The sequence below is a fragment of the Panthera leo genome, chromosome C1 (assembly GCF_018350215.1).
Source record: "Panthera leo isolate Ple1 chromosome C1, P.leo_Ple1_pat1.1, whole genome shotgun sequence".
Taxonomy (NCBI): domain Eukaryota; kingdom Metazoa; phylum Chordata; class Mammalia; order Carnivora; family Felidae; genus Panthera; species Panthera leo.
In genome coordinates this window covers 201,181,022-201,296,422 of record NC_056686.1, presented here as the reverse complement: position 1 = coordinate 201,296,422, position 115,401 = coordinate 201,181,022, and the positions used below count along the sequence as shown (strand labels likewise).

Genomic DNA, 115,401 nt, shown 5'->3' with positions numbered 1-115,401 from the left:
GGAAACACGCCAACTAACGACTCGAGGAGAGCTTTGTGAACGGTTTACAAGGCGAAGCGTGGTGTAGGAAACACAAGGGATAGTGCAACTCCCTAGGGCTAGTGACAGGGAGGCCCTGGCACCACCTCTAGGCCCGACAGGCGAGGGGATGGAGCAGGAATGGAACCTGGAGGGACAGAGATGTGTGGACAGGGGCACCTGACCTTGGGTTGAGGGATACTGGGAACTTTGGTTGAGGACTGAGCCAGTCTGTGGTGACCCTTCAGGAGGGGGAAGGAGAACAAATACCCTGACTTTGCTCGCTCCTTGCCTCCCCTCTCTCCATTGGCCAAACCCAACCGAAGCTGGAGGACTGAAGTCCCACCTACGTGTCCGCACAGGCCAGCTCTGCGCACAGCCGAGCAGGGTAGAGATGAATGTGGGGGCACGTGGAAGACGGCCGGCCAAATGAGGCCCAAGAAGATATGTGGGTTTGGGGGGTCTGTGACGGAAGTGCACTGATTCTTCAGAGGTGGAGGCCCACCACCGCCTTGGACCCGTGCGGAGAACCGCTCCTAACTAGCCTCCCTGCTCTCACGCTCCGCCCTCCCCTCCCCTCCCCTCCCCTCCCCCGCCCCCAGCCCATTCTCGCTCGGAGCCAGGGCATGGTCTTAAAATACGAACCAAATCATGCCTCTCCCCAGCTCGGAACCATTCAGTGACTTCTCTTTGAAGTAAAATTCAAAATCTTTAAGGAGGACCAAGAGGTCCTGTAGATCTGGGCCCCGCCCACTTCCCAGTCTCCTCTTAGGCCACGCCCCAGGGCTCACCCTCACCTCAAAGTTCCCCGAGGACCCCCCCCCCCCACCCACTCCCCCGCACTATCGGCTTCCGGGTAGCCTCCACCGCCTCCTCACAGCTTGTTCCTTCGGTGGAGAATGACCACAGCATGCCTGCCACCGCCCCACACACGTGCGCACACACACATCCACACACCCCACACACATCGCATAGCATGTACATACACACAGATACACATACCACACACCGTACGCCACGCGCGCGCGCGCGCACACACACACACACACACACACACACACACACACGGCCCATCTGACTCAGGCTACTCTTCAATTCTTCAAAGCCACCCTGTCGGGCAGCTGCCTTGGCCTCTCCAGTTGCCACGAGGTCCCATGTACTGCTCTCTTAGGGCACCACGCCCATTTCTCTTCAGCGTAGGTGTTACTGTTTGTCGTGATATATTCACCAGTGAGAGCGCTTGCTCCTGTCTGTCTTCCCCACTGGAGGTTCCAAGAGGGCAGGAGCTGTATTTACGGTTTCCCTCCCGTCTAGCCGCCCCGTAGTGCAGGGCTGAGGGCACGGTTCACCCCTCAGCCCCCCAGCAGCACTTGCCGAGTTAGTACAACAGGACCGGGCGTCAGGCCTGACTCCGCAGCTCCTCGCCACCGCCACCGTGAGCCCGCGTGTGCGTTCTACTGCTCTGAGCTCAGTTCCTTTTCAAATTGACTTATGGAGAATTTAGAGCCACTAAACGAAAGAGAAAATAGTAGAAGGCGCTCTCCTATCCCCGTTTTCTAACTTCAACACTGGTCAACTTGTGGGTTTGGTTTCTTTATCCATAGGTAAGGAAGATTAGGGTGATCTTCAACCTTTTTTTGACCATGACTCACAATAAGGACATTTTTCATGAAGACTCATACACACTAGACGAGTCAACAAAACTAAAGCAAAGTTACACGTAATAATAGTGCTTGTATCCTCATTGTTTTCTGGTCTATTTTTTCACTGTCGGTATGACCCACTTAATTGAATTCACTAATGGGTCATGATCAGCAATAAAAGGACACCGCACTGGATGATCTTCCACCTACCTAGAAAAAATTCTTGCCAAACAATGATAGTCCGATCCTGCCCCCTAGTGGTCATATTTGGAACTGAGCTTGTCTTCCTAGAGGTCAATTTTTTCAGTAAATACATTCATTTCAGTAAAAAGTGCCGAGTTCAGGACCTATGCAAGGCATCTGGGGAGAAGCCGGGGGGGGGGGGGTGTCTGCGATGAATTACAGCATAGACCTTGACCCCGAGTCTTCCTCCAGTTGATGACCAGCATAACTGCTATAGATCTGTGCTGGCCAGTATGGTAGCCACCAGCCCCATGTGGCTATTGAATACTTGAACTATGTCTAGTGCAACTGAGAAATTGAATTTTAATTTTGTCTGATTTCAATTCATTTAAACTTAAATATAAAAATCAACACTTATTTCAGTTACTCAAATATGTATGGAACAATACTTTTTCAACTGTACGTTTTTTTATAACATCTAGATGAAGAGTCAATATTTCTGATGAAAATTTAACGTCCAAATTGAGATGTGCTATAAATGTAAACGAGATTTCAAAGTCCTAGCATGGAAAAAATCCTGCCAACTTAATTTTTTATACTTGGTTAAATGTTGGAATAATGTTTTTGGATATGTTGGGTTAAATAAATAAATAATTAAAATTCATTTCACGTGTTTACTTTTACTTTTTACCTTATTTTTAAATTTTATTTATTCATTTTGAGAGAGAGAGTGAACAGGGGAGAGGCAGAGAGAGGGGGAAAGAGACAGAATCCTAAGCAGGCTCCATACCACCAGTGCAGAGCCTGATGTGGGGCTCGAACTTACAATCACGACCTGAGCTGAAACCAAGAGTCAGATGCCCAACTGACTGAGTCACCTAGGCGCCCCTATTTTTACTTTTTAAATGGGCCTAATGGAAAATTTTTAACTACTTATGTGGCTTAAATCATATTTCTAATGAATAACACTCTCAAGGCTGGAGTTCTTCTGACATCTCTCCTTCCAGCCCCTCTTGTGTATCTTGCATCTTTGATGGAGGTGAAGGAAGATGCTAGAATCCTCAATCAGACTGGGTAGGGATGGGGACAGGGATTAGGAATTAAGTGTTGGCCAGGGGCACCTGGGTGGCTCAGTCGGGTAAGTGTCCAACTTTGGCTTGGGTCATGATCTTGTGGTTCATGAGTTTGAGCCCCAAATCGGGCTCCACGCTGGCAGTGAGGAGACTGCTTGGGATTCTCTCTCTCTCTCTCTCTCTCTCTCTCTGCCCCTTTTCCACCTGTGCTCGCTCTCTCTCTCTCTCTCTCTCTCTCTCAAAATTAATTAATTAATTTTTAAAAAGGAGTTAAACATTGGCCAAATTAAGGTTGGGATGCCTATGGCCTCATCTAGAAGAGTGCGGTCCACCAGGCAGCAGTGACTTGCCTGGAGCTCCTTAGCAATGCAGATTCTCAGGTCCCACCCTGAGAAGCAGAATCTGCATTTAGACAAGATCCCCACATCACTTGTTTGCACATCAAAGTTTGGGAGAGCCAAGTGGAGATACAGGGGGCAGTTCTCTGCATTTCTTTCCTCAGGGACATAGGAAGCAAGGCCAAGGCTGAGAGTGAGGCTTTGGAGAAGGTGTTGGAGCGCTGAAGAGATTGAGGGAAATGTGGAGGAATCATCTAGGGTGGGGATGTCAAGATGAATGACGAGAAAAAAACCCAAGTCTTCATGAACTCTGTGAGATCAGCCAGCACCTTCCTTCTCCCCTTCAGCCGTGTGCGTGCAGGGCAGTATCTGCCCGCTGAGTTCCCCCAGGCAGAGAGGGGCAGAGCAGTGCGGTGATTCTCACGAGGGACCAGGGATGGAAGCTGGTTAAGGAGGGGAGAGAAGCGGGGAGGGACAGGAGGAGGATGGGAGACGCATGAGTTGTCAGTCCTGGTGTGGTCACAATGGCAGTTGGGGTTGTTGAGCTGGAGAGACAGATGATGGTCAGGGCGTGGGCACTTGAAATTGAGATGATAGAGGGGGTGCAGTTACGGGTAACGAGAGGTTGCAGGGCAGCTATTATCTTGGGCTGGGAATAAGAGAAGAGGAAATGGCTGTTGGCTTTTTGGAGCGCGCAGTTGTTTAGGCAAATGAGGAAGGCCTTTCCGCCCACGAGAGACCTGCAGAAGCTGGGAATCCCCAACGGGTCAGGGTGACAGAGGAGATCAAGGTCCGCAGCCGTGGAGGGCAGCGTGTGAGGGCAGGATTGAGCTACACAAAGGCGAATTCACCTATCACGTCCTGTTAAGTCTTCCTGAATGCAATCACGCCATCACGCCGCTGGCCGACTGAGTCACTGGGCTTCTCTTTCAACTGACCACAGCAATTCACAGAGTTTCCTAGGCTCCAAGTATTTGAAAACTGCCATTTTTAATCCTTATACCCTATTGTTACCTCCCTTAAAAATTTTTTTTTAATGTTTATTTATATTTGAGAGAGACAGAGACAGAGCATGAGTGGGGGAGGGGCAGAGAGAGAGGGAGACACAGAATTCAAAGCAGGTGCCAGGCTCCAAGCTGTCAGCATAGAGCCCGACACAGGGTTCAAACTCATGAACCCTGAGATCATGACCTGAGCCGAAGTTGGATGCTTAACCGACTGAGCCGCCCAGGCACCCCCTAATCTCCCTTTTTTATAGATAAGGATATCAAGGCTCAGAGAAGTTAAGTAATATGCCCAATGTCACACAGCCACTAAAGTGATCTGAACAGAGCCCAAGTCTGTCTAGCACCAAAGCTGGCTGATATTCGGATTCACCAGGGGGCCTTCGTTTCAGCCTCCACTAAGATGCTGATTCACATTTCTGAGTCTAGGAAGAGGTATCCCCAAGGGAACTGACCTATTTTCACAAGCCCCTTAGGTGATTCTGATAGTCAGGGAAGATTGGAAAGCATTGCCCGGTGCCCTGGCTGCAGCACAGTGGATGCCAGGCGGGTTCTGTGGCCCAGCCTTTGTCACAAGGTGACGCATCCAGGGAAGGAGCTCTTACCCAACCTGTCTCCAGTTCTATTGAGCTGCTAAGATCGCTAGCAACAGTGCCACGTGCGTGCCATTTTCAGTGCTTTTCACGTAGATGATTTCATCCGAGGCCTCAAAAGTGCAGGAGGTAGGAAAAAACAATATGATTAGACTCATTCATAAGTAAAGAGATGGGCCCCAGGCCTGACAGCCATTCAGGGGCAAAGCTAGGACAAACTTCTTGTTTCTGGGACATCCACATCCACCCTTCTTTCTACTCCCAATTTCTTTATGACAGTGCTGACTAGGGGCACCTACCTGAGTGGCTCAATCAGCTCAGGTCATGATCTCACCGGTTTGTGGATTCAAGCCCTGCATGGGGCTCTATCCTGATGGCGCAGAGCCTGCTTGGGATTCTGTCTCTTCCTGTCTCTGCCCCTCCCCCACTCGTGAACACTCTCTCAATCTCTCTCTCAAAATATATAAATAAACTTAAAAAAAAAGAAGAAGAAAGTGCTGACTTAATGTTTATGGATAATAAGACTAATTTTTAGGGGAAAGAGTTCTAATTTTTTAATGTTAGAATCCCTTTAATTCAACAGATGATGGGGCAGGGCTGTCTGAAGCTAGGGATGAATGAGACTTTGTCCTAGCCCTCCAGTGGGGAGAAAGAGGCATATTTACCCCAGGCTGGGTTAAATGCCTTGAGTCAGTAAACACAGAGTCCTCTGGAAAAAAAAGGGGGGGACCGGCAGCTTTTTGGAGAAAGTGATAAATGAAAAGACCTTTCTTGGGTGGAGTAATGCATAAACTCTAAGTAATCAGGCACACTGCAGGAGGAATTTGTAGGACAGATGATTGGAGCCCTGGGGCTAGGTGCAAAGCTGAACTTTCCCTGCCCACTCCCTTCTGGTTCCACCTGGGCTCCCGGGACACCACCCAGGGGTCCACTCCTCCCGGACCTCCCTTTGCCTCTCCTCTCATCAATCACTAAGCTTTGGCTACCCCGTCCCTAAAACAAACAGCAGCCTGATTCCTTTCATTCCCTCTACGCTGCCTCCAGCTGCCTCTGACTTGACTGAACTTGACTTGACTTTCCTCCCAGGGCAGGGTTGACAGAAAGATACAAGACGCCCAGTTAAATTTGAACTTCAGATAAGCAAGGAATAGTTTTTAGTGTAAGTATTTCCAAATATTATATGGGGCAATGACACATACTTAGGGGAAAAATTATTTGTTGTATGTCTGAAGTTCAAATAAAACTGGTCATCCTGCATCTTTATTTGCTGAAGCCAGCGACTTTACTCTAGGGGCGCCAGCGGGCCTCCCGCGACCTTCCCAACCTCCTTCTAGGTGGCTGCTGATAGTCACATGCCTCCCATTGCCCTGGAGGTAAAATCTCAATTCTGACTCCCTGTCTCCGAGCTCAGCCCAACTTCTTGCCACTCCTACCCCACTCTATCCGCCCAATCCTAGATTGCTGGGACCAGGGGGCCCTAAACCCCATGCTTAAGATAAGATGCTGTTCCCAAGTAAGCATTTCTTCATCCCAGCACTTGCCAAACTGTCAAAATTATAATTAGGTGGTCTTTAACCATCTCCCCTAGACTGTGAGTTTCTTGAGGACAGGGGCTACGTCCTTCAGTTTTGTCACCTCCAGAACCAGAAATTGCTGTCTGCTTGACAGACAATAGGGGCTTAATTAATGATCTGCTAAGAGTCTTATGAATAACACGTTTATCCCTTTTATCCAGGGATAAAAAGGGGTCAAGAGAAGGGTACTGAATGCCTCTGGTGTGCCCTGGGCTAGATGCTTCGTTTCAGATTCTTTTAGGATTATAATCTTGATTCCATGATCAGCAAATTGGCCCAGGGAAAAGCAAGCAGCAAGGCTTGCATGGGGCTTGGTGGTGTGTGTCCCCACATTCCACTTGCCCATGGGGCAGATGTGACTGCTGGCTGGGAAACAAATCTCCTTGGAGACTGTTCTAGCAGTTCCCAGAAAGTAGAGAGGTACTTTCTGGGGAACGGGCCCAAGGGTAGAGAACATGAAGGGGTGTCTGGAGATCTTTCCAGATTCTGCAAGGCTTTGCATCTCACCTATGGCTCTATTCTGATATCAGGGGACTTGCTCCGGTGAGCTCACGCTTTGGGAGGGGACTTCTTAAAATGAGGTCTGTGGCCCCCTAAGAACTGAATTTACATTGGGAGTTGGGGTGGCTGGGGGAGTTAGCCTGCCATAATGTCTACCAGTCCCCCTAAGTAACTCCTTTTTAAATGGTAGATATACGAATATACATAGTATGTGTGTGTGGGCGGGGGGGGGGGTGTAATTTTAAAAACATCTGTATTTTAATTGGTTTGAAATATATAATCTATGTGGCAATTTTGCTTACTATGCTTACTAGTAAGTACACTGTTTTCACTTATGTTTGGTATGCATATAAGCTTCCAGATAAGTCCATGGGCCCCTCCTTCCTAAGTCTGCTCTATGACAGAGCTGGACAGACCACCAGAGATAATCATGTAAAGAAAACTGCTTAGTGATGCGTTTGGAATCAGGAGGGCTTCAGGTGGTCTTGGTGGTCTACCTGCATTCATTTCTAGCTGTGTTTTGTCAAGTTTACCTGCCTCACCCCCGCCATTCAGAAAGTTAGCGCCCATGGGCTGTGAAAGACATTCAGCAGTACGTTGATCTGTAGCTTATTAGCACTAGATAAGCACTAGATAAACACCTGAAATAAGGCTGTTCCTCTACCGGCAGCTTTGGCGTAATGGAAAAAACATGGACTTTGCAACAATACAAACCCCGGCAATGTTTCAAAACTTGCCAGAACTCACTTCCTGGTTTGGGAAATGGTACGAGGAGGGCATCCTTGCATTAGTGACCGGGAGGGTTGACACGACAGGCACACTAATACTAGTAACCTACATCCCAAGTCAGGCCTTCTGACTCTCAAACACCTGCTTTCCTGGTTGAAGTAACTTCAATCTGGGAATGTCTCAGTTCCCAGGATCAGAGATTCCCGGTTCCCTCTACATTTGGACGTTTGAAGTTTTAAACTTGCAAAGGGCGTTCGGCTTAAAAGAAGAGAATTGTCAAGGGTGTTCAGGGATTTATGTCTAATAATGAAAAATGGGAAACAGTTTAAATGTCCTCCAGCAGGAAACTGATTTAATAAATCACCACAGCTATGTGATAGAATACTTTGCGGCATTAAAATTACGCTTTTGAAGAATTATCTAGTGTCAAGAAAAAATGTTCTTGATAAAATGTTAAGTAAAATAAAAGCAATATTTAAAACATCATATAATATGACCCCACTCCAGAAAGACAAGTGAAACACATGGACGTATAAGGCAAAGAAGCACAAACGCAAGCGCTTTCCGAAGGGAGTCGGGAGGCGTGGAAAGACGTGATTTTCCTCCTCTATTTTTGTGTTTTGTCAGTTTCCATCAGTGATCACGTATTGCCTTTAAATGTGAGAACACTAGAATCACGTCGGGGCCTCGGCAGCCGCGCGCGCGCGCACGCGCGCGCAGCTGGCGGACGCGGGCGAGACCACCCCGGGCGGACCCCAGCGCCCCCTGGCGGCGCCCCGAGGCCCCGCCCCACGGGGTTGGGACGACGGGGCGGGGCGCGGAGCCCCAGCCCAGCCCAGGCCTGGTCAGCGCGCTGGGTGCCGGACTCGCCGCGCAGGGAGGGAGGCCGGGAGCGCACCGTCGGAGCGGTCAGGCAAGCCAGGGGGCCGGGGCCGGCGGGAGTTGGGGACCCCGTGTCGGCGGGGACGGAGCCAGAGCTGGGACGACGCCCCAAACTTTTTCCGAGTGCTCGGCCCGGGGAGGCGGTGCCGGAATGGGAATCTGTTGCCTTCGCCCTTGGAGTTTCGCTTTCCCGCTGCTCCCCGGGAGGCCGGGTGGCGCCTGTTTGGCGTTGGGAGCCGAGCAGTGGGTGGTGGGCACCAGCGAGCGGGCCAGGGTCTGTGGGTGTCGCGTCCCCCTCTTTCTGGCGCGTGCGTCGCAGGGCGTGTCCCCCGTACGAGCCCCCAGAGTGGCCAGTTGCGCGTGGGATGAGGCTGTCAGGTCCCTCGGCTGGTGGGAGGGGGAGGGGAGCGGCCGGGGAGCCTGGTGCCAGCCTCGGTGTAGACAGGTGAATGAGTCTGTGAGTGAGTGGGGGGAGGGGTCAGCAGCCCTCTATGCTTGGCGTGGGGAAGTGCCACCCCTGTCACCGTGACTTTGCCTCAGCCTGCCTGCTTCCAGCCACTGTGCCCAGGCTGGATTCAGAAAGCTACAAGGAAGTACTGTCCTCCTCGTGGCCTCTTTGGGTCAGCATAAAAACCCAACGGGAACATGGGAAAGGGGAAAACAAGTGGAGCTGGGGAAGGAGCCAGGAGCCAGTGGGAGTGCCAGCAGGGGAAGGCTGCTGGGAGGCTTGGCCCTGATCTGTGGGTCCTGCATCAGCTTGTCCTCCAGGGTGTCCATCCCCTCTCACCCCACTGTGGCCTGGGTGTGGTATCCAGGGGGTGGCATTCTACCTGAGGAACCTGGACATGGGATTAAGTGGGGGTCAGGGAACCAGGGTCAGGGCCAGATGTCATGGCAGGTCCTTCAGGTGTCCAGTTCTCTGGGGCTCTGAAATATTCATCTCACCAGTGAGCTTTGGTTTCAAAGCTGGCGCCTTTGGCCTGGCCAGTGGTGGCAGGGGGAGCCAGGTGCTGCCTTGGGGCTGCTTTGTCGGGGGCCGAGGGGCAGCCTTACTTTCTCCTCCCCTGCCTGCTGTCCCTGCCTCTCTAGCCACGGGACCCAAACAGAGGACCCAGTTTGTAACTTAGAAAGAAGTGGCGGGACCACACAAATGTCAAGGGCATTGACTTCTTCTGTCTTCTGGTGCCATGACCTCAGGGCCTCGCTTGTAAAAATGGGCACGTCAGAGACGTAATGATGGGTTACACCATAAGTGTGGGGAGAGCTTCATGTCATGAGCTGGGGTAATAGCCACCTCAGCTCAGACTCCTCCCATGGGAACAGGGGCCTCAGCTGGAAGCTGTCTACCTCAGAGCACTTCCATCCACCCCCCAAACTTCTCACCCAGGGTCCTTCAGAAAGCGCAGAGGCCCCAGAGAAGGGACATACACTTGTGTCTTCGGAGGGCTGCAGGGGCAGGGTCAGAGAGGGGAAGCCGAGACAGCTCTGGGAAGAAGGTCTCCGCTAACAACACGGTTAATGCTGATGTGGGCTTTCTTGAGCATTCTGTTGGGACTGCTGTACAGGGGAGGGCCTTGACCTCCAACCCTAAGAGTTGAGATTCTGAGCCAAAACTTGGGTCTTGTTTTGAAGTAGAGATGATATTCAGAAGTCTACAGGCCACAGTGCCGGTACTGAGGGTACTCCATACACCGGTCAGGGAGGAAGATAAGAATGAGTCCTTCTTCTTGTGTTTAATGATTTGTATTTTTTCCCATGACAGCAAGGGGATGGTAGGCGATGCCAGTCTCCTGGTTCTATGCTAGTTGAAGATGTCCCCCCAGCCCTTGGCAGTAGATCAGTAAATTCCACCGTGGAGAATATAATAGCAGCTGTCTGGGAGGTGGGGGGTAGAGAGGAGAAGGACCCTTGCCGTGGACGCTGGCTGGCAGTGAACTGACTCAGAGTGAGGGGGCATGCCTGTACTTCATGTGACTGCTCTGAGGGCTGGGTAGAAGGACAGGGATTTTAAGATATGAGGAGTTGGGACATGAATCATTCTCAGGGTTGGGTCTATCTGTAAAACAAAGGTGGCCTGGTCAGGATCCCACAGGATATTAATTAGGTGTGCTCTGATAAAAATGTTTCAGGCTTGAGCAAGTTTGGAGGAAAACTGGGTGAAACAAAGTTGAACAGCTTTTGCTCACGGCAGGGCTGCTCAGAAGCTAAAAATGCCCTTGTGCCTTGGGAATTTCCAAAAGGGGTATGGATTGTTTTTCAAACTTATCTGTTTCAGAGCTCATTTGTTAACATCTCCCGGGGTAGTGTTCTTTAGAGCAGTCTGGGAAATGCCTGGCTGGATGAATTTAGCTTTCAATGCCATGGTTCTGGGTAATGAGTCCCTCCCCTTTGCCCCCATGGGGGCTGATTTGGGGGAAAAGGAAGCCGAGAGAGGGCATTTGCCTGGTGGCAGGGTTAAAACTTTTGAGCCCGGGTCTCTCGCCTTCCTGCCTGGTAATCTTTCTTGTCTACGGTGTCACGTTCTTTCTTTGCAGACTCTGGGGTAAGTGAGCACCCAGGAAATGCTGGCTGCAGGGTCCAGAGGGCAGTATGGGGCAGTTTGGGAGGAGAGGGCATTAGGGCCAGTCCCAAACCCGGAATGTGTCAGGTGCCTCTGCCTCTGCGGACATTTTACATCAGTAGTGACCCCAGCGTAGATTCCTTAGGAAATGTGTCACTCTGCCCTGAAACCCGTGGGTCATTCTGCCCTGAAACCCGCTGCTCATTCAGAAGCAGAGACTCTTGGAGTCAGAATGGACTTGATCTTTTGGTTCCATGTACATGTTTTATGGAGGAGAAAAGTGAGTCCAGAGATGTGGAGTGGCCCACCATGACTCACAGTGGGGTTAAGACCAGGACGAGAACTCTGCTCCCTGCCTTCTAACCCAGGGCTCTGGCGTTGGACTGACTTTGTGCAAGGGAAAAGGTCTTTGCTACCTCAGCCCGCCCCAGGTGCTGGCCTGGGCACACAGGTGGCTGGTGGGCGTGCCTCAGGGGCTTCTGTTCCAAGCAGGTGTCAAAGCAAAGGGCATGAACTGTAAAATCAGACCTCAAATCTGGGTTCAAACACATCTCTGCTGTTTGCCTGCTGTGGGACCCTAGATCTGTTTTTGTCTGAATTTCAGTTTTATCTGTAGAGTGAGGGTAAGAACATGCACCCCAGAGGGCCGTTGTGAGGCTCAGACCTGCCTGAGTAGCCAATGACAGGTACGTTACTTACTGCTGTGAGCGGTTCTCTTCCTTCCCTGCCTATCACAGGGAAGGGTTCGTTCCTTTCTGCATGGTGGGTTGTTAATTCTGCCTGCCTCTGCTCCCTCCTAGTCTTGAAGTCCAACTGAGAGGCAGAGAGGAAACCAAAGGAGGAGGTGGATAGGGGCTGTGTCTCTGAATTCTCCTCCCTCATCTGCATGGCCCGGCCTTTGGGACCATAGATGTGGCTGGGGTCGCTGAGCTCACCCACACTGCCGGCACAATTCTATCACCCACTGACGGGGGCTGAAGCTGTGGGGCCTGGCTTACTTCTGCTCTCCAGGGCATCTTCCTCACCCCTCTTAGCCTCAGATCTGAGAGAGGCCACCCTGGCTCGGGGCTGGGGCTGGGACGGAAGTCATGGGTTGGCAGTCTTATCTACTTCTGAGCAGGAAGGCATGATGGGGGCGGGGGGCGAGGATAGGGGGGAAAGGGTATCTTGTTCTGGCCCCGCCTCACTGGGCAGGGCTGGGGATGGAAGTTCCAAACCCATGACCAAGAGGCCCTTTTGTGGGCTGGGACAGGAACTTTCTTGGCATTGGGGTTTCCTTGTCTGTTAGATAACCGGATGATTTCTAAAGGCCACTCCGTCTCTTACGTCAGGTTTTAGATCCCCTCAGAGTCATCCTGTTATTCCCAGAAGCCAGGCAGACTGAAGGATAAGTTGATTCTGGGCCTCTTGGTCCGTGTGCAGCAGGCCTGGTGACTGCCCAGACACTCCTGGGTGTATCTTTTTTAGTCCTCTGCCCTGGTGGCTCTGTGCTGGGGGTGGGGGTGTTGTTCTTGGGGGTTGGGGAGAGCTGCAGGAGTTGGGGTAGGTAGAGGAAAAGGGAGGGAAGGAGACCGTCCTACGAGGCCAGGGGCTGTGTTCCTGTGCCTGCCGGGTGGGGTTTCCTGAGATGCACACTCTGAGCTATTCTTTCCATTCTGACTCTGGGCATCGGTTCCTGGCAGCGAGGAGGGCAGGCTGCCTGGACCAGTCAGCTGCTCCTTTCCGCCCCTCCCTCCAACACACACCCGCTTGCTTGCTTGCTTGCTTGCTGTGACTTCAGTAGCTCAGGCCTCCTCTCTGCAGATTCCAGAGCCTTAACCCTTCAGGTGCGCCCAGGGGAGCCTGAGCCTGGGCCTCAGCTGGCCAGAGCTGTGGTGGCCACACCGAGGTGGCTCCGGGGGAAGGGGCTGTTTCCCCAAGGCTGTACCTGAAAACCTTGACAGCCAACAAGTCCTGTGTTTGAGCCCGCCCACTGCTGCTGCTGGGACGGCTGGGTCTGGAGGAGAAAGGAGAGCTTCTGGCTCCTTCTGGTGGGGGATTGGGGTCTTGACGATGGGGGAGCAGACTTAGATCTGTAACATGGCAAGGATGGGGCAGTTAGAACGTCTTGATAACAGGCATGGTGGGGAAGAATGTTCTAATGATTCAGGCTGCCTGCAAGTGGCACAGCCTTGCTCCCTGTTGTTGGAGTGTGTTCAGGAGAAACTGAATGCCTACTGTGTTTTAGGAAAATTCATGCTTCCAGTGGGGACCCTTCAAGGTCCCTTTAGCCCATGGAGACTGTGAGCTCCTCTACTAGCTACTGGCAGAACCCAGATGACCTGACTCCTGGTTTCTAGTCTTTGGGCATCAGTCATCCTCCCCATCTCTGGATCATCTCCCTCCTCTTTCCCCTCCTTCTCTTTCAACTCCACATTCTCCAGCGCCTACCATTACTCACAGCTCTGAAAGTAAACACTGACCACTTCCCCCTTTCCCTACTGCCTAGGCAGAGGCGGGCCCCAAACCTCATCCTTCTCCGAGGTCTCCATGACACAGAGTGACCAGGGCCCTCATGTAGGCTGGGCAGCTGTCAGGGGGCAGGCCAGGCTGTGGGCCAAGGCTCCTGCCCGCCTGGCACTGCTCAGAGGTGGGTGTGGCTGTGTTCTGCCACTCCTCTGACTCGCCTGAATGCTCTCCCCTTCTCCTGTGCCCAGGACTGCACATCAGAGAGCGGGGATGTAGGCCCCGCCTCAGGTCCGGCAACATGACCCTGACCATGGAGAGGTCACTCGACTTCCCCGTCTGGCTGGTAAAGCGAGTGGGCTGGCTCACCTTAGATGAGAGAGTTTGCTTTTAGCTCTGTCATTTAAGAATCTCTAGCTCTGAATACCCTCTTAACCTCCTGGCGGTGTTTGGGAACCGGGAGATGGGGAATTACGGAGGGGCCTGAGTGGTTCCATGTCCTTTGCTATGTGAGCCTTCTGTTGTCATTAGAGGGTCTTAAACGGGTAGCCGTGAGTGGTGACGAGAGGCTTAGATAGATGGGGCATCAAAATGAGAGATGAGAGCATGGGGCTCTGCAGTCCGTCTTGGCGCTCAGGTGTTGACTTCATCACACCCTAGCTAAGTAACTTTGGGCAAGTGACTTAATTCTTCTAAGCCTCTATTTCTTCATTTGTAAATAGGGATAACATTATCTACCCTGTTGGACTACTGTAAGGACTAATAAAATAATAACTATAAAGAGCCAGCATTTACTGTTTTTATCAGGGGTCAGGTACCCTTCTAAGTGCTTTATGCATATTTTTACAACTCTGAGAACGGTATTGTTAAGAGTGTTAAACCCATTCTCCAGGTGGAGACAGTGAGTCATAGTGAGGTGACATGGTCAGTGCCAGTCTCTGGTGAGCATGGGCTGGTGGCTGAGCCCTTGGAGAACTGGACTGTGAGCTGCTGCGTCTCCAGCAGGCGGGTCTACTGGTGAATTCCTCAGAAGAGTCAAAGGGAGGGGTGAGAACGTGCAGAGGGAGTCCTCGTGAGTCAGCGGCCTCCTGAGCTGGACCAGGCCCCTGGAGACCTGGTGGCCAATCCGAGGCTGACCTTCCTCTCCATGATTTACCCTGGGGCCACAGCCCCTGTGGTCTGGAAAGGAGCCTGTTTGCCCAGCTTGGCTTAGAGGGAGGAGGGAGGGGTCACTGCTGGCCAGGCAAAGGGGAAGCCCCATGTCGCTGGGTGCCTCAGATAGTTCACAATCTGTTAGAGCAGGAAATGAGCTCACAGATCATCTGACCCATAACACCTCATTTTATAGAGGAGCACCCCCAGCAGGAGACAGGGCCAGGTCATGGTGTCATCACCTGTGGTGGCCCAGCTGGGGCTTCAAACCACAGGGCCTTTTCTGCCAGTGCCTCTTGGGCCATGCTCAGCCTATTCATCTGTGTGCCATCACCCAGATGGGTGGGCATCACAGGAACCCCGGGCTGAGATGGCTGTAATAATAACACATAGCCCTACTCCATAGTAAGTTTTTTTTTTTTTTTAATATTTTGTGTTTTTTTATGTAATCCCTACACCCAACATGGGGCTTGAACTTACAACCCTGAGATCAAGAGTTGTATGCTCCACTGACTGAGCCCGCCAGGCACCCCTTTCTTTTTTTTAATAAGTTTTAGATATAGCCCTACTCCAAAGTGACCTGTTTGCACCTCTTCCTATAGACAGGATGCCATTCTCTTGGTGGAGTTAAAAGGGGATTCTTGGAGAGGGACGGGCAGAGGGGTGTAGGGAGAAGGAGCCTTTTGCCTCAGGGGAGGAGAGCCAGTTCATGTTTCTTCCTTTTTCAAAATCTATTAAGATTCACATATTTATACTTATTACCCTATCCTTACGGAAGACCGGGACATTTCCAAAGCAGTTAATATCTGTTTCTTATGCTCACAACACTCCGTGTTTGGTCTTCTCTCGTTCTCTTTCACTCCTTATTTCCTCAGGTCGCCCTACTCCACTGTGCAGGACCTTCACCATGACCCTGCTTTTGAAGCCTTGGTTTGCTGTCACACCCTCACTGTCAGAAAGGTCTTTCTTATTTCTGACCTGACACATTCTTGTTGTGCTGGCCCATCTACTCTGAGAAGACGGAGAACAGCTTTCCTCAAAGTAACCCATTTAGAGCCCTGGCCTGATATCCGATCCCTCCTCCCTGCCCCTCCCCACCACTTTCCTCTCTGAATTATCCCAGTTCTCCTAAGAGAGAAGAGATAAGACAATTCTTTATCTGATCCCTGGACTGTGCGGGGTGCCCTAAAAAGAGAAGCCGGTTCTCTCTTCCTTCCAGCAGAGGTTCTGAGCACGTCTGCCTGCCTGGATCCGGGGGTGCTTCCTCCCTGGGGGGTCCTAAAGGTCTGCCCCTTGGGAGATGCTGTAGGAGGAGGTCATGGCCCTGTCAAGGCTTTTCAGGGACCCCCTTCTTAGCTTCTCCCAAGCCCCCATCTTTGCCATCTCAGAGGGGAACACCAGGCCTGGAGGACATTTATTTGGCCTAAGAGGCAGAAAGAACACAGCCTAATATAGAGGATGCAGACCCAGGACCCTGAAGGCCTCAGTTCCGGTTGTACCATTAACCTGCTCGTTCTGTGGCCCTGGGGAGTCAAGAGTCGCTTCACTGTTCTGCGCCTTGTTCCTCTTCTCTAAATTGAGCATTTGGGGCCATAAGACCTGGAGGTCCCTCTCAGCTGTGTTTTTGGGGTTCCCTCCTCGTTCCTCAGCCCTCCCCTGGCCATGGGACTCCTCCTGCCACAGAGAAGACACCTGCTGGGTCTTGAGGCATGACTCATCAGTGCATTCTCCTCCCCACTTAGCCACAGCTCCTGCTGGGGAACAGGCAGGAATCACGGGGATACCAGAGGCTCCAGAGCCCAAAACATGGGTCTCTCCCTCCCAGGGGGTTTCGGGGCCCTGTACGCACTATCTACTACCTGGCAAGGCTGTGAAGAGAACAGTAGCAGCCATATGCTGCGACACCCGTCGGATGCACCTTAGCTGTTATTTGAAGGAACCAGAAAGTCCTGTCTCTGGCCTCACCTTTTTTGTGCAGCTCCCCAGCCCTGAGTGGCCAGCCCCAGGCAGCTACTCGCCCAGGCCTCTCAGGCGTCCCCTGACTCAGCCACTGGCCACGGAGCCACTGGCCACGGGCCCCCTGCCCTCCCACTTGGGCCTGGTGGCTCGGCCCTGGGGCTAGCTTGTCCTCCCCCTCCACTTAGAGCCCTGGCTCCTCCCCAGCTCTGCCTTTCAGGCCTGAGGCTCCTGCCAGCTGCTGTGGGGGCTGGGCTGACCCCTTCAATGGGTCCCGGCTGGCCCCGTGACTCACCCCCAGGCTTGGCTGGGGCCATCAAGCTTCTTCTGTGGTCACTGAAAACTTTTCTTAAATGAGCACAGGGGAGTTCCCGGGCTTCCGTCCCTTGTCTCTCACACCACTGATGCCCAGTGACTGCTCTGGGCTCCTGCACAAATCCCCCCTTCTGCTTTCCTGGGGGCACGAAGCGGCACAGGAGGGAGGGCCGTAGACAGAAAGCTGGCATGAAGGCAGAGGGACAGGGGCTGAGCTGGTGGGGATGGGGAGGATGGCCTGTGGGCAGAGGATGACACTGTGATCACGATCAAGAGAGAAAATGTGAGGGTCCCCTCTCTATAGAGGCAGCCTGGACTAGGGCCCCGTGAGCTGGGTCCGGGCACTCCTGACTGATTTTCTCATCTCCATTTCAGGTGCCCTCAGCCCTTGAGCGGCCATGTCCAGCCCCAGTGCCCCCCCTCCGTATGAGGACCGCAACCCTCTGTACCCTGGCCCTCCGCCCCAGGGGGGCTACGGGCAGCCGTCTGTCCTGCCTGGTGGCTACCCGGCCTACCCGGCCTACCCACAGCCTGGCTACGGTCACCCTGCTGGCTATCCACAGCCTATGCCCCCCATCCACCCGATGCCCATGAACTACGGTGAGTCCCCGAGGGGCAGCTGGCGGGGGGGGGGGGGACGAGGCAGCACTTGTACCACATGAGGCCACCTCTTTTCCTTCCATCTCAGCTTCCTGTCCCATCCCTTTTTTCATCTTCTCCTTAGATCTCTCCTGTTTCACCATCTTTGTTACCTGCCCCCACCCACCCCGTCCCCTTAGTACCTGGCCCTGAGCCACCCACTAGCCCCTTTATTCAGCAAGGAGACTGAGTCCATAGACACACACCAGAACTTCCATATCAGATGAGAAAGTGGCGGGGTAAGGCAACTGGTTCCTGGAGGCCATTTCCGTGTCCTAGCTAGACAGTTGCCACCCCCTGGACTCCTCTCTTCTAGTAACTGCCTTTGGTACCTGAGGCACTTTTTTTTTTTCTCCCTTAAATATTCTCGATGCTGACAAGTCCTCATCCTTTAAGGTAACATCTGAGTCTTACAGACATCCAGAAGTCATTTGGATGTCTGATAAATGTCATGGCAGGTAAATGCTCTGTTTGGTCAGAAATGAGAGATTAGAATGCAGGGATTTTTCCTGAATGGCTCACATGCGGATTTTGAAAGCAGTGTCCAAGGAAGCATTGAAGGAATGTTTTGAGTCCTGTAGCCTCTGGAATTCTGGGGCACGGCCAGCTCTCAGCTGGCCATCTGTGTTCTGTTGGGAATACTAGCACATCAGTCACGGTCACAGTCATGCTTTGTCCTGTGCATGCAGGCCGCTGGCATCCCCGAGTGCTGATGTTTGCCGGATGCAGATTATGCTCCTCACTCTGTTCTCCACCCTCCACACATGCGCTGTGTTTCTATCTTCCTCTTCCTCCTTCCATCCGTGACGCCCCTGCTCCGGCCCTGCCAGCTCCTCTGGCTGATGCCCCAAGCCCTGCCCCTGCCTGGCTTCCTCACTAGATCATGACCCCTAGTTGAAGATCATGAGTGTTCATTCCCCAGAGCACCCAGGTGTGGGCCGGGCACCCCCATACAGGAGCCATCAGTGAATGCGCACCGATGGAGTGGCTTACACCAAAGTCCCCTTGTGACAGGGACGCTCGGCTCCGCATGGTGCCCAGGCCATCCCTGGGTTACTCTGAGGGCATCCAGAGGACCTGATTTGGGTGAGGAGTTCCTGAGTTATACCCTTGTCTTTTGGCTGGAGATCCCTGAGACTCTGAGATAATGTCATGCAGGCTTTGGGATTGAGGCCACATGTCCCAGGCCCCCAGTTGGTCATATTTGATCTGTTCCCAGGCCCAGGCCAGGGCTATGATGCGGAGGAGAGAGCAGTGAGTGAAAGCTTCGGGCCTGGAGAATGGGATGACAGGAAAGTCCGACACACCTTCATCCGAAAGGTGAGATATGGGCGGGGAGGCCACTGTACGTAGGCTGTGGGAATGGGGTGGGGCCGGGGGTGGAGATGGCCAGACACTATTAGTTCCGGGGCACTTGTTCCCATGCAGATACGCTGTTGCCTTCCGAATTCTCTTTAGTCCTGCCCTGCCCTCAGAGGGGCCCCCAGCTCCGCTGACCTACGTTCCCCGCCTTTCACTCTTCTCTTCCTTGACCTTGTGGTGGGGGACAGATTGAATCTGGGAAAATCTAGGCGGGCTTCGCCAAAGTGTTCTGTCCTCCCCAAACGTCTTTCTCCTGTTAGACTGTGAGCAACTTGAAGTCAGAATGATCAAACTCTTTTATACTCCATCCCTCCCCCATCTCACATCTGCACGGTGCCCTGCTCCGAGTAGGTGGATACCCGAGGAGGTAGATACCTGACAGACGTCACACTGAACTCCCAGAAGTGTGGAGGCCACACCCGGTAGTGCAGCGAGGCAGGGGGAGTAAGTGGGGAACTGAGGCTAGGTGTTGGACAGGGGGTGGGGGAGATGTCAGGGAGCAGCTGGAGGTGGGGGTCAGCTCTGAGGGTGCGTCTAGTATCTGAGCCAGACTCCTCAAGGGTGGGGGGCCTTCGGGCCAGGCTGCAGCCGAGGAGGGCCCTAGTGGAAATGAAGTAAGAAGGAGATCCTTCACCATTAAGAAGGGGCCCCCTCGCCCCCCGTGAAAGACGTGGGCAGGGTAGTAGGGTCTTTGGGGCTCTTGGGGGGGACTGGCTGCTTCCCGGGGGGACACGGGGGATGGTGACACATGCTGCCCCCACCCTGGCCTGTGTTCCAGGTTTACAGCATCATCTCCATCCAGCTGCTCATCACGGTGGCCATCATCGCTATCTTCACCTTTGTGTGAGTCTGAGGACTCGGGGGCCCTGCGGGTGGGGCCGGGCCCTGTGCTCAGATGCACTGGAAGGGGAGTTTGCATGCGGTGGCCAGGGTGGGCGGCGGGAACGCAGGCTGCTGGGAGGGCCTGGGCAGGGAGGCAGCCGGGCTGAGGTGTGACGGAGTGTGAGGTGTGTGACTCCCCTCCCTTGTCCTCCCCTGCTCCACAGGAAACCAGTTGGCGATTTCGTGAGGAGAAACCTGTTTGTCTACTATGTGTCCTAGTGAGTCTCTGCGCCTGTCTGCTGTGTGTGTGTGTGTGTGTGTGTGTGTGTGTGTGTGTGTGTGTGTTGGGGGTGGGGCAGCGAGATGAGCGGGAGACAACTGACCAGCTTTTCTCAGGGCAGCGATCAAAATGCTTTTTGAGGGGCCCTCCAGGCTGCCGGCTGTGCTGGCAAGGGTGGGTGTGTGTGAGCCACCAAGTGAGGAGTAACAGCACCGCAGAGCTCCTGGGAGCAGGGGGTGGGGGGCTGGTGGCTGCATGCACACTGCCAAATGGTCCCCGGATTCTCCTAGTCTGTCTGCCACGGTCTCCTTCAGCCTCCTTCCTGGCCAAGCCCCCTGTCTCAGAGGTTCTTGGTGTCCTTGGCGGGGGTACTTGTCCTGGGCGGCTTCCCCTCAGACTTCCCAACGGCTCCCAGCCTGCCGGCCTGGTGAGTGCCACCAGGCGGGGCCCAGATGGGGCTGAGGGGCAGGCTGGGCCTGTCGTCCATTTCCTCATCTCTCTCTCCCCAGTGCTGTCTTCCTGGGCACCTATCTGACCCTCGCCTGCTGCCAGGGACCCAGGTGAGTCCTGGACAGACGATGAGAAGGGATGGTGGGGGGCCCGAGGGAGGGGCAAGTGTTTGGGGAAGCAAGGGGATCCCTAGAGCAGCTGCGTGGTCATGGGCGCAGTTGAAGTTGAGGTGCGTACAAAGTCCCCTGGGTGGGTGGGATCTATTCAGCCACGCGGCTGTAATTTTTACAGTACATCTGCAAGGTATGTAACGTTTTAACCATTTAACACATATGGAAAACCAAAGGCTCAGAGGTTGAGTAACTTTCTCACGGTCACGCAGTCATTGTAAGAACTGCAACTGGACCCAGGTGTTTGTGGCTCCATTGCCCAGGTCTGTCCCACTGCCCCATGTTGTCCCTGCATAGAACCCCCGAGCAGGTACCAAAGGCCATGCCCGCCTCCCCACCCCCAAGTCAAGGCCTAATTCTCTACGCACCTGAGCCAAGAACTTCCTTCTGCTAAAGGAGCCTCTGATACCGGGCTAGACCCAAGTCGCTTAATCACACACGGTCTCTTTCCCTTCAGACGCCGTTTCCCATGGAATATCATCCTGCTGACCCTCTTTGTAAGTCTAGAAGGGTTGAGGGAGGGTGTGGAGATGGTGTGAGAGAGAGAGAGAGTTGGTCCCAGGGAAGGGGCTGGGGACACCACTGTGGAAGATGTCCCTGGCTCTCTCCCCGACCCTAACCTGACCCATGGCATTGGTCTCATCACTGCCTCTTTCCTACTCAGTCACATTTGCCCCCCCAGCTCTGGCAATCTACTGTGGCCATGCCTCCATGCCACCCTTCTCATGTGTTTCACTCTTGTCTCTGTCCTTCCCTCAGACTCTTGCCATGGGCTTCATGACGGGCACCATTTCCAGGTATATTCCAGGACAAACCACCGCACTCTTGTGAAGTGTCTGTTATGTGGGAGCGGGGCATCCCTGGGCTGGCAGTCATCTGCGTGGGTGGATGCTGGGCAAGATCCTTCTAGAAGGGATGGTTTTGAAGGCATTCATACATGACTTATCTATCCCTTTGGCCTCTCTGAACTCCTTCTCCTCAGTGTGTATGAAACCAAAGCCGTCATCATTGCAATGATCATCACTGCCGTGGTGTCCATTTCGGTCACCATCTTCTGCTTCCAGACCAAGGTGAGGGTATGGAGGGCCCTTCCCTGGCCACCCCACCTCCTTTCTTCTATAAACCTGGCCCTCCAGGCTTGGCAGTTGAGCAGGCCTGTGAGGGCCCAGACTCCTCTACACCAGGGATTTCCCTTGGAGAGTCTAGTCCCCTTCCCCTCCTGTCTGCAGCTATAAAACTGCTTCTTGTGTCTGTCCTTAGAACGTCATGGTTACGCCCAGGCCTTCCAAGAAGCAGCACTGGGACTCCCTGGGGGGGGAGGCAGGGCAGTCTAGCTGGGCTGCTAGTTGTGACACTTGTCTGACAGGTGCTTCCTCCTCCCTTCCTGGCAGGTGGACTTCACCTCGTGCACAGGCCTCTTCTGTGTCCTGGGAATTGTGATGATGGTGACTGGGATTGTCACCGCCATTGTGCTGTCCTTCAAATATGTGAGTGTCCTGGGAGAGCTGCGGTCCGCAAACCTAACATTCACAGGAGACTTTCCGTGTGAAGTGTTGCAGCACGCCCACGCCCCACGCCCCAGGCATCCGGGCAGGCTCTGACTTCTGGAAGCTCTCAGCTGGCTAGAAAAGGCACCAATGCTGGAGTACCATCCTTTGGTTAGGGTCGTCTCTGTTAGGAGATGGAAGGCCCTGGGCACCGTAGAACCTGAAGCCCTGGATGACATTACGGAATTCCTATGGGAAACAGTGGGTGAGATGTGTCTGGCAGCTGAAGTCAGGTTTGAGGAGGGAGATGGCAGATGGGCTTCGATGGAGGGGACCCCCGAGGAGGGGAGTGTGGTGCTGGGAAGGGAGGCGTACAATCAGGAGGGCCACCTGCCTACTTGACCATGGCTGGCCCTACCCTTCTGTGGACAGGCACCTGGAGGGCTGTTGAGCAGGCTGCCTTGGGGGTCCATGATTCTGACAGTCGTCAGGGTGGTAGTGGGGCTTCCCTCCCACACCAGGCTGCAGGAACCACTCTACTGAATGCTGACTATGTCTAGGGCTCTTCAAGCTGTACCTGCCTGGCTCCTGCCCCTCCCAGAGCTATAGCTCAACCACCTGCTTTTTTCCAGAAGTACAGTGGACACTTCTGTAACCTAACTAACTTTGGAGATTGGTTTTATATGATCCCTGGAGGATGGCCTCTGTTTTCTCTGCCAAATGTTACTGTTCTTTTTTTTAAGTAATCTCTACCCAACGTGAGGCTCGAACTCACAACCCTGAAGTCAACACTCACAAGCTCTACCAGATGAGCCAGCCAGGCACCCCAAATATGTTACTATTCCTAATTTCTTTCAGGATGTGGAAGGCAGAAGTAGTCCTTTCACATAGCTACCTTCCTGGGTCTCCCCACTCAGATGCCAGAATTCTGGGGGAAATGGCCCTGAGGGACTGCCTGGGTCTGTGCTTTGCTAAGATCTCTAACACTGTCCCTGTCCCCTCTCCCCAGATTTACTGGCTCCACATGGTCTATGCTGCTCTGGGGGCCATTTGCTTCACCTTGGTGAGTAAGGCCCTGCTGTCTCTAGGAAGGGGAGTGGGGGCTGGAGAAGAGGAACTATACAGGTGGAGCAGGAGTTTAGGCTGCTTGGGAGCCAGGGAGTGGGGCCACAGCTGCCCTTTCCTCTTTCCACGGTCAAGAGGTGACCGATTTCCTGGGCATTCCTGCCATCGCTCGTTCATTCGCCTGCTGTGAATACCCAGCAGGCTGTATTATAGATGATGGCGTGTCTTTCTGCCTTCCTAGACTGAACCATTTGAGGGGAGAGACCATGGGTTGTTCTGGTCATTAAAGAGTCCCTAAGTACACTGCATGGCACGGAGGCTCCTAGGACAGATGTGCTTATGAAACGAGAACCAGACAGGAGCTCTGGCCCCTGAGCCCTCACTCGAGCCTTCCCTGTTCCTGCAGTTCCTGGCTTACGACACGCAGCTGGTCCTGGGAAACCGAAAGCACACCATCAGCCCGGAGGACTACATCACTGGCGCCCTGCAGATCTACACTGACATCATCTACATTTTCACCTTTGTGCTGCAGCTGGTGGGGGACCGCAATTAAGGAGCACCTTCCACCCCACTGTGCGCCCACTGTGGGCTCTCCCTTCCCTAGAGGGCTGGGCCCTGTGACTGGAGTCCGGACCTCAGACCCCCTTCCTTCCCCTCCAGTAATATGTCCAGTTTCCTTTCTGTCCTGGGACGGGTGGCCTCTGTGGTGGTGGATGTGCAGGGACCTGGCGGGGCTGGAGGAACCGGGGACTAACTCTTGCCTCTGGTAGACTCGGCAGGGACCAGGCAGAAGACGTGCCTCCTCCCTCCACCCACTCCGTGGCACCAAATTCTTCTCGACTGCTGGGGTTGCAGGGAGGACAGAAAAAGCCTATTCTACAGCCAAAAGGGAATATGAAAAGTAGAAGTAACTTTGGGGTGATGAGGTGTCCCCTCCCACCTCTGCCATAGGCTTCTGGGCTTGGTAGCTGAAGCTGTTTCCTCCCTCAACCCCCAACAAAGCCAGAAAGCTTTGTCCCCAGCCTCCTGGACTCACTGGCCATTATCCTGTACTCCTCTGACAACCCTTAGTGCCTTCCGGCTCACAAAGGTAGAAGAGATCTGTGCCCATGGGTCTCCCCTGCTTCAGTCCCTCTTCTTTCGATGGCATGTACATACTGTTCATTTGGAATAGGGGAGGACGAGGAGAGTAAGCAAAGCCAAGGATGGGCCAAGACAGAACAGCATCTACCCTGGGCTTCCTCACGGCTTGTGGTGGTGGAGAGGGCAGGCCTGTCCACAGCCATCTGGTCCCCATTCTCCAAAGCTCCCTGGGGCCTCCTTGGGGGCTTCTGAGATCTCTGGTCAGAGAGACCTCTTGCTTCCTGTGCTCAAGCTGCTCAGAAAAGAAAGTGAGGAGCAAAGCTCAGGAGATGGGGTGGTTTGTAGGATTATAAGTGGGGCCAGGAAGTACCAGGGTGAAGAAAGGCCAGGGTGGGGGGCAGGAAAATGCTCTGGGGTCCTCTCCCTGATCTGAGGGGTATGAAAGCCTACTGTGGTGTCCATGGAAATTTCTGTGTTCTTTCCTTGTGCTAACCTGGGAAGGATCCTGAGCAAAAGAAGACTTCCCCTCTCAGTTTGTTCTTAACTTGTGCTGGGGGATTTTAGACTTGAGCCTCATCTCTCCAGCCAGCTGCCACTTTCTTCGTGACACCAAGTGCCTCAAGCTGGAATGGGGAAGGAGGACAAGAGTCCTTCTGTCAGTGGGGGTAGAAACCAAATCAGCCCAAGGGTATACTTAGGACTTCTCTTAAGTACTTGGTCCTAAATATATCACACAAAAGGACATAAGTAGAAACGTAATAAAGTTTTGTGTTTCGGAGTTAAAACCCTACTTGGCTCTGGTTTCTTTAAGGTGTCCACTCTGGCTGGTCTGGCTCTGCCCAAACCGTCCACTTCCTACCTCTGCATTTTGGTTTGGTTTCCTCTACCTTGTCTAAGATCACAAAACATATTTTGCCCCAGTGCTTCCTGGTGATGGACGCAGTAGATCGATAAAGGTTCAACCTTAGCAATACCGGGTCTGGCGCGGACGAATGGTCTCTCTCTGAATGAGAGTGGTAACGTGACCTTTTCTGCATCATGGACCCTTCACAAAAGCACACGAGAGCTAGGAACTCTCTTACTCACAAAGCTGTATGTGTACACGTGATTTTCACACTGATGGGGGGAGATGCACCACAGGTTCAAGTTTAGAACTCATGTCTTAGAAACCACTAGTCCAAACCCTCTCACAAACAAGGAAACTGAGGCCCAGAGAGGCTGAGTCACTTGGACTAGACCAAGAGGAGTCGTGTTTTTTCCCCCACACCCTGAATGCCCTTTTTGATTCTCTTTATTTTTTGTTAGAGGCTCAGTAGGACTCCACCCTCCGGGCCAACAGCTCTGAGGGCCTGGTCCCCAGGGCCTGAGCCTAGGCTTGTTGTACTTAAGTCTCTGTGGTTTCCCCAACCAGCCAGCCGGGAACACTGAGTGCTTCTGTGAGAGGGAGCATATGTGAGTAACCAAGCCCTCCCTCTGCCCCTCCCATCCCAAGGGAATCACAAGCCCAGTCCTGGTTCCTTTCGGCTCCAAACACTTAGTAACTTTATTTGCCTTTGGCTGGCTTCTCCGGAGGGGTGGGGTAGGGGCTGGCAGCAGCCTGGGCATCAGGCGCCCTCTGGTGGACCTCACAGGCAAGGACCAGAATCACGGCCAAACCCAAAGGACTTTGCGCTCTGGAGGCCACAGTCAATACGGTCTAGGGGAGGGTTGCAGTGTTCCTCAGGCTTGCACCCCCGACCCGGCTTCAGGAGACGGGGCATGTTGGGAGGAGGCCCTGAACCTCTGGCTCTCATACTCGCCCGTGTTGGATGCCCGCATGTTCTGCCGAGCCTTCATCTGCTTCAAACGGTCCTTGTCCACTTCCCGCTTGGTGAGGATGAAGAGGAGGACACCACAGGGGAAGCCGATGGCCCTAGGGGTGGGGAGATGTGCATGGGGTTTGGGGAGGGGCCAGGCCTGAGCCAGTGGAGCTGGGGGAATCTCATTCCAGCTTCATCGATGACACGCACACTGCAATACCTCTTGTGTCTATGCAGCCTCTGCACCGGCTGCTGGAGGGTCCCAAGCAAATCAGAGCCTGCTGCTGCACTGCTTAAGACTCTGTAACAGCGCTCCGTCACTTTCTGGCCAAATCCAAACTCCTAGGCACAGCACCAAAAGCCCAGTGTGGTTGGGTCTCTGTCCACCTTTCCATTCCTCTCCCCTCTAGCTTGACACTCCTCAACACGAGTCCCGCAATCCTGCCATACTGACTCTGCAAGGTTCTCCAGACAGCCCATCCTCTTTCCTTCTCCAAGTGTTGGCAAAGTTTCCCTCTACCTTAACTGCCCCACATCCCCTCCCAGGCTCCCCCTCCTAATCTCAGTAACCGCTACTTGGGAGGCACTTTGGTGTGGGGGAAAGGGCATGGAGTCACAAGACCTGGTGAGAATCCCACCTCTGAGCCTCAGTTCCCTCCTGTGAAACGAGACGTAATTTTTGTAATGCTTTTTGTTTTTTGTATTTAGGGGATGTACTATTTATCTCAGAAAAGCTAAAACGTTACACTGTAAAGTACCGGCACACCTGAGGTGTGGAAAAATATGTTAATTTCCCTCTCCTTTCTTTTTAATATTGACCAACAACACATATTAAGGCCAGAGTCAGATCCAAATAATGATGTATTGAACACCTTGTAGATGCTACTTATACACCTAATGTAATCTCACACGATCTCAATGAAAGATCTCAACTGGGTTTCACCCCAAGCTCCCAAAAGAGAGAATGAGGCCAGGGGCCCAAATTCACATCAGATTAGCTCAGCTTACTACACAGAAAGCCCACTGTCTCTCCAATTCCACATACTTTCCCAACTCCCCTGCCCCATTCCTCTGAGATTCCGGTCCTCACACCAAGCAATTCTGTCCCCACAACCTTGGATTCAACTCACCACCTGAAACTTAAGAGAAGTTTCTGGGTCCCGCCCTCCCCTGTGCCACTCCCCATTGGTGGGCAAAGAGTTAACTGAAACTCACCAGGCTAGTCCCACAGCTTTCATGGGGTTCTTGCCCCTCTTTCTGGGAATGTATTCCAGCTCAGGGGATAGGGGCTCAGGCTCCTCCTTGCACTCTGGGGAGCTGTGGCTTTGCAGCGCCCGGGTCCTGTTCTGGGACGCCTTGTTAGCTGTGGCTCCTGAGAGGATCCCTGTGGATGGAAGGAAGAAAGGTCAGTAAGAGAGTATGAGAAGAAAGCCCGCGGGAGGAAGGGGAGTGACTGCAGTTTGGAGTAACAAGTGCCAGGGAGAATCCAAAGGGAAATGGGAAAATTGCCATCGAGGTGGCACCTTTGGAAGCCACTTCCACGTCACTGCGGGCTCATCACCCTGGTGCCAGGAGAACGAGCTTCGTTGTTCTTCATCTGCTCAGACGACAGGATGTGAAGGACTGCAGTGGGACTCACATAAGACGTATGAAGGAAATCCGAGAAAAAGGTTTTCAAACTGCAGAATGTTAGCACTGGGAGCTTAAAGGTAGTCTACTCCATCCCCTCATTTTATAGAAGAGGAAACCGAAGCCCCGAAAGATGAACTGCTTCGCCCAAGGTCAAACTGCTAATTGGGGCTAGAACCCAAGCCTCCTGAATTCCAGGGCTCTTTCCTCTGCACTGCGGTGAGTGTGAAACACCTGGAGCGCGGGAGTCTAAAAGGCTTCCTCGGAGCTCCCTCTCGCAGCATGACCCTAGAGGTGTCGTGTAACTTGAAGGCAGGGGGATGGACTGGGTGACCTCTAGAGAGCATCTTTTAGCCCCCAGACTCTTTATGATCCTGCAGAGGGGTGCGGGCAGGAACCGACAGCCATGACCTCCTGCTATCGTTGGTCGGGATGTATAAAAAGGGGGACCCCCTGCAGTCCTGCCCTCCCCGGGGTCCCTCTCCTTACCCCGGAGGACGCGGGCATTTCTCGCCCCCCGGCCCTTCAGCGCCGTAGCAGCTACCACCGCCGCCATGTTCAGATCCCACCCCCCTTCACCGCGCTCCCCGCCGGGAATTGTAGTTTGCGTAAGGGGCCTCCCCCGCTCCTTCCGTCCTGCCTACAGACCAGAAACTACAACTCCCAGAAGCCCACGAGGGGACCCAGGAGAACTACTCTTCCCAGGAGACCCCGGAGGCGCGCACGCTCGCTTGTTTCCCTCCTGTTGGAGGCGGAGCCAGGCCGGGCGGAGTTTGGATTCTCCCTGCCACGCCCCGTCCCCGTCTCCCAACTCTGCCCTGTGATTGGTGAGTCAGCCAGTCAGCCCCCTTCGCTATTGGCCGAACGGCCGCCGCTCTTCCTGCCGGAGAGTCGCTTACGCCTACTTCCTCCCGGGAGGAGGGGCTCGAGTTCCGCGTCGTCGCGCAGAGCTGACTCTGGGAGGCGTTTGGGCCCAAAGAAGTGGATCGGCCGCTTGCGCCGCATGGAGTCCGAATCCGAGAGCGGGGCCGCTGCTGACACCCCTCCACTGGAGACCCTAAGCTTCCATGGTGATGAGGAGATTATCGAGGTGGTAGAACTGGATCCTGGTCCGCCGGACCCAGGTGAGAACTGCCGCTCCTCAGGCCGTGGGACAGGAGGCGCTCACCCCTGGCCTCTGACCCCTGCTTCCCCCCTCTCCCTTCCCCTCCCCACCGGTCATTCCTACCGACCTCCTTCGCCCTTCCCCCCGGCCCTACCCCCACACTTAGTTCTCAGGCCTGGCAGGGGTGGGGGTTCCCCTGACGCCTCCTCTGGCCCTTCCCCTCACACACCCCCTTCCCATCATCCCCTCGGTCCTCCCTTCTTACACTGTCTCTGGCCAACCCCAGGTCCTCAGACCTCTCCTGTCTTCCGTCCCAGATGCCCCCTCCTCCCTGCCGCTTCTCGCCCCCGCTTCACCCTGGCTGCCTGACCTCAGCCGACCCTCTTGCTGCACGCCAGCGTCAGGCCTCCCCACACCTCTCCCCTGCCCTCTTTCGTACTGCCTGCCGAGCCCCATCTTTTAACCCTCTCCCCGAAGCAGATGATCTGGCCCAAGAGATGGAAGATGTGGACTTTGAAGAAGAGGAAGAAGAGGAAGAGGGCAATGAGGAGGGCTGGGTTCTGGAACCCCAGGAAGGGGTGGTCGGCAGCATGGAGGGCCCAGATGATAGCGAAGTCACCTTTGCATTGCACTCAGGTAGGTCTCTGAGGAGATCCGTCAGAAACTCAGTGCAGGTGGGCATTTGAACATCAGACACCTGCTGTGTACGGAGCATTAGAAGGGACGTGGAGATGGGGAAACAGACGGGCCTGGAGCTCACCCTGTGATGGAGTGGGAGAGAGCGTGGCTCCTGAGCCAGCCGAGACACCTGGGTTCCCATCCTCCTGTGGCTGCTTACTGACTTACGATCTTTATTAATCTCTCCGGGTCTTAGTTTCTTTTCAGAAAATTACCCTGTTGTAAATTAGGGATGATAGTACCTTTTTGAGCGCATTTTATATAATCTTTTCCAATATTAGCTCTTAATAAGGTAAGTCACACGGTGCTGTCCCACTCTGTGCTCAGCCTGGTGGCAGCCCGTGCAGAGAACTGGAAGCCTTGCACGTGTACACTCCTCTTGTCTATGCACGAGTCTGGGGTAGTGAAGGGGTCAGCCCTGGGGAGGGACTTGGGGCTTGGCAAGCTTTTGGAGGGATTTCTCCAACAACCTGATGTTTGAAACTTCGAAGCACTTGGATGCGCCCTTCATTTCCAGGAGGAAATACATGCTGCTTTGGGTGGAACGGGGTGGGCTTCCTGAAGGTTCTGAAGGACAGAACCTTAGCGGGGAGCCCTGTCCATTTACGGAATATCTCTTGGGACAGCATCTGTGTTTTGCGTGAGCCTGGACCCCAAGACCAACACCTTGGCGGTGACAGGGGGTGAAGATGACAAAGCTTTCGTGTGGAGGCTCAGTGATGGGGAGCTTCTCTTTGAGTGTGCAGGTGAGGGGCGCGCGTGAGGTCGTGTTCCTGTAGCGGTCTTAGGGGGCTAGCCTGCAGTGGTTGTGCACCCAGTAGCTATTTAGTGAGTCCCACTTTGTGCCAGCTCTGTGCTGGGCCTGAGGCTCTCAAAGCAGAGTAACTTTGTCTGTCTTGGGCACTGGGGAGGGAGCCACTGTTGGTCAGAGGAGGGTGGGAAAGGTCTGGGAGGAGGTAGCACTGGTGTGGGAATATTTATTTCTTTATCTGTTTTATTTAAGAACTTTTTTATTTATTTATTTTAAGAGAGAGACAGAGACAGTGTGCACAGCAGAGGGACAGAGAGATTGGGAGAGAGAGAATCCTGAGCAGGCTCTGTGCTGCCTGCGCAGAGTCAGACACGGGGCTCGAACCCACGAAACTGTGAGATCATGACCTGAGCTGAAACCAAGAATCAGACGCTCAACCGACTGAGCCACCCAGGCGCCCTGGTGTGAGAATAGTTAGGCAGAGAGGAGGAGTGGGTATTTTGGGCAGAGGTGTGGAGTGGACAGTGTGGGCAGGACATAGGCCGGGCTAGGCATGGTTGAGTAGGAAGCCAGCATTCGCCCCTGAGATCTGGGGGTATCGACTCCTGGAGTGGCAGTGAGTTTGATCACCCGTTATGGTGGGGTGGTGAGACTCACTCTTCTTTTCTACCGAGCTGGTCCTTTCTGGGGGCGAGACAACTGGGAACCCTGATGTTTTCCTCTCTTTCTGTCTACTTTCCCTTGCAGGCCATAAAGACTCGGTTACTTGTGCTGGTTTCAGCCACGACTCTACCCTAGTGGCCACAGGGGACATGAGTGGCCTCTTGAAAGTGTGGCAGGTGGACACCAAGGAGGAGGTCTGGTCCTTTGAAGCAGGAGATCTGGAGGTGAGATCATCAGAGTGGTGTTCAGCTACGTGGGGCCTCGGGTAGAGAGTGAGAACTTGGGGATCTGGTCTGGCCTTTACCAGACCAAGCCAGCTATAAGCCAGTGCGCTCCCAGGGTGCCTTGAGCAAGGGCGTCTGTGTCTGTTCCCTGTGCCGTCCGTGCTGACCTTGGAAGCAGGGGCAGCTTGGGTGGAGCTTATAGGACAGGCTCCTGGGTGGGATGGGGCGACAGGGTGATTTCCTCTCTGTCCAGTGGATGGAATGGCACCCTCGGGCACCTGTCCTACTGGCGGGCACGGCTGATGGCAACGCCTGGATGTGGAAGGTCCCAAACGGTGACTGCAAGACCTTCCAAGGTCCCAACTGCCCAGCTACCTGTGGCCGAGTCCTCCCTGATGGTGAGTCTTGAGTGCGGAGAGGTGGGATCCAGGTTTACTCACCTTCCTGGGCTCCCTCCCAAGCCGTGGCCTGCAGACTCCAAGGCCTGCTGTCTGGAACAGGGACCCAGGCCCCAGAGCAGGACCGCTCCCTTTTCCTACCCCGAACTCGGTTTTCTCCACTAGTCCCTGGGGCACCGTCTTTTCCCTTACTTTCTCATCTCCCCGCCCCCGCCTTTGCTGGGTGTGCCTGAGGGTGCTTTCTCTCTCCGTTTGTGCCTGTGGCCCTCCAGGGAAGAGAGCTGTGGTCGGCTATGAGGATGGCACCATCAGGATCTGGGACCTGAAGCAGGGAAGCCCAATCCATGTATTAAAAGGTATCCAAGGGGCGCCTGGGTGGCTCAGTCGGTTAAGCGTCCAGCTTTGTCTCAGGTCACGATCTCACGGTCTGTGAGCTCGAGCTGCACGTCGGGCTCTATGCAGACAGCTCAGAGCCTGGAGCCTGCTTCGGATTCTGTGTCTCCTTCTCTCTCTGCCCCTCCTTCCACTTGCGCTGTCTCTGTCGCTCTCAAAAATGAATAAATATTAAAATAAATAAGTAAATAAAAGCATCCGAGGCAGGGGAAGGGTTAACTGGGCCTCTGTGGAGAAGGCCTGGGGCAGGACTCAGGGGCCGGGAGGAAGCCTGACTTAGCCATCTGCTCCATCCTAGGGACTGAGGGTCACCAGGGCCCTCTGACCTGTGTCGCCACCAACCAGGACGGCAGCCTGATCCTAACTGGCTCTGTGGACTGTCAGGCCAAGCTGGTCAGTGCCACCACCGGCAAGGTGAGCGCGACCTGGAGCCTGGCTGTTAGGCTCTGCTTTCTGTGTCTTCCTCTTCCTCTCTGATTATTCTCTCGGCCCCTTTCCCGTTGCCTTTCCGCCTTCCAGTCAGCCTTCCTCCGATCCTCTGATTCTCTCCCGTGGCTTACAGGTAGTGGGTGTTTTCAGACCTGAAACCGTGGCCTCCCAGCCCAGCGTGGGAGAAGGGGAGGAGAGCGAGTCCAATTCCGTGGAGTCCTTGGGCTTCTGCAGCGTGTGAGTGAGAGAAAGGCCTCGGCCTGGAGCCAAAGGCAGCTGGGGAGAAGGGGGCTTGGCGAGAGGTGCCTGGGCCGGGGAACCGGGGAGGAGTGAAGAGTGCGCGAGTCCAGGTCCCTCTGCGAGCCTTCGTGGTTCTCTTCTCTGCCCAGGATGCCTCTTGCAGCTGTTGGCTACCTGGACGGGACCTTGGCCATCTATGACTTGTCTACACAGACTCTCAGGCACCAGTGTCAGCACCAGGTACAGGCCGCCCGCAGCTATGGCTGTGGCTCTCTCCTCCCCTCCTCCCTCCGTGAGGCGGGTGGGGGCACACGCCTGTCAGCTGTCCCGCCCCTGACTTCCGCTGTGTCTCTGTCGTACCCTGGCGTAGTCGGGCATCGTGCAACTGCTGTGGGAGGCAGGCACCGCCGTGGTTTACACTTGCAGCCTGGACGGCATCGTGCGCCTCTGGGACGCTCGGACCGGCCGCTTGCTTACTGACTACCGGGGCCACACGGCCGAAATCCTGGACTTTGCCCTCAGCAAGTAAGTGAATTGGGCAAGGGCTAGAGTCTCCTTGTGTACTTGGAAGGTGGGACTAGCACATGGGGGGCCATAGGGTCCTTGGGGTGCGGGAGGGGATTCCTGAGGGAAGCTGGGAGCCAAGGCCTGGTGGTGGCTTGTGAGGCAGAAGTTCTGGGCAGCCTGAGGGAGTTGTCACTTCGGGTTGACAGTGACGTACCCGGGGCCTCACGTCTCGGTTCAGGGGCTGAGGGGCGGGGATCGTCTCCCTCGCTGCTGCGGCTCTTTTCTGATCCCCTTACTGATGGCTGATCCAAGTGTGTTCAGTCAGTGTGGGCCCAGCAACCCGGCGCCAGGCACTACTGATCTGGAATTGAGGATGCGCTGGAGGAGACCAGCCGAGGGCCTCTGGGTAGCGGGCTTGGGGCCGGGCCCCAGGTCATTCCGTGCCATCGACCTGTGCTTTCTGTCTACAGAGATGCCTCTCTGGTGGTGACTACGTCAGGAGACCACAAAGCAAAAGTATTTTGTGTCCAGAGACCTGACCGCTAATGGCTGCAGCCTCTGCTCTGTGTCTGGTGTTGAGGGGTGAAGGGAGAACCCCACCAGCAGAGGTGGTAGGGTACGAGGGAAGAGGAGGGGGGGCCTCGGACTACTTTCCAACCCCTTCAAACTGACTTGCCCCCCTGTCCCCTCTCTTAAGAGACCCACCCCTTGGCCCCCCCTACCCTCGCCCAGACCTGCGGACCCTTCAGAGGGGGGTCAGGCCTCTTTCTCTTTCACTTTCATTTGCTGGTGTGAGCCACGGGGGTGTGTGTTTGGACGTGGGGAGTAGGTCTCTGAGGTCCCCGTTCTTTCCCTTCCCAAGTCTCGGGGGGTGGAAAGGAGGAAGAGATATTAGTTACAGATTTTAAAAATGTAAATAAAATATACTTCCCAGAGATGGCGTGTGTGTGTGGATTTTGTGGCGCCTGGAAATGAGGAACCAGTCGGGGGCCTGTCAGGGTGAGATTCGCTGCACAATCTGCTAGATTTCGAGGTATCTCAGCCCAGCCTCTCAGGCGGTGGCACGTCCTCCCCTCCGGGTGACTCGGTTGCAGTCTCCCTCGATGCACGTATGTCTTCAGTTTTTCTGCTGCTGTCCCACCTGCCTCCTTTTCTGAGATGTGGAATGAGATAACCATAAACCGGGTGGAAGGAGCTTTATTCCATCAGGGTGGGGTCAGATCCAGAGGCATGGGGACAGAGAGGAGATGAGAAGATAGGTGCGGTGGCCGAGATGGACGGCTGCTTCTCGTAGGAGCGAGCAGAGGCCCTTCCCCTAGTTCAAGTCAAGGTCCACGCTGCTTTGGCTGCTGGTGTGGTAGGCAGTGCCGGGGCCGGGGCTGCCCTGGGAGGCTCTTCCCCGCAGCACCCGAAGCCACCTCTGGGCGGCCGCCCTCCAGGGGGCCGTGTAGCGCTGGTCACCCAGCCCCATGGCCACGGGCACGGCCGCCGCACTGGCGCTGCCCAGCGAGATGAGGGACAACAGAGTTCCGGGCCCCAGTGGCGGGCGCTGCTCATAGGCCAGGACCGAGAGGAGCAGGGTGGCCACGTAGGGCCCCCAGCACAGCCCGAAGAGCAGCGTGGCCCCGGCCTGCGCCCTCGCCTGCCTCCAGGTAAGGGCCCGGGCCAGGGCTGAGGGCGCGCCGCGGCACACTGCCCGCTCCAGGCGGCGGATGTCCTGCAGCTGGCGGTGGGCGGTGGCCAACACGCGGGCGCAGAGAAGGGCGGCAGCCCCCACGGCAGGCAGCAGGAGCCCGTAGACTTCGAGGTAGAGGTAGGGGGCTGGGAAGACAGCCTGGGAGCTGCAGTTGGTGCCGGGGGCCCAGTGGTTCCAGCCCAGAGCAGGCAGGCTGGCAAAGAGCAGGGGGCCAGCCCAGGTGAGGAGCAGGGCCAGCCGCGTGCTCCCGCGGGGCCGCAGGGGCCGCAGCACCGCCATGTAGCGTTCGCCGTGCACCAGCAGGAGGTTGGCGAGCAGGGAGAGGAAGGAGAAGTTGGGCGCCAAGTAGAGGAAGAGGCACGACCAGTAGCCCCGGCGGCTCTGGCTCCAGAGGCCAGGCAGCGCGGGCAGCGCCAGCCCGGTGAGCAGCCCGGCCAGCAGCAGGCTCAGGAAGAAGCAGCCAGAGGGTGGGCTGCGCAGGTGCCGGTCCCTGGCGATGCCCAAGGCCAGGAGCAGGTTAGCAGCGACGATGAGGCTTGCCAGGGCCAGGGAGAGCCCCAGGGCCCCCACGGGGATGGGGCTGGGCACCTCCCTGGTGCTGTTGGGTGTCATCTTGGGCCTGGGGACGGGGGAGGCCTGGAGCAGCCGCCAGCATGCCTGGATGGAAGACGGCAGCCAAAATTAGGGGGCGCTGCACATGCAACCAGAGGTTGCACACCCACAGACTGCGGGCCTTATCTTGTTTGCTGATACACATTTTTTTTTTTTTTCCATCAGTGGCTGATTAAAAAGTTACATAAAAATTCTTACTTCTGGCTTCTCTTCAAAAGTCCTGTCCAGCAACAAGTATGTCCTGCAGGGTAGCACCAGCTGGAGCTGACCAGCTCCCCATCCTGCCGTGTTGGCCATGGCTACTTTCTGTCTGACCCTCTCGGGGCAGCTGTGTCTATGCCTCCGGTTAGACTGAAAAGCCAACCCACCCAGCCCCAGAGCCCCGAAGCATCTCTGGATCCACAAGGCAAGACCTCTAAATCAGCCAACAGGGAGGTCTGGCTGGCGTGTAGTGGTCTTCTGGCCGGCCAACAGTTGAGAGCCCCTTTCAGGCTGGGCTGGGGCCAGTGCTAGGGGTGGGTGCTAAGATAAAGGAGAGGGGTCCCCGTCCCTAGATGCTCACAGCCTGGTTGGCACCAGAGTATTAGGAGAGGGTGGGTTGCTGAGGGTTGCGGGGCGGGGGCAGGAGTGAGGCAGAGGCGGAGGCAAAGGCAGGGCTCGCTGAACGCTGGAGTTAGTGACAGGCCAGGGCCACGGGTGGCAGCAGCAAGCGGGGTGCTCTGTCCGTTGCATCGCCTGCCCTGCCCCTCGGCCATCTTTGTAGCTGGTTACAGCTCAATGAGCGGCCTCCGGGTAGGACTTCCAGCCCATAAACTTGACTCATCTGCACCACACTAGCAACAGGGCCCTTCCTGGAACTGGAGGAGGAGAGGAGGGAGAGTGAAGATGCCAGCAGCAAGGAGGACACCCCGCCACGCCTTGGGGAGCTGAAGCTGAGCCCAGAGGAGGGGCAGGGGGAGCCGCGGGGCAGGGCCTGGCCGTTCTGTGACTCTGATCTGTCCCTCTCCTTCCCTTTCTTGGCTCTGTGTTCTCGGCCCCCCTCCGACACCCCGGCTGCTGGGGCCACATCGTGGGGAGGAAGAAGGGTCCTGGCCCCGGGGGAGCTCCTGCTGCTGTCAACCGGGGAGCAGCTGCTGTTGCTAGGATTAAGTCAACACGGAAAGGATTCCCAGCTGCCCCCACCCCCAGGTCATAGGAACCGAGGGCACCACCACCACCTTGAGCTCAGGAGATGCTGCCTTACTCCTCTTCCCAGTCCCCCTAGGCCTGCCAAGCCCCACCAGGCTGCTGCCCCTTTCCCCTCCCTTCAGCCTGTTTCCTCTTCCTCAACCTCCCCCACCCCTACCCCCTTTCTCTACCCAGGACATCCTTCCCTCTCTAGCAGGCCCTTTGGTTTCTGTTCCCTTTGTCCCCACGCCACCAACTCTATGAAACTCCACAAGACCTCAGGGTCCGGTCCTTCCAAGCTGGACTCTGGAGCTCCAGCTCCCAAGGACTCCCCTGGCGTGAGTCCCCACCCCTCCTCCACCAGTGCAGCGAGAAAGGCAGGGACAGCCCCAGGGCCACCTTCCCAGCAGAGTGCTGGCCCCGTGACTTGCACCCCCTGGAGGCTCTGGTGGCTTTGGCCAAGTGCAATGGCCTCTGAGGATCGGGGGCTGAGGTGTCCAGAAGAGGCTGGGTGCTGGGTAGGGGCAGGGGGAGGGGAGGGGAGCAGCTACTCACATGGCTGTTGGGGACAGGTGTTGCTGGCCCGGTCTGGGCTTTCCTCAGAGTGTCAGGGAGCTGCTGCAGGCAGGCCCGCAGGGCTTCTGTCGCTGTCTGGTGTCCCGGCCGGTGAGGGCATGGTGCCTCCACAACCTGGGTACAGCAGGGCCCCGGGCTCTCTGCTGCCCGGGCTCTGCCCCTGCCTGGGTTCTGGAGGGATGGAGCCGGGGCTGGTGGGGCTCAGCCCGGCCCCGCCCCTGGGGGTGGGACCCGGCACACCCAGAGCTGCTGACTGCGAGGCCTTCCCCTCTGAGTCCAGTGCCCTCTCCCTGTCCTGTGCCAGCATGCCCCCTCTCCAGCCGCCAGCCATCTTCTACCTCAGGTCACCCAACTTGGAGCCATCATCCGCTAGCCTGGCTAATCTGAGAAATGCATCCCAGTTAATGAATAAAAATGGCTTTGTCCATCCCCCACTTCCTGTCCCAGCTAATACATTTACATTTTTATTTTATTTTTTAAACGTTTATTTGTGGAGAAAGAACGTGAGTGGGGGAGGGGCAGAGAGGGAGGGAGACACAGAATCCGAAGCAGGCTCCAGGCTCTGAGCTGTCAGCACAGAACCCAACTCACGAACTGTGAGATCATGACCTGAACTGGAGCTGGACACTTAACCGACCGAGCCACCCAGGAGCCCCAATACGTTTACATTTTTAACCCTCTGGAGTGGCCGTCTGGCTGACAGCACTTCCAGCTCCATGTCTGATGGTGGCAGTGGCAGGGGTGTTTGGAACTTTGCTCTCATCCGATCCCTTTCAGCTTATAAAAGCCAGCCTTGCCTTCTAGAACCTGGTGTCAGTCTACACTTTTCTTAACTACTTTGAGTCAAGTTCTGGGCTATGAGGTAAAAATGGCTCTGGGGGTGTGACCTACCCTGGGGCCTCAATTTTCCCATCTGTAAAATGGGAACAAAGTAAAACCACCTCTCTGGGCTGCTGTGAGGAATATCACAGAGCAACGTGTGTGGCTGCATATATTACAGTGCCTGACACTTAATGTGGGGTGGGGGTGGGGGTCTCAATAAATGATTCATTTCCTTCCACTTCCACGATGATTAAGAGGCATGAGCTAGTGTTGGCATCAGAAAGCCTGGGTTTGAATCCCAGAATCCTGGCTGGGATCCTTTTTTTTTTTTTTTTTTTTTTTTTCTTAATTTGTGTGAACTTGGGCAAAGTACTAAAGCTCTTTTGTCTTAGTTTCCTCATCTGTAGAATATATTGTGCTCACCTATTGTGAGACTAACCGAGATAATGTGTGATGAGGACGAAGCGCTAGGCACACGAGCACACAATGAAAAGCAGCTGCTATTAACATCTTAGGATTTCTGCCCTTCTCTGCATGTCCCTTCCTCCAGCCACCTGTATCCTCTAAGAAAGAACTCTGTAGAGAAAGGCAGAAAGACAGCTCGCAAAAAGCAAGAGGGGAAGGGTGCTTTTGCTCCAGAGAGACACTGGGGAAACCAGGTACAGGAGAGGAAGGGCAAGTTCAAGGCTAGGAAGACAAGAGGCATGATGCTCCAATTTTCACTTGTATCAGGTGAGGTCTTGGGGTGCTGGAGAGAGGCCAGTTACACCCCCTTGAGGCCTGAAGTGGGAGGGAGCAGAATGAAACTGCGAGAAAGCTGGAGATGAGCCATGAGGACAAAGACTTCCCTGCTCAAGAGCACAGGTAGACTGAGCCAGGGGACTTCTGTGCCCTCGGTGGGGGTGGTGGTGGGGTAGACCTGGGCTGAAGGCTGGGGGCCGAGGGGTCTAGCTCTGCCAATCCTGCACAGTGGTTGGGGCAACCTGGGGAGCAGAACTTCTGTTGGGACAAAGAGTGGGAGGAGGAAGGCATCCAGCCTCAAACCCATCCTCAAGGGAGCTGGCTGCCGGAGACTGGCTTACAGCAGCTGGCCCTCAGACCCACGCTATCTGGTCAAGCAGAAGTCAGAGGCTCTGGGAGAGTTCAGCCTGGGGCCTGGGCAGCAGTGGGTGTGGGGCCCCTCAAATACAGGATTGCCAGGAATAAACAGACGTCTTTCTGTTCCCAGCCATGGCCTCCTCCCTACGAGATCCAGGATGTCTGTGTTTCTTCTCTGCTGCTTTGTCTAAACATTGTGTGTGGGATGACGTATGAAGGGGACATCTTAGGCCATGGGAGCTGGGAAGCCTGGGTTCTGTCCCCACTCAGCCCTCTCTCTTCCTTACTGGACCATCCAGTCCTTCTCTGCTTCCCCGGCAATCTCTGGCCCGGACTCATCTCCAGCCTCCCCTAGGCCCACAGGAGGGCTCTGGTACAGGTGGTTTCCAGATGCTTCATTCCAGCTGCAGGCTGGAGAGCCCTCTTCGTGGTCCTCATTCTTTTCCTCAGGTAGAGCCTAGGTCAAGGGGCCAAATCCCACCAGGGAATCCTCCTGGGCCTCCTCCGTTCACTCTAACCCTTGGGATATTTGAAGCTCTTGGCTGACCCTCGGTGCCTGGGACTGGGTGGATGCGGTATGCGAGGGCTGGGGGTACTCACTAACTGGATGAATGGAAGAGACAGGGCACTGGGGTTTCCTGGACCCTGGCTGGCCTCCAGAAGCCACTGTCAAAACTCCACTCCCTGTAGATAAAGAGCAGACGAGCCCTTGGGAGCCACCGGGCATAATCCTGGCCAGGATCTTGGCCTCAGAAAACCCTAAGTCAGGTCTACGGGCAGAAGAAACCCTGGTCCTTCCTGTTAGGGTTAAACCAGATTCTCCATGGCTCCCTAAAAGCCACAGACACTGGTGATTTTAGGTGATCTCCAGAAGGGGGTAGCATTGCTTGAACTCAAAACAGCCCCCAGAGCAGACCCAGGCTTGGGTCTTTAGCCTCACTGTTGAGACGGTCTTAACTTCCAATGAGACCAAAGGGAACTGAAATGGCAACTAAGTGCCAGTTCCCTGTAAGAGGGCTGCTGCTGCAGTCAATAGGTGTTCCGCCCACCAGAAACAGGTGACAAGGGCCCAGTCCCACCAGGGCCAGCACTCCGCAGGGCCCACATTTGTTGGGATGGGCACTTAGCTACGTCCTGAGCTAAGAGTCCTGATTCAGTGAAGTCCAGATGACTGAATGACACGTAGCTTTCAGATTTCTTGACTGTGACCACAGTTAAGAGGACGTTTTTCATGTATACAACTAAAACACAACCCAAAGTCAGTACTTACCCTTAAGAAATGTCGTGCACTCCGATCCATGCCATCCCATTAAAAACGCTGGTGATGAAGTTACACACATAAGAGGCACACACAGAAACACACAAGGCACACATATGCACACGTGTGCATGTGCATGAGAATGGCCAGGACTGTGTCTATGACCTCGTCCTGGTGGTGACACCGTGCTACAGTCCTACGAGATGTTGCCGCTAGGGGGAGCTGGGTGAAGTGTATACAGGATTTCTGTATTGCTTCTTGTAACTGCGTATGAACCTACAATGATCTCAAACCCGTCTAGGAAATAAAAAAGTCAGGAGTTCACAATTCATTAATGGGTCTCAAACCAGTTTGGAACGTACCGCACTAGGTGGAGACAAGTTAGAAGGGAAAGCAAAAAGCTAGAAACCATTTGGCTGGCCCTCAGATCATTTCAGGTACTCAGAAAATTCTCCTGATAATTCTTTACCAAGCAAGCTTTCTGAACTGATTTTATTTTGGGGATCAGCATACTTTGCTAGGCTCTCTACTGTTAGGTGAGTATCTCCCAAAGTGAATTTTGTGGAGGGCCCGTCTTTTGGGTTGTTGTGTGAGAAGAGAAACGGTGGCCAGTTGGTCTGCATTAGGTCCACACCTTGATACCCATCAATGTCCTGCAGAAGAACACAGGCCATGGAACACATTCTGGGAATGCTGTGCATTACTCATGATAAGAGTAAGCCAGAAACACTTTAATGTAACTGTCCCTGGCCCAGTAGCTTCTTGGCCACAGCCAGACAGACTTAGTAACAAAGCTTACAGGAAACAGGTTCAAGTTTATTCAGAAACGCCAACCAAGAGCTCACTAGCCAGCCATTCTCTCTCTCCTCTAAGGCGGGCCGAGGCACTCCTGAAAGTAAGGTTTTCCAGATTGGGTTTGTAGGCTCAAGGGTAGTGCCACGTGTACCCTCCTCTCTCTTTTGGACTCAGTCTAGAAACCCAGCAAATTCTCACGTAAGATAGAAAGATTTTCTTTATTAATGACCCCAACCGTATTTCTTTAGATACAGGAGTTTTGAACTCAAATACTTAGGAGAAAACAAGTTAAGATTGCATTATCCTGCAACTCATTACCAGTAACATATTGCAAAGCGAAACAGCTTGGAAAACAGGGGGGGAAGGCAAGGAGAGTGAGGGAGGGAAGATAAAGAAAAGGAATTAAGTTGATCAAGTGGAATTCTTTTTTTTTTTCTTTTTTTAATTCTTGAGAACTATGAAGTCCTTGCAAGCACAGCTCGTTTCTGCAGATTATTTTCCAAACGTGTACAAAATGGAACCGAAACGGAGAATCCCTTAAGAACCTGAAGAGGTGCAACGGTAAAAGCTACGATTATCCAGTAGCAAGTGTTCCAGCCTTCAGTTGCCAGCCGCCTCCTCTTCCCGTTCCCAAGAGTTAGCGGGATGAAAACGTCTTCCCCCTTCAAAAGCAGAGAAAAGCGTGAGGGTTTCTGGGTCCCCTTTCCTGCCACCCCACACTCCTGGACTAGGGATGACATCCCAGAGAGAGGACGTAGGACCTCTAGGCCCGGAACAAGACCCAGCTCAGAGAGTTTCGTCAGCTCCTCGTGCTGAATACTCTGGGGTCCCGGGTAGCACCTGCGCCAAGACCACAAGGGCATTAAATGTACCAAGTGAGATGGGAGGATCCCTTGCCCACAATTTCTGGACGGCCTAGACCAACCTGAATCTCAGACTGGGCTCAACCCTCTTCTTGGTCGAGAGCTCAGGCTCCTCCTGCACAGCTTGTACCTTTTTGGGCTCGCGGACAGCAGTCCCTTACATTTTTCACCACGGGAGCAAGATGCTCAAACTTTGCAAGTACAGGCACTTTATGTTGCCATGTGGGGCCATACGCCAGGGTTACAGAACACTCGCCTGACGTTAGGCTCCTGAGTCCTGGTGCTCTGTTCTGTCCCACTTGGTATTTCTCTGAAGGGCCAGCTTTGGGAACAGGCTGGTTCCCAAAGACAGAAGTTATTTGGTAAAGCAGCCTGGAAGCTGGGGTTGAGAACGATGGAAAACTGGGGCAAAGATATGGGGGCTAAAATCTCCTGCCTTGAACATCTTACCCCAAAACGAAACCATGCTTTATCAGCCCCCGTCTCCCCCCGCCGTGCAAAGCTCATGAGTGTTCGATTCTGGCAGAGAGCACCGTGGGGCATGGACACGTACAGTTGGCTTCTGAGCCAGGCCTGCCATCCTGTTCCATGCAAACCCTCCTTCTCTGCTGTGTGTGAGGGTCCTGGCTTCTTCTACTCATCCTTAGTAACACAATCCGGTTTTCAGCCTGGATGCGGTCGTTAGCCTCCCCCTCCCCTTTCTGAGGCCCGTCTCTGCTAGACAGAGATCACAGGACAGAAAAAGGCAAAGCTGCTCTTCGTGTCTCCCAGGAAGGAGACTCACAGATAACTTGGAGCTGCTCCTGCCCCAGCCCAAGACAGGTGCACTTGCTCTGTGGCAACCGCAAGGCCACCTGCCAGTGGGGCCAGAGGGGAGGGGAGGGGAGAAGCCCTGTGGGGAGACACTGGGCGGTGGCTGCTTTGGTGGGCTCTTCTGACCAGATAAGACGTTACTGGGCCGAAGATGGCGCAGGCAGCCCCATGACTAACTAGTTACAGAGCCCAGCCTCCCCTCCGCTGTGCCTAGCTGCCGGCTGAGTCTCTCCACTGGCCCTGAAAACGGCACAGAATCAGCTGCCTCACACTTGAGGTCACCAAAGTGGTGCCTGGTGAGAAGAGTAGTCCCATGGAAGGGGGGGGGGGGGGGGGGGGGGAGGTGGAGCGGGCAGGGGAACTTGTAAACCCCAGGAGGGAGGCAGGGTTCTGGAGGGGCAGCAAGAGTATGTGTGTTCCAGGACACATACCCTCCTCACTGGATTTGTTTTGCCCATTTTAGGCCCTGCCGTGAAGCTGCAGGGTAGAAGGCATAATGCTGCCATTTTGTAACCAGAGCATTTGGACGCCTCTCTGGAAGCAGAGGATCCAGCTATAGGTTGAACACCCCTCCTTAGGCTCTGGGCAGGAGGTACAGAGCTACTACAGAAGAGAGGCCTTTGGTACCAATTTCATGAGACGGGCAGCCCCTAAGCCTTTGCCTAAAGAAGTCAGGAGTGACTTCAACTGCCTGTATTGGAGACTGGAAATCTTCTGCTCAGGTACCAAGAGTCAGGCACCTCTCTCATCCTGTCAAGTGGCAGCAGAAACTAGTCTGGCAGGAGAGGCCTCACATGTCAGGGGAGGGGACCTGGGGTCCTATGCACACCACACCTGCCAAAGGTCACCCCCAAGAGAACCAGGTGGCGGCAAATGCACTGGCTGTGAGGGGTACGCGGAAGCTTCGTTCGCCTCCAGACTTGCGTTGAACGGGCACAAAGGTTGGCAGATGAGCACCTGTTACCTTATCTTGAGAACAGGATCACCTAAGCTTCAGCAGAAGGGGAACTAAGACCTGACATTTTGCCCAGAGACCTCAATCTCTAGCTAGGCTCTAGGGCACACTGACTCTCCTGCACGCAGGGCCAACACTGGAGCGCCAGTCCACATTTCCATCTCAGAGACAACTTCGTCTTCATGCAAAATTCCTGCTGAGAAGCAGACCAGGGGATCAAAACACTGAGTGGGCGGCTCCAGACCTATTCACTCAACTCAACGTCCTTAAGCAAATCTCTCCATTTCTCCAGGCAGACCTTGACAGGACAAGACTGCCCAAGGAGAACACAGCTATCTCAGTAAAAAGGTCCCTCTGTGCGTCCCCTAGCTGCCATTCTCCTGGCTCACAAAGATGTGGAAACAAGGGAACGCAGCCCAGCCCCGTCAGAAGTGAAAACCTGTCCACTGCATCTTTAGTCAGTCAGGTGGCTACAGGCCCCCATCCTGCCTGCTTCACATGTAGCTGCTGCCCAGACACCTGGAGCACCAGGTCTCCAACACCATTTCCCTCTCGGTGAGATTAGGAGAGGATGGCGGTCCTGCTGCGAGGCTGCCCTACTCACGTGATTGTTTTCATTTCTTTTTTCTCGGCATCTGGGCGTGCACGGTTCAGCACCTTGAGGAAGTCAGATGTTTTTGCCCGCATACGTGTGTGAATATAGGCCTGGAAACAAACACAATGGATACTGAAGCAGTCGTGTTCTACAAAGACAGCTTTGCTTTCAGCAGAAGTTATCAGGAAGGTTTGGGAACATATGCCTTACGAGCGACATAAGGTCATGCAGGGAAGCAGGAGGGCAACCCTTCCTGGAGACAGAGATTCATCTCTTTACTACGGGGAAGAGATGGAAGAAAGGCCATGATATCTTAAAGTCTCTAGAACCATCAGGGTTCATAGCAACAGGCTGGACTCCAGGAATGACTTTTTTTTTTTTTTAAGTAAACTCTACACCCAGCATGGTGCTCGAACTCACGACCTCAAGATCAAGAGTCACGTATTCTGCCGACTGAGCCAGCCAGGTGTGCCCCACACAGAAATGATTTTTTTATGTTATTAACTCTGGTGGAGAGGACGACCCGGTGCATAGGAGCCAAGGTGCCGTGGTCCCTTCTCACCTTAGAGCACTTGATGTGGTAGTGCAGATAGTCCCGGAACGTGTGGATCAGGTTGATGGTGTTGTCTCGAGCATTGGCATTGGTGTGGCGAGGGAACAGCACTGTGGGTGGGGGCACAAACAAGGCGTCCGGGTGTAACAGCAAGGCCAAAGAGATGGAAGGTCAGAGCCTACAGCTGGCTCCAGCCTCTCCCTGCCTAGTGCAATGCACTTGTATCCTCCTCCTTCAGACGAGGAAAGGATAAATACCACAACCAGGACTGGTACCAGTGAGTGCAAATGCCGGAAGTCAAGAAAAATGGAGGAGGTCAATGATAGAAAACTAGGGCTCCCCAGAAAAGGGCTTGGTCCCGGGCATCACTCCAGGTCTGGATCCTATCCTGTGGCTGTGCATTCTGGAATCTGTCCCCATCTGTCTCCACCTGCTGGCTCCTGCCTCTGCAGCACGGCAGCCTCTTTAGGTGATACTACAGGCAATCTGGGGGGTACTTTAGAGAAAACATTTCACCTTAAGCGATCATGACTAGCAAACAAAGCCTTCCTGTTCTACGTCCCCGGGTGCTGCAGCACAGTGAGCCCAAAGGAACTCGTTTCCAGAGAAGATTCTGTGGTCCTGTGGTGAAAACTAGACACGAAGCCCTAAGGGCCTCAACCCTCTCGATGGGCACGGCAGAAGTTGTTTCGGCTAGGAGATGAGGAAAGCCCCTCCCTCGGCACTATAAGCTGAAGCCTCGCCCTCTGCACCCCTCCCTTTGGCTTCCCAGAATCCTCTCCACCTCTTCCACCTACTCTACTCCGTGGTCTTGGGAGCAATAAAATCCTCCAAGTATGAGGTTTTGGTAGAATGCAAAGGAATGCCTCATAAGAAAGGGTAGGCCCTCTGTGTCAATTTACCTTGAAAAGAAACAAATAGCAAAACAAGAGGTAGTAACACTACAGGCCACAGAATCTAAGATGCCAACAATTTTAAGTCTACCCTCAGTTTATACACCATAAAGAGAAAGGCTGCCAACTAAACTGTGTGGCATGCATGAACTCCAAGCTGCATCCCAACCTCAAAGACAGTAACATGAAAAAAAGCGGAGCTCAGTTTTAATGAAATATGGTACATGAGTGGGCTCATCACCAATAAACGGGTACACCTTCAGTACAGAGGGGACTTAAACTTCATAAAAGGCAACATTTTAGTGGCATCAGGCGCAGTGAATGAGCTGTTATTCCGCACTATCAGCTACAATAATGAGCCGGCTCACTGGTCTAGAGCGACTGTAAGAAGGGAAGACTTAAATTTCTTCAGTGGAGTAAGTGAATCACGGCTGGAGTTCTGGCTTAGAAATGCCAAACAACTGAGAACTCCCAGTCGGCTACTCAGCAATGCTTGCGTGGTCCCAACTCACAACACTTGACACCAACAGGAAGAAAAGAAAATGATTACGGTACACCTTCCTGCAGCCACAGCAATGGCCAAGAACGACGTGGTACGCCTGCTTTCGCCCCTTTTACATTTTAACAAAGGTCCGTCTGGGTTTTGGCATCCTGCAGTGTGAATGCATCAAAGGCTCCCAACCTCAGCAATCCCACCCTGCTTACCGAAGGTAATATAGCCAATGTTGTCACCCACGGCAGCGTCGGTATCTTTCAGCTCCAGAGGTGGTTCCCTGTGGCTAAAGAGGACCTGTGGGGCTGTGTGGCTGGCTCTGCGTCCTTCTTTGAACTCCTGCAGGGAAGAAGCACAAAGCAACCAGAAGAGAATCTGATGTAAGATGAGTGGCGACTCATGCGATGAGGTTGGCCCCGTGGGGTGTGACTGGCAGATAGCTAAAAATAAACACCTAATATGAAATATTACAAGTGCTGGCTGCTATCGATGCGATTTGGACTCAAAAAGGAGAGATCGCAGAGTATTTAACAAGTCGGATCTTCAAAATGTGATGAGAGCATTCTTAATCCCTTTTCCTTTCTCTTGTTTTGGAACCACATATGCGATAAAAGTGTATCTGAGACTAAACAGACAACAAACTGCAAAGCATGAGAGAACCAGATTACATTTTAGGATTAAGGACTAATGCATATTAGTTTCTTTAGATTTAATGTGAAGAGCTTATATTTTTCAGGAAATCTTTAAAATTTCAGGGTGCATGGAACCTAGGCTCTAGCTTGGTTAAGACCCAACATGAAATCTTAACTCCTTTCATCTCTGTGTGAAAGCCTCTTATGGGCTGACCCATTTCTCACCCCTCCTTACCCCATCTCCACTTCTTCCAGTTTCATGACTATCATGCTTTCTCAGGGCTCTGGGCCTTTGCACAAGTCCTATTTCATGGAGGCATCTTAGACTGTTACTATTTAGAATCCAGAAATCAGCACTTCAGATTAAATGTAAGCCCTTCTTGGGGGCAGAAGACAATGGAGTTAAAGAAGCTGAGTTGTTTTAGGGTATACTGACAGGAGGAGGCTGTGCGACATGAGAAATGAAAGCCTGATTGTTAATTCTGGTCTTGAATGGCTATGGACTCGCCCACCACCACTGTGCATAAGGACTTATTCCCCTTAACAAAATGTACCCATCCTCATCAAACGACAGGAAAATGACTGAGGATGTAAAAACCAGGCCATTCCCCCTATGTTCTAATCTCCATAATCTCCAAACCTCAAGCTTCTCTGACACACACATTCCCGTGTACACAGGAAAACGACACAAGGCATTCCTGTCTCAACCCAGATGTGCAAGAACAGAACCAGATTTTCCAGCCATGCCAGTAAAACAGGGTGATCCAAATCCAGAGTGATAACAGAAGAATGGAACCAAGGGCTATGTAAATCCACAGTTCTAGGAGTACTGAAAGCATGTTTATACAGCTGTTTGGTCTGCAACACTCTCCTACCGCTGCTCAGATATGGTCTCTTCTCACACGCCATCTCTAACACACGTGGGGAGCTGGCTGCTATCTTGTTGGGAGGTCCCATGTCTTCTCTCTAAGCCTCGACTCTCACACTTTACTAGTCACTAATGCGTCTGGCTTCCCTAAGGGGCTGTAAGCTCCACAAGCCAGGGATCTTTATTACTCTGTACCCATTTCTCTTCCTTCAAAGAGGCTGGACAGCACATGGCTTGCTGAGTGAAAAAGCAAGCACTTCTACTCTAGCTGACTTAGTGCTGTCACACTGGAAAGGAAGAGACGGGGACTAATACAGCAAGCCCGCAGCAAATTAATGGCAAAAGAAGGGTAACACCTGAGGAGTTTTAATGCCCAGTCTGGGATCTCGCCTGTTCCACCACCCTGCCTCCTGAGCTGGCACTGCTTGGCTTCTAAAGGTTGGTGGAAAATAAACTAACATAGCCAGATTAGCTTACTCTCTTGTAAATTTTGTTCCTCAAAGGAAAAATATTTGGAGAGGTAGGGAAGGAGTCAAGATCATTCAAATGGTAATTCCTAAAGCAAAGCTTCTGAGGTTACCCTTCTCTAGAAAACACTTTTCATTCTGCAAAGGGTTTGGGAGGTTTTCTAACTTCTACTATTTTTACTCTTTAGCTCCAGGGGAAAAAATAGAACAGGTAATAGCTGCTGGCATTTTCTTGTGTTCAGTAAGCTTCTTGAAGGCTCCAATTCACTGGTACCTGTGGCATTCATAACCCAATGGGGCGTGTGTAAACCTGAGGTGACTTATTAGCATTTCATCAGTTCTGTATAGGTAAAGCAATACATTCAAGATTTGGGTGAGGATACTCCCATGTGGGGAACTACCCTTTGGCCAACTTTGTGTCTTTGTTGCTCCTCTGTGCTCTCTCTTAAATAATACCTAAGAAACAATCAACCGACCCACCCAGTTCTCCTTTTTCTTTTCTAAATGCTTATTTATTTTGAGAGAGAGAGAGAAAGAGACAGACAGAGAGGGAAGGAGAAAATTCCAAGCAGGCTCCAGGCTGTCAGTGCAGAGCCTGACCACCATGAGATCATGACCTGAGCCGCAATCAAGAGTCAGATGCTTAACTGACTGAATCACTTTCCTTTTTCATTAGGGTCTTTGTTAAGTGCACGTCAGCAATGATGCCTCTTTTTTTCCCCCTCCAACTAGAATGTCTTTTGAATATCACAGTATCATTTCTCTCTTCCATCAAAGCATGATTTATCATAGCAAGTTCAGAGTAAATCCAAATATATACAGAAATTGAGTCCTGTAAATGATAAAAAGCAGCATCTTAAATCGGTAGTATAAACATGGGCCTTTAAACAACTGCTGAGACCAGTGGGTGGCCATTTAGAAAAAGAAGATGGACCCATCTTTCATACCATATGCCAGGAGAAACTCCAAACAGATAATCAAAAGATCATGTGTAAAATATGAAACTGTAAAAATACTAGGAAAATAATACAGGTAAACTTTACAATCTTAGAGTAGGAAAAGTGTTTCTAACAAGGACTCAAAATCTAAAAGCCACAGAAGAGATTTAACTCTGTGAAAATAAACTTCTGTGTGAGGGAAGAAAAACCCATACACTCTAATGACAAACTGGAAAAAATATTTGTAACTCTTACCATAGATAAAAAGGCTAATCTCTCTAGCATATAAAGAAATGGGGATTAATAACCCAATACAAAAATGGGTAAGGGCATAGAGACACCTCAAAGGAAAGAAAAACAGACTTCAACAGAAGAAAAGATATTGGACCTCGTTTGCAAGAGAATATAGATACCATTTTTAAACCGATCAGATTGGCAGAAATCCAAAAGTCTGACAACATACTCTGGGAAAATATGCATCGTAGGTGGGAGGGAAAAGGGTACAACCTCCGTGGAGGTTGGCAAGATCTACCAAAATTACTGACTTTGACTCAGTGCTCCCAGTACAGGAAAATATCCTACAGCTATCACCACACAGGTATCCAGGTAGAAAGGGTCCTCAACATAGTATCTTCACTACTGCTTAAGAGGCAGATTGCTTGTGTCTTGTCCCTGAACATAGAGAAACCAGTGGTTTCCACTTAACTTTTCTCAGTTACTGGGCTGACGTTAAGATCTAGAAATATGTGGGCGCCTGGGTGGCGCAGTCGGTTAAGCGTCCGACTTCAGCCAGGTCACGATCTCGCGGTCCGTGAGTTCGAGCCCCGCGTCAGGCTCTGGGCTGATGGCTCGGAGCCTGGAGCCTGTTTCCGATTCTGTGTCTCCCTCTCTCTCTGCCCCTCCCCTGTTCATGCTCTGTCTCTCTCTGTCCCAAAAATAAAAAAAAAAAAAAAAAAAAAAAAAAAGATCTAGAAATATGAAAGATATTCTAGTTCACCATACTCTTATCTCCAAAATTCTGTATCGTTCTTAATGCTTCCCATGGAATAAGCAGTGAAATGATATCAGACTTTAGTGCTCAGCTTGCACATCTACAGAGATAATGCACCAAAGGCAAATACTAGAATATCCATGTGAGTATGCAATGGAAATTCTGTCTTTTTCCCAAGGGCATTAAGCATCCCTCAGAGTCTGCTGAATGACAAAAGCAGGAAACGTGTTCTGCCCAGGCTGGAGGTCCACTCCAGGATCCGGAAACCCACAAAGATACGCAGCAAGCAGGTCAGTGACCAGGGGGAACTTTTAATAGTGTCCCTGGTCACAGCATTCTGTGCTAGGCAGGTGCTATTCTCCATTCTCCTAGAAATTTAAAATAACCAGGCCCAGGAAAATTCTCAGATGATTTACTTGGGGTAAAATCCAGCAAAATAAGCCCAGGATTCTAAAGGTGAATTCAAATAAATTGCCCAGCCTTTGACTTTGGAGAGGGAGGCAGAGCAGATGGCTTCCCGAGCACAGCCTTTTCACATTCTTGGACACCAGATGGGTCTGCATGGTGCCAGTCCAGTCACTAACTAGAGATACTGTCAGTGTAAAAATGCAGACTTTCTTTTCCCTTTTAGACCAGTGCCCCTACCACATGTACTTTGAGGGAGGAGTTTAAATTCATGTGCAAAAAATACACAAAATTTTCCTAAGGAACAAATCTCCTGTAAGCTCTCCAAGATAAGATCTGTTTAAAGCATAAAAATAAGATGTCGCCAGGAATAAAATGGAACAAGACTGGTAAAAAACCAGCTAAATCTAAATATATACTTCATAGCTTTTAAAATTAGTATGTCAGTCTGGATTCAGCCCAATTTCTAAGCTACTGCATTTAATTCCCCTGTCAATTCTGCGTAAAAACGCATGAAATGCCTGTCTGGAAGCTTACATTTAGGACCCACGATATAGGTCTATATAGCTGTGCGCGCGCGCGCGCGCGCACACACACACACACACACACACACACACACACACACACAACACTCGTTTTCTCTCTCTCTCTCATAAAGTTTAGTACTCTCAAATGCTCAAAGTGTCAATATTCCAATTTTTCCGCCTAGGGACTCTAAAATCAGCATTTCTGATTAATTAGACTAAACACAAAAAGTCACTAGAGACGGATCAAATTCGGGCTATCACTTTTGAATAGTTCCCTAGTCACTTTAGAGAGGCTACATGTAAAATATCCTCACTATATTAAGCACAACTCTTATGTAGCAAAAAAGGTTTGCTGTCCAGAGTCCTTAAATCTCCTCACCCTGCCCAGGGACAGGACGAATGCACAAAAGGTGCTTGAAAACGTAAGCACTGAGCTAGATTTTGAATGCTGAGCCACCTCGGAAGAAATCAGCCTGGATACCACTTCACCAACGAGCTCTCCTGTCCTAGAGTCAGCAACTGGTTAGCAGACAGCATGACAGAGCCACAATGCGGTACTGTACCAGACCAGAGTCCAATTGTACCAGAAATCCAATTACACAATGTCCCGCTGAGCCCCATTACTCTCTTCTTGGTAGGCGAGCTGCTTCTGAGGAAAGAGCTCTACAGTGACCTCAGGCAAACTCGGGTCAATTTGCTTCACGGTCCACTCAAGGACTCTAGCCTATTAATGTACTGTCTACTACTTAGGAATTTTCTAGGGATTCTGTTCTGAAAAGACTTTAGGACTAAACCAAGAGCAGACCTTGCCAGAAACCTCAGGAAACTTGACAAGAGGGTAGGAAACCCGACCAAGCTTTAAATCAAAGACTCAGTGGCAGCAAGGGTGCTTAATATTCAGTCGTAGCATTAGTATGTTTGGTACTCCATTCACTCTTTCAGTCTAGTCCTGCAGAGGCTAAAACCACTAAGGAACAACTACATGCAGTGGGTTGGGTGGGAGCTGTTTAATTACACCTTCAACAAGTTCTGGCATCGGCAGAGCCGCCAGCTCTCCTCTTCTATGCTTCACAGTATAAACCGCCACGCTGCGGCATCCCTCCCCCAAAACACGTCCATTCCATACCTGCATGAACACTTTTCCAATGACCACATCGTCGTCATCCTTAAACACTGTGCTGAAGACTACTGTGACTCTGTCCTTTTTAGACTCAACATACCTGAGGGGAACACAACCCATGAAGTAGTAAGTACAGAATCAGAATGGGGTTTTGTCAAGAACTTGATCTCGAAGCGGAACAGGCGGGTACAGTCATAAATCTTTTAATTCATAAAACAAGGCATGCCAAAGGAGACTAAGTATGTATGACCAGCAAAGTCTATATAATGCACACATGCCCTGAGAGGGGTAGGAGATGAAGATCACCCAAAGTAGATGGTACTAATCTGTCTACGTGGTAAGATGTGGAATCTACTAGTGTTAGTGATTCTCAGAACTTCACTCCTAAACATCTTTTTAAAAAAAAATTTTTTTTTTTTTTTTTTACATTTATTTATTTCTGAGACATAGAGAGAGGCAGAGCATGAGCAGGGGAGGGGCAGAGAGAGAGGGAGACACAGAATCTGAAGCAGGCGCCAGCTCTGATCTGTCAGCACAGAGCCCGATGTGGGGCTCGAACCCACGAGAACCGTGAGATCACGACCTGAGCTGAAGTCGGATGCTTAACCGACTGAGCCACCCAGGCGCCCCTTTTATTTCTTTATATACTATGAGATTCCTAGTATGTAGATGATTCAAGAGTTGCAAAAACACAGACTCCATGGTCACCCTCTACCTCTTCATTACCTAGGCTATATTACTGAAGGAAACCTTCAACAGTGGTGTCTTAAAGGAAAGCAGTGGATTCGCTTTTCTTCTTTAGCCAACTTTTGATATCTGGAGACTAGCAGAAGTGGCCCCCCCGCCCCCCATCATCTATACCTTGGCTTTGAGAATTTTATGAGAAAGACATGTTAGGGATATTCACCCAATAGAGTTTAAGGTCTGATCTAACCATGTGTCTTTCAGTAAGGGCATATAACAGACACACCCAGGCTTTAGGGCCAAGTCCTATACTCACATGGTCTCATCATCCCTATAATGGATAACTGCCCTGTTCTCTCCTTCCTTGCCTTCTTCTTGGAATTGGAAGTATTTCTCAAAGACAGAGGCAAAACAATTTCGTTTCAACATGCCAGCCTGATGCACAATAGAATCCTTGGATGCAGGCAGATTTTCAAGGTCATATAGCAAGGAGACATTATATCCTGGAAGGGGAGGAAAAACCCAGAGGTTATATTAAAAAAAAAACAACACATAAAAACCAAAAAACTTTGCAGGTTCTAATGACATTTTATTTTGTTTCAATGCCTTTTAAGCCAGGTAGATTGCTGTGCATTCCCATACGCCTCATATGGCAAATGAGGTAAGGCAAATAAAACCCCAATTCTTGTAAAATCACTGTAAGTATACACAGCTAATTAACAAATTCTCTGCAAAAATTTGAATCAATATCAAAGATGACAGATTACAAATAAGGAACAGGAAGAACCCATAATCCAGGAACTCTCATTAGAAATGTAGTGTTCTAGACACTGTTGGGAAGGGGGCTTGCATTATAGCTATCAAGCTATAATGAGTTACATATTTTTCTTCGATGGTTTAACCTGCCAAGTGCTAACACAGTCAACAGCTGGGGAGCTTTCTGATAAAAACACAATACAACTTCTTGCATGCCATCACAAACCCTTTGTGGAAGGAGGGAAGGTACGGAAAAACCTTAAGAGTGTGTATGTCTATATATATAACGTGTGTGTGTGTGTGTGTGTGTGTGTATACCTCTCCAATAGCTTTCCCTTGTATACACTAAAAATTTCAAAGTGTTTTAAAATATCTTACTTCATTTAATTTCTGTAAAAATTCTTTGAAGTAAGCAGGCCAGATACGGTTATTCTCATCTTAGAGGGAAAAGGAAGTTCAAAGGAGCAAAGTGCCATGCTAAATGCAGCAGGATATAGAGGTGTCAGCAACTCTATTTTGAGTTGAATAGAATGGGATCCAAATTCTGGCCTTGCCACTTTGTGATCTTGGACAAACTACATAACCTCTATAATTCTGGCATCTGTTTAAAAAGGGTGGTAGGATGGGAGAGGCACCTGGGAAAATTAAAATAGCATTTTAAAGCGGCTGGAACACAGTAGGTCATCAATAAATGGGCCCCAAAGCTAAGTCTGCGACCACCACACACTATTTTGCCTCTTTACAGCATGTCGAGTACGAGTTCCAGCAAACAAGGCGGGGGACAACTGATTATCTGATCAAATGATGAATACACCCCAAAAAGTATACAGACAGTTTTGTAAGAGTATCTGTACATCACTGAGTATCACTTCACATGCTAGGTAAGTGCTGGAAATAATTTTACCAGAACTGTAAGGAATATCTTAAACATTTATACTTTGTTACTATTTAATCTTTTTCCAAGAGCATTCCTCAGGTCTGTGTTTTTTGTTGGATCTATCCTCCCTGAGAACATGAGCTATCTAAATCTCTGTTCTAGACTGTACTTAGCACATTTTTGATACTCCAATATTAAATAATATCAACCACCATTCCATTTTGGGTACCAGAAAACAAACCAGATAAGCAAACAGACTGTAAGATTAGATAGAAAAATAAAATATTTAAAGTTGAGGTTTGTTAGTTTCAAGAAGCCAAATAAAACAAATTAAGTAAATTACAGCTGAAGTCAGACTTAAAGAAGGCTTTGATATGATGAAGAGAACATCCTGAGAACAGATTAAAAGTAAAGACCTAGTACGGCCTGGTGAGTTCCCCAAACTTGCCTAGATAAACTCACAGAGAAACAGGAGACACACTACTTCCACAAGTTTTTATATTTTGCACTTGTATGAACACAAGGTCTGCAGTCTGGCATTGCCTGTGCTTTAGCGGGAAGTGTAAGAAAAGGCTCAGGGACAGAAACCTAACCTCTGTGTTACACCCCAGTGGTTCCGACACACTGCTTGATCTGAGCTGTGACAAGCATGCCCAAGAGTTCCTATATGATTTTTTTCTGTTCTAGTTCTGCTTCTTCCCTTCCTCCCTCCCTTTCCTCACTCTCTTTCTGAAATTCCTTGATTCCTCTTAAAGCCTATAATGTTATTTATTTTTTGGTTTTTATTTCTGCGATACACTTTTACATCAATTTGGGGATGAACACATTTTAGTATTCTTTCTGGACTGCAGTCAATGCTCCCACGCGCAGTACTCCTAGTAACAAGTTATATCCCAAAGGCTTCTGTATTTGCTATTTTTGTTTCCAGAGTAGCATACAGAAGACAGGAGAAGGTATTCTACTGGGAGTGGTGAAGCATGTCATATTATAAACATGAAAACAAAGAAAAATGCCACGAAGGTTGGGGAAGGAAATATGCTAGCAAAAGTAGTAACTGCTGTTAAAAGACACAGACACACCTTCCTTCTTAGAACAATTTGCAAAGCACCACGGGTAAAATTTGCAAAGTACCACAGGAACAACATTTGAGTAACACTGTGTTACTTGGTCCTCATCGGGGGGTCCAGCTAAACGCCTCAGAATTTGAGACTACCACCTATTCACAAGGAGGAAAAAATTGTTCAGTTTTTTTGCTTTGTCTCTCCTATAAAGCAGTATAACATAGCTCTTGTAATTAAGGAAGGCCATGGTGGGCCATGGTGCTTTTCAATTCCCGCGGCTGCAAAGAGGCGATTTATTCTTTATTAGAAGAACAGATTAAAAGAAGGGGTTGAAATTTTTGTTACTTGAATATGTGAGAACAGTTGTGTTTCCTTCTCCACATGTGCAGAGCACAGAAAATGGTGTTAATAGGGGGCTGGGGTGAAAACCAAGGTTTGCTTAATCTCAAAAGACATTTTCATCACCATGAGCAAGCAAATAAAAATGGCCCGCTGGTTGAAAGATTAAGGAAGAGTCATTTGGCCCCACCAAGTAAAATGTTAAAAATGACAACATATAGCAGTTCTGCACACCACACTGTGAACCATTCCTGGACAGTGCAAAGCCCCTTAGCTTTTGGAAACAGCTTTATTTTTGTGGAGAGGACTGAAGTGGGAACTGGGCTCAGGCAGAAATATTTGTAAAATGAAAACTATTTAAATGAAATGCTTTGTTTAAAAAAAAAAAGGCAGAGTACAAACAGGACAGGTCTCTTTCCAGGTCATTCCACAGTTGCTTACGGGACTACATACCTGATTCGGGATTTACCAAGAAGCTCCCATACACCCTCTTTAGTAACTAGAAAATACAAAAAAAAATGTTAATCCAAAGGTCATGATAATGTCTTTTTTTTTTTTTTTTTTTTTTTTTTTTTTAAAGCACTGTATTTCCCAAGCTTCTTCTAAGCCAGATTTCTTAACTTTCATTTGGTGGATGGGACACTGGATACACAAGGAGAAGCACATGTATCTGAGTTACCAAGCAAATCACTCACAGAACTGAGACTGAATACAAAAGGTTAATTAATCTAGGATCTGTTTTTCAGTCAAGGCTCATCTTTTACTCTTTCAGGATTCAGTCACATCCTTTATATGTTCTCTGTTCTCCTCCAGACCATATACTGCACACCATCATGTTTTTAAGAATGCAGAAGAATGGCAAACCTGAGTGACAGATTACGTCAGTTATCAACTAAGTACAGGCCAAACCAGTAACCGAGGTGAGTGAAGAGAGAAAAACCAGAATTGCTGGGATCGGATTCCAGTTCGCCTGCTTATCTTGTAAGCTTTCAAATTATTTAGTTCATCACCAGTTTTATGCAAAAGACAACAGATAATTGCACCTTAGCCAGTTGTTTCTACTGGAGGGCCCACAGAAGGTTGTACTCTCTAAATGGTTTTTTCCCCAAAACCAATACTTACTGCTGGCTACTCTCCAGGTTTGGGGAGTAAATGATAAAACAAGAGCCCTTTTTACACCTTCCTATTTCTTCTCTGTCAGTACGACTGTTTCACCTGGTGGTAATTTCTCCTAGACTGACAGTTTAGGAAACAAACCTTTTATTCTGGAAGGCCTAGTTCAGACTTAAATGTTATATAGAATACAATAAGCAGTAGAAAGGCAGCTATCTGAAGACAGAAAAAAGTAAATATTAGAATCGTCAGAACTTGGTAACCTTTTTGGTATTTAGTAGTCTTTATATGACTAACAGACTAAACACAGACATGACTTATTCTTAACCCTCATTAAAAACATACTTAGGGAGGGAAAGTGTCACCACTATTTCACAAGAAGGGAAAACTGAGGCCAGTATACTTAACAGCGTATGTAACAGTAATATAAAAGGCTGCATGGTTTTGTCTCTTGACATTCAGTCAATTTCTTAACACTATCTCACCACAAACACATTAATGATCCTCTGAAATTTTCTGGGATGCCAAAAAAAAAAAAAAAAGGATACTTAATCCTTGACAAGTTACCAATTAAAAGTAAACAAAAGCCGTCAACTTTTAATTGTAGGAGTTATACATGCATCTTCAACAGAATTCCATCAGCTAAGAAAAGGACTGCAGACACAGGAGCACTAGAGGGGAGCTCTGTGCAAGCAAGCACTCAGCCCTGCTCACTGCTGTGGTCTCTGCATCCACACGCGCCCACATATGGGGACTTTCAATAAACAGAGCTGAGTGAATACTGTTGTTTTCTTTGACTCTTACTTTCAATGTACACTTCAGAGATTAAAAAAAAAAATCAGCAGCAAACCATATATTTAAGTCATATTTGAAAAATTTTTCACATGGTGAAGTTCTTTCCTTCTGTTCTTAAATATTCTTTAAGATTCCACATATTTATGTAACCATTTTTATACAGCTGGAAGAAATTCTCTATCTGTAAATGTGGATAATGGAATGGACCTCAAAGCATGGATCAGCGATCACATCTGTTTGTACAAAGGCAAAAGACAAGTAATGCCACATGCAGTTGTGATCTGGTGACCATATAGCCACTGTGAGGTTATCTTTTTTACAGAAGAGGAACTGAAGGGAGAAGTTCAAGGTCACAGAGTTTTTTGGTGGCACAGGGAGACCTGATCTTCAGGTGTCCTATATACCACTTCTCCTAAAGAGTCCTGGAGATGGGGTGAAGGGGTGGGGGTAGGGAAGTAACAGGCACATCCCTTAAGAATTTTCACTGGCATCCCACCTCTGAGCTACAATTCTGTACTGTGAGCACTATGGGTACCAGGAGAAAGGGAAAGTTAGATGTGGGAGAAAAAAAACCATAGCTCCTAATTCTTAGTTTAATTCCAAGCAAAGTTAAAATTCTGAGATCTGAGAGGTTCTTACAGCCAAATTTCAGCCACATTCAACTCCTCTGCTCCCTCCCCCTTGGTGAAACCAACGGATGCCTCCCTGTTTATTTCACTTGCACTTTTAACCCTGTATGATTCCCTTTTTCAATGAGCACCATCTTCCAACCTGACACCAGGAGATGGGTGGAGGCAACCCACTGATGCTCACCATCAGACCTTCCCACCCTAGCAGCAGAGGCTTTCAAAGTAACAAGCTGCCTCCGGTTATCACAGGCTGGTCACTGTTTAACCAACTCAGGGAGCCATTTACTGTGCCCTCTGCTCCCGAACTGTGAATGTTATTTGCTCCACCCACTTGAGCGGGTGGAGCTGGCTCTTTGGCCCTGTGGGAGCTACAAGAATAGTGCTGTTATGGAGCTCCAGTGCCTGGAGAGCAGTCTGGAAAGGAGATTTAAGAAATCTAGCTGTTACACTTTCTTCCCCTCCCAAGGATTATTGTTATCACCACACCTGCATCTTTACACAGAGAGGACTGTCTAGGGAAAACGATTACACGATTTTGAGCTGTCTGTTCAAAGGTTTAACAATTCTTTACAGCTAGTTATTTTATGGTTAATCAAAAGCAGGGCCACCTTAACAGCCACTTGTTTCTTTTTACTCTGAATGTGGTAAAGGGAAGAGTTGGCCACTAGCTTTTATAGAATGATCCTTCTTATGCTTTATAAGGCTAGGTCTTCTTGCTGAAGATTTTGTTTCATGTAAAACAACCCTGAACACAAATTCTGTAAACGTTTCTTCTACCGTTGAACTTATGAGGCAAATCAGAAAAGGTTTTGGCTCTCCCCTTGAAATGCTGGGACAGATCAACTGCATATGAATATCTAAGTGACTGCCTATGGCTCTTGGTATTCTATTTGGTTAACATTAATTTTAGTTTTTATACCAAAATATTATTGAGATTTTGATCTTTTTTTTTCTTTTGCCAACAGCCTTTTCACTGCATAAATTTTAAATAACTAAAAAACTACTACCCTTAATCACAAAGAAAACAGAAATGGACATATCTTCATTCACCAGATTAAGGAGAACCTAGCTTGTTAAAACTAAAAGATATTTGAAAACTGATTCAGGAACTGAGTCATACTTCCTGCTTTGAGACCCAACCACAACGTGTGCACACTGGTGTAACAGCATTTTCTTTCTTCCATAAATGGCTCTCCCCAGAGCAAATACAGTTCAACAGGAACCAAACCTGCTACTTTAGCTATAGAAAGAAGCCAGTGAATGAGGCATGGCCATCAAGAATTTCATAATGCATAGACATCTTTTTATTTCCCGTACAGTAGTCAAAAGGAAGAAGAGATACTTAAAGAGGCCAGCTCTAAAGAAGTTTAAACCAAAAAACTAAAAGGGTAGATTTGTGCCTAAATTTCTACAGTATGAAATTAAGATCATAAACCTTTAAGGCCAGAGTTACATACCTGCTTCACGATATCATAGAAACAGAACGGAACTTATCTCAGTCTTGCAGTAGCTATTTTTATGTTGGTCAAAGAAATATTCTTCAGTGCATTTTTTGGAGAACAAAAGTTTTCATTTCATTAGTTAGGGACCATCTTTATTTTCCCCGAGTAATAAACAGCCAAAGCCTTTTCTAAAAAACACCCTTTCTATCATTATGGACAATGGAGTCAAGAGCCCCTGGTTAGGTGGGCAAGCTGTCCAAAGTGGCCAGTGCCGGTAGGGGTGGTCAGTGCCATGGACCTTCTATGAGTGGCAAGCTGCCAGTTAAAGGTGACAAGGAAATAAGAGTCCTGAGGAAAATGATGTGGAACATACCTCATCAGCACCATGTGCCTGAAGTTCCTTGTAGAATTTCAAAGAAATACTGACCATCACTTTTGTTTTGTCTCCATTAGGATTTGAAATATGATAGAGGACTCCATCGAAATCTGTGAAGAAAGCAAATAAAACTGCTTAACTTGGGAATGGGGAATAAGACCTTAAGGCACCTGGCTACCTCGTTACAGGCCACAAGGAGGTCTCCCTTGTAAGTAGGCATATAAGCAAAATATGTGCAGATAAGCAAAAGTTTAAATCCATGCAGAAAGTATAAACACTGAGATAGAACTGTCAAGTACTTATCTGTCCCCCTTTAAAAAAAAATATTTAAAAAAAATTAAAAAAAATGTTTACTTTTGAGACAAGGGCAGAAAAGCGGCAGAGAGAGGCGACAGAATCTAAAGCAGCCTCAGCACTGTCCGTGCAGAGCCTGACGTGGGGCTCGAACCCACAAACCGTGAGATCATGACTTAAGCTGAAACTGAGAGTCAGACATTTTAACCAACTGAGCCACCCAGATGCCCCACTTTGCTCTTTTTAAGGAAAAAAAAAATTATTTATTTATTTCGGGAGAGAGACAGAAGGGGCAGGGGAGTGGCAGGGACAGAGGGAAAGAGAGAGAGAATCCTAAGCAAGCTCCTCCCTGTCAGTGCAGAGCCCAAGACAGGGCTCACGAGGGCTCAAGCTTACGAACTGTGAGATCATGACGTGAGCCAAAATCAAGTTTCAGATGCTTAACTGACTGGGCCACCGAGGTGCCCCTCTTTGCTCTTTACTAAAATTACAAAGCTATTCTTACCTTCATCACAGCTTGGTGCTGAAAGTTATTTCTTAAAAAGCTTTTGTTGTGATGTATGTTAAATATGCATACGAGATAATGTATAATGAACTCCTAGTTCCCACCATGTGGCTTCACCAATGATCAACACGGCCCAATCTTATTGGGATACCCCCCTCGCAATGATTTATTCTGAAGCAAATCTGAGACATCACATCATTTCATTCATAATTATCTCAGAATGTATCTCTAAATGATAAAGAAGAAATTTCAGAAAACACAGCCACAATACTGTTGCCATGCCTATATTTTTAAAAACAACTACTTAATATCAAATATCCAGTCAAGTCTTCAAATATTTGGTCTCAAAAAAACCCCCCAAAATAGTTTTATTTTATTTTTTTTTATTTTTTATTTTTTAAATGTTTATTTGTTTTTGAGACAGAGAGAGACAGAGCATGAATGGGGGAGGGTCAGAGAGAGAGGGAGACACAGAATCTGAAACAGGCTCCAGGCTCTGAGCTGTCAGCACAGGGCCCGACGCGGGGCTCGAACTCACAGACCGTGAGATCATGACCTGAGCCGAAGTCAGACGCCCAACCGACTGAGCCACCCAGGCGCCCCCAAAAAAACAGTTTTAAAATACTGTTGTCTTATTTGAATTAGGATCTACACTGCATTTGGTTATCTCTTAAGTTTCTTCTAATCTCTATATAGGTCTCCCCTCTCTTTGGCTATTTTCCTGCAGTACAGAGAGAACTCACCCTGTGTAGTTCCTGAAACCAGGGGCTGAGTGCCACCACTTTAGGGAGACCTGGCATTGCCAGTTAGTAGGAGGGGACGGGGATGGTAGCCGGACTCCTGTCATAGCACTAGAGCTGAAGTGTTCCAAGACCATCTAGTCAAGTACCCTCATTTTATGGAGGGTGACTGTTTAACTCCTTGAAGTTCACACAGCAAGTGAGTAGTATCAATATCTAATTCTTTACAGGAAATAGAAAGCAATAACCTCTGACTTGCTGAACAGGTCACTAGCATTTTCCATGTTTCCCCACTACTCTAGTGCTAGGCAAACTGAGAGGAAGGCTACTTGAAGATAATTTAGTATTTCCAAATTAAACAAACTTTGGTTCGTACCACAAAAGTAAACACAACCTTCTAAGGTACCAGCAGGTTAACTTTACACAGTCCAATAAATCCATAAAATAGTCATCTGAAACAATGACCTCAAAAAAGCCTTCACGATCAAGGGATTGTACCCCGAATGTCAAAATTTATTTTAGAAGCTATTTTGTTTTTCTATTTTTATATTAGCTTTACAAGGTTGAAGTAAGGACACTTACCTGCAAATGTTACTTCTACTGCTTCTGGTTTGTTACTGCAAAACAAAAGAAGAGTCCCTTAGTTAAGACGGTTGTTTTGCAGCTTGCCTTCCAGGGGCCTTGCAAAGGCTCCTGAGCTTTACTTCAGATCACAGCATTCAGTACCAATTTTATGCTGACTGCTGATCTGAGTACACAATTCATTTTCTCATGTACCCGAACCTTTGGGCTCACTTAAGGTGGAGGATACAAAAAGGAAGCAGGACAGGTGCTGCTTTTGTTTTCCAGCTGCTGTCGAATCTCTGCCGTGGTTGGCGCTTAACTTCAATTTAGAATTCCTTAACATTATGATATACACCTTTGCATACGTGAACTACAAAATGCTATCTTTTGATCAGTGTCTCCCTCCACAGGACTGTAGTGATGGAGACAGAGGTAGTACACTCAGCAGGAAAACTGCTAAACAGAATGTAGAATGGTTTTTAATATACTTAAGATGAAAGGATGATCTCAGGCCATAAAACAAAACAGAAAGTCTGTATCAGTTCGAAGACAACTTGTAAGTCTTCCTACACATCTTTTCCTCTCCCTTTATGTCACCAAAGTACTCACCACTCTCCTCCATGAAGTCCTCTCTGACTGGTTCTACCCTAGTTTTGTTTTGTTTTGAAATTACAGTGTGACATTTCCACAGAAAGCGCAGCACAAAGTAACACTGTGAAACCACTGGGAACAGTCAGGACTCCGATTTTTCAACTTTAGCTTTTCATCAAGACCATGTTTTTCAGATGAGTTAAATCCACACACCTTTATTTTCTCACCTATTCACCTATAAAATGGGAGAACACGATGACCCTACTGACCTCACAGAACTGCTAAAGATAAAGCAAGAGAACGGACACGAAACAACTTATCCTGGAAGGTAATGACGACAGCCTGATACTTTCTGTGCAGCTGCCAGCTCAGCCTGGTATGTAAACTTCTATTTGATAAATGTTGCTGAGTTCTTACCTAGAAAGCATGACATACATCCTAGCTATAAACAATAATGGCCAATTAACCTCCTGTGAAAAGCTACCTTACGTGATAGCCCCACTTCTCCAAGCCCAATGGTAGGAAACAAAGGAAGACGCCACAGTTTTATCACTAGCTACCTATGACTCAAATGACTCTACTTTGTTTTATGGACCAGAAGACAAGACATACACATTTTCACATTTATCCTTGCCTAATTTGCTCAAGACCTCATAATCAAGAACATATCTTTTATACTATCTCTGCTCCCTCACCTGTAAAGGGAACCAAGACTGAGTTGCCCTCCAGGGTTGCTGGGAAATAATGGAATATAGAGTGTGGTTTATGACTGTTAAAAAGCTGCTACAGATGCTAAACAATACCTTTCCAGGAAACTGGCTTCTACTAAACATATGCTAGTCCCGTTGAAAAATCAACCTATACAGGTCACATATGAAGTTCCACCCTACTCCTTCAAAGCCATCCATATGTGACTCAGGAAAAACACTTCGGGAGTCTCTAAGAATGGAAGCATCAGGTGTGTTTATGGGGAAGCAGTGAGTTCAGAATATGATGGAAAAAAAAAAAAAAAAAGAAATGAAAATTTAAGTTGCTTCTGATCTTTCATTTGAAACTGCACCCCAGGAGACAAAGGCAATGAATGGCCAACCACCATTCCTCATCGCTAAAAAACAAGGACAAAGGAAGAAGCACAAACATTAATCTATGGCTCATTTAGACGAAATATTAAGAAGCTGCACAATGGGAGGAAGCACCAAAGTGTATTTTCCTGGGGAAGGGTGGCTGTGCCAAAAAGTCAGGGTGGAGGCTTGTAAAAGTCCATATTGGATCACTTAGTAGGTGGTTGGGTCTTTTTTTTTTTTTTAATCTTTAGGCTTTAACTCAGCCAACGGAGGACTGAATTCCCCCCCACTCTCCTACTTCACCAACAGACCAAGAAAAATTAGGTATAAATAAAAAACATTAAGGTTCTAAGCGATAAACATTTTAAGGCTGAAACTCTGAATTTCTCTAGACTGTGAAGTTCCCTAACCACAGGGAGAAGTTGCTTACCAAGAGCTATCCTAAGTGGTTTGCTGCCTGACTTGGGAATATCTGTCAAATAACCACCATTAATATTTTAGTTTACTATTTATGGCTGCACAAAAGGTTGTAGAGGAGACAGGCTGTAGAGGAGAACACTGGGCCAAAGGAGTCTTCCTGAGAAGTTATATGGGAGTTACAACTCTGTGCCCCAACAAGGAGACCATACCAAGCGTGACACAGACCAAACAGGATGGTGTCAATTCCAAGACCAGGTGTTTGTTATTTACTTTTGTGGCTTAAAACCAAGGAGCTAGAGGGGAGTAAGATATGTTTTATCTTACTGGGGGAAAGCATACCACTTAATAGACCAAAAGATAAATGGGTAAGTTGTTTTTTGTTTTACCATCTGCCAAAGTTTCAGATGCTGAGGGTGAGTTTAATCACAATAAAAGCAAATCCTTCCGAGTTGACTGTTCAACACAGTCCTGTCACTTACTGGCTACGTAACCACATTCGATGTTACTCAATGTTGCTGAGCTTCAGGATCCTTTTCTAGAAAATGGAGATTAAAAGGTTGTTGTGAAGACTAATTGAGATGACATGTGTGCAAGTTTCCCAACCAGTGTCTTGTGACTAAGTTACAGACCTGCTGAGATAATAATGATCCTTGCAGCCCTTAGGGCAGTCCAGTGGAAGGATCTCTAGGCTAGGCCATTTGCCCAACGTGCCTTATGAATATCATGTTCTGTTTGTGACATATCATAAACAAGGTCAGAAGTCACCAGTGAAAGGTAGCTGGTTAATACCTATGTGCATAATACCTATGTCTACTCCCTCCACAATTCCCATCAGCCCTACTTTTCTCAACTGTAAATGGGAACTGCTGTCACACAGGCCCATTTTGAAATCAAATGAAATTATGTTAAAGCTTATAGCAAAGTGTCTAATTCATAGATGATAATCAATGAATTAGTGTTTCTTCTAGGTGGAGTCAGAAGAGACCACACTTTGAAGCCATGGTTGGGAGAAGTTGTGGGATTGTGCTAAATCCCAGAATCAGAAATTGGTCAGCAGTACCAGGAGAAACAGAACCCTATTAGTATCAGAGTGCTTAATGTCCAGAATCCTGGAACAAATCAGCTAGATAAGCCCTCAGGGTTACTGACTAGATAGCACAAGATACTAAAACATATTCAATTCATTAAGATGGGTTTCAAACACTATTTTTAAAATCCTTAGAAAAAAACTGTTATCCTTTTCCATTAAAAAAAAACTCATTTATTTTTGAGAGAGAGAAAGAGACAGAATATGAGCGGGGGGTGGGGAGAGAGACAGACTCTGAAGCAGGCTCCAGGTTCTGAGTTGTCAGCACAGAGCCCGATGTGGGGCTCAAACTCACAACTGTGAGATCATGACTTGAGGTGAAATTGGACACTTAACCGACTGAGCCACCCAGGCACTCCTACTCTTATCTTTCTTCTAAGGAAGTTCCTAGAATGTTACTAGTTCATCAGTTAAGAACTCCTGACAACTTCATTTTCCAATCCTCTTTTCTCATTAAGGATTTTGGAGCCTTTACTCCTGAATGCATCCAATTCCCCATTTGGGCATTTATGTCCCTCTTCTACTTATCCCTTCACTGAGCTGAATGAGACGAATTACTGACTTCTGCTATCTCACTGTAAGGTTTCTGATCTCTCTTCTGTAATTCTCCTAGAAGGCTCCCATCATCCCATTTGAGCAAAGACTAGAGAAATGCGGTCCTTACTCTCTACTAAGCTGTATCTCAAGATATGGAGAACAAAGATGATCTAAAAGTCGATTCACACAATGTCAGAAAAGTGATAAAATCAGCACCTAAAGAAACTAAGATCCATCCTATCTGGGCTCATCCCTTCCTTCAAGAAAATATTTACTGAGCTAACTCTATATACAGTGAGGATGCTGGGAAAGAATGATGACCAGGGACAGGCTCTGCCCTTAAGGAGTCATCAGTTTGAGGGAGTGTAGCTCTGGGGCTTCACGCCCAAAGCACTGCTACAGAGGTCGGAAGTCAGGCAGCAGTGTGCAACTGTAACGACCTGTTAACAGACCCATCAGACCATTCCATTTCTTCTGAATGCTTAACCAATGTCCTAATTCCAAATCATTTCAAACCAGTCTGTCTCTCTGAGTACAGATGCAGCACATTTAGGAACGAGAACAGGGTATCAGCAAGATTTAATTTATTCCTTTCTCAAATTTCTCCTCCCACAGTCCTTGCCCACCCCAACTGGCACCGCTTGCTCCCTGAGCGTCACTCCCCCTCACAGAACCACAGAGCCCCGCAACATGCACAGCTGTGGCAAGGAGCCAGCATGCACTTAAAATCAACAGCGATTCGCATCTGACAGCATTTCCTCAATTCTGGCCTCCAGACTCTAGCTAAGTTGGTAGGCCTAGCTTCTGAGGCTGAAAAGGTTCTTGGTTGTATATACAGCAACAAAAAAATTAAATTAATCTGCCAGATTACTTCTGCTTTAATTGGGCATCTGGGTAAGAATTCCTAAATGAAAAGGCAACGCTGTTGACAAGACCTGTGTATGAGGTTACCTGCAGTGTTGAGCATGGCTCTTTAATCAGCATGTTCTCTTAGTCTGTAGGCTGTCAGGGAGACAATTTACCAATAATTATCATTTTGTGAGGACATATGAATCATTCCAAGAAGCCATTTTCACAGGAGTGTGGTAGGAAAAAAATAAAAAGCAATTTGTTGGAATGAATCTTAGGCTTCGTCAGTACTGCCTCCAAATAAATTAAAAGGTGATTACGACCCAATGTTAAACAGTTCAGATAAAAGAACTGCTTTACCCAAAGGAAGTTGAGACACTTAGTAGGATGTCACATGCAAGAAGATCTAGCAGGATGACCTGAGGCATGATTTAAAGAAAAAAGAAAAAAAAAAATCAACCTGAAGAGGAAAATCACCGAACTGTATTCTGCAGCATGCACCACAGAACGATTTTAAGACTACCTCATGCTTGTATTTTCAGCAGCTGCAACAGTGCTAGTGCTGTCCAATAGAACTTTCTGCAATGATGGAAATGTTCTGCATCTGTGCGGTCCAAATAAGGCTGCTACTAGCCACATGTGGCAACTGAGCACTACAACTGTGGCTGGAGCGAGGAACTTAATTTTAGTTCTATTTCACTCTAATTCTTATTTAACCTTAACTAGCCACATGTAGCTTCTGGCTATTGTACTGGGCATCACAGAACTATGAGATTCGTTCTGGAAAAGGCTGCTCAGAAGTATAATTTCCCCAACTGGTCTGAGAAGTGCACTCTCTGCTCTCTGTGTACTCTGAGAAGTGTAAAGTAGGGTGAAGCTGACCTCTCCCAGCAAGTTCTCACGCTGGTAAAACCTCTCAAATTTCCAGGGTTTCTCCTCCCAGCTACTCCCCTTCTTTAATGCCTTTCTCCCATCTCCACCCTAACACATCTCACCCTTTGGCTCCTCTATAACTTTTGCCAATAGGTTTTCTCAGAAAGGCGTCCTTCCTCTGTTCCTGCTTGGGGCACTGGAAGAATCCCATAAATATTTATGATGATCACACTACTCATTTTTTGCTAGAAGTTCTGGAGTAGTAGCCATGTGCCTTGATAAATACGTTAACTACTTCAATGCTGCCTCACCGTGTATGCCTGGAAACTCACAGTGGGCTTAGATGCCAGCTTCTGCTGGGTGTTACATCTACAATCCCAGGAAAGCCCCACTTCCTAGGCCTGATATCAGGGTCTCTTTTCAAAGATTTTCAAAGTGCTGTTTTGGGCCTACCTATTTAAAGTCACTTATCAAACGGAAGACAGGCCATAGTAAAGCCTAAACTTGCTGCCCTGCCCTAATATGCAACACTGCTAGAACATATGCTTTGTTAAGAAATGTCCTAGAAATTCCAACTTACGCTTCCAGACTTGAGTGCCTATTTTAATTCCTCTGAAAGAGTATTTGTAAGAGTTAATTTTCTAAAAGGAAAAGAGCTGACGTTCTGGATAATGGGCTTCAATTTGGAATCACAAATACACAAACAGATATGAATGTACTTCTACACTACAAGGCATGCTTCTACTTGAAAATGAACAGGCATTTATCTTGTCAATCGGCTTATAACCACCCAGATCTCATTCTTTGCTAGTCTGGACTCGAAAACGCATTTAACAGGTTCAGCTGTGAAAATGCAGAAGTTAATTCAACTTCCTCCTCTGTGCTACACTGCTCAAAAAAGTACACAGCAATCACCCAAAATAAGACTCTGATCTGATTGACTTGAACCCTTAAAATGCAAAGAATCTGACCTAAAATATAAGCAACTGCAGCCCGTGGCAGGAAACAGTAGCTACTGCTTACTGTATGCGTTACTTCATGGAAAGCCATGCTTTATTTTACAAATAAAATCTGTAACCTTACTAAAAGGGACAGAAGACACAATATGTTCCATTTAAGTAGTGAGTTAGAAGTCTTTTTTTTTAATGCCAAGCCACAAGTTCATTATGACTACTTAGAATTTCCCCTCTACCAATCCTCTCCCGTCTGCAGATCTCCAAGCACTTACTTTCCCATCACTAGTTCCCAGTTCACCAGAAAGTTTGCACTTATTTCCTCAACTGTGCAACCAAGATGTGAAGCCCCATCCTCACAATGGAGAAGTGAGGCAAAGGGACTGACTATGTACAGGCCACCAAAAATTCAAAGCTAAAACCAAATCTTCGGCTCACGTTTTAAACATTAGAAAGCAAAGCAGCTTTGGAGGAGGAGGTTGTTTTCTACAGGTTCCCGTGTTTCACAGAGAAGACTGCCTTGGAAACATGTGCTAAGCCCACCTTTAAAAAGGCCAGTGGTAAAAAAAGTGATCTAAGAATCACCTTTATAGACTTTGGATTCTTATTAAGTGTGTACCTGGGCCAGGATTACCACGGAAGAAATCACAGACCAGGGATCTTGTATAAGCGTTTAAAAGATAAATGGGTGGGGAAAGTTGAGTTAGAACCTCAGAAGAGAGATAAGGAAGGGGTGTGGATTGGGAGACTATAAGCTTTGCTTGAGAAAGATGTAACAAAATGGCCAAAGTGTCTTACAGCACTGTTCCAAGAAGGGAAACCAGAGAAGTCGCATTTGTCGGGCTGCAAGACTGAATCTGCTTTCAGTCTTGCCTCCTGCTCCTTTAGACGAAGGGGGGGGGGGGGGGGGGGAGGGGAGCAAGAAGGCTGGTGGTGATCTGGGCCTGAATCTTCTTCCCTCCTCCAGTCCTGGGAATTCCTGGAAACTCCTTTCAATCCAATCCCAAAGGAGCTTTCTTCGGGTTCAGAACAATGACGGGGACTACAGAAGGAAGGGGTCCACTGCTCGCTCCAGAAGGCAATGGGATACCCCGGCCAGAGTTCCGGGCCCGGCAGTCCTCACGTCCTACAGGTCTCCTGCCCTTTGGCACTCACGCTCCTGTCCACTCGCCGCTTCCGCATCCCTCCACGGAGCCTCTCCCCACGTATCTCTGCCCCTCACCCCACCGCGCCCAGTCGCCTCCCACGTCTACCCCGCCGGGGCCGTCCCCACACCCGGCCAGGTCTCCCACCTCGTGCCTCCAAGACTGGGGGACTGAGCGATACTAGGGACTAGCGTGGGTCAACTCTGCCTCCCCCGCCACCCCCCGGCCCCGGGCGCGCGCTCACCCGGCGGCCGCGTTCTCGAACTTGAGCGCGAGCGTCTCCTCGATGATGCGGTTGTTCACCTCCAGCAGGATCATGGCGGCGGCTGCCCCGGGCAGGGGAAGGAGAAACAAGGGACGGTGAGGGTGGGTAAGGGAGAAAAGGACGGAGGGAGCGGCCCTGCTGCCCCCTGAGGAGGGGGGTTGGGTGGGGTAGGAGGTTAGGGGAAAAGGGGAGAGGGATCAGGGTGGGGGGAAGGGGAAGACGCGAGCACTCGCCCGCGCACGCACTGGCTGTGGAGACACCCACCCACCCGACCGACCTGGCCCCCGAAGCCTGAACCCGCCTGCCGAGCCGCCGCCGCCGCCGCCGCCGCCGCCGCCGCTGCCGCCTCACCGACAAGCCCGGTCCCCGCCCAGCCCACGGCTCTAGCCGGCCACTTCCGCTCTCACACCCACTTCCGCTCGCTGCCCGGACGCGCGGCCCCGCGGCGCCATTTCCGCTTCGACCCCTCGTGCACGCGCACGCAGGGTCGCCGCGGAGGCTGGGGTGGCGTGGCGCATGCGCGACCCCCACCCGGTCCCCCGGTCGCCTCCGCCTTCCCACAGTTCCCCCTCACTTACAGCCTTTGCGAGTTTGTTTCCGAGCGGGCTGTCATTCCCCAAAGCCTGCTTCACTGTCCAGCGCCTCCCAACCGCTCGTCCCAGAGGTCCAGCTCCACCCTTCCGGTCTTGTCATTTCAAAGACCCCGGCGTCTTCTCCCAGGCGGTTCCTTTGCTCTCAGTTGTGTGTCCCTTACTCATGCCGCACTAATGGCTGTCCAGCGGCACTACCACGAATTCACGAATTCATTTCTCCAACAAATATTTAGTGGGCTTGTGCTCTGTGCTGGGGGCGCAGTGGTGAACGATACGACGTCCTGCCCTCGTGGAGCTTATAGTCTGGTAAAGGAAGCATAATAAATTCTCAATTATAGAACTACAAATTGTTAAACGTGTAGTGGAGGAAAAGAATGAGAAGTCACCGTGGTGAATATGTCTCTCCGGGGTCTTGTCATGTCTCCGTTTGTGTGCCTGGGGAGCTGCCCCTTGCCAAGAACATGATTTCTGTCTTTGAGACCCTTAACCTAACTACCTCTTCCAGAGACCTACCTACCTTCATACTCATCTGTATCCAGAATCTGCACCTTCTGTCTGTGTGTCTTGTTCTGTATTTTCCATCCTCTGGGGGAATCTAACAAACTTAGTTAAATCTCTTCTACCTGCACTGACTTATTTTCTGCTATGTACTCTTGGGGTAAGAGTGGGAAAATCCAAAAAATGAACAAAAACTAGTCCTTGTCATCAAGGCCCACACAGCTCTTTAAAACATTTCTTATAGGCTAACATTTTAGCATTAATGTTTATTGAATTAAAATACTACATATACATAGTGTAAAAATACATACATAAACTAAAAGTCTTGTAATGAAAAAAGCAGTTCCCTGGCCTACTTTTTAAAGGCAATATCTTTAACTCTTACATATTCATCCTGATTCCATCCATATATCGAAACAATTGCTTTTACTATTCTTGATTTGTTAATTTTAAGCATTATCTGTTGACTTCCTGCTATGATAGATAAGAACATGACCTTTCACTTCTGCCCCTGCCCCCCACAAAGTTATGTAACAATTTTGGGTGAAACCAATAATCAGCATTTAAATTATTATGTATGCAAATATTATTTGCCAATGAGCTCCAAAGTACATTACAACCATGCCTTCTAGCTTATACAGCCCTTCATTTTTCTTAGAGTTAACTATTGCCTTTTTTCTCTCTTGTCAATTTCCCATATTATCTACAGTTGCCTGCCCATCCCCTCTGTAAGTACTCTAAGACTTTGTCAAAGTCTAGCAATATTTTCCATATACTCAAATACATAAGTTCCACTTTTTCTCTGGGGTCTTTGTCCCAGAGCCCTCCTGTCTCTTATTTCAATCTGGATTGACTGCTCTCCAGACTTTCTGTACAGTTGTCATTCTGGGATTTTCCTTCACTGCTGTTCTGGGCTGTTTTGCCCATTTCCTGGATCCCATGTCTTCCTCTTTCTTGGTTTACTTCCTTGTTTTGCTAAAGTACCTTCTTTAGTAACTTCCTAAGGAAGGGACTTAATTAAGGGCTATGTTGTTGGAATCTTTGCATATTTGAAAATAGCTTTTTTTTTGTTTTTAAGTGATCTCTATGCCTAAAGTACAGCGCTAACTCAGGACCCCAAGATCAAGAGTCACATGCTCTACCAACTAGCCAACCAGGTGCCCCCATATTTGAAAATATCTTTGTTCTAACACTTGAATTGTAGTTTGACTGTGTTAAAAAGAAACCCCAAAATGGGACACCTGGGTGGCTCAGTTGGTTAAGCGTCCAACTTTGGCTCAGGTCATGATCTCGCGGTTCACAATTTCGAGCCCTGCGTAGGGCTCTGTGCTGACAGCTCAGAACCTGGAGCCTGCTTCAGATTCTGTGTCTCCCTCTTGCTCTGTCCCTCCCCCACTCAAGCTCTTCCTCTCTCTATCTCATGAAAATAAATGAACATTAAAAAAAAAAAAACTAAAAAAAAGAAAAAAGAAACCCAAATTCGTGTTACTTAGGCCAACTCTGCAAAGAAGGGCTTAATACCAAACCAAATTACACTTTCAACCTCCCTCAGAAATTTAGTCTTTAGTCAGGAATTTTCTGATCAGCACCAATCAGGTTAGTGTCATGGACCTTCTTGATCCCCTAAAGGAAGATGAGGTAATGCACCTACTAAGACCCTTTTGTTCCCAAGTGAAGGTGAGACTTCACCTGAAATAATCCTCTTTTCTCTTCAGGGCTTCCTTGTCCTGCCTTTTGAAACCTGTCCTTTTCTATAGCCCCTCAGAGCTCCCCTCTACTTGCTGGGTGGGATGTTGCCTGATTCATGAATTGTTTAATAAAGCCAATTAAATCTTCAAATTTACTCGGTTAAATTTTGTTTTCTTAACAGCTGGTTATTGATTTCAAATTTGAAAATAATTTTTCCTCATAATTTTGAGTATTATTTCATGTTATTCGACCTTTCAGGGCTGCTATATACAAAGTCTGATTCCTGGGGCGCCTAGCTCAGTCAGTTAAGTGTCTGACTTCGGCTCAGGTCATGATCTTGCAGTCTGTGGGTTCTGTGGGTTCAAGTCCTGCATCGGGCTCTGTATTGACAGCTCAGAGCCTGGAGCCTGCTTCAGATTCTGTGTCCCCCTCTCTCTCTGCCCCTTCCGTGCTGTGCTCTCTCTCTCTCTCTCTTTCAAAAAAAAAAAAAAAAATGTAAAAAAAATTTTTTTAAAAAGTCTGATTCCTACTTGTATTCCTGATCCTTTGTATCTTCCCCATCTCTAGAAGCATTCAAATTTTCTCTTTAAGCTATTGTTTGGAAATTGTATAATGATGCATTTTGCTATGACTCTTAATGTTTCTGTGCTGAGCACTCATTCAAAAGGGAAACTCAGGGGTGCCTGGGTGGCTCAGTCGTTTGAGCGACTGACTTCGGCCCAGGTCATGATCTCACGGTTTGTGAGTTCGAGCCCCGCATTGGGCTCTGTGCTGCCAGCTCAGAGCCTGGAGCCTGCTTCAGATTCTGTGTCTCCCTCTCTCTCTGACCCTCCCCCACTCATGCTCTGTCTCTCTCTGCCTCAGAAATAAATATACATTAAAAAAATTTTTTTAAAACAAAAGGGAAACTCATGTACTTCAGTTTGGGAGGAAACTTTCTTTAATTATTTCCTTGATCATTTCTTCTCTATTTTCTTTGTTCTCTTTCTGGAATGCCTGTTACTTAGAAATTTGATTTCTGGACTGATCCTTTAATTTTCTTTTCTATTTCCTATTTCTTTGGGTTTTGTTTGTTTGTTTGATTGACTTTTATTTTTAATAGTAGTAAAATACACATAACATGAAATTTGACATCTTAGCCATTAAAAATTTTTCTTTAATCTTTATTTTTGAGAGAGAGAGAGAGCAGGGGAGGGGCAGAGAGAGAGGGAGACACAGAATCTGAAGCAGGCTCCAGGCTCTGAGCTGTCAACACAGAGCCCGATGCGGGGCTCGAACCCACAGAACCCACAGACTGCGAGATCATGACCTGAGCTGAAATTGGACACTTAACCAACAGAGCTACCCAGGTGCCCCAACATCTTAGCCATTTTTAAGTGTAAAGTTCAGTAGCATTAAAAATATTCACATTGTTATACAATTACTTGTTTTGTCTTGCAAAACTGAAAACTCTCTACCCATTGTTTGTTTGTTTTTGTTGTCCTACTTTTCTGGGATATTGCCTAGTCATTATCTTCAACCATTTTAAGTTTCAGTTTTCCTATCTTTATTTCCCAAGACCTTTTTAATGAATGACCTCACCCCATATTATTCTCTCTTTGTTTTATGGACAGGAATACAGGAATATCTTCTATCTCTCTGGATGCTACAGCGTGTTTGTTTTTATTTTTTCTTCTGCTCTCTGCTATGATCTGTTTCTTTGGGTCCTTTTTAATGCTAATTTATTTAGGTATTTTTCTTTTATGTTAATGGCCATCCTCTAAAGTCTGGCCACTTTAGCAGTCTGTTTGACTGCTAAAGAATGAGACTAAAAAAACTGAGTGGAGACTTGAGTATATGGGCAGGATGAGTTCCTTGATGCCTTGCTACTCAAGAGGGACCAGCGGCATTGGCTTCATCTGAGAACTTTTTGGACATGCACAATTTCAGTCTCCATTAGAAACTACAGATTTAGAATATGCATTTTAACAAAATTATCAGGGGATTTAAATGTACATTATGTTGTGAGAAGCACTGGATTAATGGGCTTCACCATAAGGTGCATCAATGATGTGCTAGATTTCATTGGGGGCCCATAAAGGTCAATATTGGGAGGTCTTTTCTCTGGAGAAGAATCTTCAAGTTGCATTGGGAGCTTATAAATTTGGCATTCCCAGACTATATGTGGGGTAGGGAAGAGTGCTTTGAATTCCAGCTGACTTCCACTTAATCCCATTATTAGCCCTGTGTCTCCCCACTGCCTTCCACTGGGCTAGAGTCTATAGAAAATAAATCTTTAGTGGTGGAGGGGGTGGAAGGAGGGTGGGTGGGGTGGGAAAGGGTATAATCCCTTGACTACTAGTGGACTTAGAATTCCAAAACTTTTGATACAGATTTTCTTCCCATTTTCTTTATCTTGCTTTTGGTTTATTTAAATTTATGACTAATAGAAGATATATCTTTGTACTACCACCCACTTTTCTTGAATCTTAACATATTATAATTAAACTTACTGCAGAGCTTCATGAAAAGAAATACAGTTGAAACTTCCTGAGAATCCCACCCAATTCCATTCCTTTCGCTCCTTCCTCCTCCACTCCATAAAGGCACACCCTGCATGTGGTGTTTATCCTTCTCATGCATGTTTTTACACTTTCACTGCATAAATATGTATCCATAAACAATGTATAGCATTTTTGCATATTTTAAGCTTTTAATAGTTTTATACTGTACATCTCCTTTGAAACTTGTTTCTTTTAGTCAACAATATATTTTTGAGATTTACCTATGTTGTTACATGTAGGTGTTTTAACTGTGAGATAGCTTTCCAATGTACAATTATACATTATGATATTAAAGATATTCATCCATTATCCTATTGAAGGACACTAACGTTTTTTTCCAGTATTTCTGCTATTACAAGCAATGCTGCTTTGAACATTTTTGTACCTATTTCCTATGTATAGATGTGACAATTTCTTTAGAGTATGTTCCTTGGAATGTAACTGCTAATATGTAGGCTACAGATATCTTGAACTTTGCCAGATGTTGCCAAATTGCTACTAAGTAGTTGTACTGATTTATACTTCTACTGGCAATGTATGAGGGTTCTCATTGCTCCCTGTCCTCACTAGCACTTGGTATTGTCAGCCTTTGAAGTGGATGGATATGAAAAAGCATCTGATTGTTTTAAAAATAAGAATTAGTTAGGCAGAAAGAGAGGGATGTATGAAGGCCTAAAAGCAAGAGAATGTGATATCTTGCAGAAAGTGAAAATAGACCAATAATTGTGGGGTCTGGAGGGGGCATGTGCCAAGTAATGAACAGCTGGAGGCACAATAATAGCTAACATATATTGCAGTTGAGGATTTATTCTGTGGTAGGCTGTTTGAAGAGCTTTACATGTATTATCTCATTAAATCCCTGGGACAACTCTAAGAAGTAGGTACTCCTATTACCTCATTTTTTAGATAAGGAAACAGATGCTGAGAGGCTGAAGAATGGTATCCAAAGTCATATATGTGGCTGGTCACTGTGCTGAGATATAGACCCCAAATGTCATGCTCTTGACCACTATGTAATATTGGTATCCATTGCTGAACTCGATAGTTCTGTATCTTAGTTCAAGTGTGATAAAATCAAAGTATAAAAAAACTAGACCTAACACTCCATTAAAAATGATGATAACAGATTCTTGACTGAACCTTCATCCTGCTGAACACTGATGGCCAAAGTAGGGAAATTGACTGTTCTAAAATAGCCAGAAATATGGTGCTTTTGGTCTTAAAGTTAGAGACTGGAGCTCATCCTGGGATTGGGGACCTGTCTGGCTATCTTGGGATCTACTCTTCAACCTTCTTTACTCTCACATCAGCTGGACCCCCTTGCACTCAGACTTTGGTGGCTAATAGGGAAGCCCAGAAGGAGGAGAAAGGAGAGAGGGAGAGAAAGAGACAGAGGTGGAGGGGGGAGAGACAGAGGGAGAGAGAGAAATCAAGGTATTTAATCCTCTGCTTTCTCCTCCTTGTGAGGTTTCCTCAGGCTGGCTGTGTCCTTCAACCAAATGTCATTCCTCCTCTCAAGGTGACCACCTTAGCACAACTCTTCCCTTCCTTCAGTGCCTGGTAACCACCTCTTTTCCTCAACCCTTAGGGCCTAGAGGTGGTACCAGCTTGGTTGCTGTTAGTCCTTGGTTACTGCACTCTCTCTTGTGGTTCCCATACATCCACACTTTGTAAATAGTCCTTTGTTAATACACCCTCTTTGAGTTATCCTGTCTTAAGTCTCCCATCTGTTTCCTGTGGGATCAAGACTAATATGGGGTGGAGAGTGATACTTCCATGATATCACTGTGAAGTGAAGTTATCCAGTGAAGTTAGGAAGCTCCAGGAATTGGTCCCTTTACTGAAACAACTACTGAGCTGGCAAGAGCTCTCAGAATCAATTATTTGGAACTTTGGAGCCTAGTTGAACACTTGCAGTATCTAAGGGAGTGATTGATGAAGGAAGATGCTTTTGTTGAGTATGCTCACCACCCCCCACACCCACAGCAGGTAGTCAGATGGATCATTCCACATTCATGGTGTGGCTACTTGATTCAAGTGTGGGCAACAGCGACTTGTCCTCCAAAAAAATCAGAGTTCTGTGTTTTGATCTGCTTGGCAGTTTGCTAATAGGTATGCACTGAGGCTGCTCATCATTTCAACTCCCATAGGCCTTGCAGAAGTGTCTTCCCCAGTTGTGTCAATTGAGAAGTTTTAAAGAAACAGGACACCCCTTTCCTTTATTTTCCTTTCCATTCCTTTCCTTTCTGGATCCAGGCATTTGAGAAAATCTCTGTCAGGTCACTGGCTGACTACAGAGATAAAAAATGAGGCTTCAATGACTACACAAAATAAATATTATAATTTTTATAAAAATAGTTTGGGAAAGGCACTAAATAAACAGATGACTGCAACCTTCCTGAAGCAATAACAACAATTCCTTTGTAGGGGAGGATCTGATTTCCATAGTTACCACTTTAACATTCAAAATTCCCAATTCTCATCTAAAATTACAAAGTATACAAAGAAACCAGAAAGTATGTCCTATTCATAGTAAAGAAGAGGAGAAATTGATAGAAACCATCCCTGAGGAAACTTAGACATTAGACTTCCTAGAAAAATACTTAAACTGTCTTAAATATACTCAAAGAGCTGAAGGAAACCATGCACAAATAACTAAATGAAATCAGGAGAATGATGTATGAATAAGAATATAATATCAATAAAGAGATAAACAATTATAAACAGGAACCAAATAGAAATTCTGGACCTGAAAAGCATAAGAGTAGTTTATCAGAAGACCTGAGTAGGTTGAAGAAAGAATCAGTAAACTTGAAGATAGGGCACATTAAAATTACCTACTATGAGGAACAGAAAGCAAAGAGAATGAATAATGAACAGGGACTAAGGGAGATATAGGACACCATCAAGAATATCAGCATATACATTATGGGAATCCCAGAAGGAAAAGAGATAAAGGGGGAAAATATTTGAAGAAATAATGGTGACAAACTTTATAAATTTGTTGGAAGTCATGAATATACACCATCCAGTAAGCTCTGAGAACTCAAAGCAGGATAAACTCAGAGAGCCATACTGAAATACGTTATAAACAAATGGTTGAAAGCTAAAAACAGAGAAAATCCTGAAAGTAGCAACAGAGAAGTGGCTTGTCATTTACAAGAGATTGTCAATTAGACTTAATGCTGTTTTCTCATCTGAAAACATAGGGGTCAGAAGGCAGTGGAATGATGTCTTTAAAGTGTTGAAAGAAAAAAACTACCAATCAAGAATTTCATATCCAGCAAAACTATCCTTAAAAAAAAGTGAAGGGGAAATTAAGACAATCCCAGATAAACAAAAACAAATGGAATTCATTATTTGTAGACCTGCACACGGGGAATGCTAACAAGAGTCTTTTCAGGCTGAAACAAAAATATCCTAGATAAGATTATTGGTAAAGGTAACAACATAGATAAACATAAAAGCTACTGTTACTGTATTTTTAATGTAACTTTTTATTTTTATTTAATATTTTTATTTAATGTAACTTTATTTATTTCCTATATGATGTAAAAGCCAAATGCATAAAATAATAATTATACGTCTATGTTAACAGGCACACAATAAAGATGTCACCTGTGACAATGACAAAATAAAGAGGGGATAGAGCTGGACAGAAGTAGAGTAAATGTATGCTATTGAAGTAAGTTGATATTAATTTAAACTAGATTTTTAAAATTTAGGGTGTCATTTGTAATCTCCATGGTAACCACCAAGATAATAACTGAAAAAATGTATGGAAAAGGAAATGAAGAAGGAATCAAAATTGTACACTAGAAAAATCAGTCAAACATAAAATTAGGCAGTATTGGAGGAAATAAAGACCAAAACAGATATAAGACATAGAGGAAACAAACAGCACATAGTAGAAGTAAGTCCTTCATTATCAGCAATCATTAACATTTTTTTATTTTTAAAGTTTATTTATATATATATTTAAAAAATTTTTAAATCTTTATTTTTGAGAGAGAGAGAAAGAGAGAGACAGACAGAGAGACAGAGCATGAGCAGGGGAGGGGCTGAGAGAGAGGGAGACACAGAATCTGAAGCAGGCTCCAGGCTCTGAGCTGTCAGCACAGAACCCCGTGTGGGGCTTAAACCCACAAGCTGTGAGACCATGACCTGAGCTGAAGTTGGATGCTTAACTGACAAAGCCACCCAGGTGCCCCTAAAGTTTATTTATATTGAGAGAGAGAGCATGCATGACGTAGGGGCAGAGAGAGAGAGGGAGAAAGAATCCCAAGTAGGATCTGCGCTGACACAGCATAGAGCCCGATGTGAGGCTCAAACCCATGAACCGTAAGATCATGACCTGAGCCAAAATCAAGAGTCAGGCACTTAACTGACTGAGCCAGCCAGGCACACCCCCCCACCCCAACTTCCCGCAGTAATCATTTTTAAAAAATGCTTATTTCTGAGAGACAGAGAGACAGAGAGAGCGGGGAGGGGCAGAAAGAGAGGGAGAGAGAGGATCCAAAGTGGGCTCTGTGCTACAGCAGAGAGCCTCATGTGCAGCTCGAACTCCCAAAGGCTGGATCATGACCTGAGCTGAAGTCAGATGCTTAACTGACTGAGCCACCCAAGTGCCCTTCAGTAATCATTTTAAATGTAAATTGGAGGGGCGCCTGGGTGGCGCAGTCGGTTAAGCGTCCGACTTCAGCCAGGTCACGATCTCGCGGTCTGTGAGTTCGAGCCCCGCGTCAGGCTCTGGGCTGATGGCTCGGAGCCTGGAGCCTGTTTCCGATTCTGTGTCTCCCTCTCTCTCTCTGCCCCTCCCCCGTTCATGCTCTGTCTCTCTCTGTCCCAAAAATAAATAAAAAAACGTTGAAAAAAAAAAAAAATTAAATGTAAATTGGATAAACTCACTTATTTTTTTTTTATTTTTATTTCAAAAGACTCATTTTAGATACAAAGACACAAAGAAGCTAAGAGTGAAGGGATGGAAAAAGATAGTCCATGTGAATACTAACCAAAAGAGAGCTGGGTGGTTATATTACTACCAGAAAAGTAGATTTTGTCAGGGGGGAAGAAAAGTAGATTTTAAGTTAAAAGTTGTTACAAGACAAAAAGAAGGACATTATATATAGATAGAAGGGTCAATTCATAAAGAAGATGTAACAATTATAAACATAAACACTAAACAACAGACCCCCCCCCCAATATCTGAAACAAATATTGACAGAATTGAAGAGAGAAATAGTTCTACAATAACAGATAGAGTTGGATTTTAGTATACCACTTTCAATAATGGGTTGAACCTCTGGACAGAAGATCAATAGGGAAATAGAGGACTTGAAGAACACTATAAACCAACTAAATTTGACAAATATATACAGAATGCTCCACTCTACAACAGCAAATATACATTCTTCTCAACTGTACATGGCACATTCTCCAGGATAGATCATGTGTCAGGTCATAAAAACATCTTAATAAATTAAAAAAGATCGATATCATACAAAATATTTTCTCCAACCACTAAAGAATGGATCTAGAAATCGGTAGCGGATGGAAAACTGGAAAAATCACAAATGCACAGAAATTAAACAACACACTCTTTAACAACCAACATATCAAAGAAGAAATCACTGGAGAAATTAGAAAATACTTTGAGATGCATAAAAACAAAAGCACAGTATACCAAAATGGATAGAATGCGGTAAAAGCAGTGCTCGACAGGAAATTTATAATTGCAAATGTCGACATTAAGAAGGAAGATCTCAAAACAACACCTGAACTTTACACCGTAAGGAACTGGAACAAGAAGAGCACACTGAATATGAAACTGGCAAAAGGAAGGAAATGATAAAGGTTAGAGCATAGATAAATAGAGAATAGAAAGACAATAAAGAAAAACAATGACACCAAAAGAAAAGTTTTCTTTGAAGAGATAATAAAATGGACAAACATTTTAGCTTAACTAAGAAAAAAAAGAGACAAGATGCAAATTACTAAAGCTAGATATGAAAATGGGGACCTTACAGAAATTAAAAGTATTTTTAAAAAACTTTTTTAAACATTTATTTTTGAGAGACAGAGACAGAGCATGAGCAGGGGAGGAACAGAGAGAGAGGAAGACACAGAATCCAAAGCAGGCCCCAGGCTCTGAGCTGTCAGCACAGAGCCGGATGCAGGGTTCGAACTCATGAACTGCGAGATCATGACCTGAGCTGAAATAGAGCTGGACGCTTAACTGACTGAGCCACCCAGGCGCCCCAGAAATTAAAAGTATTTTTAGGATTATTATGGATAATTGTATGCCAACAAGTTAGACAATGCAGATGAAATGAACAAATTCTTAGAGACACACAAGTTACCCAAGAACCAGTAGGAAATATTGATAGACCTATAACAAGATGTTGAAGTAGTAATAAAAAAACCTCACCAAAAAGAAAAGTCATTAATTAATTAAGGTGTAATTAACAAACAGTATTATTACTAATTTCAAGAGTACTATATAATGATTCAACAATCACTCAGTGCTCACCCCAGTAAGTGTAATCACCATCTGTCACCAAACAGTGTTATTACCATCTTAGTGACTATATTCCCTATGCCATATGTTTCATCTCTCTCACTTATTTATTTTGTAACTGGAAGTTTGTACTTCTTAATGTCCTTTATCTATTTCAGCCACCCCCAGCCCAGCTCCCCTCTGAAAGACCAGAAAAATTTGCTAATTTTTTTAAATGTTTATTTATTCATTTTTGAGAGAGAGAGCGAGCGAGCAAGAGGGAGCACATATGCACATGCAAGCAGGGGAGGGGCAGAGAGAGAGAGGGAGACTGAATCTGAAGCAGGCTTTGCACTGTCGTTGCAGAGCCCATCGTGGGGTTCGAACTCACAAATGAACTGTGAGAGCCTGAGCCAAAGTCGGATGTTTAGCCAATTGAGCCCCCCAGGCGCCCCTAACAGAAAAAATTTAAAGAAGAATTGATACCAATTCTATTCGAACTCTTCCAAGAAACAGAAGAGGAAGGAAAACTTCCTAGCAGATTCTATGAAGCCAGCATCACCCTGACAGAGATACCACAAGAAAAGCAAACTACAGAGTGATATCTTTTATGAATATAGATACAATGATCCTCAATAAAATACTAGCAAACCAAATCCAACAGCACACTGAAAAGGTTATATACCATGACCAAGTGACATTTATCCCAGAAATATGACAATGGTTCATCATAGGAAGATCAATCAATGTAATAACCACATTAACAGAGTGAAGAAAAAGAAAAAAGAACATCTCGTAGATGCAGAAAAGGCATTTGACAAAATTCAGCACCCTTTCATGATAACAATACTCAGAATACTAGGGATAGAAGGGACTTCTAGCATGATAATGGACATTTATGAAAAAACCCACAACCACAATATCCTTGATGGTGAAAGACTGAAAGCTATCCTTTTCAGATTGGGAACAAGACAAAGACATCTCTCTCATTATTGCTATTTAACATTGTCTGGAAGCCATAGCCATGCAATTAAGCAATAGAAATAAATAAAAGACATCGAAATTAGAAATCAAGAATTAGACTATTTCTACATGCAGAACATGAGTCCATGTAATGAAAATTGCATACAATCCACACAAAAAAATGTAGGGCTAATAAATGAATTCAGCAAAGTTTTAGGGTATAACATCAATTCACAAAAATCAGTTGTATTTCTATACACCAGCAATGAACAATCCAAAAAGGAAATGAAGAGGGGCACCTGTCTGGTTCAGTTGGTGGAACGTGCGACTCTTGATCTTGGCGTTGTGAGTTCAAGCCCCACGATGGGTGTGGGGATTACTTAAAAAAAAAAACAAAAAACTTTCAAAACAACTACCCCTCCCCATGCCAAAAACAGACAAAAAACCCAAAAAGGAAATGAAGAAAACAATTCCATTTACAGTAGCCTCTAAAATAATGAATTACGGAGGTGCCTGGGTGGCTTCGTCGTTTAAGTGTCTGACTTTGGCTCGGGTCAAGATCTTGAGGTTTGTGAGTTCAAGCCTCACATTGGGCTCTCTAAGAGCCCGCTTTGGAACCTCTTTCCCCTCACTCTCTGCCCCTCCCCCCGCCCCACACACTCTCTCTCAAAATAAATAAACGTTAAAAAAGTAAAATAATAAATCACCTAGGAATAAGTATAACCAAGGAGATAGAAGACTTGTACTCTAAAAACTACAGAACATATTTAAAAGAAATTGAAGACAAATCAGTGGAAAGATTCCATGGTTACGAATTGGAAGACTGAATATTGTTTTTTTTTTTTTTTTTGACTGAATATTGTTAAGATGGTAGTATTCCCACCCTGCCCCCCCCCCCCCCCCCGAAGTAATCTACAGCTTCAGTGCACTCCCTATTACAATTCCAGTGGGCTTTTTTTTTTTTTTTTTTTTTTTTTATAAATGGAAAAGCCAGTCTTCAAGTTTATAGGGAAACGCAAGGGGCCCCAGACAGCCAAAACAACTTTTAAAGAAAGAAAAGCAAAATCGGAGGACTCACCCTTCCTGATTTCCAAACTTACTACAAAACAACAGCAATAAAACTAGTGTGGTACTAGCATAAAGACAGACATTTGGAGACCAATGGAATAGATTTGAGAGTCCAAGCAATAAACCCAGCATTTATGGCCAGTTGATTGTTTTTAGTGTATTTTTAATTTATTTGAGAGAGAGAGAGAGAGGGCAAGGGGCAGAGAGAGAGGGAGACACAGAATCCGAAGCAGGTTCCAGGCTCTGAGCTGCCAGCACAGAGCCCAATGCAGGGCTCAAACACATGAACTGTGAGATCATGACCTGAGCCGAAATCAAGAGTCAGACACTCAACTGACTGAGCCACCCAGGCACCCCAGAAGAGTGTCTTTTAAACAAATTGTGCTGGAACAATTCATTAACCGCATGGAAAAGAATGAAGTTATACCCTTACCTCATTCCAGATACAAAAATTAATTCAATGTGGATCAACAACCCAAATATAAATGCTTAAACTGTAAATGTATTAGAAGAAAAAAACCTAGGGGCAAAATCTTCATTACCTCAGATTTGAAAATGGATTCTTGGACCTGCCACTAAAAACATAAGTAACAAAAGGAAAAACTGGTAAACTGTTCCTCAAAATTAAAAACTTGTAGGGGGGGGCGCCTGGGTGGCTCAGTCGGTTAAGCGTCCGACTTCAGCTCAGGTCACGATCTCACGGTTCGTGAGTTCGAGCCCCGCGTCAGGCTCTGGGCTGATGGCTCAGAGCCTGGAGCCTGCTTCCGATTCTGTGTCTCCCTCTCTCTCTGCCCCTCCCCCATTCATGCTCTGTCTCTCTCTGTCTCAAAAATAAATAAACATTAAAAAAAAATTAAAAAAAAAAATAAAAACTTGTAGGGGGCACCTGGGTGGCTCAGCTGGTTAAGCATCTGGCTTCGGCCCAGGTCATGATCTCACGGCTCATGAGTTCAAACCCCACATCAGGCTCTCTGCTGTCAGCACAGAGCCCACTTCAGATCCTCTCTCCCTCTCTCTCTCCATTTCTCTCTCTCTCTCCCCCTTCCCTGTTCATGTGCTTTGTCTCTCTCAAAAATAATAAATAAAAACAATTTAAAAAAATTAAAAACTTGTGGTAGACGCATACAAACTGAACCTCCAAACCTCACATGAGTCAGCCAAGAACTGTCATTAAGTATAATCAGTTGAAAGTTTGAATATGAATAATGCAATGGGTTGTGCTATTTACAGGAAATTAGTGATTTATCTTATTCAAATTTTATGTGGTTTAATGTTCCTCCTGAAGAGTTAATCTGCTTTGGAAAATCACATGTGTCGAATGTCCCATTTTGGCATAAGAAGAGAGGCATACCACTTTTATTAATAGACAATTTCTCCTCGTATCTGCTGAATAAACGCTGAGCTGAAGGAATGCCAAATTATTTGCTTGCCGGGGATGTTCTCATGTCTTGGCCCAGTGCGGAGATGAGGGGGGCAGAAGTGACAGGGGAGATCAGGAGGCTTTTCTATTTGTCTGCATAGGAGCTGGTGACAGTTTGCTCTGGGTGGAGTAGTAGAGATGGAAAGAATTGAATGTTTTTGAGAATTATTTCAGTGAAGAAATCAAGAAGTTCTGGTGGATTGGAGAGACGCTCAATATTTTTCTATATTGAGCAACAAATTACCACAAACTCAGCAACCTAAACAACACTCGCTTATGATCTCGTGGTTTCCATGGGTCAGGAGTCCACACTCAGCTTGGCTGGGTCTTCTGCTCAGGCCCTTATCAGGCTTCAGTCAGGTGCTGACCGGGGCTGTGTTCTCACCAGAGGATCAACTGGGAAAAGATTCACCTCCAAACTCCCTCAGGTGGTTGGCAGAATTCATCTCCTTGCAGTCGTAGCACTGAGATCTCTGTTTTCGCTCTGGCTGTCAGGGGATCCCCCCCAGTTCCTTGACAAGCATGACATCTTTCTTCTTTAAAGCTATCGACGGAGTCTCTCTCGCTTCAGCCTGCAAGATGGAGTCTTATGTAACATAATCATGGGCGTGACATCCTGTCATCCTTGCAATAGAACACAATCTAAACAAGGGGCTGACATCCAACACCTTGGCCGTATTCTACCGATTAGAAGCAAGTCACAGGTTCTGCCTCAAGGGGAAGGAATTATATAAAAGCATGACTCATTGGAGGTGGGGGGTGGATCCCCTTAGAGTGTGTCTCTCACAGGTAGGATAAAGGAAAGCAAAGTGCCTGCTATAAAGTTAAGATTTCTGGCTTGAGCAGGTGGGTGGAGATGTTGCCGTTTACAGAGATAGAGAACATGGGGGAGCACGTTGGTTGAGGGGAGATCTTGAGTTCAGTTGTGGATGTGTCAGGTCAAACTGCTCAAGGGTATGAGCCATGACCCTTTTGTTCTTCCCTCTTTATCTGGTACCTAGGGTAGTTCCTGACACAGAGTAGGTGCTTGATAGAATGAGTGAGTGAATGAATGAATGAATGAATGAATGAAATCTGTGAGGCACCCTAGTGGAGACAGGGATGAGGCCAATATCTCCTGGAGGTCACTGGTGTTTGTACAGTGATTAACACACTGCCTTGGATGGAATCGCCTAGGAAGGAGGATAGAGGGAGAGCAAGGATCTCAAGACTGAGTGCCAGAGGCCCCAAAACTGAAGAGTCAGGCTGGAGAGGAAACACTGGCAAAGGCTACCAAGACAAGATAGACACGAGAGTGTCGGACTGAATGCTGCTGAGAAGTTGAGACAGGGCTGAGGTGTCCTTGGGGAGAGGTGGTTTTGGTGGAGTGATGGGGCTCAGCAGCCAACTCCATGGGCTGAGGAATGTTCAGGAGGTGAGGAAAGGGAGGGCAAGCAGACAGTTCTTTCTAGAAGTCTGGCTGTAGGGGAGGAGAGATCGAATAACTGGAAGGAGATGAATCATCCACTGTTGGGACCATCCACGTTCTAACATCAAGAGAGGGACCCTCAAGGCAGGGGCTAGGGCATGCAGGTGGGTGGTGCTCTTGGTCAGAGCACATTTTTGGCCTGTCTCATGTTCTTGCTTTTATACTGCTTTCTCTATCATGTTTCTATTATGGTCAGGTCACCATCGTTCTTTGAGATTGGAAAATATGCTCAAAGAGCCTCTTTTCTCTCCCCTTGTCTCCTCCTGTTTCCTTCCTTCTTCCTCATCCCAAATACTTCTGTCCAGAATTTTTCCCCCTTCTTCCTTCCTTCCTTCCTTCCTTCCTTCCTTCCTTCCTTCCTTCCTTCCTTCCTCTCTTCCTCCCTCATGCTTTCTTTTCTTCCTTTCATTAGTATGGAAGAGACTTGAGCAGTTCTCATTGTAGCCAAGTAGGCTGCAAGAAAGGAGGAGCGATTGAAGATAAAGAGAGCAAAAAAGATAATTAATGGTGGGAGGCTTCTGAGAAAGTGGCTGGGAGATGAGTTCTAGGGCACAAGATTGGCTTTGGGGTGATCACATAGCGACTCCGCCATGGCGGAGGAAAGGCGGAAGTAAAGGAGGAAGGCGAGGCGTGGGCCCAGCGATGTATTGATCTGGTGTTAGGAAGTAGGGGGCGGTTCCCAGAACTCAGGTCCGATTATCTTTTATGTCCATCTCAATCCCCGAGACAACCGTCTTTCACATAATAAACTGATAGAACTTGTTGAATGAAAGAACACGCGCAGAAACCCTCTAAAAGACAGCATACATAGTGATTTTTTTCCTTACTTTTTCAAGATGAAATCCTTATTGACTTTAGTTATCATGCATGTAACACAGGTTCCTTGTAAAAAATTTAAATAATATAGAAAGTTTCCCTTGAAGCTCTACCCCACAAAGATAACCATTGTTAATGGTGAGTGTCTACCTTGCCGGTGGGTTACATATTAAACAGAAGACAATACGTGGAACTGTGCGAGCTGTTTTTCTCACTTTAACATTATATCCTTTGTGTCAATATGTAAAGATCGTCCTTGTCTTTCATTACACCTGCCTGGTCTCCACAACACCTCTGAGTCTCATACATCTATTCAACGAGGACCATTTGATAAGCATTTAGGTTGTTTCTGATTCTTCAATACAAGGATCATTCTTGCCCACAGCACTTTGCACACCTGCACCATTGTTTCATTAAAATAAATTTCTATAAGAGAAAAATACATGTGCACATTTGAAACGTTGGTACTTATCTCTAAATTGCCCTCCCGAAGGCTATGCCAGCTTGGGCTTTCATTAGCAGAATCGAAGGCTGCCTGTTTCTCCACACTCTCACCAACAACTGGCTATTACAAATCTTTGTAACCTTGTCATTCTAAGTGAAACATGACGTCCCATTTTTCACTCATCTGTAATTATTTTGCTCATCTGTAATTATTAGTGACGTAGAACATCTTGAACATGAGTTTTGGCCATTTGCATGTTTTCTTTTTTTAAAAAAAATGTTTCTTTATTTTGAGAGAGTGCACATACATGGGGAGAGGAAGAGGGGAAGAGAGAGAATCCCAAGTGGGATCTGTGCTGTTCATGTCTTCTTTTATGGAGTGCTTCTTTTTTTTAACGTTTATTTATTTTTGAGAGAGAGAGAGTGAGAACGAGTGGAGGAGGGACAGAGAGAGAAGGAGGCACAGAGTCCGAAGCAGGCTCCAGGCTCTGAGCTGTCAGCACAGAGCCTGACACAGGGCTTGAACCCACAAACCATGAGATCATGACCTGAGCTGAAGTTGGACGCTTAACTGACTGAGCCACCGAGGCTCAGGTGCCCTTATGGAGTGTTTCTTAGTGCCTTTCATTCATTTTCTATTAGGCTTGTAATGCTCTTATTTATTTCTACATCATCATCATCATCATCATCATCATCATCATCCATAGTTTTCTCTATCATGTTGCAAATATTTTTTTCATTTGTTATGCCATTGGTTTGCTTTGTGATATAGAGATTTTACATTTTCATGTCAAATTTCTCAATCTTTCCCTTTCTGTTTTTTGTCATTTTACTTTATTTTTATTTAAAGTAGGCTCTGCATCCAATGTGGGGCTTGAACTTCCAACCCTAAGATCAAAAGTCACATGCTCTACTGACTGAGCTAGACAGATGACCCCCCCTGCCTCATTTCATTTCATTTCATTTCATTTCATTTCATTTCATTTCATTTCATTTCATTTCATTGACACAGTCCTAAGAAAGCTGATTATCACATCAAAATTCTAAAAAATTTCTCCTATTGTTTCTCTATTTCTTTGTAGTTTTTTCATAAAAATTTTCTCCTTTATCCTCCTCCTCCTCTTGTCCTACTCCCCCTCTTCCTCCTCCTTCTTCATCATCATCAGCCTTTACAAAGCTGTCATAGACCCGCCTATTATCTCCATCTTCCCTGAATTCCTTGAGGTGTGTATGGCCTTATGTGCCATGTGGCCCAGGAGAAGACCCTACCACTCCCTCCTGGGAATCTGGAACAAGAGTATCAGAGACAGACACAAAGCTGGTTTTGCTTTTGCAAAGTGCTCCCCTGGTAAAAATGAGGTGATTTGGGGTGGCCTGTGGTGAATCGTTTTCATTTAGTTTAATTAAAAATTTAAAATTATTATCATTTTCGGGACGCCTGGGTGGCTCAAGTCGTTAAGCCTCTGACTTTGGCTCAGGTCATGATCTCATGGTTTGTGAGTTCGAGTCCTGCGTGGGGCTCTGTGCTGACAGCTCAGAGCCTGGAGCCTGGAGCCTGCTTCGGATTCTGTGTCCCCCTCTCTCTCTGTCCCTCCAACACTTGCAGTCTGTCTCTCTCACAAAAATAAATAAACGTTAAAAAAAGAATCTTTTAAAATTATTATCATTTTTCCTTACATTTACCAGTTTATTATTATTATTTTTTAAATGTTTATTTTTTTGAGAGAGAGAGAGAGACAGAGATGTAAGCACAGTAGGGGCAGAGAGAGAGGGAGACACAGAATCTGAAGTAGTCTCCAGGCTCTGAGCTGTCAGCACAGGGCCCGAAGCAGGGCTGGAACTTGTGAACCATGAGATTATGACCTGAGCTGGAGTCAGACACTTAACCACCTGAGCCACCAGGCATCCCCTTACCAGTTTATTATAAAGGATGCAAATGAACAGCCAGGTGAACAGGCAAGGTCTGGAAGGGTCCTGAGGGCAGGAACTTCTCCGTGGGGTTGGGGTGCACCACCCTTGTGGTGGGTGGATGTGTTTACCAATTTGGAAACCTGTTTTCGTTTCAACTGGTACATGTTTATTGTAAAGGTATTGGAAAAAAATAAAACTCACACGTGAGAGTCACAAGGCTAACATAGGTATTTAAGTTACTTTGATAAAAGTGGAGCAATTTATTTTTTTAATGTTTACTTATTTTTGAGAGAGAGAAAGAGAGAGACAGAGCACGAGCAGGGAGGGTCGGAGAGAGGGAGACACAGCATCCGAAGCAGGCTCCAGGCTCCGAGCTGTCAGCACAGAGCCTGATGCGGGGCTTGAACTCACGAGCTGTGAGATCATGACCTGAGCCGAAGTTGGACGCCCGACTGACTGAGTCACCCAGGCACCCCAAGTGTGAATCAATTTAAAGAAGAACATGGCCCTTGAGTAAACATGACACACGGCTGCAGACGGTTTGAGGGTGATTGAGGTTTGGAAAATCCCAAATTAGATGATAATCTAATCACTCTCAGTCAGTCAAGAGTGCCCTCCGCTGCAAGAAACAAGAACCTGACTCATAATAGCTAAAACACGTTGTGGTATTTTTGTTTGTGATTTTACGCATCATGTCCGTTAATGTTGAGTCAGGGGTTCGATGGTGTCCAAGGGGGAACCACCTCTTCGTGATTCTTCTGACCTTTCTTCATGGTCCCCTGATGACTGTTAGAGCTCTCTAGCTATCACAACCAAAAGGAAGAAAAGGAAGACGTGGTACCAAGCAGCATCTTTCCTTTTTTGTCAGGAAAAGTAAGAGCTTTCCTGGAGTTTTCAGCAGTCTTTTCCTCAAGCGTCATTTGCCAGAACCACATACTTGGCCACTGCTAGGTGTAAAGGAGGCTGGGAACGTGGACAACAGACTGCCGTCATTGGCTTTAACCATCCTCATTAAGCTGGGGTCCTGATAGTGAGGAAGGGAGGACAAGTGCTGTGTCTGTCAGGTGGGAATGCTTGGTTGGACCTGCAGACAGAAGCAGAGATGGGAGGCCACATGGCCCCAGAGAGAATGGCCCAGCAAGGAATAACGTTGGGCTTTCAGCCCCAATCTCTAAGTGACAAACTCTACTTCATTTCCTGCTCTTGTGAGTTGGCGAGATTGCCCATTGTATCATTGCCAAAAACTGTCCTTCTGACTTGAGCTGGTGGGAGTGAGTTTCTATTCCTTGTAGCCCTGAGCAGAGTTTGTGACACATCTTTCTAGGTGCTTCCTCATTTGTTCCTTACAGCAGTTGCTATTGTCCTTATTTGACACCAGAGGAACAAGAGGCTCTGAGAGGTGAGGTTGCCCACTTTCATGCGACTGTGGCCCAGGTTTTCTGACAACGAATATATTCTTTATGCCATCAATGTAGTTTTAGAAGGATCATTTACAGGGGGAGTGTTTATTCCGTAAATAGCATCAAGGGCACAGAGGGACAAATATATGAGAGATGGAGTTTCATCTGGGGCCTGTCAGGGTCACCCATCAGCTCTGTCCCTGGCTTAAGTCAAAAGGCAGGAGGCAGCTTGTCATGCGTCTGGGTTTTGGAAACCCAGGGAATGTTTATTTTCTGCTTGTCTATTTTCAAACTTCACGCATGTAATTTACTGTCCTGATTACACAGTTTAACATGGTTGGAAGATGTGAGTTATTCAAGTTACAGATTTGTATGAGAAGCACAAGAAAAAAAAACCACATCTGGGCGCTATCGCGCTCCCCTTCTCACGCCACTGTCTCTCCTTGGGTGACCTTAGCCGGCCAGAGCCTCTACTGCCCCCAGACAGTGCCGGCTATCAAGATGGTGATTCATCCTGGTCAAGCAGAAGTCATTATCTCCTCTCCCTAAACTTGACCTTTCTCTTGCATTCCCTATCTCGGTAAATGGCACAGCCGTGGTACACAGCCATGCCCGGAAGTCATCACCCCCGCGTGCTTGCCACGTTATTTAAGATTAATCCCACTTTAATATGCCTCCTCTCCTCTTACCTCAATGCCTCAGTTCCGGCCTTAATCTCCTTTTGGAAGATAGTGGACATCATCTCCTGGACTCATTGTTTTCTAAGCTTGTTAGAAACGTGCCCTGCTCGTTAATCATCTAGATTCTCAGGCCCTTCTCCTAGACTCGATTCAATAGGCCTGGGGTGGAGCCCTGGGATCCCTGTGCTTAACAATGATCCCAATCCATTCTTCTGAGCCGGTTTCCTGGCCTCAGGGCTCTCTGCTGCCACTCTAGCCCTCCTCTGCTATAGAACCATCCTCCTAAAATGGGCCCATAGCTCTTTGTCTGTGGCACAAAACCCAACCTTGCAGCATAACAAACAGGGTGTGATTTCGTCACTACCTCCCTCTCTGGTCTTACCTCCTGCCTTCCCTGGGCTCTAACAGCAAAAACCGTTGGTCAGATCTGAGGACCCCATTGCTTTTTCATTGCTCAATGCCTCTGCATGTGCCTTTCTTTCTGCCTGGACAGCCCTCCATCCCCACAACTACCTGGAAAATTCCTATCCATCCTGCAAGACCCCACTCAAGTGTCCCTCTTCCCTGAAGCTTTCCTTGCCATCCCTGGGACTCAAGTGTATGTTTATTATTGTAGTTGTCTCACTGACTTCTCTATTGAAGAGACTATGTTTAGCGCACAGGGTACTTTTCCCACGTGAGATGAAATTTAGGGAAAGCACATAAGGCAGTTTCCAGGAAAAAATGCTCCCATTCTTTCCCATGAGCGTAAACTCTATCGAGTTTCTTACTGTGAAAATAAAACACTATCCATTTACATTTACAAAGTCGGCGTACTAATAGTTTAATAGTCAATAATAGTCAGTAGTAGTCAACATGTATCTGGTGCCCACTGTGTGCTAGAAACTTTGCATTCACCGTTTTACCCCATCTTACAGATGGGAAAAGTGAGGCTCAGAGGTGAGTTAATTTGCCTAAGATCACAAAACTGGTAAGTGGTGAGATTGACGCTATGCTAATTCTACCTCTCCCAGAGATTTCTCTAACAACCATTAGGATCTTCAGTATATGTCTAGGACAAACATCCCTGTACCAGGGGGCGCAGGAAGTATAAGTGAGTGAAGCGGTGTGGGCTTTGGGCAATAAGATAGGGTAGGGAGTGTGGCCGACTGGAGGACATACACCCCATTTAAAAGAGCCTGCCAAGACTGAGTGCTGACTGAGGCCCCTCCCCAACATTTTATTGTGAAAAATTTCAAACATATAGCAATGTTGAGGGAATTTTACAGTATATGCCCGTATACCTACCACCTAGATTCTCCCATTAATATTTGACTGGCCTTATCCTGTGTCTGTGCATCTAGCCATCCTTATATATCCAGTCCTTTTGGATATGTTTCAAAGTAAATTGCAGACGGCAGGACACTTCTCCCTAAATACTTTAGGCCGTAAGGCATTAACTACAGATGAATATTTATAGTTTTTCTTTTATTATTATTAGTTCATGTTTATTTATTTTTGACAGAGAGACAGATGATTAATGGGGACACTTTTTTTATTTGTGAGACAGAGCAGGGGAGGGGCAGAGAGAGAGGAAGACACAGAGTCCGAAGCAGGCTCCAGGCTCTGAGCTGTCAGCACAGAGCCTGATGCAGGGATCGAACTCATGAGCCATGAGATCATGACCTGAACCAAAGTCCGACGCTTAACCCACTGAGCCTACCCAGGTGCCCCTAGAGTTTTTCTTTTGATGTAAAATTTATATGTAGTTAAATGCATAAGTCTATAGTGTCCATTCACTAAGTTTTGATAAATATGTGCTCCTCTATCATCCCAACCTCCATCAATATGGAAAACATTGCCATTATCCCCCCCAAAATCCCCTCATGTCCCTCCCAGTTTGTCTCTGCTTCCGTCCCCCCAAGGTAGCTGCTGTCCCGATTAGTTTCTTCTTCTTTTTCTTCTTCTTTTTTTCCTACTTCAAAAAACTTTTTGTAACTTGTTTTATTTACAATGCCGACTTTTTAAAACTTAAAAAAAAAAAAATCTAGACAACAAACTAGGCAGAAATCGCTTTCCAAAAAGAGGGAAAGCCCAAAATAGCACCTTCTATAAAAACCCCTGGTTCAGTTTTGTTCAGAGCAAAGAGAAAAGGAGGTTTTGATCAGACTGGAAGAAACCCAGCCTCAAGTTTGGAATCTGTACTTCACCTGTGCCAGCAAGGAGGACAATATTCCGCCAAAATAACTGATTTGTCGCTGCATTTGTCTCTGTTTGCCTAATATTAACAGTTATAAACAGAATCGTGTGGCTGGTCACAACAGCCCTTATGGTGTTACAGGGTCAGGCATAGCATTTCACTTCTCTTCACACCAATGCTTAATTTTGCGTACCTGGGCTTCCCCTTCTCCAGAAAAGTCATTAAAAAAAGTTTTCTTTAAGTTTATTTAATAATTTTGAGAGGCAGAGAGAGGGGTAGGGGCGTAGGCAGCTCAAATGGGGAGGAGCAGAGAGAGAGGGAGAGAGACTCCCAAGCAGGCTCCATACCATCGGTGTGGAGCCCAATGCAGCGCTTGAACCCACAAAACCACAAGATCGTGAGCTGAGCTGAAGCCAAGAGTCAGGTGCTTAACCAACTGAACCACCCAGGCACCCCTAAAGTCCTGTTTTAAAAAGTTTATTTATTTTTTATAAGTTTTTAAACTTTATTTATTTATTTTGAGAGAGAGAGAGAGAGAGAGAGAGAGTGCAGGAGGAGCAGAGAGAGAATCCCAAGCAGGCTCCACACTGTCAGCTCAGAGCCTGACACAGGGCTTGATCTCATGAGCCATGAGATCATTACCTGAGCCCAAATCAAGCGTCGGATGCTTAACCAACTGAGCCACCCAGGCACCCCTATCCCTTTTCTTAATGATATCTTTTTGATAAGCAGAAAATTTTGATTTTGATGAAGTATAACTTAGCAAAAACATTTTTAAGATAATTTAAAAAAAATTTTATTTATTTTGAAAGAAAGGGAGAGAGAGAGAGGGAAAGAGAGAGAATCCCAAGCAGGCTCTGCACTGTCAGCGTGGAGCCCGATGTGGGGCTCTAACCCACGAACTATGAGATCATGACCTGAGCTGAAACCAAGAGTCAGACATTCAACCCACGAAACCACCCAGGAGCTCCTAACTTAGCAAAAACATTTTTTAATGGTTATTCTATTCTTTGACTTGTCTGAGAAACTTTTTGCTTATGGAGTCATGGAGGTATTCATCCACATTTTCTTCTAGAAGCTGTACAGTTTTAGCTTTCACATTTAGGCCTGTGATTCATCTCAAAATAATGTTTGTGTACGATGCAGGAGTAAAGGCTTGCATTTTCCCCATACCTCAGTATTCCAACATCATCTTATTGATAAAACTGTCCTTTCCCCATTCGACTGCTTTGGCATTTCCGTTGAAAATCAAACGATGGTATGAGTGTGGTTCTGTTTCTAGGGTCTCTTTCTTGTACCAGCTTCAGCTGATTTGTGCCATGGGCTCAGTATTGCCAGACCCCCAAATTTTAGAGGACAGCTTAGAAACTCAGATTGTTGTTTTTTTTTTTAATTTTTTTTAACGTTTTTTTATTCTTATTTTTGAGACAGAGAGAGACAGAGCATGAACGGGGGAGGGGCAGAGAGAGAGGGAGACACAGAATCCGAAACAGGCTCCAGGATCTGAGCTGTCAGCACAGAGCCCGACGCGGGGCTCATCACGGACCGTGAGAACATGACCTGAGCCGAAGTCGGCCGCTTAACCGACTGAGCCACCCAGGCGCCCCTGCAACTCAGATTGTTTTTAATGTAAATGAGTCTAATTTTTTTAATGTATTATTTATTTTTGAGAGAGAGATAGAGAGAGAGAGACAGAGCACGAGTGGGGGAGGAGCAGAGAGAGAGGGAGACACAGAATCTGAAACAGGCTCCAGGCTCTGAGCTGTCAGCAGAGAGCCCAAAGCGGGGCTCGAACTCACAAATCGTGAGATCATGACCTGAGCCGGATGCTCAACCGACTGAGCCACCCGGGAGCCCCAACGAGTCTAAATTTTTAAACGTTGAACACCAGTTCTAGTTTCAATGCACAAACAAAGGAAGAAACTGATTCCGTGCAGCCCAAGAAACTCATGGGGTCTGTGGCCGTGGGACTAGGGGGAGGTAATTTCAACAGGAAGCTGGATATACATACATTCATTATAAATCAAAGGCCTTATTTTAAGTGGAAGAAAATGGGAATGGCCCGAGGGCAGGCAGGTTGATTTCCATAGTCAGTGCAAGTTAATGAGAATTCACTGCCAGGGTGAGATAAAAAACCCCGGCCTGAGGTTTCTTTGGCGCCCAGGAGACTGGGGAGTCCATCTGTGGAGAGATTTGGAGTTGTATCTAGAAACAATACAGGCAGAGAGGGCCGGGTGGGAGATGAGGAGAGGCCACGATACCCTCGGTTGCAGAGGGGGTGGGGACTGAGAGCGTAGGCATCTAGACAGATCAGTGAGGGAGAGAGACGAGGACCAAGAGAGTCCAGGGTGAGCTGATTCCGAGTCAAGGATCTGGAGTGGAGGTAACTAAGAAGGCACAGTTTTCTAAGCCCAGGCCCAGAAAGGCGCCTCCTGGAATTGGCTGGAGGCCTCTTGGCTCTCTCGGTGGAGGTTGAGACATAGCATTCACGAGACATACAACCTCAGATGCCAGAGCTTCAAGGATGGTTCGCAGCAGCACCACTTACCTGTTACCCTCAAGTTAAAGTTCCTAGTTTTTACCATTTCAAGGTTACATTTTACAATTAAAATTTGTAACAAGAACCACTTCCCATGTTTCAAAAAAAAAACACTAAAAATGATTAATGAGAAGTCTTTTCCCCACCTGTCTCCCATCTGCCCAGTTCCCATCTTCAACCCCTCCACCCCCAGGTAACCATTTGTGCAATTTATTTTTACCGCCACCAAGGACACTATTTTGGCAGCCACGGCTGCCAGACAGAATGTCGAGTATGCTGGTTGGGCCGCATAGGGTAGAGCTTGGTGCAGTTGGCTGCATGTAAGAGAAAATAAGGAAGGCTGCGTTAAAGCCAGACAGAAATTTGCTAGAACTTGCTAGAACCTTGCCTCACGAATAGGTAAGAGAGCACCATCAGGAAGGGACATCAATCATTCTCCTTACAGGGTGACAGGGTGCTTGCTATGGACTCAATTGTGTCTCCTCAAGATTCATATGTTGAAGTCCTAACCCTGCATGTCATGGTATTTGGAGGTGGGGCCTTTGGGAGGCAATTAGGTTTGGATGAAGTTATGGGGGTGAGGCCTCTGGGACGGGCTCGGGGTCCTTAGGAGAGGAGGAAGAGACCAGAGTTCTTTCTCTGTCGCCCCCGTGTGCGACCCCGCGAGAAGGCAGCTGTCTGCAAGCCAGCAAGGGAGAACCCGACCGGGCTGGCCCCACCGAGTCCACGCTGTTTTATGATGGCAGCCCGAGCTGCCCATGACGCTGTTCAGGGACCAACAAGTGAGCTCTGAGAAAACAGTGAAAAGATTTTCGGTGCTTTGAAAGATACCTTTCAATTGTCTTGTCGAGAGCGTCCCACTGTGCTGTATTTGAAAGGGCACGAGAGACTGAGAACCACTGGTCTGGACGAAAGGGACGACCACAGAGACAGGACTCTTGCGTGCTTGAAGCCGGAGACAGATAATTGGATGGCACACGAGCACACAGGTGATTAACTTCCCGGCCCCTCCCAAGCTGTGCTCACACTCTGGCAAGTGCTAAATTCTCCTCGGGGAGGACTTTGAGGGAGAATGAATGCATGCGAAAGGATTTGCGAACCTTCAAGAGTGGCGTTAGGTTCTAGAGGCTGGCTGCCTGACCCAACTTCTATGGGGTACCGAGTTATTTTCACTGGGATGATTTCATTTTCCCTCCCCATCCCGTTTGTTTGGATTTGAAGATAATGCTGCCCTCTGCTGGACTGATATTGCAACTACAGCCCCTGGCCACCCAGGGCGAACCCCACCCACGCCCCCGCCCCCCCCCCCCCCCCCCCCCCCCCCCCCCCCCCGCCCAGTCGTTTGCTTGATCTCAGTTGTTGTCTGTATAGCTAGGGGTCTCAGGCTTTGCTAAGTCATGTCTTACAGCCATGGTGAAGTCCGCTGTCCCTTCAGTGCTATATCCCAGAGGCTGGAGGTGAGATAAACAGGAGGCAAATTACTTCTGGGTCTCCCAGTCTCCAGAAACAAAACCCATCTCTCTTTTTTTTTTTCTTCTTTTCCTTCTTCAACCATTTTTGTTTCTTTTAAACGTTTATTTATTTTTGAGAGAGACAGAGTGCGAGTGGGGGAGGGTCAGAGAGCGAGGGAGACACAGAATCTGAAGCAGGCTCCAGGCTCTGAGCTGGCAGCACAGAGCCCCACGTGGGCTGGAACCCATGGACTGTGAGATCGTGACCTGAGCCAAAGTTGGACACTTAACCGACGGAGCCACCCAGGCGCCCCCTTCTTCAACCACTTTTTATCACATCCTAATCACTAAGCTGTCTCTTAGGCACTTGGGATACGGTGATCAAGATAGATAAGGATTTCTACCTTCCTGAAGCTTACAGTTTAGAGAGGAGAGAGAATAAACAACGGTATATGTAATAAACAAGCAGATATACAATATGTTAGGAAGTGGTAAGTGCTGTGAGAGAAGAAAAATGTTTAGAATACAGCATAGCCAGGGACATCAGAAATGCTAGGGGAGGGGCAATTGTGAATAGGTGGACAGGGCGGGCCTCGAGCATTTGAGCAAAGTCTCAGAGCAGGTGGGGGAGTTTCCCCTGAGGGAGGTCTGCCGGTGAATTATGTCCTCCTCTCCCCAAATTCATATGTGTTGGAGTTCTAACCAGAAGTATGTCTGAATGGGACCCTGTTTGGAAATAGGGCTGTTGCAGATGTAATTAGTTAAGACAAGGCCATGAGAGGGCGCCCTAATCCAACATGACTGGTGTCCTTACAAGAAAAGGGGAAATTTGGGGACACCTGGGTGGCTCAGTCCGTTGGGCTCAGGTCATGATCTCTCAGCTCGTGAGCTCGAGCTCGCTTCAGATCCTCGGTCTCCCTCTCTTTGCCCCTCCCCTGCTTGAGCCGCCCCCCCCCCCCCCAAATAAATACATGTTTTTTTTTTAAAAGGGGGACATTTGAACACAGACACCTGCCCACGAGGAGAGCACCATGTGATGATGAAGGCAGAGATCAAGGCGATGCATCTACAAGCCAAGGAATGCCAGAGGTGGCTAGCACACCAGCAGGCGCTATGAGAGAGGCCTGCAACGGATTCTCCCTTGCAGACCCTCCCTCAGGAGGAAGCAGCCCTGTGGGCGCCCTTATCCTGGAGGTCCGGCCTCCAGAACTGGAAGACAATACGTTTCTGCTGTCTAAGCCACCCGGTCTGTGCTACTTTGCTGTGGCGGTCCTAGCACACCTAAGGCACAGGGATGATGAGGAGGGATGGGGATGCGGGGGGCGGGGCATGGAATGATGGAGGAAGGCCTTAAAGGACTCTGGCTTTATTCAAATTCATTTTTTTTCATGATTAAGTGGGATATACCCCCCCCCCCATGCAAACTAAATGAAAACCATTAATATAATTCACTTGCTAATATATCTAAGAAGGAAAAAAAAAGTCATAGGACTATCTACATAGGCCTTTGACAAGATTCAACACCTAGTCCTGATTTAAAAAATAAAACTCAGTATAACGCTGTGTGTTAACTACACTGGAATGAAAAATTTTAAAAAGTCATTAAAATCATCTAGACCTGTATGCAGAAAGCATTTTCAAAAATAGAAGAATGGAATTGTATTCATAAATAAGATTGAAATGAATCTTTCAATAATAAAAATCAGTGTTAAGACAAAAAAATGAAGTCAATAACATCACATAGGTGATGACTTTAAACACAATTATGAACTGAACTCTAGCTTTTATTTGGATTTTGCCAGTTTTTCCATTATCACTGTTTTCTGTAGCAGGCTCCAGTCCAGGGGTCACATTGCCTCTGGTTGTCATGTCTCCCCAATCTCCTGTGACCTATGGCAGTTTCACTCAGTCATTCCTTGTTTTTCATGACCTTGATAGTCATGAGGAGTATTGACCAGGTATAGAAGGCCTCCCCAGTCTGGGTCTGTCCGATATTTTCCTCCCGATTAGATGGGGGTTATGGGTTTTTGGAGAGAACACTACAGATGTAGATGCCTTTCTCATCACATCCTATTGGGCATGTAGGAGCCCACACGGCATCCCTGGTGATACCAGCCTTCCTTATCTGGGTAAGGTAGTGTTCTCCAGGTTCCTCCATTGTGAAGTTGCTTAAAATGCATTTACAAAAATCAAAGCAGTGAAGGGCGCTTGGGTGGCTCAGTCGGTGGTTAAGCATCTGACTTCGGCTCAGGTCATGATCTTGCGGTTTGTGAGTTGGAACCCCACGTCGGGCTCTGTGCTGACAGCTCAGAGCCTGGGGCCTGCTTTGGATTCTGTGTTGCCCTCTCTCTTTGCCCCTCCCCTGCTCACTGTCTGTCTCTCTGGAAAATAAACCTAAAAAAATAAAAAAAATTAAAGCAGTGAAATTCATTCTTTGCAGCCATTGTAGGGCAGTAAGAAAGTATGACTGTGGTCTGACTTAGAATGTCAAAGGACCTGGCTGGCGTGATGAGAACAGACTAGAAGAGCAGGGGCAACACAAGGGGGACTGGGTTGTCGCTTCAGTGATCCAGGTGAGAAGGGAAGGTGGCAGGGGTCAGGGCACCAACAGGAGAGGGGGTGAAAAAATAGGAGTTAGAATCAATTTTGGTCAAGTCAGCAGAATTTTCTGGTAGATCAAGCGTCGCATGTCAGGTGTAAGAGATAAAGAGGTGTCAATGAAGAGTCTACAGATGGCAGCCCGAGCTGCTGGAAGGACGGAGTTGCCACTGACCGAGCTAAGATAAAGATTCCAATCTGCCATTTCGCTCCTCTCCACTACTGCGTCCATTTAACCAATATTTATTTGGTGGCAGGGCTGGCTGCAGGACCCAGTCAAAAGGAAAATGTGGGGCTCCTTGTTCCAAAAGCAAGAGAAAAGCTTGTTTGTTTCTTTTGCAATCTTTCTCTGAACTGGACTCCGTGTTTTTTATTTGCTATTTGATGCTGTGCTCCCTGAAGCATGGGGTGCTTGTGGGCTGGGAGAGTGGGTGGCCGAGCCCAAGGAGGCAGTAAGAGGCAGGACTGCACATGAGCTGAGCCCCAAGCTCCAGCGTGTGCTCCACTGTCCTGCCGGACTTCACGCGAAGGCACGGATTCCAAGATAAAGTTATTAAGAATTTCAAGGCAGTGACTGCAGGGCATCAGGCCCCAAGCTCGGGGTTCTTCTGAGCACGGGGCTTCCTGTGGCTGCACGGGTCATACACCGACTTCCTGTCTGGCATCTGCTAGTATGTGTCACACACTTTGCGGGGCACCAAGAATGCAAAACGGAATCCTTTCTAGTTCCTGCCTTTAAGGAGGAGCCAGGAAAGAAGGGATGCTTCATGAATCCCTACTTTGTGCCAGAGCCTCGCCGGTTCACAGCCCAGTGGGAGGGACAGGCTCCTAAGAATGATACAGTAATACAGTCTGAAAACTACAACAGTGGAGGACCTGGGCGGGTGACACGGGAGCCCCAAGGGGAGGGGCAGGAGGATGCAGGGCATTTAGGGCTCGAGGAGTTGGCACTTAAGTTTTTGTTTGTTTGTTTTTTAGATAGAAAGAACAAGTGGCGGAGGGGTGGAAAGAGAGGGAGAGAGAGAGAATCCCAAGCAGGCTCTGCACTGTCAGCACAGAGCCCGATGTGGGGCTCGAACCCATGAGTCGTGAGATCGTGGCCTGAGCTGAGGTTGGATGCTTAACCGACTGAGCCACTCAGGCGCCCCTAGGGCTTGAGGAGTTGGGAGTTCAATGGACAGGAGGCTCAGAGTCCTGGACGTCTGCTCACAAACCTAGCTGGACCAGCTAGGTGAGGAGAGGGGGATATGACCATTAGAGTGTTATATATTCTTTTTTAGTGAAAATGGCTAAATACATATTTCTTCATTGCAAAAGTAAGGCTCATCGTAGAAATGGGGCAACTTCAAAAGATATAAACAAGAAAGCAGCTATCTGTAATCCCACCACCCAAAGATAACCACTGTTAACATTTTTTCATTTTTGAGAGACAGAGAGAGATAGAATGTGAGTGGAGGGGGGTCAGAGAGAGAGGGAGACACAGACTCGGAAGCAGGCTCCAGGCTCTGAGCTGTCAACACAGAGCCTGACACAGGGCTCAGACTCAGGAACCGTGAGATCATGACCTGAGCTGAAATCAAGAGTCAGACACTTAACTGACTGAGCCACCCGGGTGCCCCAAGGAAGGCCAGTATTTGAATGATGGTCTGTCTGACTCCAAAGCAGAGCTTTCTGGGTCGTTCGTGAGGATTTTTGAATTCATTCCAGAGTGTGTTCTCAGATGGGTTCTTATGTGCTTACTTTTTAAGGTTCCTCTTTGACTTCTGCCAGAGTTTGGCAGGCAGGGCTAGGAGGTCTGCACCTGCCCAGGTCATACCTCTGTTAAGTCCTCTGTTACCCTGACTGTCACAGCCTGGACCCTGTGATTCGCTGACATCCCTCCCCTCTCCTTTCATTCCAGATCACTTTTGTTTTCCAGAACTCTTTCAGTTGGTCATCGTTTTGGTTGCAAGCAACGGAAAACTCAGCCTGAGCTGGTCTGAACAATAAAGAGAATTTATTGGCTCACGGAACGGAAAAGTACCAAGGGAAGATTGCCTCTGGGTGTGGTTTGTTCAGGACTCTGGCTCTGATTCTCTCAGTTCTGTCTTCCTCTGTGTGTTAGGTTTTGTCTCTGGACGGGTTTGCCGTTCATGACGGTAAAATGGCATCCAGCCGTAACAATACCACATCCTTGCTTTTCCACAGTCACCAAACAGCCATGCTGAACTTGGCTCTGTGTGGTTCATCTTAGGTCACATATGTACCCTGCTCCTGGCACTGTGGCAACGGGGGTGATCACTGGAGAGAGGGGAGAATCCTCTCCTCCACCTCCCTTGCCTGTATTTTGGTCCCCAGGTCCAAGCGGGTCCTTCTGCAGGAATGTAAAGAGATGCTGACGCTGACATCAAAGCTGACACAGGGACGGAATAGATATACTTACAGCCATATTGTGCTGTTCACAGGCTCTCGCCTAGAAGCTTTCATTTTTAGAACGGAGTGGCGAGAAGAGGCCCCCGCACTTTGCCAGAGGACTGGCATTCAGGCTACACATGTCACAACAGTCTTTGTGGCACTGGATGTTCTGCACAGAATAGAAAGACGCTTTCCCGTTAGGAACATTATAGATCCGCCGAAGAGGGAGCAGTTCTAAGCGGGAAGGTGCAGTACAGCAGATATGCTGGGTGGGCAGATTGCTGGAACATTTTCAAGTGGATAACATTTTATTCCAAGCTCATCTATGTGTGCCTTTCCCCTCCTTCAGTGCAATGCTCTTTCCTTCCACGAAAGGGAACTTCTTTTAATTAAAACAATTAAGAGGAAATTAAAATACAACTCATTGGCAAGTTCGCTAACATACAGCGTATACAATGTGCTCTTGGCTTCGGGAGTAGATTCTCATGATTCATCGCTTACGTACAACACCCAGCGCTCATCCCAAGAGGTGCCCTCCTCATTGCCCATCATCCATTTCCCCTGCCCGCCACCCCCCCCCCCCCCATCAACCCTCAGTTTGTTCTCTGATTTTAAGAGTCTCTTATGGTTTGCCTCCCTCTCTGCTTGAAACTATTTTTCCCCCTTCCCCCATGGTCTTCTGTTAAGTTTCTTAAATTCCACATATGAGTGAAAACATATGTTATCTGTCTTTCTCTGCCTGACTTCTTTCACTTAGCGTAATACCCTCCAGTTCCATCCATGTTGTTGCAAATGGCAAGAATTTATTCTTTCTCACTGGCAAGTAGTATTCCATTGTATATATAAGCCACATCTTCTTTATCTATTCATCAGTTAATGGCCATTTGGGCTCTTTCCATAATTTGGCTACGGTTGATAGCACCGCTATAAACAGTGGGGTGCACGTGCCCCTATGAATCAGCACTCCTGTATCCTTTGGATACATTCCTAGTAGTGCAATTTCTGGGTTGTAGGTTAATTCTATTTTTGATTTTTGAGGAACCTCCACACTGTTTTCCAGAGCGGCTGCACCAGTTTGCATTCCCACCAGCAGTGCAAAAGAGATCCTCTTTCTCCGCATCCTCGCCAACGTCTGTCATGTCTGAGTTGTTAATTTTAGCCATCGTGACAGGTGTGAGGTGGTATCTCAGTGTGGTTTTGATGTGTATTTCCCTGGTGAGGAGTGATGTGGGGCATCTTCTAATGTGTCTGTTGGCCATCTAGACGTTTAACTCTTGTCCTCCAGATCAGCTTCCCCCTGGAGACCTAAGCTACCAGTGTTGCTACCCCTGCACTCATCCAGAGGACTGCTTGTCTTTTGCTCCTTGGGCTTGAGGATGGACCAGACCCTTCCCCTCCATACCTCAGTCACTCATTGGTTTAGATGGGAATGCTGTACTGACCGGACTGAGGGCGTAAGAAAGGCAGAAGGGAGTTTTATACAAAGAGTATAAATACAATAGGTATTCACTGGGGCTGCTCCTGCCCTGGTCTTTCTCACTGGTCCCTTGCAAGGACTTCCCCATCCCGCAACTGCCGCCCCCTTGTGGCAAACACTCTCTTCCCCCCTGGCCTCCGCTTGCACTTGAGGATGCGTGGGCGGTCTGCAGACAGGCCCCAGACAGTCTGTTCTCTTGTGTGTTACCAGTCACTGTTTACTGCCCCAGGATTACTTTTCCCCTAGATGATTAATAGTGGAATGTCTGTTCCCTTCAGGGACTACCCCATCTTCCAGTGCTTTCTGATGGAGGCATCAGATCAGGATAGTAAGACATGAGTGAAAGCATGGGTGGCCCGGGGACAATTATCTCCTTATACTTCCTGCTACTGTTCGTGAATGATAAGAGCACCCAGGAGGAGTGCCAGTGGCAGAATTGTAGGCACTGGGGGCATGATTAATTGGCACTTATGGTAGGGGGTAGATTTTACGCTTGAACAGGTTGGTGCTGTGAACCATAGAGGATGATTGGGAGAGCACAATCCCAGACAGAACAGCCTGGCTGTGTGGAAGTGAAGTTTTCAGGCACACCTTATATATGACTGTGTGGCCGAAAGCAATAGACGCTCTGAATCATGGTGGTGATCCGATCCATGAATCACAGGAGGTATGTCTCATTTTTTCTACAACCATCAATTGAGCACCTGCTTTGTTCCCTGGTAGAGGATCAGAAGGTGGATCAGAGAGGGTCTTTATTCTCTAGGAGCTCACGGTCTCCTGGGGAAGGCTGACTTGTAAACATATCATTACAATACGGTAGGGTTCATGTTGTATCAGAGAAGTGGTTACAGTACCAGAAGAATGAAGCCAGGGACAGACATTAGCTGCTGGGAGAAGCTGAGGCAGGTTGCAAGAAGTCACCCTTCATTCTGGGAGAGAAGCAAGATGACGTTAACTCCAACCCCTCTGTTCAGGGATTGCCCCAGGTCCAGTGGTCTCCCTGTGGTCCAGCCAGACTGCAGGAGTGCCCCCCACTCCCCCCAACCCCGCCCCTGCCCCGCCCCCCGCCTCAGGCCATTCCAATCATCCAATTGTGGATAGTGATTGCCCCCCCACCCCCGCCAGGCCCTCCTAAGTGGGGGGGCTCCTACAAGGCTCACCTACAGTGGGTTCCTGAAGTCTCTGTCAGAAGCAAAGTCCTCTCCCCTTTATTCATACTCAAGCAAGTTGGAAGCTTTCAAAGGTGATCTGCTAGGGAATTTAAGGGATCAACAAATGGAAACAAATGCCAGAAAAGGAAGAGAATAAAAATAGTCATCCATGCGGAGAATTCAGATAGTGGACCCTTGACTCCACCTTCATGTCTGGTAACCCTGAGTGGACATACAGATCCTGGAAGTCTCTAACGCCCTGTGGTCTCTTGACTTCATCTGTTCTCCAAATACGGTTGTGGGCAGGGCTCAGAGAGGAGGTGTGCTAGGAAGAGGCTTGTCTATTTCCCTTTATTCATCAAGTTTCCTCTAACTGTTAAGTCACTCTGATCTCTGAGTCCCAGGCTCTTACAGTTGGACACACCTTGCCAGTGCCTCAGGTAGGAAGCAACCTCTACTGCCAGGACTTTCTTTGGGGAGGGAGATTTAGTTTGATTGTGTTTTACAAAATGCATCCATTTCTGTGGGACCTGAAGATTTCTGCTCACTTGGCTTCTTGCCTCTTCCCTTGTGACTGTGTATTCAGTTCTGACCTCATATGTGGTTGTAGGTGGTAACAAGGGGGCCACGGTCTTGTCACCTCCTCCTTTCACACCTCCCCCTTTTTGGGGGGAAGAGGCTTGCTTTGCCCTAAAATGTTGTCTTCTGTACAAAAAAGAAGTATTGGCAAGGGGAGACCCTCCTAAAGTGTGTGGATCTGAATGAATTTCTAGAACCTCAGGCTTGGAAGCAGCTCAGGGGTTAAATACGCTGCCCGCTTCAAGTTTGCAGATGACAAAACTGAAATCTATAAAGGTAAAATCACCCACTCAAGGTCACACAGCTTATTAATGATAAATCAGGATGGAATGAAGACTGGATAGCAGGTATTCTTATTTCTTGGTAATTTTCCAAAGGTTTTCAGACTGTTTTCTGGAGAGCTTGGGAGTTTTGGGGGAACCATCTTAGCAGGTGTCTGGGTAGAGATGGAGCCTCCCTCCTTCCCAGCAGCTGACTTTAAAAATAAAATTTTAAAAAATGATTATTTATTCTTGAGGGAGAGAGACAGACAGAAAGAGGATGAGCAAGGGAGGGACAGAAAGAGAGAGACAGAGACAGAGACAGAATCCAAAGCTGGTTCCAGGCTCTGAGCTGTCAGCACAGAGCCTGATGAGGGGCTCGAATTCACAAACCGTGAGATCATGACCTGAGCCGAAGTCAGATGCTTAACCGACTGAGCCACCCAGGCGCCCCGCAGCAGATGACCTTTGATCGGTTTTACACATTGGTCTTCTGGTATGATTTTGCTTCAGCAAAATGTTTCACAATTTAGGAAGATAATTGAAAACTGCTGATGGTTCTGTGGATATTTAGGGAGTGCTATGAGGGAACAAGATGGGGACTTCTCTCAAATGCTGATGCTGTGAAACTGACCTCTAAAGAAGTCCAAAATAGGGGCAAAGGAAGGGATCTCCTGTTGCCAAACCAACAGAAAAGCAAAAGATATTTGAGTAACTGTTCTCACATCCTTGATGAGTGATTTTAATTTGAGTTACTAAATCACATTTTTTTCTTTCTATCTTTCAACTAGAAAGATTCCATGATTGTCTTAATGGAAAATATTGGGAATGAGACTGATTGGTGGGAGTTGATGGACGAGTTTGCAAATTTCACTGGCACACCACCGACAGAAGAATATAGTCCCTGTAGGATAGAGATTGAAACACTCAACAAATATGCCGTACTGGTCATCTATGCCCTGGTCTTCATGCTGAGCCTGCTGGGAAACTCCCTGGTGATACTGGTTGTCTTATACAGTCAGGTCAGCCGATCTGTCACTGATGTCTATCTGCTGAACCTGGCCATAGCTGACTTGCTCTTCGCCCTAACCTTACCTATCTGGGCTGCCTCCAAGGCAAAGGGCTGGATCTTTGGCACAGCCGTGTGCAAGGTGGTCTCTTTTCTGAAGGAAGTCAATTTCTACAGTGGTATTTTACTACTGGCCTGCATCAGTGTGGACCGCTACCTGGCCATTGTCCATGCCACACGCACGCTGACTCGGAAGCGGCACTGGGTCAAGTTCATATGCTTAGGCATCTGGGCCCTGTCCTTGCTCTTGGCCCTGCCCATCTTCATATTCCGTGAGGCCATCGAGCCCCCCTATTCCAGGCCAGTCTGCTATGAGGACATGGGTGCCAATACTGCAAAATGGCGGATGGTGTTGCGGGTCCTGCCCCAGATTTTTGGCTTCCTCCTGCCCTTGATGGTCATGCTGTTTTGCTATGGACTCACCCTGCGCACGCTGTTTGAGGCCCACATGGGGCAGAAACACCGGGCCATGAAGGTCATCTTTGCTGTCGTGCTCATCTTCCTGCTCTGCTGGCTGCCCTACAACCTGGTCCTGGTCGCAGACACCCTCATGAGGCTCCGGGCGATCAAAGAGACCTGTGAGCGCCGCAATGACATTGGCCGGGCCCTGGATGCCACCGAGATTCTGGGCTTCTTCCACAGCTGCCTCAATCCCATCATCTACGCCTTCATTGGCCAGAAGTTTCGCCATGGACTCATCAAGATCATGGCCATCCGTGGCCTCATCAGCAAAGAGCACTTGTCCAAGGACAGCAGGCCTTCCTTTGTTGGCTCTTCTTCAGGGAACACTTCTACTACCTTCTAGGCCCCTGCCCCTGTTGCAGCCCCTCGGGGCTCCTCCCTTGCCATCAACACCCCATTCTAAGCCTCACGCCCACTGGCTGTCCACAGTCTCTATGTCAAGGCAGCCCCTGTTGTGGTTACAGGAAGTTACTGGGGTCACGTCCTTATCAGGCCCTCCTTGTATGGTTGAGAAAGCCTACCCTGCTGCCCCTCCCCTTACTGTAGTTGCTATGTCAGCTGCTAGAGCTCAGTCCATCCTACCACTGAGCCCATAGCACCCTGTCCCCTGAGACACTTAAAGACATTTAACAGACATTCTTTTAAGTGACTACAGAAAGTTCCCACCTTTGGGAGCCATTAGTGGCAAATAGCATTTGTTGCTGCCCCAACTCTCTCTTTCTTGCCTGTCAGCAAAGTCCACTTCCCTTGAGAGAGGCCAAAAAGGACAGGTACTCCTTTCTAAGACTCCTTTTTGCTAGGAGTGGCCTTATCATTCACTTCTGACTAATAAGATTTAAGGGCAATAGTGTGCTGGTCAACCACTGTCCTGGGGAAAAAAAAGTCCTGATTTGTAGCATTTGCCAAGTTGCCTGGTGTAAATGCTCCCACCGTGGTGATGTCATGGGTGGTGGTGTTTAGTAACCAGCTCACAAAAATCTAGGAAATGTAATGATCTGCTTTCACAAGCAGGTACAAACTGGCTTCAGTGCACCATTGCTTAAGAGGAAGTCTGCTGGGACCGGAGGACTCCTGGGAAGTACTCCTGATTGAACAAAGAAAGAGAGGGGCACCTGGGCCACCTCAGTTAAGCATTTGACTTTTGATTTGGTCTCAAGTAATGATCCCAGGGTATGCTGGACTCATGTCATGGATTATTCGGTTAAGAAATGATCCCAAGGTCATGGGATCAAGCCTCATCTTGGGCTCTGCACTGAGTGTGGAGCTTGCTTAAGATTCTCTCTTTCTCTGTCTCTGCCCTTCTCCCTCACTCACACACACTCTCCTAAAATAAAATGAAAACAATTTAAAAGAAAGAATAAAGAGACACACACACACATCCTTGGTTCTTGCCTTTAAATATGGTTGTAGGATATGATGTGACAAAGAGTCAAAAAGTGTGCCCAACATACTTAAGCAGATGAAGGCAATGGATAAAGAGGACCTAGAATAAAGAGTCCAGAAAGAAACCTAAGTCAGCATAAATGGTCAAATGGTTTTCGATAAGGGCACCAAGACTCTTCAATGGGGAAAGGATAGATAGTCTTTCAACAAATGGTGCTGGGAAAACTAGATATCTACATGCACAAGAATGAACTTGATCTCTTCCCTTACACCTCATACAGAAGTTAATTCAAAATGAATCAAAGACCTGATAACAAAAGCTGAAACTATAAAACTCTTGGAAGAAAACATAAAGGAAAAGCTTCATTTTGTTTGAGGTTGGGGATGGAGAGATGTTCAGAGATGGGGTTTAGATCAAGGTTGAGATTGGGATCAGGGATGAGGTTGGAGTTGGAGGTGATGTGGTGGGGAGCCAGGGATGGGATGGCAGCTTGGAACAAGGCAGAAGATCAGAGAAGGATGAAAATTAAGGATGGGGGAAATCCAGAACAGGGAGAAATTGGGGATGAGATTGAGGGAGGTTCAGATGGGCTTGGGAGCAGGTACAGAATGAGGTGTAGGAATGGGATGAGTGTGGGGGGGGTGTGGTGAGTCTCAGGGAGAGAAGTCAGAACTGGAGTGAATGCTCAGGGGCTACTAGTGTAGTCCAATTAGTGGTTGGAGCAAAAAGACATCCTTGGGAGAGTGACCATTTTCTGGGGATCATTGTCTACAATACTTTTCTGGGGGCCAGGATGGAGGTGACTTGGCCTATCCAGCTGCGGTTCTCCAAGGCGGTTGATGAGAAAGGAGTTAGGGCTCAAGCCTTAGGGGATACATTTGGTGCAGAGAGAAGCCAGACGAATGCAGAAACCCAGGGAGGAAGGCTGGATACTGGGCATGGGAACCTTCCCTTCCTCTCCCTCCCTCCCTCCATCCCTCCTTCCCTCCCTCCCCTAATGCCCTTCTGCCTTCTCCTCCTGCCTGATTAAATGCTTATCTTCCTTCATTCTCTGCTATTCCAAAGACAGCTCCATCAGGGCTTTAGTAAGTAAATATGGATCCATATTGGGCCTGAGAAAATACAAATGACTAATACATATCTGAAAACATGCCTGGCCTCGCTAGTAACCTGGGAAATGGGAATCAAACAGCAATGAAATAATTTGGAAGTGTCTTAAATAGGAAAGGATATACAGTGGACTCTCCAACAACACTGGTTTGAATTGTATGCGTCCGCTTATATGAGGATTTTAAAAAATAAATACAATACTATAAATGTATTTTCCTCCTTATTTTTAAAAATTTTTAAATACAATCCACATGAGGCTCACACTCATGATCCTAAGACTAAGAGTCCCATGCTCTACTGACTGAGCAAGCCAGGCACCCCTTCATGATTTTGCTTTTTAATGTTTATTTATTTATTTTGAGAGAGAGAGAGAGAAAGAGTGAAGGCAAGTGGGGGAGGGCCAGACAGAGAAGGAGAGAGAGAATCCCAAGCAGGCTCTGCACTGTCAATGCAGAGCTCGATGCGGGGCTCAGTCTCACAAACCGTGAGATCATGACCTGAGCTGAAATCAAGAGTCGGACGCTTAACCGACTGAGCCACCCAGGCACCCCCTCCATGATTTTCTTAATAACATTTTCTCTAGCTTATTTTATTGTAAGAATACAATATGTAATACATATAACATACAAAATATGTGCTAATCTACTATTTATGTTATTGGTAAGGCTTCCAGTCAACAGTGCGCTGTTAGCAGTTAAGATTTTGGGGAGTCAAAAGTTGCATATAGATTTTTGAGTGCAAGGTGTGGGGGTGGGGTCAGTGTCCCTAACCCTGTGTCGTCTAAGGGGCAACTGTAGTCAGAACTCCTTCCAAACAAGGGCAACATTGTTCAATTAGATTTTCAATGCAGTGTAATTCTCTGGGTTATACCTCAAGACATAAATAATTTGCATTTCAGATCTGTAGCAATGTCAGATGTGGGTACTAAAATAACACAGTATACTGAAATATCAAAAATGAGTGTTTAAACCACTAGGTAGGATAAGGATTAGATACCTGGTCAAGGTCAGGGAGATGGTTCACCTCAGAAAGGGCTTAGTGTCCAGGGTGAGGCTGGGATCAGAGACGGGGTGCATCTTAGGAGGGGACTGGGGTGTCAGAGACGGTAGAGAGCCAGGGATGGGGCTAGGTTAGGGTTGAGGGGAACATCAGGATAGAGTGGGGGACAGGGATTGGGATGTGAATGTATGTTCTGCTCAATGCTTGCTAATTTTAAGTTTTGAAAATTTGTCTTGGGGCACCTGGCTGGCTCAGTGGGAAGAGCGTGTGACTCTTGATCTCAGGGTCATGAGTTCAAGTCCCACACTGGGTGTAGAGATTACTAAAAATGAATGAGTGAATGAATGAACTTAAATAAATAAAGAATATCAAGTTTAAAAAAAATAAAGAGAATTTGTTTTGTAGGCTTGGTTAAAATTTTCCAGACTCCATGTAATTATGTTGAAATACAGTATTTTTCCCTACCGTAGTTACACTTCTGACCAACCATGGCCCCATCACCATCTCTTGCCCTCAGTTCAGTGGCCCGTTCTTACTAGTTCCAGCAAAAACATTAATTGATAGTCTGGGTTTTATTCGAAAGGGGTTTAAGATGACCCTTTTCTGTGCAACTTGCATTCGAACTAGCGTCTTTCAGAGGCTGAAAATTCTCGTAGATGCAGTCAAAATAAAAGGGCTGCCTCCTCTTTGGTCTAAGGGTCTTTCCTGAGATGTGTCTTTTCTTTTTTTTTTTAATTAAAAAAAAAATTTTTTTTAAGTTTATTTATTTTTGAGAGAAAGAGAGAGAGAGAGTGACAAAGCACAAGCGGGGGAGGGGCAGAGAGCAAGGGAGACACAGAATCCGAAACAGGCTCCAGAATCTGAGCTGTCATCACAGAGCCCGACTCAGGACTTGAAACCCAAAGCTGTGAGATCACGACCTGAGCTGAAGTCGGACGCTCAACCAACTGAGCTACTCAGGTGCCCCCTGAGATGTGTCTTTTCTGAGGTGACCACTAACCAAGAAATCATGATGGACTACAGCCTTTTGCTGCAGAGGTTGGAGAGGCCAAAGATCTGCGGGTTTGTCCCTTCTAGAAAATCCTAAGTGGCTAACACCTATGTTCTTAACACTGTTGTTTGTATCCATCCTGGTATTCTGCGTTTAAACTCAAGATCCTTCTTCCAACCTTGAGGGTAAACATGAATTAAAGAATTAGAAATATATAAAATAAACAGAACATGTTTCAGACTTTCTAAAATTAGTTTTTTAAGAAATAAAAGTATTTCATGTACATTGTTTCAAAAAAGTGAAATAGCTTTATAAAGCTTATAATGAACATTAGCGGCAACCCTCCTACACTACTCCTTGCAGGGAAAGGCAACAACTTTCAACTCTCATAGCTGTTTCATTTAATGGTGCTGTACATATTTCTTTTTTAAAAATTTTTATTTATTTATTTTGAGGCAGAGAGGGGCAGAGAAAGAGGGAGAGTGAGTATCCCAAGCAGGCTCTGCTCTGTCAGCACAGAGCCCAACTTGGGGCTCGAACTCACAAACCGTGAGATCATGACCTGAGCCAAAGTCAAGAGTTGGTCATTTAACCGAATGAGCCACTCAGGCACCCCAATAGTGATATACATGTATCTGAATATCATGCTTATTCAGCTGGTTCTTGATTCCTGTCCCCTGCACCCTCCCCCCAGTTTTAGATATCATTTATTGACCTTCTCCTTTGGCTTCTGAGGATTTAACGCTTTTTCAAACTCTCTCCAGCATTTACCACTGTCCAAGCAAACGTAAATACTGTCTCTCCCATTCTCCCAGGAAAGATAATCACACTTTCTGGTTAAACCAACATTCAATGTTTTTGCTATAATGACTATGTAAAAAATTATTCATAGTTGGGTACAATGTTTACATTTCCTTTCTTTGTACAAGTTCTATTTTCTCTGGAATTAACAATAGGATTTTCCATTACTTTTTATTACATCATTCTCAAATGTCTCCCTCAATACATCAATATTCATCAGATAATCTATATATATATATTTTCTTTCTTGGAGACTTCATTCATGGGGCCCTTCATAGTCCTGTTTTCGATCTGGACAGGTTAACTCTCCAGGCCTGCCTCCCCCCCCCCCCCCAAATGGTTTTTTTTTTTTTTTTTTTTTTTTAAATTTTTTTTTCAACGTTTTTATTTATTTTTGGGACAGAGAGAGACAGAGCATGAACGGGGGAGGGGCAGAGAGAGAGGGAGACACAGAATCGGAAACAGGCTCCAGGCTCCGAGCCATCAGCCCAGAGCCTGACGCGGGGCTCGAACTCACGGACCGCGAGATCGTGACCTGGCTGAAGTCGGACGCTTAACCGACTGCGCCACCCAGGCGCCCCCCCAAATGGTTTTAACTACATTTCCAGATAGATTTTAGAGTCTGATAGCCAATTTCTACAAAATTATCCTACTGGGATTTTGATATGGATTATTTTGAATCTGCAGATCAATTTGGAGAAAGTTGATATCTTAACAATATTGAGTTTTCCAATCCATAGCATGGTATCTTTCTCCAGTTTTTTATGTCTTTTTTTAAAAAAAATTTTAAAAAAATGTTTATTTTTCAGAGAGAGAGAGAGAGAGAGAGAGAGAGAGAGAGTGTGTGTGTGTGTGTGAGCAGGGGAGGGGCAGAAAGATATGGAGACACAGAATCCAAAGCACAGAGCTGTCAGCACAGAGCCCAATGAGGGGTTTGAACTCACAAGTGGTGAGATCATGACCTAAGCAGAAGTCAGACGCTTAACTGACTGAGCCACTCAGGTGCACCCGTTTCTTTTCTTTTTTTAAAAAATATTTGTTTGTTTCTTTATTTGAGAGAGACAGAGAGAGTGTGAGCAGGGGAGGGGCAGAGAGAGAGGGAGAGAGAATCCCAAGCAGGCTCTGCTCTTAGTATGGAGCTGGAATCAGGGCTTGATCCCGTGACCCTGGGATCGTGACCTGAGCTGAAATCAAGAGTCAGATGCTTAAATGATCCACCCAGGTGCCCCAACCAGTTTTTTTTTTTTTTTTATGTATTTCCTAATTTATCTATGCAATGTTCTGTAGTTTTCAGTACATAAATCTTGTACCTATTTTGTTAAATTTGTCCCTAGGTATTTTGTGGTTATTTTGATGCTTTTATAAATGGTATTCAAATTTTTTTCCAGTTTCTTTTTCTTACCAGTATATAGAAATATAACTGCATTATGTAACTTGACCTTGTATCCTGGGACTTCAGTAAATTCTCTTATTGGTTTTAGTGGCTTTATTTTTTTAAAGATTCTTTTGGATTTTATAGGCACATAATCATGTCATCTGAGAATAAAGACAGTTTTATTTCTTCGTTTTATTTTTTATTTATTTATTTTTAAATTTTTTTTAACGTTTATTTATTTTTGAGACGGAGAGAGACAGAGCATGGACAGGGGAGGGGCAGAGAGAGAGGGAGACACAGAATCTGAAACAGGCTCCAGGCTCTGAGCTGTCAGCACAGAGCCCGATGCGGGGCTCG

General features: G+C 47.6%; 6 protein-coding genes and 1 long non-coding RNA gene across 11 annotated transcripts; 3 read left to right on the top strand and 4 right to left on the bottom strand.

Annotated features, from left to right (window-relative positions):
* The first annotated feature begins 8,467 nt into the window (after window positions 1-8,467).
* Window positions 8,468-25,109, top strand: TMBIM1 (transmembrane BAX inhibitor motif containing 1). Of its 2 annotated transcripts, none has more exons than XM_042950134.1 (12): window positions 8,468-8,569; window positions 17,342-17,566; window positions 18,825-18,925; window positions 19,746-19,810; window positions 20,014-20,067; window positions 20,579-20,629; window positions 21,147-21,186; window positions 21,449-21,486; window positions 21,672-21,759; window positions 22,081-22,176; window positions 23,186-23,239; window positions 23,648-25,109. In XM_042950134.1, the coding sequence occupies exons 2-12, from the start codon at window positions 17,365-17,367 to the stop codon at window positions 23,792-23,794; spliced, it is 936 nt and encodes a 311-aa protein (XP_042806068.1). In that variant the 5' UTR covers window positions 8,468-8,569; window positions 17,342-17,364; the 3' UTR covers window positions 23,795-25,109. The 2 variants fall into 2 exon arrangements, with proteins under 2 accessions (XP_042806068.1, XP_042806069.1); XM_042950135.1 differs by lacking the exon at window positions 8,468-8,569 and adding an exon at window positions 13,679-13,889.
* Window positions 25,110-25,842: 733 nt separating this feature from the next.
* Window positions 25,843-28,342, bottom strand: PNKD (PNKD metallo-beta-lactamase domain containing). The gene is made up of 3 exons (XM_042950136.1): window positions 28,242-28,342; window positions 27,339-27,507; window positions 25,843-26,236 (listed from the first exon to the last, which is right to left on the bottom strand). The coding sequence occupies exons 1-3, from the start codon at window positions 28,306-28,308 to the stop codon at window positions 26,044-26,046; spliced, it is 429 nt and encodes a 142-aa protein (XP_042806070.1). The 5' UTR covers window positions 28,309-28,342; the 3' UTR covers window positions 25,843-26,043.
* A 321-nt stretch (window positions 28,343-28,663) lies between these two features.
* On the top strand, window positions 28,664-34,075 carry LOC122226631 (angio associated migratory cell protein). 2 transcript variants are annotated; one of them, XM_042950129.1, is made up of 11 exons: window positions 28,664-28,876; window positions 29,335-29,493; window positions 30,162-30,281; window positions 31,034-31,173; window positions 31,427-31,571; window positions 31,844-31,927; window positions 32,263-32,378; window positions 32,527-32,630; window positions 32,783-32,873; window positions 33,004-33,158; window positions 33,611-34,075. In XM_042950129.1, the coding sequence occupies exons 1-11, from the start codon at window positions 28,756-28,758 to the stop codon at window positions 33,684-33,686; spliced, it is 1,311 nt and encodes a 436-aa protein (XP_042806063.1). In that variant the 5' UTR covers window positions 28,664-28,755; the 3' UTR covers window positions 33,687-34,075. The 2 variants fall into 2 exon arrangements, with proteins under 2 accessions (XP_042806063.1, XP_042806065.1); XM_042950131.1 differs by having other exon boundaries at window positions 28,666-28,876; window positions 29,338-29,493.
* A 121-nt stretch (window positions 34,076-34,196) lies between these two features.
* On the bottom strand, window positions 34,197-37,620 carry GPBAR1 (G protein-coupled bile acid receptor 1). The gene is made up of 2 exons (XM_042950133.1): window positions 37,171-37,620; window positions 34,197-35,493 (listed from the first exon to the last, which is right to left on the bottom strand). The coding sequence occupies exon 2, from the start codon at window positions 35,446-35,448 to the stop codon at window positions 34,456-34,458; it is 993 nt and encodes a 330-aa protein (XP_042806067.1). The 5' UTR covers window positions 35,449-35,493; window positions 37,171-37,620; the 3' UTR covers window positions 34,197-34,455.
* Window positions 37,621-41,363: 3,743 nt separating this feature from the next.
* On the bottom strand, window positions 41,364-70,590 carry ARPC2 (actin related protein 2/3 complex subunit 2). 2 transcript variants are annotated; one of them, XM_042950127.1, is made up of 11 exons: window positions 70,514-70,590; window positions 70,216-70,297; window positions 62,471-62,505; window positions 60,347-60,459; window positions 56,448-56,493; window positions 53,278-53,464; window positions 52,284-52,377; window positions 46,542-46,668; window positions 44,953-45,053; window positions 44,400-44,500; window positions 41,364-41,826 (listed from the first exon to the last, which is right to left on the bottom strand). In XM_042950127.1, exons 2-11 carry the CDS (start codon window positions 70,287-70,289, stop codon window positions 41,802-41,804), a joined length of 903 nt encoding a protein of 300 aa, XP_042806061.1. In that variant the 5' UTR covers window positions 70,290-70,297; window positions 70,514-70,590; the 3' UTR covers window positions 41,364-41,801. The 2 variants fall into 2 exon arrangements, with proteins under 2 accessions (XP_042806061.1, XP_042806062.1); XM_042950128.1 differs by lacking the exons at window positions 70,216-70,297; window positions 70,514-70,590 and adding an exon at window positions 65,007-65,038.
* Window positions 70,591-102,992: 32,402 nt separating this feature from the next.
* Window positions 102,993-106,289, bottom strand: LOC122226629. Its single transcript, XR_006205710.1, has 3 exons — window positions 106,024-106,289; window positions 105,718-105,792; window positions 102,993-103,768 (listed from the first exon to the last, which is right to left on the bottom strand). It is a non-coding gene; the product is annotated as an uncharacterized LOC122226629 (long non-coding RNA).
* Window positions 106,290-106,364: 75 nt separating this feature from the next.
* LOC122226628 (C-X-C chemokine receptor type 2-like) lies at window positions 106,365-109,361 on the top strand. Of its 2 annotated transcripts, none has more exons than XM_042950125.1 (2): window positions 106,365-106,454; window positions 107,645-109,361. In XM_042950125.1, the coding sequence occupies exon 2, from the start codon at window positions 107,654-107,656 to the stop codon at window positions 108,725-108,727; it is 1,074 nt and encodes a 357-aa protein (XP_042806059.1). In that variant the 5' UTR covers window positions 106,365-106,454; window positions 107,645-107,653; the 3' UTR covers window positions 108,728-109,361. The 2 variants fall into 2 exon arrangements, with proteins under 2 accessions (XP_042806059.1, XP_042806060.1); XM_042950126.1 differs by having other exon boundaries at window positions 106,384-106,454; window positions 107,649-109,361.
* The last annotated feature ends 6,040 nt before the right edge of the window (window positions 109,362-115,401 follow it).

Excerpts from the sequence above, each read along its gene's own strand:
- TMBIM1 (XM_042950134.1), top strand. The coding sequence starts at position 17,365 with ATGTCCAGCCCCAGTGCCCCCCCTCCGTATGAGGACCGCAACCCTCTG. Across the intron at positions 19,811-20,013 it reads ATCGCTATCTTCACCTTTGT|GAAACCAGTTGGCGATTTCG; the intron begins GTGAGTCTGAGG and ends CCTGCTCCACAG. Across the intron at positions 23,240-23,647 it reads GGGCCATTTGCTTCACCTTG|TTCCTGGCTTACGACACGCA; the intron begins GTGAGTAAGGCC and ends CTGTTCCTGCAG.
- PNKD (XM_042950136.1), bottom strand. The coding sequence starts at position 28,308 with ATGGCGGCGGTGGTAGCTGCTACGGCGCTGAAGGGCCGGGGGGCGAGA. Across the intron at positions 27,508-28,241 it reads AAATGCCCGCGTCCTCCGGG|GGATCCTCTCAGGAGCCACA; the intron begins GTAAGGAGAGGG and ends TTCCATCCACAG. Across the intron at positions 26,237-27,338 it reads AAAGCTGTGGGACTAGCCTG|GGCCATCGGCTTCCCCTGTG; the intron begins GTGAGTTTCAGT and ends CCCCACCCCTAG.
- LOC122226631 (XM_042950129.1), top strand. The coding sequence starts at position 28,756 with ATGGAGTCCGAATCCGAGAGCGGGGCCGCTGCTGACACCCCTCCACTG. Across the intron at positions 31,572-31,843 it reads TGGCCGAGTCCTCCCTGATG|GGAAGAGAGCTGTGGTCGGC; the intron begins GTGAGTCTTGAG and ends GTGGCCCTCCAG. Across the intron at positions 32,874-33,003 it reads GGCACCAGTGTCAGCACCAG|TCGGGCATCGTGCAACTGCT; the intron begins GTACAGGCCGCC and ends ACCCTGGCGTAG.
- GPBAR1 (XM_042950133.1), bottom strand. The coding sequence starts at position 35,448 with ATGACACCCAACAGCACCAGGGAGGTGCCCAGCCCCATCCCCGTGGGG.
- ARPC2 (XM_042950127.1), bottom strand. The coding sequence starts at position 70,289 with ATGATCCTGCTGGAGGTGAACAACCGCATCATCGAGGAGACGCTCGCG. Across the intron at positions 62,506-70,215 it reads TTCGAGAACGCGGCCGCCGG|TAACAAACCAGAAGCAGTAG; the intron begins GTGAGCGCGCGC and ends TTTGTTTTGCAG. Across the intron at positions 52,378-53,277 it reads TATAGGGATGATGAGACCAT|GTATGTTGAGTCTAAAAAGG; the intron begins GTGAGTATAGGA and ends TGTTCCCCTCAG.
- LOC122226628 (XM_042950125.1), top strand. The coding sequence starts at position 107,654 with ATGATTGTCTTAATGGAAAATATTGGGAATGAGACTGATTGGTGGGAG.